The sequence below is a fragment of the Pollicipes pollicipes genome, unplaced genomic scaffold (genome assembly GCF_011947565.3).
Source record: "Pollicipes pollicipes isolate AB1234 unplaced genomic scaffold, Ppol_2.1 Scaffold_4881;HRSCAF=5763_pilon_pilon_pilon, whole genome shotgun sequence".
Lineage (NCBI taxonomy): Eukaryota > Metazoa > Arthropoda > Thecostraca > Pollicipedomorpha > Pollicipedidae > Pollicipes > Pollicipes pollicipes.
Window position 1 is genome coordinate 24,211,562 of NW_023596576.1, and position 141,768 is coordinate 24,353,329.

The 141,768-nt window shown below is 56.1% G+C and overlaps 6 protein-coding genes, 1 long non-coding RNA gene and 1 pseudogene across 8 annotated transcripts in view; 2 read left to right on the forward strand and 6 right to left on the reverse strand.

The window, feature by feature from the left end:
* Nucleotides 1-37, forward strand: part of smo (smoothened, frizzled class receptor) — a 14,937-nt gene extending 14,900 nt beyond the window's left edge. Inside the window, exon 18 of the mRNA XM_037223254.1 lies at nucleotides 12-37. Coding sequence (XP_037079149.1) covers nucleotides 12-37 — 26 coding nt within the window. The remainder of the gene's footprint in view (nucleotides 1-11) is intronic.
* Nucleotides 38-1,157: 1,120 nt separating this feature from the next.
* On the reverse strand, nucleotides 1,158-25,801 carry LOC119100770 (enoyl-[acyl-carrier-protein] reductase, mitochondrial). Its single transcript, XM_037223900.1, has 6 exons — nucleotides 25,535-25,801; nucleotides 23,451-23,690; nucleotides 7,911-8,063; nucleotides 6,906-7,027; nucleotides 3,889-4,182; nucleotides 1,158-1,592 (listed from the first exon to the last, which is right to left on the reverse strand). The coding sequence occupies exons 1-6, from the start codon at nucleotides 25,715-25,717 to the stop codon at nucleotides 1,469-1,471; spliced, it is 1,116 nt and encodes a 371-aa protein (XP_037079795.1). The 5' UTR covers nucleotides 25,718-25,801; the 3' UTR covers nucleotides 1,158-1,468.
* A 1,414-nt stretch (nucleotides 25,802-27,215) lies between these two features.
* osa (trithorax group protein osa) lies at nucleotides 27,216-61,612 on the reverse strand. The gene is made up of 18 exons (XM_037223255.1): nucleotides 61,215-61,612; nucleotides 60,234-60,368; nucleotides 54,020-54,265; nucleotides 42,007-42,127; nucleotides 40,274-40,374; nucleotides 40,052-40,219; nucleotides 39,260-39,674; nucleotides 38,581-38,756; nucleotides 38,006-38,050; nucleotides 36,000-36,188; nucleotides 35,479-35,686; nucleotides 34,893-35,003; nucleotides 34,101-34,190; nucleotides 33,044-33,168; nucleotides 31,750-31,860; nucleotides 31,351-31,404; nucleotides 30,044-30,151; nucleotides 27,216-29,527 (listed from the first exon to the last, which is right to left on the reverse strand). The coding sequence occupies exons 1-18, from the start codon at nucleotides 61,419-61,421 to the stop codon at nucleotides 27,476-27,478; spliced, it is 4,662 nt and encodes a 1,553-aa protein (XP_037079150.1). The 5' UTR covers nucleotides 61,422-61,612; the 3' UTR covers nucleotides 27,216-27,475.
* Nucleotides 31,365-32,408, reverse strand: LOC119099924 (uncharacterized). The gene is made up of 4 exons (XR_005094440.1): nucleotides 32,370-32,408; nucleotides 32,066-32,146; nucleotides 31,750-31,860; nucleotides 31,365-31,404 (listed from the first exon to the last, which is right to left on the reverse strand). It is a non-coding gene; the product is annotated as an uncharacterized LOC119099924 (long non-coding RNA).
* A 25,966-nt stretch (nucleotides 61,613-87,578) lies between the features above and the next one.
* LOC119099895 (protein fem-1 homolog C) lies at nucleotides 87,579-108,666 on the forward strand. The gene is made up of 8 exons (XM_037222986.1): nucleotides 87,579-87,771; nucleotides 100,128-100,287; nucleotides 101,445-101,645; nucleotides 103,110-103,328; nucleotides 103,692-103,881; nucleotides 105,022-105,157; nucleotides 105,693-105,968; nucleotides 106,695-108,666. The coding sequence occupies exons 1-8, from the start codon at nucleotides 87,712-87,714 to the stop codon at nucleotides 107,331-107,333; spliced, it is 1,881 nt and encodes a 626-aa protein (XP_037078881.1). The 5' UTR covers nucleotides 87,579-87,711; the 3' UTR covers nucleotides 107,334-108,666.
* Nucleotides 108,667-117,953: 9,287 nt separating this feature from the next.
* Nucleotides 117,954-130,715, reverse strand: LOC119101330 (putative inorganic phosphate cotransporter; annotated as a pseudogene).
* Nucleotides 130,716-132,836: 2,121 nt separating this feature from the next.
* On the reverse strand, nucleotides 132,837-138,765 carry zda (peptidyl-prolyl cis-trans isomerase zonda). The gene is made up of 7 exons (XM_037223785.1): nucleotides 138,502-138,765; nucleotides 137,949-138,166; nucleotides 137,012-137,146; nucleotides 136,627-136,741; nucleotides 135,921-136,196; nucleotides 134,998-135,102; nucleotides 132,837-133,402 (listed from the first exon to the last, which is right to left on the reverse strand). Exons 1-7 carry the CDS (start codon nucleotides 138,688-138,690, stop codon nucleotides 133,322-133,324), a joined length of 1,119 nt encoding a protein of 372 aa, XP_037079680.1. The 5' UTR covers nucleotides 138,691-138,765; the 3' UTR covers nucleotides 132,837-133,321.
* Nucleotides 138,766-141,207: 2,442 nt separating this feature from the next.
* Nucleotides 141,208-141,768, reverse strand: part of LOC119100709 (V-type proton ATPase subunit H) — a 15,420-nt gene continuing 14,859 nt past the window's right edge. For both annotated transcript variants that reach the window (XM_037223787.1, XM_037223786.1), the window contains exon 11: nucleotides 141,208-141,768. This exon is cut by the window's right edge and continues 596 nt beyond it. The gene's annotated coding sequence lies outside the window, so the exon portion shown is untranslated.

Genomic DNA, 141,768 nt, shown 5'->3' on the forward strand with positions numbered 1-141,768 from the left:
GCCGTGTGGAGCGTCCGCACTGTTCGCGGTGCACTAGTGCCAAGACCCTCGGTAGCCGCAACGGCGTCGTGCGATGTGCCTTATGTATTAGGTGGCATTCCGAGCGTTTTTACCTCCTGATCTGCACGTGCTTGTGAATATGTAGTGTCCTTTCTAACCGGCGAGGCGGGAAATTCCGTCTTGGACGCGTTGTCACGCGAACGTTTGGATCGTTGTGAATGTGTGGAGGTTGGCAGGGTGTCGTGCTGCACTGGCAAGATGCTAGCGCCCAATATACTGCCGGTATGAAGACGTTTGCCAGACGGGTCTACACTACTTGCACCCAATGTTTGGTTTGAAGAAGGCATTTGACAAAATCTGGTGCGAACGGCATTCTGGTACTGTCCATGTCCCGTAGTCTGGACAAGTCGGAATGCGGGAAAAACCACGCGGGAGTATTTTCATCTCTGATTTGGGCCCGGACCAGCTGGGGTCTCAATTTCCATTCAAGCCATCCAGTTGCGAGTCACCACTCTCCAGCGGCTGGCGTAGGCCGGCTCGGTCGGAGGTCCGACGCACGTTGTGCCGATGCGTGCCACTCTTCACTTCACAGCGCGGCGTGCGATATTCGGGCGGACTAGTCTTGCACCAGCTTTGCACGTTGCCCCACTTCCACGAGCCCGCATAGATATGCATCTTGGGCCAGCCTCATTGCGCACGCTTGCGTCCATGGGGCGAGTAATGGGTCAGCTCCCGGCAGCCGTCTGTGGTGCATACATTACAGGAGGCCCTGCCGGGCCTGCTCCATGCCTTTTTTATATCGATTTGAGTGCTCCGGCCTGCAACCGACTGAGGACAGGTCCACATCGGTCGGGTGTGTGCTGGTAGCGGCACAGGCGCCCGTGCTCGCCGCTCCGGAGCTCGTGGGCGAGTCGCGATCAGCTCGTCGCCAGCAGCTCTTTTGTCACGACACTCATCTGACTTTCTCCGCGGATTGGTAGTATTTTCCGCAAAAAGCTGCACTGCGCTGTTATAAACTTAAAGCACTGTACCGCCGTCAGCCACGCTACGTAAAGTGGTCTATCCACGAGGTTCATATAACTAGGTAGTGGTCAAACGAGTCACTTTTAGCCATGGTTTGGTAGATTTCGAAGGTGTTCCGCATGCCATCGAATAAACAGCAGGCCAGCAGGCTTTATTGAATGTGCAAAACAACACGGCAAACATACGCGCAACGAAAACCTCTCCAAACATCGTGTACAAATACGTGCGTTTGAAGTAAATCCACAGCCACAGCACGGTATCATAAAATAACCCACCAGGTTGCAAAGCACAGCTCCACAATGACTGGAAGACGTCTCCGTCACCACCACACTTGCCTGGCGGTCGGCTGGGGGGGGGGGGGGCGCACGGCAGCCAGCGCCCTCTATGTGCGCCCTCAGCGCGCAGTATTCGCGGCAGGGGTCAGGCCGAGTCCGCCGGCCAGCGGCTAGACGGTCAGCTGGCGGTCGAAGGTGAGGATCTGCTTGGCGCCGACGCGGCCGCCACCGGGCATGGTACGGCTCACCGCCTGACGCCAGTCGTCGATGTGGACCAGCTGGTAACGCGGCGCCCTGCAACACGGCCACGCCCCATTACGGCCACCAGCAGCGGCGCGCGCACGGCGGTCAGAGGTGCCCTGCAACACGGCCATGCCCCGTCATGGCCACACCCCTCAGCTACCAGCGGCGCGCGCACGGCGGACAGGGGCGCCCTGCAACACGGCCACGCCCCATTACGGCCACACCCCATCAGCTACCAGCAGCGCGCGCACGACGGTCAGAGGCGCCCTGCAACACGGTCACACTTCATCAGCCACCAGCAGCACGCGCACGGCGGCCAGAGGTGCCCTGCAACACGGTCACACTTCATCAGCCACCAGCAGCGCGCGCACGACGGTCAGAGGCGCCCTGCAACACGGTCACACTTCATCAGCCACCAGCAGCGCGCGCACGACGGTCAGAGGCGCCCTGCAACACGGTCACACTTCATCGGCCACCAGCAGCGCGCGCACGACGGTCAGAGGCGCCCTGCAACGCGGTCACACTTCATCAGCCACCAGCAGCACGCGCACGGCGGCCAGAGGTGCCCTGCAACACGGTCACACTTCATCAGCCACCAGCAGCACGCGCACGGCGGCCAGAGGTGCCCTGCAACACGGTCACACTTCATCAGCCACCAGCAGCACGCGCACGGCGGCCAGAGGTGCCCTGCAACACGGTCACACTTCATCAGCCACCAGCAGCGCGCGCACGACGGTCAGAGGCGCCCTGCAACACGGTCACACTTCATCAGCCACCAGCAGCGCGCGCACGGCGGCCAGAGGTGCCCTGCAACACGGTCACACTTCATCAGCCACCAGCAGCGCGCGCACGGCGGCCAGAGGTGCCCTGCAACACGGTCACACTTCATCAGCCACCAGCAGCGCGCGCACGACGGTCAGAGGCGCCCTGCAACACGGTCACACTTCATCAGCCACCAGCAGCGCGCGCACGACGGTCAGAGGCGCCCTGCAACGCGGTCACACTTCATCAGCCACCAGCAGCGCGCGCACGACGGTCAGAGGCGCCCTGCAACACGGTCACACTTCATCAGCCACCAGCAGCGCGCGCACGACGGTCAGAGGCGCCCTGCAACACGGTCCCCCCCCCCTTGGCGAGACGACTCACACGTGCCGTCACCGTGACATAGCACGCTGCGCTCATTCATCACTCAAGTAACGGTCACATGGTTTGAAAAATTCATGGCGCCTCAGCCGTGGCCGCGTGGACTTCATCGTGGCCGCCCCTGTCACGATAGCCGGTGACGAATGCGCAATGTGACCACGCACGCCTTATTGGTCTCCATATCCGCCTCACGGTATATGTAGTCCTTAGCCGCCTTATTGGACCATCGGCACGTGACCTGGAGAGAACACACGTCAGGGTAGTACGGACATCATTGCCCCCGAACATGCAATGCATTTATCAGCATACTCAAACGTGCTGTGTATGGTTGCATATCGTTCGGAATGTTTTTCGTTTTCATGGGCTTTTATCTTGTCCCATGCGTGTTGAGACATGCGTGCGAGCATGACAGAAGGGGGGGGGGAGATTTTGAATAGGGGTCTTTCCATGCATCCCCATGGAGACAACGTCAAACGTTTCCCAACAGCGGGGCTACGCACCCAGCCGTCCGTATTCCTACGCCCATACAGTTGCTGTTTCTCGTGTAGCGTCTTGTTTTACTTTGGACTGCACCCCGTGACTGGGATACAGCCACATGTTGCGATTGCTGCCTTAAAGGACTGGCTTGCTCTCAGTTGGACAGCGCAACAGTGGGATGCCCGGCGTCGGTTCGATAATCAGCTGCCGCTGCTGCAGAGACAGACCCCACCCTCGGTGCAAGCAAAGGCATCCATGCTTCATCAATCAATGCCTACCGATGTTTGTAGAAGCGCAGCGTAATACAGTCATCGGAATCATAACCAAAACAAGCACCGCACCAGTAGATCTCCACCCCATGGTCAGCTCCTCATCCCTCCCCTGGTGACACACAAAGCCAGTTACCCGACCCTCTCCTGGTGACACCCGCAGCCAGCCCCCCCCCCCCCCCCGTCCCTCCCCCGGTGACACCCACAGCCAGCTCCCCGCCTCTCTCCAGAAGATGCCCGCAGCCAGCTCCCCCGTCCCTCCCCTGGTGACACCCACGGCCAGCTCCCCCGTCCCTCCCCTGGTGGCACCCACGACAAGCTACCCCGTCCCTGCCCTAGTGACACTCACACCCAGCTCCCCGCCCCTCCCCTGGCGACACCCACACCCAGGTCCCGTCCCTCCCCTGGTGACACCCACACCCAGCTCCCGTCCTTTTCCTAGTGACACCTGCTCGCACCTCAAGTACTTGTGCTCGCACAGCGTCTGCAGCTCGTCCAGCATCTCCCAGCGGGCGCGCGCCACCGAGTGCTGGCGCGTCCAGCGCGTCATCCAGAAGGCGCGCACGCGCAGGTCACGGAAGATCAGCTGGGCGGTGGGCACGGTGAGCGGCGCGCGGCTCATCGCGCCGTACGTGACCAGCGTGCCGGAGGTGGCTAGCTGGCGCGCCACCTCCGTGGCGGAGGCGCCGCCCACGCAGTTGAGGCCCAGTCGGGGCTTAGGCAGATCACCGGACCGGAACAGTGGCGTCGTCCTGGGGACGGACGACCGGCGAGGTCACACAGCGGAGAGGGAGTGGTCACACAGGGACTGTGTGGTGCGGTCACACGGCGGAGAGGGAGTGATCACACCGGAACTGTGTGTGGTGCGGTCACACGGCGGACAGGGAGTGAACACACAGGGGCTGCGTGTGGTGCGGTCACACGGCGGAGGGGAAGTGATCACACCGGGACTATGTGTGGTGCGGTCACACGGCAGAGGGAGTGATCACACCGGGACTATGTGTGGTGCGGTCACACGGCAGAGAGGGAGTGATCACACCGGGACTGAGTGTGGTGCGGTCACACGGCAGAGGGAGTGATCACACCGGGACTGAGTGTGGTGCGGTCACACGGCAGAGGGAGTGATCACACCGGGACTATGTGTGGTGTGGTCACACGGCAGAGGGAGTGATCACACCGGGACTATGTGTGGTGTGGTCACACGGCAGAGGGAGTGATCACACCGGGACTATGTGTGGTGTGGTCACACGGCAGAGGGAGTGATCACACCGGGACTGAGTGTGGTGCGGTCACACGGCAGAGGGAGTGATCACACCGGGATCGTGCGCTACTACTGGGGTCCGAATCAGCACGACTGTAGGCAACAAGAGAGATGTCACGACGCCACGGGGATCATTGGGCCCCGACTGCCCTCGCTGACAACCCCGGCAGTTTGTGTCATCAGACAGCGGTGGCGTGCGGGAAAGGGGCCGGCCACTGGCACAAGGAAAACAATCGATTTCCTGGACGGTTACACGTTCAGGGACAACACAGCCAAGCCGACGTCAGGCTGGCGATAAAGGACCACAACGGTTCCCGGTAGTAGCAGGACGCTGGCTACTGTGCTCTACACACGAGTCGCGTTTGATTTGGCCAACGTCCAAAGCTGCAGGAGTCACAACCAGGAATAGCGACGGCTAGAACCCACTGCTGACTGAGGCCAGATAAAATTATTTATTTCGGCCGCATAACAAGTGGGTCAAATTGGACGTGGCAGACATAACAGACCAAAATCGTGCCTACCAGGTGGAGCAGAAAGTGGCAGTATAACCCAGTTTTGCACAACTTCAGCCGCCTGAAACACCGGCCCGGCCCTCCCCCCCCCCCCCCATCTTTTTCTCCTAATTGCTACTACAAACCCTTTTCAAGTCTGACTTGATCATGGCCTGAAGACAAGTACAGGGCTACTCTTCTGAACAAGATCTGCCAAAACATCCCACGTGGAACACTGAACCCCGCTCGCCTGTCGGCCGCGCTCCGCCCAGCTGGCGGCCACCCCGGGGCGCCGATACATTCCGACCCGGCGGCGCGCCGACCCGCCGCTCCCGGCGATCCCCGGTACCGAGACCGGGCGAGGGGTGCTGCTGACGCACGGCACGGGCCGGCCGGGTGAAAAGGGGGGGGGGGGGGGCTCTGCCAGACAGCTGGTCGGCGTCCACTGCGGCGATCGACCACGGACTGATAGCACGGTCTGGCGAGGCCGCTAAGAGCAGCGATGTCCAACACGTGGAACACGTCAAAGCAATCTTATGTAGACAGGATACAGTATCGGGCGCTATCTTCGAACAGCGGTAATCTTTAAACAGCGTTACACATCAAACCGCGGCAAGTGACATCAGCTACCTCCCTCCGTTCTTTGAAGCTGGGTCAGAAAATGACCAGCCGTCTGACTCCTCTGCAAACGCCATTTAATAACGTCATTCAAAAATGTGTTTACGGTGCTTTAGCATCGCCGTCATTAATAGCATTGTCGTAATAGCTGACAACATTAACATGGAGAACGATCAGCGCTCTCGACGAACTCCGCGTCGCCGATCCCTCGGTCCGTTGAGAGCCCAGGTACGCCGGTCAGCGGCAGTCGGCCGCTCAGATGACACCCTTCCCCGCCTCTCCCCTAACGACACCGAAGATAGCGGCCCTGCTGTGAGACCCCAGGTACGCCGGTCAGCGGCAGTCGGCCGCTCAGATGACACCCTTCCCCGCCTCTCCCCCAACGACACCGAAGATAGCGGCCCTGCTGTGAGACCCCAGGTACGCCGGTCAGCGACAGTCGGCCGCTCAGATGACACCCTTCCCCGCCTCTCCCCTAACGACACCGAAGATAGCGGCCCTGCTGTGAGACCCCAGGCCTGCCGGTCGGCGGCAGTCGGCCGCTCAGATGACACCCTTCCCCGCCTCTCTCTCCAACGACGCCGAAGATAGCGGCCTTGCTGTGAGACCCCAGGTACGCCGGTCAGCGGCAGTCGGCCGCTCAGATGACACCCTTCCCCGCCTCTCCCTCCAACGACGCCGAAGATAGCGGCCGTGCTGTGAGACCCCAGGTACGCCGGTCAGCGGCAGTCGGCCGCTCAGATGACACCCTTCCCCGCCTCTCTCTCCAACGACGCCGAAGATAGCGGCCCTGCTGGGCGGCCGCTATCAGGGGCCGCAGGGACAGGGAGCTTTAATGTTGGCTGCGACATGGTTGCGGCTGTAAATAACGTTGATGGAATGGACATGCAATACAAGACAGTGTTATTTATAGCCGCAAATTAAGCCGTTTGTATGCCACCCAGGTGTTCAGGCAGCGGCGCTTACATCACTGAGCTGACTCGTTTGAGTTCCACGGCGGACTTTAAGAGTTACGAGTCGCCACATCATAACGCAAACTCCAGTCAGCGGATGACCCACAGCCGGTGGCGACGGTGACCTACAGCCGACTTGAGGCGGTACTCACCGGAGCTCCTCCTCGGTCAGCACCACGGTGGCGCCCAGGCCCGTCAGGTGCTGCCGCACCTCCTCCAGATCCTCCCGCGCCCGCACCACGTTCACCGACCGGTAGCCGTAGACGCGACACAGCTGAAACACAACACCATCACCGCGGACTGGTCACCGTGACCCATCACAGCCGAAACACGGCGCCGCCTGCTGCCGCTCAATACTCGCAGCTGAAATAAACCGCGCCGTTCGCTGAGCCGTCCCGCACGCGCGACAGAGCCCAAGACAAACACCGCACGCAGAAGTCAACATCGAACAGTGCGACTTGGGCGACGGCCGCTTCCACTGGAAGGGGCGGTGACCGGCAGCGTGCGCCGGACATCGCGACACGAACCACGCGTCAGCTGACAGATGACAGACGCCGCCGTGACGGCTGTCACGGCTGCCGGTCCGCAGGTCGAACAGGACAAATTCCAAATAGATCCGGCGATGATCAGAGGCCTAACGCGCTGCCAAGGCCGGGAACCAATGGACCTCGTCATTCAGGGCGTCCCGCCGCAGCGACCGGCCTTCCCGCATTGACAGCGATGATGCAATCGTGGCGTACTTGCCAACTACACAGCAACAGACGCACGAAGTGTCATCATCACCCTCTTCTCGTCCAGGCCACACGCGCATTTCCATCGTGGCACTGTTATGAAAGTTGCCGTCGCCCACACACACAAGAAAGTAGAAACGGCTTTGAAAGGGGCATCCTCTGAATGACACCACCGTGCACCTACCGAAGGTACACCAGCCCACCAAGCGGGTCGATCTCAAGCAGACACGAGTGACAAGGCACGTGCCAACCCACGCCCGGCGGGCATGGGGAACTCCCGCCGACAGCACTTCTCAAAGGTCACGCGGCGCCGCCTGACCGCGGCCGCCATGACCGCGGCCGCACCCGTGAAGCATCACGAACGCTCTCCCAGCCGACAGCGCCACAGGTCACGGCGGAGGGGGGGGCTGCGTGCGGTGCTCTCACCTGTATCACCGCCTGGCCGACCGCGCTGTTGGCGCCGTTCTGTATAACGACGTCGTCCTCCTCCAGCCGCACGAAGTCGTGCAACATCCGGAACGCGGTGCACGGGTTGACGGAGAGCGTGGCCGCCTCCACCAGCGGTACCGTGTTCCGGATCTGGCACGCAGAGGACCCGGCCGGTGACGGCAGGCCGGACGCCGGAGCGGGCCCGCTGCCAATTTTGGCAGTCTGACCGAGCGCCCGATCGGGGCGATCTACGGTCACGCGTACCGCGAGCGGGGGCGCGGCGGACAGGGGGTCGGTCGTCGGCGGTCGACGGTCAGCGGTCAGGGATCAGCGGCCAGCGGTCGGGGATTAGCGGTCAGCGGTCAGAGAACAACGGTAAGCGGTCAGCGGTCAGCAGTCAGCAGTCAGCAGTCAGCAGTCAGCAGTCAGCAGTCAGCAGTCAGCAGTCAGCAGTCAGCGGTCAGCGGTCAATAGTCAGTGGTCAGCGGTCAGCGGTCAGCGGTCAGCGGTCAGCGGTCAGCGGTCAGCAGTCAGTGGTCAGTGGTCAGCGGGCAGCAGCCAGTGGTCAGCGGGCAGCAGTCAGTGGTCAGCTGTCAGCGGTCAGGGGTCAGCAGTCAGTGGTCAGTGGTCAGCGGGCAGCAGTCAGAAGGCAGCTGAGGAGGTAGACAATGACATCACATACTACGAAGTGCCTTCTTAACGTTTCATAGGAAGTTCGGTTTTTCATGAATGTTTTGGATACCTTCGCACATCTTGGACACAAAATTCAAAGCGGTTGCCATACCACACTTTCTAAGTGCCTTTACCACTTCCAGTTACAAAAGCTACGCAAAAAAGGATTTGTCAAAGGGGGTACTGAGTGCCGAGCCCGAGTCCAAACATATCATTACGTTCACCATGAGCCCCCCGGGAGCCAGACATGGTAGTGCAAGTGTTTACGCCAATTAACGACTCCAACAAATTGACAGATGCATGTACCGTCACGGCTGGCCTGCTGGCGGAGCATGCCACGGGCGCCGGTCTCCACAGGCAACAGGGTGACGCCGACAACGGAGGCCTGCTGGCGGAGCATGCCACGGGCGCCGGTCCCCCACAGGCAACAGGGTGACGCCGACAACGGAGGCCTGCTGGCGTTCAGCCGCCCTCAGTTTAAACGGTGACTGGTGAACGCTGGCAACGCACGCCAGGTCAGGGGAGCACGAAAAGTGCCGCCTCATGCAGAAGAGATAGGGCATCCCATGCAGAAGAGATACAGCGCTCCGTGCAGAAGAGATACGCCGCCTCATGTGGAACAAATGCGGCGCCCCACGCAGAAGAGAAACGCCGCCCGAGGCAGAAGTGTTCCAGGGTCCTAAAACGCAAAACGCATGTGAAACGTTTCTGTGAAGCACGTTTGTGTTTTGTTTAGCTTTTGTGGAGGGCGCCACGGCGTATCCGGCCGACGCTTCTGCGCCGATGTGGGCACCCATGTAGGTATTCACATAAACTCAGTCCTCAGCTTTAAAATGCACGTCCTGTGCCCGGGGGAAGTGGTCAGATCGGGCCTCTGTCCTGCCCTGTCGCCCTCCCTGCCCCTCGTGTCTTCGACGTCCATCACTCCCCACATCTGGCGCCGCTTCTGACAAAGACCGGGATCAGTACCCCAAACAGCCAGTGACCCTGGTGTCTGAGCCCCAGCGTAAACACGGTGCTTGGTTTGGATCTGATGCACAAACAACAAACGACCCGTGCAACAGCCCTTCACGTCCGCACCACCCAACGACAATGGCTGCTATCGAATTCAGGATCGAAAGAAGCATCGATGCGGAATGTCGACAGGTGTAAAGCCCACGAGGAATCGTCAGGACATTGTGTATAATGAGACAGGCTTCATTATAGACCGACAATGGGCTGCAAACGGCACCGTTCAACTTGAAATGGACATCAACAAAGTGCACCGCCCGACTGCGACTGTCCACAGGACACAGGACCCAAACTCCGGCTAGAATTCCCTGAATCTCCTGCGCCCGAGCCACAGCGTCTCACCCACGCTGCGCACGCGCCCAGCCCTGAGCGTGCACCCGATGGTCGCGCGGGAGCACGCGCTGCCATGCCGGCCCCGCCGACAGCGTGCACCGTCCGACCCGAGCGGCTGGGTCGCCGGGGCCGGCGCTGACCGACGGCCAGCCGGCCGCGCCGCGCCCAGCGACCGGGCGGCTCCGGACAAGGCCGCGCCGGGCGGACACGACTGCGAGCTCGCCGGCAGCCGGCGCCGATAACGCCCACCCGGCCGCCGGTTGGTGGACGGCGGCCCGCTGTGGTGGCCACGCGTCCCGGCCCGCGGCGGGGGCGTCGGTCGGAGAGGAGCCCCGGCCACCAGCTGATGGACGGCGGCCCGCTGTGGTGGCCACGCGTCCCGGCCCGCAGCGGGGGCGTCGGTCAGAGCGGAGCCCCGGCCACCAGCTGATGGACGGCGGCCCACTGTGGTGGCCACGCGTCCCGGCCCGCAGCGGGGGCGTCGGTCGGAGCGGAGCCCCGGCCGCCGGCTGAAGGAGGCGCGTCGCCGCTGCCAGTCGGCGCCGCCCCGGCCGCAGACAATGCTCCTTACTTTCTGTGAGGGCATCAGTAGAGAGACACGACCATCGGAGCCAGTGCTGACGTACACTCGAGCGCATGTCGCCACCAATGCAAACACGCTAACAGGGATACGCACTTGTACCACGGACACGATAAGGTGCTGTCTTATAGGGAATGTGCCACCCAAAAACGTTTTCTGACTTGTTGATCCTAATTCCTAGGGGGAGCAGAAGATTCTAATTTATAAAAGGCAGCGCTTCATCACCAGCAAATCCCGAACACCAACATCAAACGCTACCAATCATGGTCCTTGTTTTCTGTAGCAATGCTACCGGCTAGAACACAGAACAATTATTTGTCGGTAGGCTAAATCCGTCTTGCGGCCATCAAAAAAGCCTGTGACAGCACGTAAGGCGGCAAACATCTGCAGTGCCGATGCAGCGTCAGATCCGTGCAAACGCCCTCCAAAAAGGGAACACAATCGAAGGATCTACGTACAACTTCCACCAAGGGGTGGAGAAGCTTCTCTCCTCCCTCCCCTGCCACGCCCCGGTCCAAAGCAGTGTTACAGCACATAGGCGATGTCATCCACTCTTGCGACGCATTCGCATGACACCTTCAGCACTCGGATTGATCGCTCGTTTATTTTGCTGCTCCCTTCTCTCTTGTTTCAATCGTGCTGCAGCAACATCGTGCGAAAGATCACCTCTTCGTTCTCTCTGGCTCTGTTGCCTGGTTTCGAAGCGCTCACTTCCGCCAGGCTTCGTCGCCCCTCCCCTCTTTCCCCCAGTATGAGAAGTTGGCCTGGCCTAACGAACAAGGCGGACCTAAAAAGAATGACACGACTACTGAACCAGACTCTGGCCCAGCCAGCGACGCCGACTGCCCACCATCTGCGGGCGACGACACTATGCTGACCTCTGTGCGACCTCGGCGCCCTCTCGCAGACATAACCAGCTGTCCGGTTCTGCTGCTGGCCCTCGCTCGCCTCTGCCCAACGCCCCTGGCAATGCCCTCCGCTCGCAAAGGCTCTCCGGTGTCCAATCTCCGGGTCCAGCTGTCCTGGCGCCGATTCATGCCCCACCGTGGTCCGCGGACGCCAGGCCTCTGAACATGTCCAACTACAAGCTCGGCTCTTGCGGCGGCGCACAGCCGGCTGATGGAATGCTTCTCTGCGAAACTTCGACGTGTTCTGGCCACGCAAACGGATTCAAGATGCGCGAAACATTCGATCGAACCTCTAAATCGAAGCACCAGCCAGCGATTCCGAGTCATCAAAACCAACGCACAGATCACGACCCTGATCAGCAGAAAATTTTTTCAGACAACCCCTCCTCTCTCCTCTCCTTCCCCTCCCCCTGTATGCGACATAGTCCACATGTTCTCTGGAATGCCGCCAACACCCAATACGATGCCAGCGCTCCAAACGTACTGGAAAAGGCACCACTTTATTAGGCACCAAACGCACCACAAATTATATCTGGGGCATGGATAGGGACCGAGCAAAATCATGCAATGGCCTGAGCAGACCGAAATCCTCAGACGAAATCAGCTAGTCTTGTAGCGGTGGCGGACGTGGGGGATATGTCAGGACAGCTGACGGCGCGGCGGCTGACACCAGGGATGTGCCGGGACAGCTGACGACGCGGTGGCGGATGTCAAGGATGTGCTTGGACAGCTGACGGCACGACGGCTGACACCGAGGATGTGCCGACAGCTGACAGCGCGGCGGCTGACCTTGGGATGTGTCAGGACAGCTGATGGCGCGGCGACTGACACCGGGGATGTGCCGGGACAGCTGACGTTGGGGATGTGCCGAGACAGCTGACGGCGCGGCTGATGACGTTGGGATGTGCCTGGACAGCTGACGGCGCGGCGGCTGACACCGAGGATGTGGCCGGACAGCTGACAGCGTGGCAGCTGACAGTAGGGATGTGGCAGGACAGTTGTCGGCATAGCAGCTGACGTTGAGATGTGCCTGGACAGCTGACGGCGCGGCGGCCGTGCCCCGTGACACAGCCTCCGGTTGCTACGGGCGGGTCGGCCGGCTCCAGAAATACACAGATCGTGCCGGACAGCGGGTGGAGTGGCTTGCTGCCTCGTCATGTGGCCAGTTCATTAGCGAGGCATGCAAAGGCGGGCTAATTCCCACTCCCTCACCTTGCACGAGCGTCTGCCAAATGTGCCCAGTGACCGGTCCTCATTAAAAGTCTCAAAGGCGGCGTCCTCAACTCAGGGAAGCAGGACGCCTCCAATAATTAGGCTTACAACATCAATAGCAGTGCAGATTGCTGATGTTTGCCGGCGATGCTACACAGACCCAGAGGTTCCAGTGGCATGTGAGACAAAAGATCCCCTCCCCCCTTTAACAGATAAAGCACAGACACAAAAATGTATGAAGCAACTCAATTACAAGTGAATGCTAACGATACCACTGATAGGATCCCTGCGTGCTAAGCAAGACTCGTATCGAACGGTGGAAACCGATTTCCCGTGTTCAACCTCCACCCGCGTGGCGCCGCTGTGTAGCTATGAGACACCTGGACTCTGAGGTGAGCACAGCAGCTTACAGCCACGGGAAGAAAGGCGATGCTGCGCCAACGGTCCAGCGGTTCCCGAGCAGCGCAGTACAATACTGAGCTGTTAGAGAAAATCAACGATTGTAAAACGGGGGCTCCAATATTTGAAAATCACCGGCGAAGGAAACGTTGGCGGAATTTGTCGCCAATTTTTCATGCTAGAGCGCAACGCTTTGTTCACGAACGCCCTTTATGCTGCCACGTTCATCTGAACAACTACTCAAAGCATCTTACTTATCAGGAGGTTTCAAATGCTAAGAGCTGCAGTTTTCCTTTAGGAACAATACGTTTTGTCGGTAAGTAGCCTTGCAAGAAACGCCGAAGTTCCACCTTACCGAGATAAAATGCCTCTAAACAAGTAAAACCTGACCAACAATCGCAACATTTGTGGACCGAACTCTGTATTCGTTCCTCGATGCCATCCTCTCCCTCGTCTCCCTTGCAATTGTTGAGCGCGGCGCTCGGTGTCTGGCGCGCTCCGCACTGTTGCGATCTCCCACAGCGTTCCGCGCCTTTCCTTCCAGTATACACCTCATCATCGACTCTAATTGTATATCCTATAGTCATCCCATACTCCACTTCAAAAGCCCAGCTCGCCACTTGACCGCGATAATGTAAGAGTACCACGACATGGTAACGAATGCCTAGCAAGTTCAGCGCACCCATGTATCGGGTTAAATGTGGAAATCCTGGATCTATTTACAGGATACACGACGTGCCCGCAATGAACCGGGCAGACCTGCGCCATGCAGCAGCTCGCCTGAAGGGGTGCAGCGCGGTTTATCCAGCCATACGACCCGCTGACCGGGTACAAATGCCGACCGACCTCACGGTGCGCTCAGACAGCGGCCCGTGTCCGGCCGGTCGGTCCGAGCCCGTGTCAGACCCGCTCGTGACCACGACAGGACGGCCGGGGCGCTGCGCAAGCCCGCCTCGGGGGCCTGGCGCCGGCCAGTCCGAACACGTGTCAGGCCCGCTCGTGACCCCGACACGACGGCTGGAGCGCCGGGCACGCTCGCCTCGGGGCCTGGCGCCGGTCGGAGCTCTCGGCCGTGTCAGGCCCGCTCGTGACCCCGACACGACGGCTGGAGCGCCGGGCACGCTCGCCTCGGGGCCTGGCGCCGGTCGGAGCTCGCGGCCGTGTCAGGCCCGCTCGTGACCCAGAAACGACGGGCTGGCGTGCACTGGCGGCCGGCGGCGCCTTGTCGAGTCGTGACGGCGGCCCCGGTCAGGTCACGACGCAGCTCGGGCCGGCCGACCACGCGCGGCAGACCGCCGGACCCGGCCAGGGGGGGGGGAGCAGCCGCATGACCAGCGTTGGTCGGGGTCAGCCAGCAGACACGGTCGTGGCCAGAGCCCGTTTGCTCTATCCATTCGGTCCCATCCTTCTGTGCGCGCGTGCGCAAGCGGGCAGCCGCCAGCCGTAAGCTACGCAGCACGATTATGAGGTCTTGTGATCAGCATAAGCAGTCTTCAACGCAACAAAAGTGTTGTCTAATGAAGATAACTAACCAACCACTGGGGTCTGTTGTGAAAATATTGATATAGAAGTGTTTTCATACTGTATCCCAATGACTGTCTAATAGCTCCATCTTAGCAGCACGTTCTGGCGCACTGAAGGTACGCTATTTTCAGCACCGCCAACCAAGAGCTTCAGGTCTTTCTTGCTTGCATTCAGAAGCACAACAGGAGGCAGATAAAAAGCTCTGGCAATGCACCATACCAAAGAGGCTGAAAACGTGCCTGCATGCGCGACAACACCGGCTCACGGGCTGGTACACCGACTGCCGTTGTCAAACAGCCAGCGGAAGACCAAACCTGGCGGAGGCGTGCCTTACGCGCCCATATTCGCATTTCGTACATTTTCCAGAGGAAGACTAACGACCTGATTGCGGCATGTCGGCAGGATCGACACTGAAATGTTTCGAAACACAGCCCAGGCAACTCGTCATAACGTATCTGATCAAGCTTCTGCAAACATGTCGCGCTGTTGGTGTGATTGTCATCAATGAGCAAAAATTGACTGGGCGAGGAAAGCAAACTTGGCGTCAATATGATAAAAATGATCTTTTGCGTCCACACATTGCGCCATAACCAGAAGGTTTCAAATGCGAGCATGACGACAATGCAGCTGTTCTGGTCGCAGTGCCACTCAAACACGTACGACTTTGTAAGTACGGAACTCGCTAGCCGTCGACCACTGGCCCAGCTAAATGTCACCGAGCCGCACACAGGCACTGGAACTAGAAAGTATATCGACATCTCAATCTCACGTGATCGATCAAGCGTCCCGCCAGACAAGACCGGCACACCCCACGCCACCCCAAGGTCGGGGATACCCAGCGGAGCTAAGACGACCAGCCTGCGCGGTTCCACCCGCTCCCACTAACGACCAGCCTGCGCGGTTCCACCCGCTCCTTCTAACGATACCCGAGGCCCCAGCCAGGCCTGACACGCCAACGATCGTCCGACCTGGGCGCCCGGTCTCCGACATGGTGCGCCCGTCCCCGTGCTCACCTGTCGGGCGGCCAACACCCGTCCTGACGGCCCGACAGTCCGACACCCAGGGCCGGCCCCTGTCCGGCCGCCACGGCCGCCAGATCGCCCGACAAATGAAGACACACGGTGCGCCCTCATGGCTGTAACACCCACCATTTGCACGTGCATCGGAGGCCCGTGTAAGTCCGGCTGATGCAAATGCTGCCGAGAGGCCGGCGCTCGCAGCGGCCTGGACCGTGTATCCGGTCTGATCCAATCAGGCGACGCCAGGCTCCGGCTGGAGCGGTGTTGTAGGCCGGCGCTCGCAGCGGCCTGGACCGTGTATCCGGTCTGATCCAATCAGGCGACGCCAAGCTCCGGCTGGAGCGGTGTTGTAGGCCGGCGCTCGCAGCGGCCTGGACCGTGTATCCGGTCTGATCCAATCAGGCGACGCCAGGCTCCGGCGGAGCGGTGTTGTGCGGCGGCCGGTAACGGCGGCCGGGCTGCGGCGGTCTGGACCGTGTATCCGGTCTGATCCAATCAGGCGACGCCAGGCTCCCGCTGGAGCGGTGTTGTGCGGCCGGTAACGGCGGCCGGGCTGCGGCGGTCTGGACCGTGTATCCGGTCTGATCCAATCAGGCGACGCCAAGCTCCGGCTGGAGCGGTGTTGTAGGCCGGCGCTCGCAGCGGTCCGGACCGTGTATCCGGTCTGATCCAATCAGGCGACACCAAGCTCCGGCTGGAGCGGTGTTGTGCGGCCGGTAACGGCGGCCGGGCTGCGGCGGTCTGGACCGTGTATCCGGTCTGATCCAATTAGGCGACGCCAGGCTTCGGCTGGGGCGGTGTTGTGCGGCCGGTAACGGCGGCCGGGCTGCGGCGGTCTGGACCGTGTATCCGATCTGATCCAATCAGGCGACGCCAAGCCCCAGCTGGAGCGGTGTTGGGCGGCGGCCGGTAACGGCAGCCGGGCTGCGGCGGTCTGGACCGTGTATCCGGTCTGATCCAATCAGGCGACGCCAAGCTCCGGCTGGAGCGGTGTTGTGCGGCCGGTAACGGCAGCCGGGCTGCGGCGGTCTGGACCGTGTATCCGGTCTGATCCAATCAGGCGACGCCAAGCTCCGGCTGGAGCGGTGTTGGGCGGCCGGTAACGGCGGCCGGGCTGCGGCCCGCCAGCAGGCTGACACTGACGGATGGCGACCGTGAGCAGTGTGACAGAATCCAGAAATCTAGGAAATTAGAGATACGTAGGAATGCCGGTGAGATGTTGTGTGCGCTGTGAAGACAAGTGGTGTTAGTTTTTTGTATAAACACATCCTGCACCGACTTCCAACGGATCAGGGTATTACGCCAGGAACTCGATGCAACACCAGGAACTTGATGCAATGCAACGCCTTCTGCCGACCATGCTGTGGCCGCGGCATGCGAGCGCTCCCCCGTCTAGACGCCTCGCAATTCAATTTGTTTCTTCATTATCGCATGCGAGTGCCCTGATCCCAGCCTGCCTCGCCCACAGCCTCCCGACGCCGTGGCACCAGCCCTGCGCCGCTGCGTCTACACCGCCTCCGTGCCCGACGCCGGTGCCAAACAGCGCCGTCGCCCACCTGGGCAACACCTGACACAGCTGTCTCCCGCACAGCGCGGCCGCCATCACCCGTTTTTGCAGGCAGCTGGCGGTGCGCCGGCCCGCGTGCCTTCCCACTGGCGGGGTCGGTTCGGCGGGCGGCCGTCTGGCCCTCGCGGTCGGCGCGGTCGGCGCCGGCGGCGGGGTCGGCTCCCCCGACCGCCTGTCACCAGTCAGCGCCGGTGTGCACCAGCGCCAAGCGCGAACTGACCAGGCCGATCGCGAGCCGGCTTCAGTGGGCCGGCTCGGGCCGGCTTTGGTGGGCCGGCTCGGGCCGGCCCAATAAAGCACACCTGGCCAGCCGCGGTGCAGAAGGCAGCCGCGGTGCCGCCGTTTCCGTGTGACTGCATGCTGCTACTGGGCTGCTTGCGTGCCAGTGTGCTGTTAACAGGATAACACGGCTCATCCCCCGAAATAAAGCCAACCCGTGCCGCCCACACCTGGCACGCTCTCACGCGGGTCCGCGTCATCAGGTGCAGTATCCATAGCAGCGACAGTCGTATCTGCAGGGTCCCTGGCGCCGGGGGCACGGCGCCATTGCATGAGTGTACAGCCCCAATCGTTCGTATTTAAGCGTCGCTGCACTGTCAACGCGACCCAGGCGGATCCTCCAGAACAATGCCGACTATACACCGCAGTGACGGGGACGGATTGCTCGATGGCGCCGCGGGGGCGCGGCCGCCCCGGGCCGAATGGCAATGCAGCGCTGCGGTGGCGAGCCTCAGCGGCGCCGGACAGTGGGGAGTGGCCCAGGTCCGTGCGGACGGTCTCGCCCCTGCGCCCCTCCCGCGCCGGCCAACAGCCGGTCCGATCCTGCCGCGCCTGGTGCCCGCCCCCGCGGCGCCGGTGAACCGGCCTGCAGCGGACATGGCCACACCGAGCCGTGGGAAGCGGCGCCGCTCGCTCCCCGCGACCGGTCGGAGACGGCACTAAGACAGCCCGTCGGCCCTCGGAGACGGCACTAAGACAGGCCGTCGGCTCTCGGAGACGGTACTCGGAGACGGCACACAGACGGCCCGTCGGCTCTCGGAGACGACACTCGGCTCGTCGGGCCCCGGCCGCGACGGAGCGCAGCCAACCAGCCTCGGCCGCGCGGCGGGGCAGGCGCTGGTTGGTCACCTGGTGTCGGCTTGCCACGCATGCGCTGCTCAGCAACAGCGTACGCTGCTCGGTGCAAACTAAGTCAGCCAACGGCCACTCGTGTCCCAGCCCGAGACGACTGGTGTGTGTCAAACGGCGTCAACATACCGTCGCTGAGCGTTTAACGGCTACTGGTTATTACTTAAGCTCTTTTCACAGATGTCTCACTCGTTAGCTTTTGCCAGATATTTTCATAATCCAGCAATACAGAACTCTAGCTGAATGCCTGTGCATCTGCTTCCGTTACTGAACTCTAGCTGAATGTTTTTCATCCATTGATGGGTACTTAAATATTGTCCTAAGGCCTATGACTGTTAAGCCAACATTATTCTATAAAGGATGAGACATGGGCAAAAAATCGATCCAAAGCAATACACCCCATATTTTAAACGCTCTAGTCAGTAGTTCGTATAGCCCGAATGCCAACATGCGTGATTCCAAACGGCAACGAGCATCACCGCACCGCGCACAAAACTTATCAGATCATTATGAGGCACCAAGCACAGCACCCGAGTCAATAAACGCGGGTGGTGGCTTGTTTACCGCCCGCGATTTCCAACACCATTAATTTAAACAAGTTTGACCATCCGCCCACCGAGGCCGAGGCCGAGACCGAGCGCCGCGGCATGCCCGCTCGGCAGCTGAACCAGGGAACAGGAGCCTGCTGGGTGGAACTCGACCCTCGTCTGACGCGTTTGAAGTCATTTATGGCACGGACCGCCCGCAGTCAAGAAACGACTTGATGCATGTAACTGCATTCTGTTCAGCACGTTTTGAGTCCTGATCTGTACACAACGTCGTGAGCACAGCGTCATCAAGCGTGGTCACATGGACTGTAGAACATTGTTGTCCAATGCAATGCATACCAACAGAGAACTGTCAAAACTTTCGGCCGAGCCTTAAACCACCAACAAACGACGTCGATACAAATTACTCCGATGTTACCAGCGGCTGGCACTAGCTTACATATTGTACTCTGACCTAGAACCGGGACGTTTCGTCGGTCCGAGCGCCAAAGGATTCCTTGCTAGTCTGGCTTTCACGACACCCGCAGCCAGCAGCGCGCGTCGGGGATCAAAGAGGACACCCTGCCTTCTTCAAGCCGGCTCGGGCTTGTCCTCAATTATGTCGGCAAGCCACACGAGCCCAATTCACGGCTACGCCTAGAACGGCTCAAACGAGAGAAACCGGTTTGCTACAGTCGTGCCTGCTGTTCGCGCAGAGCTGCCGTATTTAGCTGGGTGCAAATCCCAGGGGCGCACGTACCGAGGGGTGTGCTGAAAGCACCACGCTAGCACGAGCCTACAAGCCGGCGAAAACGCACGGGTATTATGAAATGAAGGCGCGGGCCAACGCGACATTGCCCATGTAACTAACACGTCCAGTGAAGTCTCCGAGTTATCTTGCAAGTAAATTTCAACATAGACTGGTAATGCTTCGACCAGCGACGTTAGCGATCTAAGCGACTGATTACTAAACGATGCCAAATAAACCGAGCGGCTCAATTACGGACTAGGCGGGAAGCTATGGCGCCGACAAGTTATCGCTCTGTGAGCAAGCCCCGCACCAAACTCTGCCCGGGGATGGAGCGGGCCGAGTGCTGCGGCGGGATAGGTGAGTGTTTATTCCGAGTTCAACGTAGAAACTGGGGAAGGAGACCGCACGTAGTTGACATGGACGTCAGCTCGCAATGTGAAGGCGTGGGTACATAACAGTTCTCCATAACATCAGAAACGACATCCTTGTCAGGATCACGCCCTCGACCACAGCAGCCTGATGGGAGCATCATACCGACAGAGGCGCAGTTGGCACGCGCGCCTTCCCTGCCAGGGTGGGAGGCAGGCGACGCCTTCCAGCCTCAGCAGCTGAGAGTGTCCTAAAGCCTCAACGCCACACAGAAGCAACACACGCAACAAGTAGCGGAGGTCCCACACGGACGCGTCATCGCAGCGCAGCTGTTGGCAGGGCGTCCGAGCTCCGACGTCCGTATGGCAAACACGCCGGCCCAATCCCAGAAACAGTGCCGATGTGAGTCACCAGTGATGATCGATTGCCTACGGCCAGAAGGACTAGCGTGGCACGGGCTGGCACGGGCCGGCACGGACTGGCACGGGCTGGCATGGGCTGGCACGGGCTGGCACGGGTCGGCACGGGCCGGCACGGGTCGGCACGGGCTGGCACAGGCTGGCACGGGCTGGTACAGGCTGGCACGGCCTGGCGCGGGCTGGCACGGACTGGCACGGACTGGCACGGGCTGGCACGGACTGGCACGGGCCGGCACGGGTCGGCACGGGTCGGCACGGGCTGGCACAGGCTGGCACGGGCTGGCACGGGCTGGCACGGGCTGGCACGGGCCGGCACGGGCCGGCACGGGTCGGCACGGGCTGGCACAGGCTGGCACGGGCTGGCACGGGCCGGCACGGGCTGGCACGGACTGGCACGGGCTGGCACGGACTGGCACAGGCTGGCACGGACTGGCACGGGTGGGCACGGGTCGGCACGGGCTGGCACAGGCTGGCACGGGCTGGCACGGGCTGGCACGGGCTGGCACAGACTGGCACGGGCTGGCACGGGCCGGCACGGGCTGGCACGGGCTGGCACGGGCTAGCCGTGCCATGACGTTATGGGATGCCGAGGTCAGCTTTCGACTCGCCGGCTAGCCGTCCATGTCAGGCCGTTCGTGTCAAACTAGCTGGCCGTGGGCAGGTTCGAATGCTGTTGAAAAATGCATGGGCGCAAATTCGAACGGTGAATATGGAATGTCTAAATTCCCTCCTGACAACGGTTATTGATTCTACCAGGTGTCACATGTATACGTTAGTTGTATCTTAGGTTTTTTTAACAGACACAAGCAATCACGCGTCATTACCCGTAAGCTCTTATCCTTCTGGAAAATAAAGATGCAACTGAAGTCTTTGGATCGGGAAAAAATTTAATAACCGAAAAATGTCGCGACTTAACGGTTATCCCAGAGAGAATAGCTATCACGGTTCCTTAAAATTTCCACGATTTACTAATTTCACAAGGCAGCGAAGGTTACCCTCTGGTCTCTATACAGTCTGGCTTGCGTTTCGCACTTTCCAAGGGCCTGGCAGACCTCGCGAAATTTAGCGAGACCTGGGGAAATCAACTTTGCCCTTATATCATGGCACAAACGTTAAGTGCGTGATGTTATTCAAATAGATGGGGAGGACCTTTCCCACTTCCCAGTCACAAGTAAAACAAATGCTAGGCCCATGCATTAGTTATTAGGCATCAGCTCATTGCAAAAACGGCTAGCCGGCTACCCGCCGGTCCCGTGTCGGACAGCCGTCAGTCCAAAAACCGCCGAGCCGTAGCCAGCTTTGGTCGCATGACAAGATATTTCGATAAAAGCTGTCTGTTGTGCTGGAACTTCTTCCCTAGGGGGCTAGGGTCAGGGCTATTGGTGTGCTGGGGTCAGGGCTACGTGGGTGCTGGCGTCAGGACTACTGGGGTGCTGGGGTCATGGCTACTGGGTGCTGAGGTCAGCGTTGCTGGGGTGCTGGGGTCAGGACTACTGGGGTGCTGGTGTCAGGGCTACTTGGGTGCTGGGGTCAGGACTACTGGGGTGCTGCGATAAGGGCTACTTGGGTGCTGGGGTCAGGGCTACTGGGGTGCTGGGGTCAGGACTACTGGGGCGCTAGGGTCAGGGCTACTAGTGTGCTGGGATCAGGGCTACTGGGGCGCTGGGATCAAAGGTACTGGTGTGCTGGAGTCAGGACAACTGGGGTTCTGAGGTCAGGACTACTATGGTGCTGGAGTTAGCGCTACTGGGATGCTGGGGTCGGGGCTACTGGGGTGCTGGGGTCAGGACTACTGGGGTGCTCGCTCCAGCGCTCCAAAAAGCGAATGACTGCAGTTTAAGAGCGGAACACCGCCACGGACAAATATTTTAGATTATGACGAGGTACCAGGCATGCATCAGGCATACAATAGCGTCAGTTCCGCAAGTTAATCTACGACGTCTCTTGTTCGTACGCATACAGGGAGGAAGTTTAATCATTCTCACCATAAATAGCATTGCTGCAAAAGATGTACTCCCGTCACCGAAGCTTTGGGGGCATTCGCAATCGGATATTGTCCTGTTCCGTAAGCCCGAATTTCCAGCTGACGGGTTCCGAACTAAATTCCATTCAGCGTGATGCAAGCGCACGTGGCGAGACAGCCAATGCCGCCTCGAAGGCGGGAAACCCTAGCCTTCGACTTGAATGCTGCGCAGGCTACTAGTCAGAGGTGTAGTTTCCTATTCGGTTGGGAGGGGGAGGGGCTCCCGTCCCCAACTTGGGCTCCAGTCCCCACCTCCCAAACCTTGTGAAAAAGTGGGCTGAGTCCAAGGGAAATCCGTTTGTTGGCGCCTTATCATGGCTACTTTCGTCACTTTTCACCGCCCAGCCCTTCCCCTCCCTCCCCCATAACGTTCTGTGAAACTGTTCTTGGTACCAGTACCTTCTTTTGCAAGACAAGAAAAACAATGTTGGTCAACATCAACAATGCTTTTTAGAGTGCGACGGTTCGACCTGTTGGAGTACATGACGACGATAAAATGCATCATATAAATATGTCCAATTCGATTTGATAACTTCAGGCAGCAGTGAGCACGCCTACCTGTTCTGCATGGCAGGAATACGAGCCTAAGTGTAGTCATTAAAATCAGCCGACCTTTACTGGGTCACACTTGTCCGCGCCCTGAAAAGCAGTCCTAGTCACGTCCGTCCCTCTAAACCACACATTCAGCAAAAACCAGGGGCACAAATCTTTGTATCAGTCTGGTGTAAAAAAGGTGTGACCCCCCGCAAAACCTCGGTCCACTAGCCACGTGCGCCAGCCATCGACAGTCTGTTGTCATGGTGAGTAACCTAAGTCGATCGGGCGAACCGCCGAATATCCGAGTACACCACTTACCCACGCCGCCATCCGTCAGTGTCCGGTGAAATCGGTCGTTTTTGCCAGGTTTCTAGCTCAGTGTCGCGGTTATGGCCGATGGGGCGATACCCACTCGTTCTGTACCCAAACCACGCGACGGGCGCCACACCCGGGGTAGTGAACCGCCTGTCAGACATTGGTAAGCCGGAAGCGGAAGAGCGCCCGGCCCGGCCTTCACCCTTCACCTGTCACCCGCTGGCAAGCGCGCGCCGGACCCACCTTAACGACGTCCTCCTCGGCGGCGACAGCGTGGCTGCGGCATGTGCCGAACTCGTTGAGGAAGGGGATGACCCAGTCGCCGGGCTCCATCTGGGTGACCTTGCTGCCGCAGGCCACCACCTCGCCGAGGCCCTCGTTGCCCAGAACGGCCGGGAACGAGTCAGGTTTGACCGCGTACGTGCCCTGCACCGTGTTGATGTCGGCCGGGTTCAGCGGAGCGGCCAGCATCTTCACCAGCACCTGCGAGAACGCATCATGCGTGATGCGGATGAGATGACGCGTGGAATTACAACACCGTCAACGACATCTGTGACTCTGGGCGATGTCAGTGAAGATGAAAACCAGCTGATGACATTCTCATCAGATAGATGGGATGTTGTGCAGTTAGTGAAAGGAAAGCACACTGGCAGGACAGTCAGCAGAACAAAGAGCATGCCCTGACTGACGTCAGCTTCGCCAGAACCTGCAGGATGTGTTGTCACACACACACCAGCTGATGCAATTTCACCAGGCCCTGCAGACAGGTGAGCCTGCAGGGTCTAAAGTAGGGCAAAATAGTAGAATGCAGCAGGTGCATCAGTTCTGCAGCTGGATTCTTCAAACCAGTGGGGAATCTTCCAGGCTAGATAACCTGCAAAGTACTGGAAATTGCATCAACTGACACTGATGAGTCAGCTGGTGCTTTGAACAGAATTGGAGTGACTGTGATTTGGAGGGCAGAATGGCTCATCTCCAGGAAGCTCTTCAACAGTTCTTGGTCACATCTTTAAAAAAATAGGGAAGCATGTGATGAACCCTCAAAACACTGTGTTGATCTGGTGTTAACACATTGTTGTGGGGCAAATGCAAGTTGAATCCCCTCAGACCACAAATCTTTTTTATTTGGTGCACTCTGCAGAGGAACAGCCAAGAGCAGCCTGGTGACTATGGTCGTCTACCTAAGCCTGCCCTTTTAGCACGACAGATGGCTCCTGACAGAAATTTAAACACTGAAGTGATGAGATCTCAATGAGCTTTAATGAAATCCCCAAAAATATGTCTGTTCCCCCACCTCAGTAGATGCAACCACAGATTGATGGGACCCACATTGCCAGCTAGCATGGTCCCCTTGCTGGCTTCAGTTTGTTTTTGGGTACTATACAGTTAAAAATGCACACTACTTAACAGTCAGTCACCAGTTCACAACATCAAGGACTGCCACCATGCCCACAAGCCACTAGTGCAGTTTCCTATTCAGTAAGGGGGTGGGGGGGGGGGGCAGCCACCTCACATCTCACAGGAGAAAATGGGTAAAATCCAGGGCAAAACACATGTTGTTGAGCATCTTGAGCATAGGCATATCCATTCTTTCCCTGGTCAGCTACTCCCTACCAGTTGCGAGAAGATACACCCCTGTTGCCTACTCAGAGTCCTTTGCTTTCCTGCTCCCTGTCAGCTACCCTATCAAAATTAGGTATGCACTCAAAGTTGATGCATGTATAAGAACATCTGCACCAGAAACTTGGCAAGGTAATTGTATTACAAAGTAAACCTTTATTTGCTTTCAAAATACCTTACTTCACCACCAACAGGGGTTTCCTGGTACTTCTCATATTTGTCATCTAGTTTTGGACCCTTTCCATCACACAAAATCATAAGGCAATGTTATTTTTTTTACTTCCAGCATCAGGAACTGGCATTGCTGCTTGAACTGCAGGTCACTTATCTATCCAGTCATGTTGTGTACCCTCCTGCCAAGATTAAAGCATGTTATACATGATATTACACCAAGCACTGAAGTGCATTACAAAATAGCCTGTTGAAGTGAATATTATCTGCTCAGGTACCACACAGATGTGCCCAGATACAAATCCCAGGTCCCGGATCACGTAGGGTTCTTGTGTGAGTGGGATCCTGGGATCTTTTTCAGGCTGCAAGCACATGTCCTGTACCTTGATAAGTGAGTGTTCTCCCTCCAAAAATTGCACAAAGATAGGTACCAGCAATAAGATATCTAGGCACCTAAAAGGTCCCTGTTCCAGTAAACTATGACCGCAGCTACAACCTACAGCAGCCCGACAGTCCAACCTTCAGCAAATTCATACCTGTTTGGGTTCGAGATCATCGCTGACTTCTTCCTCGACCTTGGAGATAACTTCCAATGGGTTGCCGTAGTCTTTAAATTCAAGTTTATGGCAAAGTACTGATGCATTCCTTGCGTGGGTCAGCAGCACTGGTGCCGAGGATGCACGCCAGTTCTGAAATAAGCGTGCCGCGACCGCCGCCATATCTCCGCCTGCACGTGGATTCGCCTATCTCCAACCCCGCGCGCCGCCTTCTGCCCACTGACTTCTCCCGACCTCCCGCACGAGACGACTGGGGGCGTATGGGCCTCCCCGCACGGCGCGCGCAGCCAGTGCAGTGCGGAGCGGCAGCGGGCGACCGCAGGGGCAGCGTGCAGCTCCTGCCACCTGTTGGCCGATTCTGTCGGTGGTGTGCGGCCCGTGGGAGCCGACCAAATGGCAAGCTCAGCGGAAGGCGATTGATTCGGTCATATCATGATCATCGGATCAAGGTCATATATACGGGCGGTCACGGACTTCAGATAGATGTTAGTATGCCCTAACTTGGGTTTTGGCGATACAAGAGCGGTACGGTTGAAAACCAGCTGCTCGCGGATCTCGAGGTGCCCTGGATCGGTGGCGGGCGGTAGACGCACTGTAACATCCCTGGTGTTGTGCGGCAAGCACGGAAAATCCAATCGCTGCGTCGCTGGGTAAACCTGTCTTACATGTTACGGCGCAGACGCGGAAACAATCGCGTAATGGGAGGGCTTTAAGGATTCTAGCCCACCGCCTCCAACACGAGATAACTGCACGAAGCTTACGGCGGTGCACGGAAATGGAAGACCCGGTGCCCTCAGCTCCCCAATCCTGGACAGCCCAGTTCCCCATCCTGGCACAACGCATATCCCGATACTCGTAAGCTCACGTGCTGGATACGGCTTACAGATACAAACTTCAATGAAACCTGTACAGTCGTACATTTCCTCCCGAAGGCAGAGCCCCGGCCCCAGTGCCCTCATCGCATGGAGGACCGATGACAGGCCACACACACACAGCGTCCGAAAACTGCTGACCGCATCCGACCCAACCGTTCCCCAGCATTCCTGGGTATTCGGGAGCCTTTGGAACCCGGCCTCTCCGCTACAGTGACGTCTCGCGGCGACCTATGACGAGAACGCAACTCCCTCCATCACGTCCCCTTCGTCACATCACACACATTACGCCCTCACGTCGTCACGCCCTTCTTCCCATGGCTGAAGCGGACGGATGGAGTTCCGCAGTTCGACATAACGCGAAGAAGTTCCGTGCCCGTCAGAGGCATCACCGCCCAGATGACAGCCAGCTGTTAAGCAGAACAGCACGCACGAACGCACTGTGCGTTATTGTGTGCTGTGCCCCATGTGATGTGACAACGCGCGGTACCAGCCGAACAGATCAGCGACTGTTTCGGGATACTGCGCACTACTTTCACCGAATTCGTAGCAGCCCTGTCAGTACGGGCCACCAACACAAGACCTTACCACGCGTATGTCATTCGCTTACACCGGTACACGGAGTTCACACGTCCGTGAGTTATTCGCGATCATTTCGCGAGCGGCATGCCTGACGACTCCCCTCCCCTTCACGCCGCGGCTCAAAGCCCGACTTCAAGATAACCTGCGGACGTTAAAAACTGATGCAAGTGGTGACGACTTTCAGCGTGGAGCGCAAATAGTTTCTAATAAACTGATATACATTTATTCATGAAACCGACAGCATACATTCACGAACCGATCTCTGGACATGTAAATGATGGTTATAACGAACTGTATAAATGAATTACGATAGCCGTGGCCCGCTGGCCGCCCGACTTTTACAGATTGCCGCCTCTGTACAGTTAAAATAGCAACTATCCAGTCGCGTATTTACAAAACAGACATCCACGCACGGGCACGAGCGCATTCACACATCACATAGCGAGCCAGCCGCGTCCAGCACGTGCTACGAGTCACCGTCGGTGGCTTCGGGCCGCGATATTTTGAACAGTACTTGCGAGAGCACGGACGCCACGCGCTGGTCGAGGATCTGCGACATCACCAGCGCCAGCAGCTGCTGCTCGCGCGCCAGCAGCACGGCCCGGTTGTCGGGCACGCGCGCCAAGCTGAGCAGGATGTTGGCAGCGCGGCCCAGCATGTCCAGGCTGGTGCCCATCAGGTCCGGATTGTCACGCAGCGCATTCACGCCCTGCGTACTCGCCACGTTCATGGCGTTGTGCTCTGCCGTCTCCACGAAGCGCACCAGCGTCGGCACAAAGTTGTTCTGCATGGCCACGAGTCGCGCCACGCGCTCGTCGGCGGCCGTGAAATAGTACAGCAGGTTGAGCGTCATCTCGCGCTTGACCTGGTCCTCGGCACGGCCCACCCACTGGGCCAGCAGCTCGCAGATGCGCTCGAGCCGCGCGAACGGCGGCGTGGCCAGCATCAGGTCGACGTTGTCGGGGCTGATGCAGAGCCGGCAGAGCGCCTCGAGCGCCAGCCGCTGCGGCGAGACCAGCAGCGACGGCGAGCCGCCGCACGACGAGAACGGGTCGTTGGCGTACGAGGCGGGGCATTGGAGCCAGTGCAGCAGGCCGGAGAGCAGCGGTCGCACCACCGGTTCGTCGTAGCCGCTCAGCTGCAGCTGGCCGCTGATGTTGGTCAGCGTGACCAGCGCGTTCTCGTGCAGCACGGGCAGGTACTCGGCCCACCACTCGTCGCTGTTGAGCGCCGTGCACGCGCCCTGGAAGTCGGCGTCCTCGTCGCGGTCGTAGTTTTTGTGCTTGGCGGCGCGCGCCGGGTGGCGGTGGTGCAGCTGCACGAGGTCGCCGAGCAGCGAGAGCAGCGGCTCGCCGATCAGCTCCGACTCGTTGCCCGGCACAAACGAGAGGTTGCGCAGGATTGTGCTGATGGCCACGCAGCGGTGCGCAATGTTCTCCTGCGTGACGGACGTCAGGTACAGGCTCGACTCGTCGCGCTGGTAGCACTCGGCCTCCTCGTCGGGCCGCCGCCGCTTCAGCGTTCCGGCCGGGTCGCGGATGAGCAGGCGCGCCGCCGGCTTCTCGTCGCGCGCCTCGGGCGAGGCGTCGCCGTTGACCAGCGGGGGCGGGGGCGAGGCCGCCGCCTCGGCCGGCTCCGGCTTCACCGCGCACGTCACGCCCCCCTTCCCCGCAACGTCCCCTTTCGCACTCGCATCACAGTCGGTTGTGTCCTCTCTCGCCGCCCTGGCGTCCTTGCGCAGCCGGGCGAGGAAGAAGTCCAGCGCCGAGAAGCCCCGTATCACCTCGCCGTTGGTCTGTGTCGGCTCGGCTTCGCCGCCCGGCTCGGCTTTGGCCTTGACCTCGTCCGCGTCCGCACTCGTCGCCACCTTGCCGTCACGCAGCCGGCGCACGAACGGGATGCGGCCCGTCTCCACTTTGACGTGCGTCTCGACGTGGCTCCAGGCGCAGTCGGCGTTCAGCGCGTCCACCTCCCAGGCCTTGACGCGGTCCGACACCAGGATGGCGTCGTCGCACTCGTCCAGCATCACCGGCTGGCCACGGCGCGTCGTGCGCGTGTAGCCGGCGCCGGTGAGCAGCGCGTGCCGCTCCTCCGGCTGGGCGTCGGCCGGCCGGCAGGCGCCCAGGTCCGGCTCGGCGTCGGGCGGCGCGCCGGCGCCGGTCGCCTCGCAGCCCTCGTACCAGGCGACGGAGGCGGCCGCGGCGCGGCGCGCGAACATGGCGGACAGCGTCTGGCGGAAATGGTGCAGCAGCGCCGCCAGCAGGCCGGGCATGTGCGCCAGGCCGCACCACACCACCGACGTGTCGTCGAACGTCAGGATCTGTAGCACGTCCAGCGCCCAGCGGCTCTCGGCCAGCTGGCCCGAGCGCAGCGCCATGGCCAGCCGCCAGCCGTCCAAAGGACACACATCCGAGCGCAGCGCGCGGCGCCGCTTGGCCAGCACCGGCGGAGTCGCCTCCACGCTGTCCGGCGGGAAACTGTGTTTCGAGTAGCCCTGGCCGGCCAGCGGCAGTCCAGGCTGCAACGGAACACGCCCGTCAGCGGTGCTGGACAATGTGTCGCGGTCAGCGGTGCTGGACAGTGTGTCACGATCAGCGGTGCTGGGCAATGTGTCGCGGTCAGCGGTGCTGGGCAACGTGACAGGGTCAGCGGCGCTGGACAGTGTGTCATGATCAGCGGTGCTGCGCAATGTGTCACGGTCAGCGGTGCTGGGCAATGTGCCACGGTCAGCGCTGCTTGACAATGAATCAGCATGCGGTGCCGGGCAATGTGTTGCGGTCAGCGGCGCTGCACAAAGTGTCGCGGTCAGCGGTGCTGAACAATGAATCAGCATGCGGTGCTGTGCAATGTGTCACGGTCAACGGCACTGGGCAATGTGTCGCAGTCCGTTGTCAGGGTAAAACTAGCGATACGTGGCCGATGCCGCGGTCACCACGGCAACGAGCAGGCGACTGTTCAACATCACATGACGTACAAGTTCACAGCACAAGATCAGCCGGCTATGAGCCGCCGGAGGCCCGCCCCCACCGCCCACCTTCATAGCCGTATAAGGCTTGCTGTCCTTGCCGTAGGGCGGCCGCATGGGGAGGCGGGGCGCCGCGGCGGCGGCGGCGGCGGCGGCAGCGGCGGCGGCGGCGCTGCCGTTCCACTGTGCCGCACCGGCCGGCGGGTAGCCGGGCCCGGCCGGACCGGGCGCCGGCGGTGCCGGGTACCGCTGGCCCCACTGGCCGCCGCCCTGGTACTGACTGTACGAGCCCGAGCCGCGCCAGCCTGCCGCCACACACCACCGGGTCAGGTTAGGTCAGGTCAGCGGCCGGACACACCGGACACGGAGCGTTCGTACGGCAGGCACGTGCGCGGGTAACAGCAGGCAACAACCGAGTGAGGTGGAACCACCACTGCAGGTGATTTCACATTCTCTCATCGCGTTTACATGCATTCACGCCTCACGTTCCGAGCTCAGCCATCGCGAAGCTAACACAAAGACGGTTTAATTAGCAGGCGAATGCTCAGACGAAAAAGAAGCCACAAATGCTGAAACGACAGCAGGCATACACGAAAGACAAATACGGAAGGCCAGAGACACAAGCGTGGTGTTACACCACGGTACACACGGACTGGGTAAACAGCAGGCGTTCCAAGATCGCAAACACTGAAATCGCGAATACGGGCCACACAAGAAGGGTACCCGCAGAAGGCAGCCTGATTGGGTAGAAGTGACACAGACCAGATGTACACACGCGCACCACACAGACTCGGCTTAATGAGGAAGTGTCTGCACCATCATATCGAAGGCACAGCGGATTCCACCGTCAGGCTCTCAGTCCTCACAAAGTCAGCAATCAACCAAAAGGATATGTATTCATATGTGCTTGTCTTCGCCACCCAGGTTTGGAATATTGGGGTGGACGATAGCAGCAATTTTCGGCTGGCATATTGGGGTGTCATGTCTGCATTTGGGACCTCATCGTGGCATGCAATGTAATGCATCCCATTCGGGCGTCAAGAAAACGTGTGATTCTGACATCCTTAGAGGTGTTTTGGATGCATCTCGCGACCCACATCCCCGCTTCCTGCGGCACTTTCGGCACGTGGTCGAGACCCTCCCGACAGCGCCCGGTGCCCGGCGCCCGGACTACCACACCCGTCCGGTGCCCGCCCCCCGTACCGTATTGCTGCTGCTGTTGACTGTAGGGCGGCGCGCCGGGTGGTGGCGGCGGCGGCGGCGGTGGGCCCGCGCCGGCGGCAGCCGGGGGCGGCGGCGGCGGCGGCGGGCCCCGCGCCGTCCGGCCGGCGCGGTCCTGGCGGCGCGGCGCCGGCCAGGCTGGGAGGTGCGCCGGCCCGGTAGGCTGCCGCCATGCCCGGCGCAGCGCCGTGCTGCGACGGTCCGTACGGCTGCCGGCGGAGCGGGCGTCAGCGGGCGGCTCGTGGCCGGTCGGCCGGCGCGCGGTGACGGTGACGCTACGCCGCAGGCGAGGGCGGCCGGCAGTTCGGCGCTATGGGGGGCGTCGAGGGCGCAGTGGTACTGTTCGGCCCGGCGACTGTCATCGCACCATTAGCTTCGATACATCCCAGCTAGGCAACTTTTTCACCGGTCGGGAAGTCGGGAAGTGAGATCCACGTGGCGACGTGACTCTTACCCGACGGATGTGCCGCCCCCCCCCCCCCCTTCTCTCCCCCTGGCAATCAGCGCGGCGCGCCACTCGTTCACGCCGCAGAAGACGTTCGGCCGCTACTCACAATGCCGAGGCGACTGTGGTTCATGGGTGACGAGGGCGGCACCATGGCCGGAGCCGCCAGCTGCTTGGCGAGGGTGGGCGCCGGCATGTAGCCGCCTTTCGACGGCGTCATCTATAAACACACGGCCCGCCCAATAACAACGGCGCCGCCGCGGGCCGGCGCCGTCAACAGCCAAAGCGCAACAGAACGGTTGAAACGGGCCGAACCAAAACCGAACGGGTCAGCAGGCGGAGGCAGCAACGGACAGCGGCGAACATCAAACCCACAAGCGATAGCCACAAGCACGACCCACAAAGAAGGCACAGTGAGTACGTACTTGCACGGGGCTGCTGCGAGCGGTCAGGGGTGCGGAAAGCTGCTTGGCTAGCTGGGAGCTGAAGTTAACGCCAGGCGACATCTACAGAGGGGCAAAACAACGACTAGAAAACAAAATACCACACCGATGCGTAACACGACAGCCACACAACCGAATCCAGCAGACCAACAGCGCAGGAGGCGAAAGCAGAAGCTACCGGATTAATACGGGCGCAAAACCAAACACAACCATGCGGTAGTCTACGCGAGGGAGCGGCGCGGCACACACACAGCACGGCGGGGAGGAGGGAAGCGGCGGCACGTACCGGGTATTGGGCGGCGCTGCTGACTGGGTACTGCTCGGCGCCGGGGCCGGGCGGCGCGGCCGCCGGCCCCGCCGGTGCGCTGCCGCTGTAAACGGGCGGCGGCGTGGCCGCCGGGCTGCCGGAGGAGGCCGGCGGCGCCGCGCCGGCCGGCACCGCCGGCGGTGGCGGTGGCGGCTGCTGCGGCGCGGCCGGCTGCGGCGGCGGCGGTTGGTGGCCCGGGTACGCGTGCCGCGGCCCGTACGTGGCCGGGCCCGGTGGCGGCCCCGTGTACCGGTGATACTCACCGCCCGGCAGCTGGCCCGCCGTCGTCGGCTGCACCGGGTAGCCCCTGTCGGCGGCGGCAGACGCCTCAGTCCGGGGTCACCTCGATGGGGAGGGGGAGGCGCCGCAGGCCGCGGTCAGATCAGACAGCACACATCCGGCCAGGACCGCCACAGGCGGTGCGCCTTGAATACCCAATACCCGCCACAGAATTACGGCCAGGCTCTGACCGCGACAGCCGCGGTGCCAGCCGCCAATCAGGACTATTCACAAGCCGGCGCGTCCGGCCGCGCCCGACGGCAGTCCCCCGGCTGCCGGGGCGGCCGCGGCCGACACGGCTCCGCCGCTGCTCACCTGTTGGGGTACTGCTGCATGTAGGGCGGCTGCGGCTGCTGGTGCGGCGGCTGCTGCTGGTGCGGCGGGGGTGGCGGTGGCGGCGGCGGGGGTGGGTATTCCTGACCTGGAGCTCCGCTCGGCGGCTGGCCCGGCGGGTAGTGGCCGTAGCCCGGTTGCGGCGGGTAGCCGTGGCCGGGGTAGCCTGCAACGCAGAACGCGCCGCGTCAGCACCCAGCCACCGCCGGCGCGCGACACCGGCGGGTGCACCACACGTGGCCGGTATACACGTGGATGGGCAGCTCGATGAGAAGCGCCCCAGCCGCCTCAGGCCATCGAGGCGAGTGTGACGTCCGACGCCACAAGTTGGCTGTCCGGACTGACGAGCGCATCGACTGCTGGGTGGCCAGCATGAGAGAGGAGTGGCAGTCACTGCCGGAGCAGCCCCGGACGTCACGTCCGCCGAACAATCACCACGAGATCACACCAAACTCACAGTACAGTCACGATGCCGAGCAACCGTCCAGAAACACACAGAACACAGTACGAGCCAAAGCGGGTTGTTTAGTACATCTGGAAGCTAGGTCCGACTGACTAGGAGCCACCATGCAGAGATCTGCTCTAGCCGCGCATCGCCGCACACGGGTGGGCGGCCGGCGCGGCAACCGGCCCCGGCCGCGTCCGACCCGCACTGGGCAGCGGCACATCCACTGACGGGGCGGGCTCAGTCGGGGACGACACACCAGAAGGGGGAGACGCAGGGGGCGGTCAGTTGCGGCGCGAGCGGACAGCACCTGCAGGGCAGGGACGGGACACAGCCGGTACAGCGGCACCGCATCGCAGGGGAAGGTACTACCGAGGTCAGGTGGGGTCAGATCGGGATGGGGTCGGGTGGGGTCGGGTGGGGTCGGGTGGAGTCGGGCCGGGCCAGGCAAGGTCAAGTCGGGTCAGGTCAGATCAGGTCAGGTCGGGTTGAGTAAGGTCGAGTCATGTCTAGACGGGTCGGGCCGGGTCGGGTCGGACAGAGCAAAGCAGGGCGGGGTCAGTAAGTACAGGTCGAGGCTGAGGCACTGTGGCCGAACCGCAACTATAACCATGCGACGTCAATGAACACCGCAGCAGCCGGCCAATGCTTACTGTTGCTGTAGCTGGGCGCGTAGCCACCGTACACGCTATCGTAGTGGATATCCTCGAACGGATTCGATACATTGACTCTGTCGTTTACACCTAACGGTCCAGAGGGAGCCGTATTAGTGGCTGGTCATCACCACACGGAAGTGAACTGGTCGGGGACAGGCAAACAGTGGGACCGCGGGAAACCAATCAGGAGCAGCTTCTGCTTCTGAGAGGCAATCGGGCACTGGAAGTTTTTCTTTAAGTTCAGCACGCCAAGGGACGAGAAAGCCTGCTTATGTACAGTCTACGAAGTCCTTTCGGAACATTCCCAGGAGGTAATGGGACCTCCAAACGCCGAATTCAGTTCAGTCGTCATACCTGCCGCGGGGAGCGCATCTCGGACACTTTGCCATGGGAACCTTCAGCCCGCGGCCGCGGGCAATCGGGCACTGGAAGTTTTTCTTTAAGTTCAGCACGCCAAGGGACGAGAAAGCCTGCTTATGTACAGTCTACGAAGTCCTTTCGGAACATTCCCAGGAGGTAATGGGACCTCCAAACGCCGAATTCAGTTCAGTCGTCATACCTGCCGCGGGGAGCGCATCTCGGACACTTTGCCATGGGAACCTTCAGCCCGCGGCCGCGCCCCTCCCCCCCCCCCCCCCCCCCCCCCAACTCTGCGACAGCCTGCCCACCAACACGGCGCTGGCTGGCGTCGGCTGATCGGACGGCGCGCCCGCTTTTCACACGCCCGCGCCGCAGAGGAGGCCGGCGCGCGTCACCCGCGTTCGCGCCGCAGTCGGGAGCAGTTCTCACCCTGAGGCGGCGGCTGGCTCGGGCCGTTGCTGTAGTCGCCGCCGGGGTAGCCCGGGTAGCCGCTCGGAAAGCCGTCCATCGAGCCCGAGTTGGAGAACGAGTCCTGCGGCCCTGCCGGACGCCAGACGACGGTCAGCACGCGGGGTCAACGCCGCTCTGAGCAGCATCCGGCCGGCTGCCGGGCGCCTCTCCACGAACACCGTCACCGGGCGATCCGCGGCACTCACGCCGCGACACGCGACACTCTGACCTCTGGAGCATCGTCGCCGGACAGCTGCCGGGCGCCTCTCCACCAACACCGTCACCGGGCGATGCGCGGCACTCACGCTGCGACACGCGCCACTCTGACCTCTGGAGCATCGTCGCCGAACAGCTGCCGGGCGTCTCTCCACCAGCACGGCCGTCACCGGGCGATGCGCGCCACTCACGCTGCGACACGCGCCACTGTGACCTCTGCAGCACCGTCACCGGCCGGCGTGACGGCCGACGTAACGCGCGACACGGGCGGCCGCTCGCCGCCCGACATGAGTCAGCAGGCGGACTGGCGCCGGCCGGCGGGCCCGGCGGCCGGCGCGCCGCATCTCACCGGGCGAAGCGGCACCCTTGGTCTTCTTGCTGCTCTTGGTTTCGTATTTGGCCAGGATGGGCGCCGGATCCAGGCCGCCGCGGTCGAAGTGGCACTCGAAGAAGATGAGGTTCTTCATGTAGTGCTTCCGCAGCGTGTAGGCGCCGCTGGACGAGCCGCCGATGCCCATTAGCACCGCGATCTCCTTCCACGTCTTGTTCTTCGTCACCTGCGGGACAGAGGACGTCTCAGCAGCGGTCGCCGCCGCACAAGCACACGACACCGCGACAGTGGCGGCCCCCACCGTTCAGACCCGGCCAGAGGGCCGACGCAGTTCATTACAGGTGTTTAATCAGTCGGCTGAGCGATTCATTACGTAGTTTGAAGAGTGGCGATGGGTGCAGTCGACCGCCGGAGCGATTTTTGGCGCCCACCCCGGACAACAGTACTCGTACGTAGCTGCTGCACCCTGTCCACGGTGCGCCGACCACCTGAGCAAAGCTTCGGCAGCCCTCCAGACCCGACCAGCCGGCCACACTGACCTCGACGAAGCCACCGCGCTCCTTGGTGAGCTGGTACAGCTTGAAGAGGTCCAGCGGCTGCTTGGAGACGGTCGGACACTGCACGATGGGCGAGCCTCGCTCCTCCATGAAAGCCAGCAGGCGGCTCACCCACTCGCGCCGGCCCGGCGCCTCGTCGATCTCGAACAGACGGTTGAGACTCTCCGCCTTCTGCCGACGGCCGCCGGGCACGCGGGTTAGTCACCCGCCCCCGCCCGCACCGGGTCACAAGACGGCGTCCTGGTCCGTGTCAAATTCGGTGTCGAGGTACGAGGCTGGGCGCCGGCCAAGGGTCATTGTCGGGTGGGTGGGGAAGAAGCTGTCGTCGGAAGTGAAAACAGGATGGACTGGCATGGGACGGGATAACAGAACAAAGCAGAGCGGAGACAAGACGGGACGGGACGGGACGGGACGGGACGGGGCGGGACGGGGCGGGGCGGGGCGGGGCGGGGCGGGGCGGGGCGGGGCGGGACGGGATGGCATGGCATGAGGGACGAAGGACGAGGGACGAGGGACGAGGAAAGGGGGACGGGGGACGGGGGACGGGGGACGGGGGACGGGGGACGAGGGACGACGGACGAGAAATGAGGGACGAGGAATGAGGGACGAGGAAAGAGGGACGAGACGAGAGACGAGGGATGAAGGACAAGGGACCGGGAGCGATAGGATGGGATGGGGTGGGCGGAAGCGAAGACGAGGACATCCCAATGGGGAAGCGGATGGGGTAGGGTTGGAACAGGACAACCAGACCGCACAAACCTCTGCCAGTGAGTCCCCCAGCGCAACGGCGTTTATCTAAACACCGATCAAAGCTCGAACGGACGGCGTCAGTTCCGACTTGTTAAACTGCAAACACAAAACTGGACGCCGCCGCCGCGACTGCCAGCGAGCATTGCATCGTAAGCCACAACCCGACCACGGCAACGTATATTCCCTTGACGAGCAGCTCGTCTATTTAAGCTCTGCATATGGCCAATTGCAGCACACGATGCGGAAAATAGACGTACATAGATAAATCACACTGTGCAAGATACCAAGTGCATAGCCCAGGTGAATGCATCGTCGCATGGGATAGGGATGAAGGATATGCTTCCTCATTGCATATGGAGAATCTGTGAACAGTGTAGCAAGGAAATTTCACTCATCCTAACCACTGATGGCCTCTGCGGTTACCGCAAATCAAGACGTATCACTGGCATCGTGTAAGAGCAGCTACACCAATGCACTAACCTGTAAAATTGAACGACCTTGAAATATCCCCGCGTAAAATATCACGAAATGAAGGCAAATACTGCAGATGAAAGCTAAAAGAAGGAAGAGAATGGCACCTTCGGGACATTTGTGACATAAAAAACAGCGCAAAGCTTTTGTCGGCACGACGGCGTCATCCAAGCATAGTAAAACAAACAAAACTTGGCGGCCTGTTGGACGCACGCCGTGATCCTGACCAGCCAGGCGTACACGAAAGCGCAGGGCGACAGTCGGCGGGAGCCCCAGGCTTCCCCGGAGCTCCCGCCGAGGCCGTCCTCTACGGCCGAAGCAAAACGCCGCCGGCGGTCGACAGAAGCCAACAGCCTCCCGCTAACGCAACAGCTGCGGTGCGCGACAGCGCGGAGGGTGGACCGAGCGACTGTACAGGATCCCGCAGCCAACACAAAACAACAAAGCTGTGCAGACTCCCCCACCTTCCTCCTCCTCCTCTCACCCCATCCCCACGCAGAGACCACCACATCATTGCACAGCGCGCCACCCCACGGAAAGAGGACACCAAATGACTACCGTCAAAGTGCAGGCCACCAACAGGCTACCACCCTCCCGCAGTCCAACATCCAGAACAGAACAGAGGAGGTGTAGCAACAGTCAGCAGCGTGCAGGCCTCGCCCAAACACAGGCCCTGGAAGCGGTGCGAGGCGCGCAGCAGAGGCGCGAGCCTCTGTCGGCGGCCGGTGCGCGACAGACAAACAGGCAAAGAATCAAAGAGTATGGACCTTCGACACCGGGTAGGCATCTCTCGAAGGCATTGGATTATAGACCTGCAGAAGAGAACGTCACACAGTCAGCACAGCAGTCTGTCGAGATGGGACGGCCCACCCGCGCGCGGGGGCAAGCGACAGGCGCGCGCCGGTGCGGAGGGCGACCGGTGCCCGTCGCAGCGCCTGGCACTCACAGGCGAGCGCTCCCACTCCCTCCGAGCCCATCCCGTGTACCGGCAGACAACGTTCGGACTCAACACGCGCAGGACGCCGGGTTGGCGCTGACTCTGCGCCCCCCTCCCCTCTATCAAAACAGATCCTCCTAGTTCACAGCAGGCTGCGATGCAGGCCCTGGGAGTTATCACCCCGCCCACCAGGATACGCGAATAGTCCGCGGAGCCGCACAGAGCCTAGTTCCCCCGAGAGAGGCACCGCGAGACGGTCATGTGACAGTACCCGGTCGGGGACGGTGAGGGGGGGGGGGCCTGCCAGCCCGCCCCGCCCGCGCTGCTCGGCGCCGATACGCGTCATGGACTGCCGTCGCCGCTCCTCCGGCCGGCGGAGGGCACCGCCCACCGGCCGACGCTCACCGAGACGGGCGAGCGCGGCCAGGCCGGGCCCGGGCTGGGCATGCTGTTCTCGGCGTCGTCGTGCGCGGAGGTGAGGCTGGCGGCGCCCGGAGACGCCATGCCCGAGATGGGCGTCGGCGGGTGGCTGTTCGAGTTGTCCTTGCGCGGCTTCGGCGAGCGAGCCCGCTCCTCCGAGTCTGCCGGGCGGCGCGACCGACGTCACGCACAGACCAACGCTGGGACGGCAACGCCCGGCCGTACCGAGCGAGCCGGCGGCACACAAGGCGCCAGAGGAAAGCGCCACAAATGTAAATCCACATGGGCATGGTTGACAGCGGCCATGTGTTGAATACTGACATACGTGACGACGGACGTGATGCATGACGTGACGATGGGCGTAACGCGCGATCATGCACGTGACGGCCCCAAGCGTTTATTACTCAGGGTGGCATAAGGCGCTGCAAAGACTTTCGCCGGATGGCCGCGCATCACCACTTTGGCATTTGTTGGACAGCTGGCGTCGAATTGCGATCGAGCCCGTATAGCCCGCCACAAGGTGACACGACCACTTCGACGTTGTGCTCTAAGCGTTGCTGCCTGTACGCATCAATACACCCGCTCCGCTCCGCGCGGCCTCCACCGTCCCGCCACAGCGCCGCCCACACCTGAGCGCGCGCGCCGCCGCTGCCGCCGCACTCACTGGCCGACGTGTTGGAGAGCGTGCTGTGCTGGGAGGCGTCGTCGATGGGCACGCCGTCGGGCCCGATCGGCGGCAGCGGGCCGTGGCTGTTGAAGGCAGCCAGCTCGGCGGCGCCGGCCGACTGCGAGTGCTGAGAGCCATCGCTGTTCTGTGAGGCCGGCCGCGGCGGCGCGGCGCTCGGCATCGACGCTGGCGGCGGCATCGACGACGGCTGGCTGGCGGCCGGCGCCGGCACGCCGCTCGGTCCGTTCGCGCCGTACTGCATCTTCTGCTGCAGGTGGTGGCGAAGGTAGTGCGGCGGCCGCGGCGCCGTGGCGCCCGCCGCCATGGGGCCGCCCATGTGCAGCGGCTTGGCGCCGGGCGCGCCGGCCGGTACCGGGCCGCCCGGCTGCGGGTGGCCGCCCGTCGCCCAGTGCTGTCCGGACACAGGGCAGACGCGTCAGCGCGACGGTACGCGGCATCAACAGGCCCGACGCGCCGCCCCAGCACCCTGGTCAGACGGCTCCACCTCGATGCAATCCTTTCGCATGGCGCCAGCGTCTACCGCCGTCATGTAAGCATCGTCACAAGCGATAACAACAGCAGTAGTCACATTGATTTACGACATATGAATTGCCACGATCCTGAACGCCATATATCACCGCGCTATATTTAGCGTAGAAGGAAACAAGGCTTGCCGCGGGTCCAAGGCCCGCCGTCCTTCGGCCGTATGGCCGGAACAGATTCGCGGTGCTTCAGCGCGGCTTTGCCGCGCGCCCGCCTAGCGCGCCGGCCGGGTAGCTCCAGCCTCACCTGCTGACCGTACTGTCCCTGGTACGGGTAGTGTCCGGGCGGCGGCTGCCCGGCCATGGGCCGGCCGTACTGGCCGGCGTACATGGCGTGGTTGTTGTACATGGCGGCGTGCTGCGGCCCGGCGTCCGGCCGCGGCGGGTACGCGCCGGCCGGCGGGTACTGCGCGTGCTGCGGCGGGTAGCCGGGCTTGTGGCCGAGTGGCGGCGGCGCGGCGGCGCCGGCCGGCGGCGGCGGGCCGTACTGGTGCGGCGAGTGCGCCAGCCGCGGCGGCAGGGCCTCCTGTGAGCTCGGCGGACGCGGCGGCATCGGAATGTTCGGCTGACCTGGCGGCGCGGAGCACGGCGGTCAGACGCGGCGCCGGCCCGTCGGCGCGACGGGATGGCCGTCCTCGCCTCGCTGCAGCAGGTGGCAGACTCCCCGCCCCTCCCTCTCGGCGGCCCACCACTCACCGATAGCCATCAGCGGGCGGCGGGTACTCATTGACCGGGCCGGGGAGCACGGCCCAAATACTACCCGCCTGTAGTAAACAGCCGGTCGCGGCCGCCCGTCAAGTGTCCGCCCACGCGCCAATAAAAACAGCCGCTGCATTATCATTTGCATAGCGGCGCCGTGCCACAATGCGCCGGCCCGGGTCGATGACTCACACACACACGAATTGCGTGGGAAGCGTCATTAATGCCGGCCCAAGCCGCTGGAGCTGACTCGTCGGAAGCCGACCACAACGGCCGGCGCCCCACTAGCAGCCTTGCGTCATCGCAATAAAGCGGAACTGCCTCACAACTGCAGACGTGGAATTTCCGGGAAACGGGACGGGCCACCAAACGATTCCCGGAACGCCGTTCTCGCCGACACAATGTTGGCACCGCGAAGGTCAGCGCATGGGGCGCGCGAGCACATGGCCGGGCAGCACGTGAGTCCGGCTCGGCGCGGCCACTGTCGGCCTGCGGCGCCGGCGCGGGCAGCGGCCGGCCGCGACAGCGTCCCAGCTGATATCTGGCGGCCGATCGGACTGACACGGTCGGCTCGTCACGCTGGCACGCCGCCAAATACGGCCGATCCATTACCCACTCACACAGTGGCGGCACGGCGTCTCTCCCACGGCCAAGGTCGCGCCGCCCCCGCCATCCGGTCGTCCCGTCGGCGCCGTGCCGGTCCGGCCCGGCGCCCGCATCGACCAGCGGGGCCCGGAGGAGACCGGCCCGGCACGACACCGCCGGGGACGGCCGGCGGACGGACGCGGTCCGCGGCACGGTACGCAGCCAGGGCACTGCCCCCCCCCCCCCCGCCCCCCCCTTCAGACCCCTCCCCCCCGGCAGCGCGTGCGCCGGCTGGCGGCCGCACCGGCCGTGTATCCGGTGTAGCGCCGGTGGTCGGCCCCGATCCGTTGGCCGCCGCACTGTCCGGCCGCAGCCGGGGTCTGCCGGAGCCCGGCCGTCCGAGGCCAGGCGCTCAGACGGCAGCGGTCTCCCGCGGCCACGTCCGGCAGCACAGCGGCCAGACCACAGAACGCCCCGCGCTAATGGCGACCAGTCCCATGGGCTCGCACCGGTCGCGTGATAACTGTGCATGGTTTGTTATGCCAATGTAGACGGTACTTTTTAAACCACTCAGCCGAAGATTAACCGTTGCTTGCACTCGGGCGTATCATGAATCGGCAACGCAATGCGCCCGCTCCCACCGACATGCGAACGCAGGTCCTCATGCAGGCCGTCTCCGTCCATCACAACAGGGGCAAAATATAACCTAAAAACTACCCCTTCGGCGATTCAAGCCCAGCGCACACGTTCGCAAAGAAGCCCGTCCCAGAGATGAAGACAGCGGTTACGCGAGACGACGTGGCGATTGGCGACCGTCGGCACACGTAACGGTGCAGCCGACCCCTGACGCGTGGGAGCCCGTGGCGGACGGTCGCCGGGCCCCGCTGCCGGGGAGTCAGGTGGGTCAGCAGCGCTTACCTACGGCCGGTGACATGGAGCGCGAGCCGGCCGAGCTGGTGGGCGATGGCGGCGGCCGCGGCCCCTGGCCGCTCGAGCCGGGCCCGGAGTCACCGCCTGGCGCGTCGCTCGCGCCCACCTCCTGCAACGGCAGACAGCGTCGGGTCAGGGCGGCTCCGCACCGGGGCACACCCGACACACATCTGCCGGCCGCGCCACACGACACGCAGCCGACACAGACCAACCGCCCGCGTCCGCCGGGGCAGGCTGTCGCCACACACAGCTGACCGCCGCCCGCAGCGCCGGTCCCGGACCGGACCCGAACCGGACCCGGACCGGACCCGGACCGGACACGGAACGACCGCCGCGTCCGCCGGAGCGGGTCGCCGCCTCACATAGCTGACCGCCGCCCGCAGCGCCGGACACGGGCCGGACACGGGCCGGCCGCCACCCGCGAGGTCGCGTCACGCAGTCCGGCGCGCGCTGGGACGAGCGGCGCCGCCGGCGGCGGATGGTGGTGCAGGTCAGGCCAGGAAGCGGGTCGCCCGCCGGCCTGTGTGATGAGCTGGCGGCGGCGGCGGCGAAGGCCGGCCTGCCGCCGCCGCCTGCAGGACCGCACTGACACGTAGTGACAAAAAGCAGAAGAGCGAACAGCAGACGGCTGTCGGAAAGGCAGATAGCACATCGTCGAAACGGCAATGCACAGCTCTTTGCACCAACAGCCGATTAATGGAAAACGTGCTTTCCACATGGAACAACAAACGTACACAGACGGATACGATAATAGATGGGGCATCCTACTGTCAGAGGGATGATGGAAGGTTTCCAATCACCGAAGTGGCTCCAGGCCGCCACAGCACAGTCATACGCACAGATGTCCCAAACACCTCCGTAATGTGAACAACAGACACGTCCACCTACACAATGCCATGCAACGCAATGGCGCCAGAATCATATCTCACGTACACGGCACAGCGGCAGCCAGCACGCGGTGGAGCATTCTCACACGTTGCGACAGCGCTGCCGTGGATCCTGCCAAAGAAAGCCGCCCAAGAAACGTCCGACTTCCACGAAGCCGACGTCCTGGTCGAGGCAAGTGGCTCTGCGTCACGTCCACTCCAGCGGGCGCGCGCACGCGATGCCAGGGAAGCCCGGCACCTCCGCGGGCCGTGTGCTCGCAAGCCGGCCGCCGGCCGCGTTTCGGACGGCGTGGGGTGCGCCGCACGCCGAACGGCTGAAGGTGGCCGCGGCCGAAAGTCGGACGGCCCAAGTGACTGACGGTGGCCACGGTCGCGTGTCGGACGGCCCGAGTGGCCGACGGTGGCCACGGCCGCGTGTCGGATGGCCCGAGCGGCTGACGGTGGCCAGGCGTCGGGCTGCCACTCCGCCGCAGCGGACCTCCAACTCAACCGATCAACGTCCTTAAGCCGACTCCCAACAAGATATGTGCTGGGCAAAATGTTGGGAAGCTGGCGGCCTGCGTGCGCCGAGCACATAACGTGGAAAAGCTTCGGATCGCACGTTTTAAGTGATCTGTCGTACATTGTAGTATTCTGATCTTCAGCGGCAGTACCTGCCGAACAATTTCAGAACACACGTTCACAACTGAGCCCGAAAAAATGCATTAAACAGCCCGCAGCCCGCAGCCTCAACCACACAGGCATGCCACCTCCATCGTGGAATATAAAATGTACATCTGAAGCGTTGTAAATACCGTGCGATAGCATGACACCCAAGAGCATGCTAGAAACTCCTGCATGGGCAAAAATGGGTTCCTATATTACATTTATAGTCTGTATCCACCAATCGCAATCACTTGAACACCAATCACGTCCTGGCTGGATCGGGCCCGAGCTCCAAAACACCAGGGTAGCTCGCACACTTCACTGTCCCGAGTCCACTCAAATCCACCTCTCGCGTTATGCATGATGAACCCGGGCTGAGCACAGCTTTGAGTGTTCAATATGCCTCTCCTTCTCCATCCCCCGTGTAAGCATACGCGTCAGAGAGCCGAGCAGTACCGCCCGCAGCCGACCTTCCGAGCCGGCGGCCGTGTAAGCCTCCGGCCCGCCGGCCGGCCAGCGCCGGGCCCAGCCCTGCCCGTGCCAGCCAGCGCCATTTTCCCGGCCGTCGCGCGAGTGCGCCGCAGCCGGCCGGCGCCGAGCCCGTCCGCGGCCGCACTACGCCCGGCGCCACGTGGAGCCGTGCGTACGCCGCCAGTCCGATCCGACGTCGGCACGGGCCGGCCGGAGTCACAACAGCGTGCAGCTGCGGCCACTCCCGCCAGCTTAATGAGCCCTGAAGGGCCGGCCGAGCGCGCCGCCAACGGACGCCGACAACGGCCGCGCCCCGCCCCGCCCACAAACCCACGTGGCCGCTCCGCAGGCGTGTTTACTACCTTTATTGCTGCTCTCATTGTAGTCAAACGGGGAAGGATATAATCAATCCTCTCGGTCACGGAGTAAATGTAAAAAATATTTGCAATATGTGTCAAACATTGCCGGAGGCCGGTCAAAATTGCCAGGCACGTTAACCCTGACCGTCTTATCACGCAGAGCAAGGTAACCTATTTGGCAGAAGCAAACAGCGTGCAATATTGACGTCGCCATATTAAAAGCCGCGCCAACGCAAAAATAAAGCTCGGTCAACCGGCCGTCGGCGTGTGGCGCCACGAACCCCCGTCTGCCTCCCCGCCGACAAAGTCATCCAAAAACGGCCGCTTTTCTTACTCATTCAACTATCAGCTGATCAGAGAGGGTATTCGTCAATGGTCATGTCACGTGCCAGTTGACACACCGAGCGCCCATATAGATCAAACGGGAAGGGGGACGGATTATCAGCGCCTACGTCATCTGCTCTGAGATTCAAGGTTCGTGGAATTTCCCCCGCTTGCAGGAGCACATGGCCGAGGCCCTCAACGCCAATGTTGATGGTTATTTTCACGCTACCATAACAGAACCAGGTCCACAACCGAATGTCGCTAAGAAACAACGCTGAAACGCGACAAAGGATGTTCACATTACCAAGCTGGCTTCAGATCGAGTCAGCAAAAAATAAGTAAACAATTAAGGCACTGTACGGTCAGAACGTAAGCAAAGCACATTCTTTGAGAGGGAACACCGCCGCAGGTAGCTGCCAAAGTCCGTTCCAGTGCCAGTACGTACCACCATAGAATGGGCAGACCCGGCGTTGACTCCGCCGCCTAGCCGACAAGCGCGGTTGTTCCTCGCTCCGGGGTGGTCGCCGCGGCCATGCCACTCCCCACGAACACGAATATCCACCGAGCTGGACGGAACGGCACAGACGCCGGCGCGGGCTGCGACCCACCGTATCGAGCCACCGGCGCGGCACAGGGCCCACCGGGCCGACGGGGCGTACAGGCTCTGGCGTCGCCGCCCGTCGGGCCCCCACCGGCCCGGCGTACAGCCTCTGACACAGTGGCCGCCCCTGACTCGCGCACGGCGACCGGCGCGCCCCGGCAGCGGGCATACAGGCGCTGAAATACGATTGGGAGCAGGGACGGGCAAGGCCAGATTTACTACTGGATTATCGGACCGCTCATCAGGCTCGGACGGACGCTTTAATCGCCGTCGTGTTCACGATCGGTCGCCATGCCAATGCCGACTTCAGCAGCCGACTACACCTGCGGGCGCCCAGTACGCGCGCGGCACAAAGTCACCCGAGGAACGGCACATGGGTACTGCTGAACTTGATGTCTCTGACATTCCGGGTAGGTGATAATAGCACGTCTATTGGTTTTGCGGGGTCAACAAGGTGACTGTGGGGAGGAACGGCTGGCAAGAACAACTTTATTTCGAGTTACATGCTCTTTCCTTCTTCACAAGATTGTCCGGATAATCCCCGATTCGTAGCTCTCGGTTCCAGTATTTAATGTCAATCAAATCCTGTTGTCCAATTTTGTCATGTACTTCATCAGACGTGATAACGTGATGGCGTGATGTGTCCATCGAGCCACCCTTGCCTTATCCGCTCCATGACCAACGTACCTTCACCAGAGCAGTTAGAAAGAAGGGCAGCCAGAGGGCCGTCTCGCCCTTTTAACCGGTTGTTCCATTGTGTTCTGGACTTTCCCACTAAGACGTTCTGCCTTTGTGCCCGAAGGACCCCAAAACACCTGTTTCGTGGTGCCAAATACGTCTCAAGTATGCGGCACGTCTTTCCCCACCTGGACCCTGCAAGACCAGCAAACCCTTGCCGCCGGTCCGCCGACCAGGGCGCGGTTTGGGACCACGGCAGCGATGTGACGTTAGCGGCCGCGGCAGCGCGCTGCCCGGCGCTCGACTGGACTCCCGATGACCGTCAGCAACCTGCCCAGCACTCGACTGGACACCCGATGACCGTCAGCGCGCTGCCCGGCGTTCGACTGGACCCCCGATGACCGTCAGCAACCTGCCCAGCACTCGACTGGACACCCGATGACCGTCAGCGCGCTGCCCGGCGCTCGACTGGACCCCCGATGACCGTCAGCGCGCTGCCCGGCGCTCGACTGGACCCCCGATGACCGTCAGCGACCTGCCCAGCACTCGACTGGACACCCGATGACCGTCAGCGCGCTGCCCGGCGTTCGACTGGACCCCCGATGACCGTCAGCAACCTGCCCAGCACTCGACTGGACACCCGATGACCGTCAGCGCGCTGCCCGGCGCTCGAGTGGACCCCCGATGACAGGCAGCGACCTGCCCCACACTCGACTGGACCCCAGATGACAGTCAGCGCACTGCCCGGCGCTCGACTGGACCCCCGATGACCGTCAGCGCGCTGCCCGGCGCTCGACTGGACCCCCGATGACCGTCAGCGACCTGCCCTGCACTCGACTGGACCCCCGATGACCGTCAGCGCGCTGCTCGGCGCTCGAGTGGACCCCCGATGACAGGCAGCGACCTGCCCCACACTCGACTGGACCCCAGATGACAGTCAGCGCACTGCCCGGCGCTCGACTGGACCCCCGATGACCGTCAGCGCGCTGCCCGGCGCTCGAATGGACCCCCGATGACCGTCAGCAACCTGGCCAGCACTCGACTGGACACCCGATGACCGTCAGCGCGCTGCCCGGCGCTCGAGTGGACCCCCGATGACAGGCAGCGACCTGCCCCACACTCGACTGGACCCCAGATAACAGTCAGCGCACTGCCCGGCGCTCGACTGGACCCCCGATGACCGTCAGCGCGCTGCCCGGCGCTCGACTGGACCCCCGATGACCGTCAGCGACCTGCCCTGCACTCGACTGGACCCCCGATGACCGTCAGCGCGCTGCTCGGCGCTCGAGTGGACCCCCGATGACAGGCAGCGACCTGCCCCACACTCGACTGGACCCCAGATGACAGTCAGCGCACTGCGCGGCGCTCGACTGGACCCCAGATGACAGTCAGCGCACTGCTCCGCACTTGACTGGACCCCAGATGACAGTCAGCGCACCGCTCCGCGTACTTGACTGGACCCCGGTTCTCATCAGATCGGACGGCGGTCCGATAGTCCGATGGCCGGTCGTGATAAGGTGAACCTACGCAACAGGCACCGCTGACTCACGTCCACATGCAGCCAGGCAGACGGACTAAATACAGACCGCCCTCTTCGGAGCCATATCCGAGGACCTACGCCACCCTGCGCTCCCCATCCATCCGAAAAGCATTTCCCTATCGGGACGAATCCCATTTTGCTGGTCGGTCGATTGCCTGGGCTTGTGCACACCGCAACCAGATGCCTCGGCAGCGTCCTCTCCCGCTCAGAATGCGCGACATCCCTCGCCGATCCAGATGCCAGCAGGCTTCGGCTCCAATTGGGCTGTTCAAGCCACCCGACGCGTTAGGGGGGCGGGGCGCACTCGAAGCCGGGCCGGGTCAGACCCGTCGCCGCCGTCTCCAGCGGCCGACGCACCTACTATGACGGGGCGTGCCCAGATTTGGCTGCTCCACCGGTCGCGTGACGGCGCCGCTTGCTGCGGTGGCTCGCACCACCCCCTTGCCAGCTTCCGAACAAATGAAGGCCGCACGAAACGAAGCTGGATGGACACGAACTCATTTCGCTTAAGTCAGAGCGGCAGCCCGGGGGTCACGGGCGTGACGGGCCGGCAGCGGTCGCTCCTCCAATGCTACAACGTCTGACACTCGAGCGGTCAGCCGGACAGAGGCGGGCCGGGCATACGGGTTTCGCCGCCAGGCTGGGCCCCAAGCCCTCCACCAGCCCGCTAGAGGTCCTCACTCTGATGAATACCAGTACGGAAAACGGCCCCCTAAGTAGTCAGTAAACGGAGTGCGGGTTCCGGTGACCCAGAGCCGCCTCCACACGGCAGCACGGGCGTGCCACTAGCGCAGCCATCGCCTGTAATTTGCACGGCATTGTTGCCGCCCTCCGCACCGGTGACAACAGGTGCTCGCATTCCCATGGCCGCGGCACACGGCCCGGGACACGCGCACGTTTCGCAGTGGGCCGACCCGGACAGCGCGTCCCTGGACGGAGCCGAGACGGACCAGCAGTGCCTGGCCGGCGCGTCGCTGTTGACGGCAGCTGACCGGCGGCCAGGCGTCGCCTGCCGCGCCTCTGTTGCCGGCTTCGGACGCGCGGCGAGCGTCGGGCGGACCGGGCCGCTCCAGGCCGACCGCCCTCCCGCCGGCCGGGCGCGCTATCGATTCCCCGCCAGCCGGCCTCCGCCGCGGCGCGCCGCGCGACTGAAAAACAGCCGGCTCCGCGCCGGCCGCCGGGCGGCGCCACCGCCGCCGCAGCGCCGGCCGCCGGACGGACGCCGCCCGCAGCGCCGCGCGCCCGGCGCCAGGAATTTCCTCCGACGTGGCCGGCTGGCGGGCACGGGTACTGCGGACGCGGCGGCGGCGGCGGCCGCGGCGGCGGCACCGGCCGGCAGACAGCCCGCCGGCCAGGCTCCTCGGCTTCGATCCCGCGCGCCCGTTCGTCCCGCCCGCCACAGCGGCGCGCCTCCCAGAATCGATGGTCTCTATAGCAACGTTAATGATCCCCTGGACAGAACCGGGAGCCGCCTGGCGGCGCTGGCGGCAACTATCGCCGATGTCGTCCGCTGATTAATTTACGGCGCCGCAGACCTCTCCTTAAAAATGGAAAGCATAAGCGCCCCACCCGACGCCTTACTTCCAGTCGGAGTTGGAGCGCCTCCAGACCTGTTCCAATGGGGGACGTCGACCGCCGCTCGCCGTCTCGTGCTCCTTCCCCCGGGCTCCATTCCCACTGGACCCCGGCGCGGCATTTCCCCCGCGCATCCTGTCACGTGGGGTGCTCCTCTAAATTACCGGAGTTTCACGTACGCAGCCGTGCATGGCGAACAGTTCAGCCGGCTGCACTAAGGCTCAGAATCGCCTGTGCCAAGGAAGGCCCGGCAGCGCTACACAAACCGGCGCCCGCCATCGACTGGGACCGTAATGACGTAGATGGCTGATAAACGCACGAAGGTCGAAACTCGCGTGCTAGGAGCGGCATCTACTCGGCTCCCTTCGACGCGTAATTGCAGTCTGGAGCGGGGAAATTTCGCCCTTATAGACCACAAAGCCACAGACGGCGCGAAAAGCAGTAAATTCAAAACTGGTTAGGCCATTCCTTCATCCCAACCAAAAAATCCAAGGTAGGCATACGCATTGTTCGACTGCTAGAAACGACAAAGTGCTGTGAATCAATCTGAATGTTAAGAAAAAGAACGTGAAAGAAAAAACGAGCCGAGACATTGAGTCTGACTCTCGTTATGCACTCGCGAAATTCGTTCAGTTATGGCGACGCACTTACGGATGAAATGCATCAAAATTCTAAAAAATTTCTGACGTAGGACGGCAAACAGCCAATTTCCACAGAGTGGCGAGGCTATTTTATTGAATTCACTGCCGCCCCGAAATGAGAGTCCACTAGCGAATGACATCCACTAGAACGAATACCACTCGTGCCACTTCGACCAGCTGATCGTTTTGAGAGCGCGTGAGTGGTATCGAGTAGAGCAAATTTATTTCAGTCCAAATCAATCAAGACAGATCTTGAAGTTGCATGGGTTCATATCCAAGGATACTAATGAAAGAACGATTTTGACGTGAAGCCGCGACGTCCCTTGAATACCAGGTCTTCCAGAACATCATTTTTCATTATTTCTGATGAAAGCGCATCAGCAAATACGTTAGATAATCACGGCCCACAAAATGGTCAAATGCAACATGGTATTCACCACGAGCATCTTAATATCCTTTATACCACGCCAACACACGAAAAACCCTGCATTTTACAAGCCATCGACCGAGGTAGCACCGGGAGTAGCAACGGCGGCGCCAGCGGCGGCGGCGGCGGCGGCGGCAGCCGCTCTGCGGCGCCAGTGAACGGCACAGGCGGGCAGCCGGCAGCCGCCTGCCTGGAGAGCGCGGGCGGCCGGACGACAGAGTGCCGGGGGAGAGAGCGGTCGGGGAGAGAGGGAGAGAGAGGGAGAGAGCTGTCACGTCACGGAACAAAGGCGGGTGAGGCAACCGCCGCCCGGCCGGGCCGGCTGGCGGCGCGCGGCGCGGCCGGCCCGGCCGGCGGCGCCGCGGCAGTGCCGGGGCCGGGGCCGGCGCACGGCGGTGGCGGCGCCGGCGCCCGGCACGGCCCACTCCAGCCGGCCAATGGCACGCACCGTCTCATAACGAGGCAGGGCACGCGGCCGGCACACGCGCCAGCTGGCCTGATGACGCAGCGGCCGACGCCCGTTCGCGGGCGCCGTAAGGCAAACATTTGCATACTCGGCACTGCACCAGCCGCGCCGCCCAAGCTGCTCGCGCTGCATGGCGACCGAAAAGGAGTATCGATTATGCACGGACGTGACAACACCGACTGCAGACAACGTGACCTACGTTCATTTCAATGGCGACTGGAAATGACGGATGTCTCCAGCATGCAGCGAGACATGCTTGCAAGGGGGACCAGCGCGCCTGAGCCCTATGTTGTAGACAGGTATTGTTCATCTACAACAGCATTTACGTGTGCGAGTGCCATCGCTGGAAAAGTGCGTAGCGGGGCAGGTGGTGCTGGGCAGTCCTCGTTGCATACGCCAGACACGTAAGAGCCGTTTCAAGTTCTAAGCCGATTTAGAATCTGGATACCGAAACCAGCAACCATAAGTCCGTTTTGGCGGACCCAACCAGTATCAACTGCACGCTCACGCGTCTAAATCCCGATGGGCTGGTCAGTTGTCTACAAAATACGCTACCACAGCCGAGCAAATTAAAAACCCATTCGTACCGGACAGTGAAAATGTTCAGAGACACCAGTGAAATGTCAGGACATACTATGGCTGCACCTAAATATGCCAGGGCCCGGTCTCCCAGTGAAGTCGTTGTCAGTTCCCGGCTCCGGCAGAGGGACATGGGACTGCACGGGCGCCTGCGTCTGCGTCTGCGTCCGTAGCGTCATAATACCAGCACGTATCACCACCATATGCCCAGAATACCTTACCGGTGTCGCACTACATGGCAGTTGGGCGACGCAAATGGGGAAACACTGGGGCCAAGTCGCGCGCGTGCTCATCTGGGGCATGATGGGGCGAGGCAATTAAAAACTCGGAAACAACGAACGCGACATTTCTCTAGCCACTCGATCTTTTCACACCACGGAAAACAACATGTGTAAGTAGTTCAATGCGAAAGCTTAACTGTGAGGGCATTTGTACGCACCTTATCCGTCACAATTGCCCAATCGACAGCCATATGTCCGAGACCCACATGCTACGATACGTACTCATTGAACGCACTACAAAGCTACTCATCGCTGACCACTGTGCTCGTGTCAGGACATTCGCTAACACCCCAGACGATCGGTGAGACCGAGTACCTTTGCTTCGGCTAGGTCACTTAGCATCCCTCACCGGTCCCGCCGAGCGGTGGCGGGCCGCTGCAGACCCCGTCACGAGCAAAACTCGACTTATCACGCATATCTGCCACATAGCACCCAGTGCCAAACCGTTACCCACTCGCTAGCGCAAGCGGCGGCCAATTATCTCTAGCAAGTCTCCGAACCACGTGCACTGGCCTCTCCCCCGCCCGCGCCGGGCCGGAAGCACCCTTGGTGAGTAGAGCGGCCGGCGGGGCGCCTCAAAAGTCACGCCGCCTCGTCTCGCGTCCGTCCGGCACCGCCTAACGAGCGCCTTTGTATGCAGCGGGCGGCGGGAGGCGCGACCTTGACCGCCGACCGGCTGTTGTCGCCGAGCCGCGGACGCCGCTCAGGCGGCCCAGCGCCTGGGCGACGCCGCCGTAGCGTCGCCGCCGGCGCCCGACCCGTCCCCGCGGCCCGGCCAGGGGCTCGGCTGGATGCCACGCCGCCCGCCGACCGCCGTCGGCTTGGCCGCGACGCTGCTCATTGAACCGCCGTCCGCGACGCCCTTCCGTAAATAGCGGCCACCGCTATTTGCGGCCGTGATCACAACAGACGCCGGCCAGCCTTAACCTTGCGCGCCGCCGAGTGGCAATTACCGGGCGGACGGGGTCGGTGACAGCATTGATTTCCGCGCGCCGGCTCCGGTGGCAACAGCCGCCGTCAATCGGCCCAGCCGCGCCCCCCCCCCCCCCCCCCCACGACCACTCGATCCGGCGCGCGACGTGAGCACGCCGCCACTCTGTCTGCGGCGTCAGCTGACCGACACGGCCGTCCGTCAATGGGTGGCGGGCCAGCGGGCCAGCGGGGCGGCGGCCGGCGCACGTGCGCGTGACTCACGGCTGCTCAGCTCACCGCACGCCGGCACGCACCGCCGCCGGCCCCGGCCCGCATAGAGGCGTGCCGCCGGCGGACGAGGCCGGTGCGTATGCGGCGGGGTGGCCGGCCCGGGGTCGCACCGCCGGAGACGCCGCGCCTGTGTGGACGTGCGACACGCGCAGATCTCGGCCGGACGGCGGGCGGCGGGCGGCGGCGGTGGTAGGTCACACAGCCCAGACGGTGGCCGGGCCACACTCGGCGGCCAGCGAGGTCCCTTGCTCGGCATGCCCCGCGCTTACGATGCTTTTGCGGTGCGGTGCTTTTGATTCGATGGTTCCTGTGATCGGGGTCCACGCCAAGCAGCGACTGTCGCAGCCCCACCAATCGATCGTGAAATTCCACGTCAACGGGCGAAATTTAAACGTGCCATGAGTTCGGCCGTCCCTTCATCTGAAGCCACGTAACCCGACCGAGCCCATCCCACTCAGGGGAAAAAACCGAGCTTGAAGTGACCGTGAGCTCCTGGGACGGACATTGGTCAAATTAATGCTCACCCGGCGTCGACAAAGGTGTGACTGTTTCACCTTCTAGGGTACCGCTGAAATATATGGTGTTCGCGGCTGCGAGGACGCCAACGCGAAACTGACAAGGTAGGAATTCTGGGCACGCAACAGACCGCTGGGCCTGAACCCGTATTTCGCGTGGTGATGAGGGTGCATGTGGAACGATCGCGAGCAATGCTGTCGCTGCTTTTCCCGCACCAGCCAATATCAGAGTGGGACTGAGCGGCAATCACAGGGTCTCGCAGGTCCAAGAAATCGAGACTTTTGGCCGTTCTGATCCGAAGAAGCAGAACGACGAAGCATGGACCCGAACTTTTTTACAAGACAAGAGGTCCAGGATGTACGAGGGCAGGCCTGGGCTTTTCCCAGGTATGGAAAACATTTCAGCATTTCAGGACAGATAAATCCTCCAAATGTCCCCCCTTCCCCCTCACCTTACCTCCTTCTTTCCGTCTGCTTCCCCCCCCCCCTTCCTGAGATCGCAAGGCCACACGCCGTATGATCGTATTATCAAATATCACTGTTCTTGCACGCAAACAGCTCACCGTGCTGAGTCAGTGCACCATCTGGTTTGCCCTGCTCTCCGTGTGTTGGTGTTGCTGTGCTGGGCGTGCCAGCGCGGTGGGCGGACGGCACAGGATACAGCAGGCGTCACAGCGTGTGACACAGTACGTCACGCGGCCTTCCGCACACCGCACACTTCAGCATACAGCACAGCGGTCTGCGCAGCACGAGGCCTGGCTCACGAGACAGCGGACAGAGGACCGGAGCTGTGGCTGAATGATCCTTACCGAGCCGCTGGCTGAGGCCGGCCGGGTTGGTGTCGGAGGCTGCTTTGGTCGGCTGGTTGCCGGATATCCGGCAGAAGGTGCCGACTGCTGCAGCTGCTGCTGCTGTTGCTGTTGCTGTTGCTGTTGCTGTTGCTGTTGCTGCTGCTGTTGCTGCTGTTGTTGCTGGTGGTGGTGCTGCTGTGGTTGTTGCTGCTGCTGCTGGGGGTCCCATTGGCCACCAGGGAAGCCACGACCGGGTCCGTAGGGCTGCAGAGGCAGAGGCGCCAAACGGTCACTTTTGCTGAAGTAAAAAGCACACGAGCGTTTTCCGCCTCGAGTGCTTCGCGCGTTCTTCCCCATAGTGTCATTGTCGTGCAGCATGTCATCATTCCTAATGCACTCTCATTTCTTCCCAACATGCCTATCCCTAACTCAATTTGCAATGTGTCCCACTGCACTGCCGATTCCTAATGCATCCCTGGAGATATGCTGCAGCACTTACCACAGGCAGGTCACCTTGTTCGTTGCAAGGGAGAGCTATCTAGGGGGAGGGGGCGTTCAGACCACTAACATGGAGAGAATATGGGAATGAGTGCTAGGTCAATGGTGGCACCGTTGATACGCAGGTTACCACTGTTGGATGTGATGGGCCAGCGCCACCTGTGGCGTTGATGACCGGCTTTCCGTACTGGCGAGTGTGCTGTGATGGCGCGGAGCAAGGGTGGATCCACCACTGATTTCCGGGGCACCGCGCTCGCGCGCTCCCAACGCCGCGCCCGCCTCCGATCAGGACGGCACGGCCGTCGCGGCCGGCAGCGGGGAATGGCTGGGCTCCACGACCACTGGCGGTCGACGCGGCCAGCAGCGCCGGGGACGTGCTGGTTCGCCGTGGGCGGCGCTGGCTGAACGAGCCGGTTGACACAGTGACGTGCTGACGGGAGACCGTCACAAACCATGCGGTCACTGCTGGCAGTGGCGGTCACTCACTCAGTAATGGCAACTACCTCGGCTCAGCTCAGTCGAGGTAGTTGCCAAGTGCAGTCGACTAGTCAACTACATCAGTTCAAACTGGCCAAATATATGGTAGACGAGCTGTACGCATAATTCGAATTGACAGCATCTCTCCCTTGTTCAATGCATACTTTGTTCGAATTTCGAACAGCACGCTTGTTCCGTAATATCTGAAAGCCGGATGCTTGTGGTGGAACTCCTAAAGTCGGATTTTTGTGGTGGAACTCCGAAAGTCGGATTTTTGTGGTGGAACTCCGAAAGTCGGATTTTTTGTAGCGGAACAGCCAAGAATTACAAACGAACATCAAACCCGAATCTCAGTAATGAACTGGAAAGCGCTGGTATGAGGTGGATGGGATGTCGGCACTGTTAAAGCTAAGTCCATCGTGCCAGTTTGTGGAAGTGTTCAAAATGTTGGCCCCATGTTGGATTTGTAATGTCGACGGCAACAGAATACCGCGATTACTGAAAAATCAGCTCAAAACCGGACAGCAATTAAGGATTTTCTCCAAAGATTATAGTCAATCCTTACATCCGACTCCAAAAAAGCCTCTTTTGACTCAAGCCTCCGTGTTAAAGATAGCCTAGGGTTCACACGGAGACTGTACTTTGGTCCACAAGCAAATGACTGTTTTCTCCCGTATTCATACTGGATTTCTGTACTCCCCGTAGAAACTCCAGCAATCTCTACAGCTCAATGCAATACCATCACATATTCAAATTTCATGAAAAGACACCATGAGTTTGATCCCAACACCACTTCGTTACCGAACGTGTTCCAGAAAAGCCACATGGCACTTGCCACGCTGAAAAGTGTCCCATGACCAATGGTGGTATATGAATCGTGAGGCAGCAACCTCTCTTTCGAATAATTCGCCCAGGATGTGTCACAGAGTCACGAATGTCACTGTCCATGACATGACGTCACATACTTGGCACACGATGCGCCACCAGTTTCACTGTCGACGACATGACGCCAAATACTTGGCCCAGGATGCGCCACCAGTTTCACTGTCGATGACATGACGTCAAAACTTGGCCCAGGATGAGTCACAGGTTTCACTGTCGATGAGATGATGTCAAAACTTGGCCCAGGATGAGTCACAGGTTTCACTGTCGATGAGATGACGTCAAAACTTGCCCCGGAATGAGTCACAGGTTTCACTGTCGATGAGATGACATCAAATACTTCGTCCAGGATGCGTCACCAGCTTCATTTTCGCTGACATGAAGTGAAGTGCTTCGCCCAGACTGCGTCACCAGTTTCACTGTCGATGACATGGCGCCCCAGTACACAGCTCCAGCACTGACATGGCCCGCATCCGTCTAGCGCGAGCGGAGAGTGATGGTTGAGAGGTGGTGAGAAGCGGAGAGTTGGCCAGAACAGTGCAAGGATGGTCCCCTCCCCCCCCCCCCCCGGACTCGGTCCCTGTCCCTGTACGTGCGGCGGCGGCCCCACCGTTACCGTGTTGGGACAGGTCAGTCAGGTCAGTCAGATCAGATCAGGGCAGGGCAGGGCAAAGCAGGGCAGAGCAGGGCAGACCACAGGGCAGACCACGGCACTGTCAATGTCTGGCCCGCTGCAGCCGGGGGCCGACTGCTGCATCCGGGTCACTCATTTGGAGAGGGCAGCTCCCAGTGACTTACATATCTGACCGCACAGCCGCCACCGTTCGGGTTGCACAGTTATCCAAGGTCGTGCCAGAGTCATCACCAAGCGATGCCACATGGCTCGTTTGCTGCGAAGCAGCGCTAGAATGTGGGCGACCAATGATCCGCATCAAGACAGCCTGGGCGTTGACAGTGGCATCCACCCAGGGGCGTCGAACAACATCGATCATTGTAACGTGTGACACTTCTGCTTCAAGCCATCTGTCCGCTAAACAGCTGGGTCTAAATATGTAAGTCAAGTGCGACAACTGCTTCAGACGCTACATTTACGGCCAACTTAAAGGACATCTTCAATGGCCTAGTGCGACCGAAGAGTTCCTACATGTCCACCTAGATACTGCCGTTCTAAAGCCTGCGTGTTTTGACTTTCGGAAAGCACGCGCCATCGCACCTCCCAGTCACCACGCAGACCACCTGCATGAGGCGTGGGAAATCAGCTTGCCGTATGGACCAAGGGAAGTCCCACAGTGGTACAGTTGAAATCATTCGGAACGATGTCTTCACAACCAAACGCGAAAGGATTTACACGTGTTGTGTATTTGAAAACCGTGCAGGTAAAGGAAGGAGTTTATTGCCGAATGCGCAGCATGGCCGGGAACTTCCGCCACCAACCATTATTGGATGTACGAATGGAGTACCTGGTGCAAATGGCTGAAAACCATAGGTCATAGCCCGGCTGAATCAGGGATAGACAGTATACGGCGGTGAGTATGCGCCGACGCGGTATGGGATGTGTATGGGCTGAGGCATGATGTTGGTGTTTTGTATATGTGCCGTAACCTAGCAGCAGGTTGAGCGGCGAGTGTAGACACTGAATACACACAGAAAGTCCGAATGCTCGAGAGACTTGCTAACAGCTGCCCGTGCTGCACCTAGCCGAGTGGTGGGAGTAGGCAAGCATATGCTAAGTCCTGAGCGGGCGAAGCGATGACAACCTCAGGCGCTATGTTTATACCATGCAATAACGATACAAGACGGCACCGTAAAATGAGTTGCGGACGGCGATGCACTAATTCCGAATGCTCTGCAAGAGAATTGGCTCCAGGCCCGGTCAGCTCACAGAGCTCAGGTGCCCTTCCGGACGGGTTGGACCATTTCCCTGATAAATGCCAATGTTTTGCTGCTCACTGCCAATGAATATTGGCAATGAAAATGCCGCAACCATGCCCTGCGCCGACCTCGGGCGACCTTAGATCGTCTCCAGACCGCCGTGTTGCACTGAAGCAGCTTCAGTACACGATTTGTGGCCACCTGGTCCGGAAAGCGCAGTGCTATGTCCGCAAAAACGGCGTCGGCACTCTCCCAACTAAGCCAGGAATGGAAGCAAAGCGGATAAATATTGTACATAAATCACCTTAGCGACTGCTAAGCCATCGACCACTTCCAAACATCCCTCGCAGCCGGGAGAAGCACCAACAGGTGCGGCAATACCGCTCGTTCCCCGCTGCTCAGTGAGTACACTCGCCGCTGCTTACAGACCAGTGGGCGTCCCGGCCGGGGTCCTCTGTTTGTATCGTGCGGCACTCGATCGCCGTGTTTGTAATTGTCTTCTGGGACTTCCGCGCAAGGTCAGGTTCAAGTGACAACATTGACGGTGGTCAAGCCCCTTACCTGTGCTTGACAGCCAATGTTAGGATTAATATGACGCATGTATGGATAAATGTGACGCACGTCTGTGATTGTGCGCTTTCGTTTTCAAATGGATTGTGAGGGGGTAGGCCGGAAAATCACCATCGCAAAGATCGTTACGCAGGCTCTTACTACAGATTCAACTTGTTCTCCGAAAAGCCAGCCTGTAGCCCGGCCTGTCCCGGCCATCCATGGATTCAGCGCACAAAAGCCCGCAGTGCTTCAATGCCAATCCGGCACCAACCCGCAAATGCGCAATCAATTGCGGTATGCATTTGTTCACCTCTCCTTCATTTTAAACCTATTAAAATAAACAAAGTGTTCGTAAATTGTCATGTGAGCGTCATCTAATGCACAACATTGTCTGGCTAGGACCGATGTTGTTGCTTAAACGGCAGTGATCGAAGTACTTTCAGCTGCTTTTGGATGGGCTGGGATACTTACAGGACAATAATCACAGAATACAACAAGGTATTTGCCCCGCTCATTTATATCTTATTTATATCATTTATCACTTTGCATACATAGTTATCCCTCAATGTGTAAATCTACTTAACACGCGAGCAGGTAATATTCCACGCAGATGCCTTTGTATCTGCACCATTAGCAAAAATACACTTGTTTTGCCTAGGTTACCACCCGGGGAATGTGGCACCATTCACACACTATAGCGTTTTATTCCATTTCGTGCTACGCCAATCTCGAACTTGTGCATTCCACTACCCCTTAATTCACTGCAAAATGATGCTTTGTAATTTCCCATTTTCCTATTACCACCTGGCAACACCTGCGCACGAGTGCACACACAGACTTTGGAACGATGCCCAGATATTGTTGTGCAGGACACTACGATGGAAACTTATTTGTATTTCCTACACCACAATTAACAATAAGACACGTCATCGTCGTCGTCATTGTGGCCTTACAAAGCACACAGCAGATCAGGCTATATGACATCATCTGCCTCTCACCATGGCAGGAGGCGGGCACCGCGAGGAATCAAATCCCATACCTCTCGTTTTCCAGGTCCGCAGCTTAACTACTGCATTACTGACAGTTGGCACAGGTTGCACCAATTACAGTATGAGGTCACGTCGAAAACGTACCACGTGATTTCATATCCTGTAAAGCTGGCAGGTGCCATGCATTCTGATTTTTACTCATGAGCATTTACCATACAAATTGCCAACTGTTTCCCACCCAAATTTCATCCGAGTGACTTCAGCATTTGAAGGCAATTTGGATGGTAGCGGAGAGAATGTGACGGTCGGTCCACCCGTGAAGACACTTCATCAGTTATCCCGGATTGAAAAAACAAGTGTGCTAGCAAAATAAGGTGACATCACAAGTTGATCAATCATTTATAGAGGCTTGGAAATGAGTGAAAACAAACACACATTGAACAGCATCAAAAGCAATACATGATTGAGTAAAAAGGAAGACAAAACAGGACATGCTAGTTAATAAGAACTGCAATCTCTTGTGCTGTCAGCAGGTAAAGAAATCAAGACAGAGATGGGGGCAATGCTCCACATGAATGTTTGGCTGTCTGGCAAGGAATCTCTGCTATCTATATATTATAAAACTACATATTATGAAACTCTGCTATATTACTTCTATTGGTTTCCTTAAGTCAATGGCATTAAGGGGGGCAAGGTGTGGTTTAGCATCAAAGGCTTGGTACATTTGTTTATACATAAACCAAAAATAAATTTGGCATAAGGTGCACGACTTGTCCTGCTTTTATAGCTACTTCCACAGTACCATCTTAGTTGAAGACTATTCTGCAAAGTAAATGTTCTGGAGTGACAGTAAATATGCACTGAAGAACACAAAACAAAGACATTCCAAAAATACCCTGTCACTGTTCACTGTCACTGTGGCACAAGAGCATTACACAGATAGCCTGGGCTGATCAACTGACCTGTGATGGTGGGTACAGGTGGTTTGGGCGCACGCCAGCCACCATGGGGTAGTGATGAGGTGCCGCACCATACCCTGGATGGTGCTGGGGCATGCCTGGGTAGCCACTACCCATGAATGGAGGCCGCTGGCCCACCTGTGGGTGAACCCGTCATTCGATGGTTAGAATTCAGGCAAGGAGGCAAGATAATGAATATGGTGAAATGCAAAGCACATGACCAGGCAGCAGGAAGACAACTTTTAACAGTGATGAAATATTGTTTTAAAAATCTACAAACAGATAAAAACCACTGAAGGCAAATTATTTTTGGATTTGGCCACCATTATAAGTCATACACTACCCTAATGTCATGTCATAATAATTATACTTGATCCTAATGTAGCAGCCAGCAGAACTTACAGCATTTAGCACTGTTTCCTTATTAAAATCAGGTATCAGCATGCAGTTGTTTTACAAATAAAGCAGTCCCAAAGATATGGCCACCCCAACATCTCAAAGTCAGGGACATTCACTAAGCCATTCCAAATAAATTTAATACATTCATGCTTGCTGAACAGCATTGTAGCACATGCTAAAAACTCCTAGCAGTGTACAGCCAATGGGCTAGGTGCAAAACATCACATTTAAGACTACTTGGCAGCATGGTCAGTAGGCATCTGCACAGGCCATGCTTAGCAGTGAATTATGGTAATCAAAATTAGGGATGAGTCACATGGTGACATCCACAAGAAATAATTTAATGCAGAGAAGGCAAGTTGCAAAACAACTATACCAGTGCTCATCTTTGAAAGTTATGTTTCTGTTGGGGTGGGTGTAAACTATGCACAGAGCTTACAAAAGAACCAAAAACATATCAGGCGAGCAGTTTGGAATCAGTTATGATACATACCAACTATTAAGAGCTATGAAATTGCATAAAACAGGTGCGACTAACACAAACACAGCAAACATGTACAGCTTAAAACACGACCGCCGACTTACCATTCCAGGCAGAGGAACTGTGGAGATTGGGTTTGAAGGGGGTGTGACCGATTTACCGGGCGTAAAGCTCTCATTTGAAGATGAGCCTATCCCAGAGTCATCGCTACCATTCGTGTAGGCCGGTACCATGGATTCTTTTTCGCTTACATTGTTTGAATTTGCGTGGATTTGCGGTGGGCCGTCAGTCTGAGCCTGAGTCGCAGCCATGTTGCGGCGGCGTTCTCTGTTTCCATTAAGTCCACACGAGACTTCAGATTATCACATTCACTTCTCCGGTCATGGCATCTCACTGGCACACAGAAACCCGTCCCACTCAACCACCAACCTCGCGAGTAGCACTCTACTTCAACGGCACTCCACCCAGCACCACAGCGCCCCCGCGTACTTGCCGCCCGCCATCCCGTTCACCTCAAAATAATTCCCGGGCGCATCACGGGCAACAAGGGCCTACAGCATACGTGCGCTGCAGTTTTTTGAACTACCATGGAGTTCTTGGAATATTTCTACACCTGGTTTGTTTCAAAATTATTTTACTCGGTTTTTCGCTTACTTTTGCAATGTGTCAGAATACGCATAACTAAATATTATCCTGGAGCTACGATCTACTTTTCTCTGACGTCAACAGCACGCCAACCAGGAGCGCCAAGCAGAAGCAAGGGAGCGGACGCGTATGAACATTAGCCATCGAAGCTGTGCTGCGGCGGCTGGGCCCGTGCGTGGGTCGGGCGTGATGCATTGGGGTGATGATTGACGCGACGCGGTATTTTCAAACTATGTTAACAGGTTGAATGTTGGAAAACGTAACGTGATGTTTATGGGCTTAATGGGCTTGTGGGCAATATCACTGGAATTGGCGGGGTCCAGACGCCAATAATGTATGGCAGATTCGACTGATTTTGTTTTGCTCATGGTGCATGGGACCAAAACACATGAACTCCAGAGTGGTTACGCCCAGTAGTCACGTCCCTGGCGGAGGTTTTGATTGCGGGTGTCGATTTGTATCCCTTTGTGATGGTCCTGCCCCCTTTCCCTCCCCCCGAGCAATGTTTAAGGCTGGAATACTACAAAAAAGTGGGTAAAAGGTGATCGAAGACGAAACCCGAGCCAAGCACGAAGCCAATCTGCTTCGATCTTTCCGCGTAGTGGCTTCTCGTACTAATCTCATGAAAAAGTCATGGTTGCCCTCACCTCGAGAAAAATCGTAACGGCTGAGAGGATAAACGACGCAACAAATTGCCCATACTTGTGCCGTAAGGCACGCAATGGTTTGTGAGGTTGAAGTGAAAAGCTCTGGAATATGGGATGACCTAGGTCCTTCATGGCTAACCCCGTCCCCGTCCCCCATAACCAAAATGTGAGTCGTCTCCCATGACCGCCATAGAAGAGCGCCATCGGCGCCCCAAGGCGGCCTCTAAAGGGCGCCATAAGGTGGCCTTCACGTGCCGATCGGAAGAGACGCATGCGTCCAGTGCCTGCTCCCTGGATCCATCCCTGCATGACTTCTGCACTGCTTATATTAAAGACTCATAAATTATACAAAGATTAAGAACATGTATTGCGTTTAATGAAATGAAAGTAGGCTAAATCCGATGAGAAAAGAAATGGGGTAGGCTGTCGGGCCTTCGGTTCGGCTCCCTCCCCAATAATTAACCCAACTTGACACCCCTGGCTTTGACAACCATCATTCAGGTACTTTTAACGCACAACAGGTGGCCCCGCTCTACAATAACGCGTTTCCCGGGCGGGTTTTACATTTTCCGTGCGGAGGCCGTGGGCGCATCCACCATGCAGCCACGACTCGAGCTGAAGGCAAAGCTGGTGTAAGCAGCTCCGCGTCTCCAAATGTGACGACCTTACAAAATTTCGCGCCGTGACGATGCGGCAAAGTCAAGCAATACAGTTGCGGTTTCAAGCTACGGTAACGTTACAATTCACGCATGAATGTCATACAGTGAATGTAACCATTTTATCATCAACGTGAACATGTGTGCGTGCCATTGACACTAATATCCACAGCACAGCTGCTTATGCATGCGTTGGTAGGCCAAGGAGCGCCACCAGAGCTTTGGTAGGGTGGGGGGGGCATGGGGTTGACAGAGGGCCCCCTGACAGTTAAAGGCTTCCCACCCCCACCCCCCAAAAAATCGTCGGATATGACCCATTTGTTTTGAGGACATGTTATAGATATATGTGTGTGTGTGTATGCATATATATATATATATATATATATATATATATATATATATATATATATATATATATATATATATAACGCATTTTTACCTTCTATAACTGGAAGATAAGCCAGACGCTACCGCGAGGTCAATTCTGCCCTAAGTGTTTATAGTAAATGAGCTGTCAAAATCACGCGTTAAGTGACTGCATGAAATAAATAGCCGGCATTCTTCATCTTACGATGGTCCCGTGGACCCTTTTCTAATTCGATGGAACTCAGAAACTTTGTCAGAATTTGTATCTGGGCTGTGCAGAAATAGCAAGGATTCCCCGATTGTAGATTAAAGATCAAAATGGGTTAACAATTTGTATTAACATGCCAGGTCATGTTTGTTTGGACATCTTCAACATTCAAAGTTCATTAATGGTACATATCGTATAACGTAGTTCAAGCATGCGTGCTCGCATATCCTCAAAACAAAAACTCGACGTCGGACGTTGCAGTGTCCGTAGGCCGCGCAGCGTCGGTTCCTCAGACGCGCAGTAGTTAACGCAGGAGCGTGAACCTCTACACTACAGGCACCCGGTGCTCAGGCTTAAACATTTTGACGGCATTTGTTTCACTAGACGATTCTGCAAAAGACTGAATGTTCTCAGGAAAACATGGGATGGCCATGTGCGTTTGAACCCATTTCGATCCACTCCATTCAGCACTAATGAGACCCCTTACTTTTTTCGGTAAATGGGCCCGCTTGAGTACAACACTGCGGGGCACATTGCTGTTCCTGATCAAGAGTTGAAGGACCATTCTGTCCCACCGCGGTGTGTTTTCTGACTGTCATTCTGGCGACACGGGGCGACATCCCTCGGCCAATCCGGAAGTCTTTAGGGAGATACATCATATCACATTGGTCTGCTCCTTGACGCGGGAGGCCTTCTGACCTGCGGAGTTGACCCCGGATTGGCGCATGGACCGTAATTAACGCAACAACATCCCTGCTCACCGCAGGTGGTCAAATAATTGGGACACAGACTCCAGTTGGGCTTAACGGGCCCATGCTGGAAAAGGGCTGGAGGGCCCACCGTTCGGAAGTGGGGGCCTTGACTGGCACAGGACTCTTGTATTACTCCAATGTTGCACTCATCATAAGTTCTTGTTTTCATCAATGGTCAGAGGGCCCCGACCAACGTAAAAGACCCTCTGCCCTTCGGGCTCCGCATCTGTTAAACAAATCTTCCCCCGACCGATTCAAGGCTCCTTGTTGACACAGAATGCTCTGTTGGGCACTGTGGGCCCCTGAACGGTACAGGAGCCCGACCGAAGTAAGTCGCGGGCCTGGCCTTGTCCCTTCTTGGGAAATGGGCTCCTAGAGCTCAGACCAACACAAAGCTAGCTGTTCGTTGTTGGTGATCTCTGGCCGAAATAGAGGAACGCTCTGCCTTAGCGGTCCCTTTCGGTGCAAGAGATCATCTTACTGAAATTTGAGGTCACGGCCCTATGGGCGGGGATCCTTAATGAGACCTGCAGCCTGCCCTTCGGACCCTTCAGCCACCCCATGGGGCCCTTGGTCTTTGGTCTCGAGAGACCCTTCGGCCTCTCTTCGGGCCCCCTCAAACACCGTCCCGACTCGGGGCCACTTGCTGCCACAGGACTCCTGTTCGGCACTGTGGCCCCTAACCGACACAGCGGCCCCTCATTGTGTCAGGGAGCCCAAACATTGCAAATTGCGGGCTCCGGTCCTGTCCCTGCTTGGGGAATGGGTCTCAAGGGCTCTGGCGGGCTGTTTGGTGGAGCCGGCTGTTTGGCTGTGTGCCGAAGCCCTATGCAACAGGGATAAAAACCCTTATAGGAGGGCCCTAATAGCAGCGCTCTGACTGACATTTCAGGTCATGACACTACGGGCCGCGATTCTTCATGTGACCTGCAACCAGTCATTCGGGCCCTCATGCCCTCCAACCGAGCCTTTGATAGCCGTTTTCGGTGGGCCGCCCGGGCCCCATCAAACACTTCCTTTGGCCAGCTCGGGACCCTGGAGAGCACAGGGCCCTCTGTTAGGCGCTCTAAGACCCTAACAAATACAAAGGCTCCGAGCAGTGTAAATCACTGGTCCCGGCTTGATAGCTGATTGGGAAGTGGGTCCTCACGCCCATACCGACACGGGGCCCACTATGTGGTACGGTGGTACCTGACTGACGTGTAGGCCCATATTGACGCAGGGGGTCCCCGATCGACGCAAAGGGCCCTTTGGCCGTTATCTGAGGATGCATCTTCGCAGGTCTGGGCCACTAAACAAGACTCCGACCAGCCCCTTATGCCCTTAAACCCTCAACAAAGCCCTTCACCGTCGGAGCGGGTGGGCCCTTCCAGGTTCCCTGGACCTCCCCGAACAATGCTTCTGTCCGACTCGGGGTCCCTTGACAACACAGGGCCCCTATTAGGCGCTGTGGGGCCCCGAGCAATATTAATCGGGGCCCCACAGCTGGCTCCAGCTGGCTCCGGCTTTGTCCCTGCTTGGGAAATGGGCATTTGGGCCCATGCCGCCACGGACCCGACTGAGCGTCACTAGTGGCGTCTGACCGAAATATGGGCTCTTACCGATCCAGTGGGCCGCTGATCAGCGCACAGGGCCCTCTGGCTGGCATTTGAGTGCCCGACCCTGCGGGCCGGGGCTCCTGAATGATACCCCTGACTGGCTTTTCGGGTCCTCAATAGTAGGTTCCGAGGGGCTCAAAGGGCCCTTCGGAACCTAAGGGGGGGGGGGGGGGGTCACGTGCCCCCTGTGCCCTCCCCTCTGCCTGCGCTACTGGGCAGGTCTGGTGGTGCCGGGTGAAATGCTCGCAATTCAAATATTCAGGCATTCTTACAGTTAGCTGCCATTGAATTTTGCGTTGGACGGCTTCAAGGATTCGGAGACGATAGTTGTGACGATGTTAGTGTTAACGGCAAAACTTGCGCGACCTAATTATGGCTTAAATATGTCTAGAAAAATCTTTACGCGACAAAACTTCTACCAGCAGTAAATGGTATGACGTGACGCTACTTTGCGCGGCAAAACTTCGAACGCATTTTTTGCGACATTTCTTCAAATGCGAGCGTTTTTAATGCATAAGGTTCTACACGACAGAGCGTCTACCGCAAAAACTTCTGACGCAAGAAGGCTGTACTGCTGTTAACGCAAGGGCTTCTTACACCAGTAGCCCTCCGCGCGACGGAGCCACGAACGTAAAACTGATAAGGTCAACCCTCTAAAAACCTTATTTATTGTGTTATGAGTCTTCAGCGGCAGAAGTTATTGCATCGCACATTCTTGCATTAGAGGCATCGCCGCGTAACGGAACTTGCGCTAAACGTTAAGTCGCGTAGACGTTATGTCGCGTGGAAGTTTTCACGTTCGAAGTTTTGTCGCGTACAAGTCTGCCTGTTGGAACAGGCGTTCCCAACCGGGGGAGGGTGATGGTCTCAGGAAGGCCACATGCCGCGAATCGAAAACATCTGCTGTAGAAAAACTGGGACCAGCGTTTCTTTCAGCCTGTGGTGTTCCAGGCTCCAGCGCACGCGGGTTGCCCAGAGTTCAATCCGCCATTTGATCTGTGTTGCCCGAATACAGTCAATATTTAAAAACCTCTCTGAACCTTTTCGCCGCTTATATGATCTTGTTTACAATGAACGGCAAGAATGCTTCTGTTCTACCGTGATGTCATTCCGCATGGCCAAAGTGCACAAAAAGTGGCATCATAATACTCCCAAGGGTTACTGAGTTGCCATCAACCAGCCAGCGAAACATTTCAGCTGCCCACAAACCTCAGTGGTGGTTACGCACATGTCTTCGGCACAGAGCCTTTTTTGGCTGCAAAGTTCCTTCAAGGAAAAGCGGGTTTTGGAGACGATACTTTCCGTCCATTACGCTTGGAGAGTTTCAAGGCTAGGAATATGGAATCCTTAACAAGAGCGGGTGGCCGGTTGAATACCGTTTTTTTCGAGTGGGGGTAAATTTCACCCCCCCCCCTTCCTGAGATCTCAGAAACTAAGAAAGCTAGAGACACCAAATTCACGGGGTGTGTGGGTCTATGCGTAAACTCACTTGCGTTAAAATTTTAGGCTCCTAGGTCATGACCTTCGGGTCAAATAGGGTCAAAAGGTTGAATTCCAGCCTGGTGTCAGAAGTACCCCCAAATCTTCTCATGCAGCCACCGTGAACCTAGATACCTGTTCTAAGCAAAAGCTTGCGGGTTCTTATTCAAAGCCAGTATCCCTGTTTGACCTTTCGAAGGTGACGGGGACCAAAACCATGCACGACTTCTTTAATTTCTGCATTTGAAAAGTCGTGAAGGACTACGCTGAGCAGTATGTCCCTAAAATTCAAATTCCAACCCGGGCCATATTAGGTCAGTGACCTATTCTGACCTTTGAGGAGTCCATGGAGGATATATAACGCGGTTCCTGAAGTGAGCACTAGAGACTAAACCATGCAGCAAGTTCTGGGGTAATAGAACAGTGTTTTTTTTACTTTGGTCTGACCTTCATACTTGACAGTAGGTTCATAAAATTTGCTAATTCAATTGTTCTGTTGCCAAAAAAGCTATCTAAAAGATGTGTGGCTTCGTCTAGCACTCTGTCGTTGCATCACATTGGACGATTCCCTAGAAATCGTCTCCACTTAATTCGTGGCCTGACTTTGATCTGCCCGTAGGCCAGCGATTTCACAAGGTGCGTCTATTTTTTTTTTAAACCAAACGATTCGCTATTCTATTGTCCATAGCTCTGCAAAATTTGGCGTGGCTACGCTGCGCTGCTCGGAAATCATTCCGGAGAACTTCCGAGGGGAAATTAAATGGACCCCATTCCAGCGCGTGTTAAGCTGCTAAGAATTTATGTTGCATTCATCTATTCAGGAATACGCCTGCTTGTAATGTACGCTCGCCCAAGCACGAATGCATTATTTTCCATTGCGACCTGGTCCAACCTCACCACGCTGCCATGCTTTCTTGGACCGTTTGGGCGGTCCCTGTTCCCGACTTTCCTTTTGGGCGCTCATTGTTCACAGGTCCCTCATTTGTAGTAATCCAATGGCATGGGCGTCGCTTTGTGCGCTCTCGGGAGAGCGGGGAGGGGGTTAAGCCCCCAACGTCTAAGTCGCTTCCATTGTCAAAGTTTCAAGACGACATCTTTATTTTCAGCCATGGGAGAAGATCATGGCTCTGCAACAATTAATACATTCCGAGCTCTGTGTGGTTTTTGGCTGTTGGTGAAATTCCTATTGTAAAGCTGATATTTGATGCATCGTCCTCCATTGCCGCTCGTCAGTGTTGACATGATGCAGTGTAAGCTTGCCAGAACATGGGTTTCGGAAGTGTTCATAAACCGGTCTCGAACGCCACGTTTCGTTTTGCCGTCATGCAATTTCCCTGGACGAAGGTTAGAGAAGACCCAACATGTTACGTTCTTTCGTGTGTATTTTCTTTTTAGCCGATTGGCACGTATGTGGTAAACCCTTTCCCCACTTGAGCACGCAGTTCACGCCACCCTAGGACCGTGCAAACGAAGCAAAACAAACAAAAAAGTGGTGGTTAAGCACCTCCTCCACCTCCTCCCACACAGAATACCTTCACCGAAGGCCCTCCACGGAAATTATATCGTGTACGTACTCTTCTCTGGTCTCCACTTGTCAGGTCATACCATTCTGCCTACAACTGTCTTTTTGCGCCTCGCATCGCCTTCGATGAACGATAATTGAGACTAAAGAGATGCATAAGACTAAGAGAGATAAATGATTAAAACGGATTCCAGTGAACACATTGGGCCGTAGCAATAAGGTGGTGCCTGTGAATCAGACTTCATTTCGAGTTTCTCACAAAGCTGGAGTTGCACATGGTGCTGGAATACGAGGTCATTTTTCCGTTTAACGATATTTATTTATGGGTTGATTTTTTAAAATGAGAAAAATATAATCCTTGACATCAACAACGCAAACTTCAGTGGCCCAAACTCGGGACGAAATAAGGTTTTGAGAGAAAATGAGGTCGGCATTTTCGGCTTGTTGCTTTCCCCCCGAAAAAGAATTTAGAAAGTGATTTCCGCGCCCACTGAATTTGGTCGAAGTCATACGTTTGCCCAGTCGTTTAACGCCATCTAGCGTTGCTAAACATAAATGCTAGTTGTACGCATCACCAGGACAGTTGAATGCCGGAACCCTAACCGATAGGATTTCGATTAGGATTATTGAAATGGTCTCTCAATGCTCAAATGCGGCAAATACATCCTCGCGCGCCATTTCGCGCCGACCCTTTTGACCATTCTTACGCTCTTCCTGAAAAAATGGCAACCACTTACTGTAGGTGATATACCATGCTTTCACTGCGGTGACGCACCAAAGAACTTCATGCAGATTTCAGCAGAGGGACGGCACAATGTTTAAATATGCTATTCAAGCCATTTGCATTTAGGCTGTGTGCTAAGGCGTGGCATTCATGCAGGTTGCAACATGAGCAAAGTACACGTCTGCCAAGGCAGCTTCATAAACGTATTTGTTTTCATATCTATATTCGGACAAAAGCGCGCTCTTGCTAAAACTAGGAACTCAGCATGAGGATCTTGTATTCGGTGGTCACATATCGGCGGGGGACCACCCCACACACACCGACGACCTGCCGCACGCAACGCCGACAGAGAGCCCCCCACCCCCTTCCACGCGCCCGAGCAGCACCTCCTATACTCCTTTCAAGGCTCATACCTGCAACACGATCTCCGTGCGACTGGCCGGCGCCACCGTGACGCACCGCCCCGAGCCGTGATTGTTCTCCTCACTCAGACATCAGTCATCGCCCCACTCGCCTTGCATGCTGACACAATGACCCGGGGCATGGTCCACCGCTACAGATCTACATGTTAACAAAGATGGCGGACTAAGTTTCCAAACATAAAAAATGTGACCACTAAGGTCATCAAAATTCAAGGTCATCATCAAAGGTCATCAAGGTTCTAATCGTTCCGGACCTGAACAGCTCTACTGTGACTTGTGTCATCAATTGTCATCGACAGTGACACAACTACGCTTATCGTTTCTAGTCTGTTTCCATCTACGACCTCTAAAGGTTATCAAAGTTCAATGCGACTTCCGCATCTATATTTTCGTGTCTCCTCAAACTAAGTTGCTGCTCACCAACAATGTCGGCGTAGCCGAATCTGGGACGGAGGAATAAATACTTAACGAAGGACTCTAAAATGAAGCCCCCCCCCCCCCTCCCTCCAAACCGACAGACTCCTTTATTTCAGTGAGGTTATTATTTCGGCAGTAATATCAAATACTAACCGCCATTATATCTCAATGAGCTCCGGTGCCTGCCTTAACTCAGCTGCACCAGGGCGGTTAGGTTAAAAGGGCTGTTCCACATTTGTGTGGGGTTTTTGATTGAAATGGCCATCTTGAAGAGCATTTGGTGCAGAGCACATCCCTTTCCCTCCTAGCACCTAAGTCCCTGTATCTTCTGAGCAATGCGCGCGCGAGGATGTGCAGACTATTTCGGAGAAACTACGTCAAGGTAACCCAATCATCCATGACACCATTACACGTCGTTCCAATCCTGCCATTCCATTGGCCATGCGGCGATCAAGGCCAAGAAAAATGAAATTGTCGAGTAGTTTGTATCTCGAGTTTGCGAACACAGTTTCTAGATATAATGACCGTCAATCGACTGAACCAATGCTGTGCGAAGTACTAAGATGTATATAGACGACGCATTGAGAAGCATATTTACTAAACAGAGAAATTCCGTTGTCTAGGGCAGTCTATTCCATTTAGAAATATACCAATAGTTATAAGTGAAGTTATTTTATCTATCTGATGCTTGCTCCAACATCTTCAAATGTGAGGCATTCCCTTTAAATGTTCGGGTCGCTTCCGCGCCCGGTATTTGCCCCTGTCTGGGAAGGCCCGCGGCCGGTTTTAGTCGCCGTCTTAGCCTTCTGACGAGCTGGAACTTAATGGTCGGAGGGTCGGTCAGCCAGGATTCACACAGCAAGGCACTGCTTATCGTAGGCTCGGATATCAGGAGTCCGTCAAATTCAGTCACATTTTGCATGTTCTACTTAAAAATTGTATCAAAATGGTCTGCATCGGTGGCTTTGACCTCAGCCTACCTATATTTGAGCTAAAGCTTTCCATAAGTGCCCTGAAGCGAACACTCAATAGTGTAACCCCAGTTAAACGAATGATTTAGCCTGCAACCATTTCTCCACACACCAGTCAGAGGGACGTTTTTCACGTCGTACGAGGCTGCGAGACAGCTGCCCTGTGCCAGGTTGGCGGTGTGATTACCAGCAAGGAGACCACTGGGGAAGCAGTTGGCTTTCCGGGACACTAAGCCCGCGCCACCGGATCCAAATCAGCCATCTTTCTCCTGAGGCGCGAGTCGAACAATGTGGCATGTGCGTAAAACATTTGCTGAGGTGCTTCGAGCTAATATTGCAGACTTTGAATACGCTTGGATCTAGCGTTCCCACTGCTGCATGAACGGCACTTCTCTTTTCTCGTGCTAAGTGATGTTTTTTGACGCCCAAAGGTACGTCTTTCAGATACGTCATTTTCGTCTGCCTATTGGCCTCCACCTAGTGACAACCAGGCTAATGACGCGCGGTCTATGAAGATTGCCAAGCCGGGCGTTCGGGTTTTGTCCTTTTTAGACTCGCGAGCGGGCAAGTTGAAAAACTAGATTCCAAATTTCTCTCTGATCGATTCTGAGTGAGGTTTGCTATTTACGTGTGCTAACGCGGACGTCATGGTGGATCCAGATGGCTGACATTAAGCAGACATTTCCAATTGCGTTGTGCCACAAAAGACCGTCATGAAATTCAATTCGAAATAGGCGTTTACATAACGCTAGCTATTTTAGTCCTACTGATATATGCTGTCCCTACTTGTAGCTGACCTTTCCCATCATGTTGCCGAAACCACATTAACTCTTATTAGAAATTAGGGTTTGCCGGCTTAAGCGGATTCGTTGATAGCAGTTGTTATCAATGTTACAAGCCATCAACAAACGCAACTTGTCGGCACGCTCGGAGCCCTTCGGGACTACAAGAACAACGTATGCCATCTTGACAACCAAACTAAACAGAGCCTCCTCGGCCGCTGGAGAAGTGGAACAGACCGTTGGAGGACCAGACAGCGTCGGATTAAAAATCACACAGGAAAGATCTTACTGCCGACATCAGAGGATCCCCCCCCCCCCCCTTCACTAGAACCTCTAACCACAGGTGAATTTCCCTTTGCGTTTTAACGTCACGCGTGGATGAAAAATGTCTTTGAGTTTCGCTTGGTGCAAACGAAAGTAAGAATAGAATAAATAGATCTACTACAAAAGTTCCGGTGGCCTCTGAATCACCTTCAACAAAACGGTTTCCCGCCAGATGGTCGGTTTTGACTTTGAACGTATCGGTGAATAACTGGGTCTAGTGGTTCGCCGTCTACGGTGGTTTCGTGGCTCCACCAGCCGCTTAGATGTACCCTGCATTAGTTGGATGGATGTGAATTTAATGAGAATGAGATTTGAATTTTGATTGGTTGTCTCGTCACTGTGCATTAAGATCAGCTTGAACTCTTTCCCGCACCAACTCCCTCCGATCTTCCATTCGTCTATTCCGCAAGAAAGAATTTGGCGCCTTGTGTGAAAGGCAAAATATCGTCTCTCAAATGTTAATAAATTGGTCTATTGAAGAGTCTATGTGAAGTAAAAAAGCGAAAGAGCGGGGCACCGAGGGCACACACGCGTTTGCTTTCAGCTGGACGCGTCCTTAGGGTTCCTCGAGACTGACGAGCAAGGGCCCGACTAGGGGCCTGAATGGTTGATTAGAGATTATGTTAACACGCGCCCGGGTGGGGGTCAAATTGACCCCTCAAAGTTTTTTCCAGAACGGTTTCCGAACGGCGTGTATGGCTGTAGACAATTGAATAGCGGATCGTCTGGCATCCAAAATTTAGATGTGCCTTGTAAGATCACTGACCTATGGCAGGACAAAGTAAGGCCATAGTTTCAGCCAAGGCAATTTTTAGTAAACCGTTCAATCTGATCCAACAACGGACGAAGCCATACATCTCTTAGATGCTTTCTTAGGCAACACAACAATTGAATGAACAGATTGCATTAACCTAAGGTCAGGTATAAAGGTCAGACCAAGGCCAAAACCGACCTGTTTTGTCACTGCAGGGCTTGCGGTATGGGGTAGTAGCTGAGGCTAATTTCGAATTTATTATAACAGGAACCGTATTATACACCTTCCATGGACTTCTTACAGGTCAGAATAGGTCACCGACCTAAAATGACCTGGGTCAACATTTTGCTCTGGGAATATACTGCCTAGCGTAGTCTTTGCCGCTTATTCAAATGCAAAACTCAAAGTAGTCTTGTATGATTTTGGTCCCCATGACCTTCAAAAGGTTAAAAGAGGTCACCGACATTAAATTAGCATGTGACCTGTTGCTTAGAGCAGCAGACCAAAGCGGAATTTGACCTTGTTTGACATTATTTGACCAGAGGGTCATGACCTAGGAACCTCCAATATTGACCTAGGTAAATTCACGCACAGATCAAAACACTTTGTGAATTTGGTGTCTCTAGCTCCCTTGGTTGCTGAGATCTCAGGGGCCCAGATTGACCCCCACCTGAGCGAAGGGCATCCAACCGGCCACCCGGGCGCGTGTTAAAGGACCCCGGGGCACAAATGTCCATCAGAGGACTTCTTGCGCCTGATCGGTGGCCCCTGAGGTAAATGAGTCTCCGCCAGTCGATCTGCGACCACGGATTTCAAACAGTCTGTCCCGTGACGGCCGGGGGGCCATTTACAAAGCCGGAAACATGATGAGGCCCGCGATTGTCAGTCAGAGGACCCACTGCGTTGGTCGGGGTCACTGAGACAACGAGAGACCGCCGTGTTGGTGAGAGTGCCACAGTGCGTCTTACAGGGGCCCATTGTCGGCAAGGGTCCCGTGTCGACCAGGGTTCATTATCTGTAAAGCGACGTAGAAGTGACCTCTGAATGTCAGGGACATTCTCAAGTTGACCGGGCTGGCTGATGATGAAGGGAGGTAGAATAAATAGCAATGAATGGCTCCATAAGGAGAAAATAAAATGGCGTTGTGTCTGATTTACGTCCAGTAACGAGCGTGGCCACAGATTTCCATCTCACTTCAGTCGTGGACTAAGAGGGGAAGGGAACACGTACCCATGCCCTTTGGTCCCGAAGGGAGCTCCTAGATTCTAAAATGGCCTATAGCCGGCCGAACGGACACAATCGTTGACGCAGAGCGCAATAAAATTGGACGTCTTTGAGCCTCCAGGCGATCAAGAACAGTGGGATGTGAAATTGAAGGGCCCATGAGCAGGCAAAAACAAATCTTTGCTGGTTGAGAACGTGGCGAATGGGAAAATTGTGAGGCTCAGTTTGCTGTCCAGGGTCCCTAAGCCGTTTTATTTCAATTTTCCAGGCTTTCAGCTTCGGTCTTTGCATTTTTTCTGCTTTCTTTTCTTTCCTTGTTAAACTCCTGCACGGTATCCCCGCACTAGCCACCCATATATTACGCACGAGATTTCACTATTTCAAACAATATATTTCGCTTGCTTCGTTTGTCTCTGTACTCTCTTGCTTTAACTCTAACACTCGACGACATCCTTCCTGCTGGCCGTCCGCGCAATTAAGAGTACTGGCTTTTTATTTCTCAGCAATATTATAATAATTACCCGACGGATTCCTTACAGACACAGCCCGACAATCATGCGATTCCCAAAGCCCAACTTGAATAAAAGCACCAAGCGCTGTGACTAAGTTCATAATTTAGATGAAGTGCCTATCTGGTCTTTAAACTTACGAACTTACACATGATGTTGTGTAATGCATAATGTTTTGAATGCGTTTACAAATGGCAATCAGCGAGGTTGCGGGGCCACTTCGTTGGAATGGCCACGTTTATGAATAAATTAGTTTAGGTGTTAGGTTAGCTGTGCGTGTGGAAATGATTAGCAGCATTTGGCCCTCTGTTTGCCTCCCGCGATGATCCCGTCATTGGCTGTCATGCAACGCGCTCACCTGCTTTGTCTATATGACGCCTGTTTTTCACCCTAGCACCAAAGGCGGGCTACTCACTAATAATGAACCTCACAAAAGAAGCGCTACTTGAGAGAAATACGCCTACCTGCAATCATTATATTTTTCGATTGATTATACATGTCACTGTTACTGACGGCTGTCGGCTAGTTGCAGTGTTCCAATATTCGGCCATTTGGGTAGCAGGGATGTCGATATTTTGTCATGCTATAACACCCCGGCTTTGGGCTCACTGCCTGTGGCCCCTCCCCTTGCTCGAAAACGGCCAATCAGCATCGAACCGGGCGGCTGTCAAACCGGGATCTATGCACCTCAGGCTTGACAAAGGGGCTGAGTAGGTCAGATGTCTGGGTCGGGGTCAAAGGGCAACGGATTAGTGCCAACGAATTGAATACGGGGACGGCCGAAGAGTCAGGATTTTGGTAGCATGAATTTATATTTACCTCCTGCACACGCTACTTGATGAATTTTGGAACGCTGGCTAGTTGGCCCACTGTATTGATTCGCAGGTAATGATCATCGAGACGACTCCCTGTCATAAGCCGACCAACTAGAGCGACCGCGAATGGTGCCAAAAATATTGGCTCACCGCCAATATATGGGCTTTTAAGAAGGAGATGCTTTCGTGCTAACATGGGCAGCAAACGTCATTTTGCTGGGCTTCCGCTACTAGCATTCATATATTCACACCGTCTCATGCATACTTGTTCATCGGCCATATTAAAGGGAGGCCTATATTGTGGTCGCTACACACAGCCTACAGGCCATGTGCAACGATCAGATCTCTTTAATCATGGGCGGGACCGTACAGCCATACACCACGCACACCACGCATAGCGCGGAATTCGTCCCCAGTAAACAGCAGTCATCTGGTGCAAGGCTCACCGCGCGGCATCTCCCCGTCGCCCCAACTCAGACCTTATCAGACCTTGTTTGACCTTATCCGTCTGAGCTATCGTCACGTCGAGCACCCGTCAGCCAGCCGTCGGCCGACATCACCCGTCAGCCAGCCGGAATTTCTCCTCGCTCTTCACGATACCCCATCGCCACCTACGAGCGGGCCTCGCCTATGTGACGCTTAAGCCTGCCTCCGTCGCCAGACTACAACGGGTCCTGCCTCATGTCGCAAAATTCGGGCCTCACATTATTCATTGATTTGCTTTTTTCCTACAAACTTGTCATTGAAACGCATAGAGCAATATCGGTCAGGCGTCAGTACGCGGTTTAACATCCACATTAGCGACATATACTAATTGTACGTTAGGTATGCCTGATTACTATGATACGATGTAAGCATGAAAGGATTGCACGACTTAAAACGGATCAGAAATAATGTACGAGTACGTAATCTCACCATTCCCGTAGAACATTCTTTTCTTTAAGGTACATTAATGCAACGCAAGGTCATAACACAAAGCAAAGGGTCGGGATCTTAGGGTGCCGCTGAAGTGTCGGCGAATCCTCCGCCGGGCCGAGGCGTGAGCGCCATGAGTCCGGCCACCGACGCGCCGGACCGATACAATCTGCTATCACTGCGCTGTTGCCCGAGCGCTATACGTTCTTCTACTGTGGCACTACCGACCACCCAAGGACCTTAACTCATGTACGGTGGCATTGGGTTCTCTCCGTTTGCTCGAAGGGCCCTGCGCTCTGGCCGAGACCCTATATGTTAGCCTGCCGAGGCACTCCCAACCATTCAGGGGCCCATTACTTCGGTTTTGGGTTCTTCTCGCTCGCTCTGAGGACTTAACACTGTTGACGGGAGCCTCTGTTGGGCTGCCGCGACACCTTCGATCGCTTAGGTGCCCGCGTCTTCCCTACTGGTCTTGGGTTTTCCCATTTTATCGGGGGGCCCACGCCGTTGACAGAGACCTAAATGTTACTCTACCAGGACACTCTTGGTTGCTCTGGAGCTCTCCACATTGGTCGCAACTGTTTCGATGAAGCTTGAAGAAACTCCCTCTGTCGTCGAATGTCCCGATGTGCTTGCGAGGCCCAGGGTGTTTCGCCTGCCCATGTGCACGGCCCTGGATAAACTAATTCACGCACACAAGTCCGAGATGTACGACGACGGTTTCTCCTGGCGCCCTAGCAGTAGAGCAACGGTCGGATATGTCCCGATGGGTTTTTACGCGCCATTGCCGAATAAAGGAGGATCTAGAATTTCGTCAAGGGGGGGAAGGGCGCAAGGCTGTGGGGCCCCCTAGAGTTTGGGGCCCCCTACAAAAATATCCTCGCATTTCGGCCATTATATTTGAAGAAAGACAGTAAATGATAAAGAGAGAGAGAGAGAGAGAGAGAGAGAGAGAGAGAGAGAGAGAGAGAGAGAGAGAGAGAGAGAGAGAGAGAGAGAGAGAGAGAGAGAGAGAGAGAGATGCATATATATATATATATATATATATATATATATATATATATATATATATATATATATATATATATATAATATATTTGTATATACGCTATATATATCATGTATATTTATATATTTGCTACATATTATACATATTATTACTATTATATATATATATATAATACACATATTACACATTATATATATATATATACATATATTTGTATATGTATTTATACATGGTAAATACCGGAACCCATCTTACTGTGCGCAGCCCCATAATGCTGGGCATGTTACGCATGCTCACACATTGAGTTCATTCATTTTCTCCAGATCACGTTAAATCCTGTGATTTTGAGGCTAAGTGTTTCGGAAAAACCGGCAAAATAAACTCAAGTTGACTGGTCAGTCCGATCTCCGATCCAAGCACGGGCTTGATTCCTAGCTTACATACGGCTCGCCGACTGGGCGATGTAATCAACTGATGACTGATAACCAATGTGGAATTTGTTATTTGTTATAATGGAACTTTGTATTTCTATTTTATTTATTCTATTTCTCTAGAAATTATTCCAGCGCTCAACATATGTTAAGAACGCGATGTACAAGTTTGATTAGTGTCACACACTCAATAGCCAACGAAAATGATACATACGGCATCGCAGGCACGTAAAAGTGCCTCCGACAATTGCGCGTAATATATATCCGACCGTGTATTCGGGGTCACATCGCGGCTGACCACCCCACACACAACGGCGAACTGCCGCACGCAACACCGACAGAGAGACTCACTCTACACGCCCCGAGCAGCACCTCTTATGCTCCTTTCAAGCCCACCCGCAACACGATCGGCGTGCGACTCGCCGGCACCACCACGTCCCACCCCACCGCGTCCACGGGCTTATGCATCGCCCCTGAGCCGTGACCGTTTCCCTACGTTAACACAGTCCTGGGGCGTGATCTATTGCCACATATGGTCCACCGCTATGCTCTGAGGCCAAGGCACTTTGGCCAATGTGGACGTAACCTGACATGACCTGACCGATCGCGGGCACCGTGCGAGGCCAACAAGGAGGCTCCCATCAGCAAGTACAGGGTCCTCAGGGCAGATGAGAGGAACCCAAGACCAACGTAGTGGGCCCCTAAACGATCGGTAGCGCCCGGGCAGGCCGACATATAAGGCCCCGGCCAGAGTACAGGACTCCCCGAGCAAAGAGAAGCTATCCAAGGCCATGAATTAATACCCCTGTGCGATCAAAAGTGCCCGGGCAAGCTAACAGAAAGAGCCCTCATAGAAGTGAAGAGTCCTCGGCAAATGAGATTAAAGGGAAAGAGCTCTCGATCAAAGCAGAGGGCCCTTGAGCATCGAGTGTCTCGGTGCCCTACCTTACATGAGCCCCAGCAACAGCCAAAGGACCCTCCGAGCAAGTGGAAAGAATCCGAGACTTATATGAAGGGCTCCTGAGCAACTGAGTGTACCCTGACATGTGGAGCCCCCGGAAATAACGCATAAAGACTTTCGGGTGAGTGGGAAGAATCTGTGGACGGACCCAGATCGATCAAGAGTGCCCGGGCATGGAAGCAGATAGTGTCCCAACAGCAGCGTTGGGATCACCTAGGGAAAAAGTGATCAAAGGCAGCGTGAAAGGCTCCTTGGCGATCAGGTTGACCCGACAAGTGGACATATATGGCCGAGGCAACAGGGCAAAGCCTCTGAACAGCACAATGAGCCCCAAAATTTCCCTCAGTCATTACCTTTTCAATCTGCGAAAATTCAATTTTGCTTGTCTACGAACTCCTTACTTTCGCTTGCAACCCGTCTTCGTCGTCTGTAGGTCCAAAAACGCCCAATTTTGTCGTGTGTTTGTTATTAGAAAATTGCGTCTGTTCGGCCGGTTATCGGCCCCTTTCAAGCCTGTGGGTTCCCTCGGCATGGTCCTTGGGGGCATGCTCCCGTGCTTCCCCCCCCCCCCCCCCCTGGATCTGCCACCGGCCCGAGCAGCTTAATGGATGGGAAATACCCATGACACAATGTAGAGGACCCCGAATGATCGTGTGCGACAGAGCAGGTTAACAGATTGGGCCACCGTCAAGAGCGTGGGGTCCTCCATTCAAATAGGAAGCACCCAAAACCCAATGTAAATCGCACCCGAACGATTGAATTTGCACGAGCAGCTACCAGAAGGGGATCGACGAGAGTGTAGGGTCCTCGGCCCCGTAAGATGGAGTGTACCCAAGCGGATCATTAGATGACCCCCGACAGGAGCGCAGGGTCCCAAATTTAAACACAAAGATCTAATGTTCAGGGTCCCTAACAATCCAGTGTAGCCGAGGAGACGAACAGTGGGGCCCCCCGACAAGTACGTACATTTGGACCTACTCTATTCATAAAGAAAGTACCCAAGACACAATGTGCGGGTCCCAAGCAATCCAGTGTGCCCGAGCAGGTTAGCAGATGGCCGCCCGACAAGAGCTCAGGGCCCTAAGCAAGTCACAGAGAATTGGAAGCACCCTAGACCATTATAGAGGGTCCGTGAACATATTGCAGTTATGTCGGTAGGTTATATATATTATATTATATATAATACCCTGGCAGGTAACATGTGAGGCCCCAGTTAGAGCGTACAGAGTTTTTCTGGCTAATGGAAGAAATCCGTGGAAGGCCCCTGATTAACTGTAACGCCCCGGCACGCTGGCAGGAGGGGCCCAACAACAGCGCAGGGTCCTCCGGGCAATTGCAAAAAAATCAAGGGCAACGTGGAAGGCTTCTTAACGATCGGAATGGCCCTACAAGTGGGCATATAGGTCCCTCGGAAACAGCATAGGGCCCTAGACAGCGTAATAAGGTCTAAAATCCCCAGGTCATAGCTTTTCAATGATTGATCAATTCAAGTTTTTTCTCTACGCGTGGGCCCTTCACTTTCGCTTACGACTGTTTTTGGTCGCCTGTAGGTCCAAAGACGTCCAATTTTGTTGCGTTTTGTGTTTTAAAAAACCGCACCGGTCCGGCGGGATATGGCCCCTCGGGAACCAATGGACCCCTTCGGAGCTCAAGGGGGGCCATGGCCCCGTGACCCCCCCCCCTCTGGATCCGCCCTGTTGCCGAATATTTTACGTACCGCCGACGTTGTACGTCATTTCGGTTGGTTATTAAAGTCGTGACACTCATTATCCTTGCACATCACTTTCTTACTACATTTTTAATCATAGAATTCCTTCCTGACAGTCAAAACAAAAACTGCATAAGCCATCTGCCATCAGTTGATCACATTGACAACCCGGCTAACCTCCAGCAGTCGAATAACCGTGAATAACATTATAATCAGATGTCGGGCTTATTTTGATGTTACTTAGCAGCTAGTTTTAGCTCAATTCGCCATGTATGCTCCGAAATAGTTAGCCCAAAAATGGCAGGATCCACCGTGATCCGGAGAAAATTATTGCACCGCAAGATGGTTTCACGTATAGCAAGAAGCATACGTAAGAATTTTAAGATTTCACGGCCGCAAGGCGTCAATTTTTTCTGGAGAGGCCCCACAATCCAGGGGCCCCATAATGTTGCGTGTTCCCCTCTATTAACGAAATCCTGGATCCGTCACTGTTCTATTTCTGCCACGGGCCCGATGCCCAACTGAAATCGTCTGCCAATTCTGGACCCCCTGTGTCGGTAGGCGATCTTTTGACGTTAATGAAAGGGTCTTTGCGTCGATCCAGGATGAATTGCTCCGGTCTGAACACATTCTGCGTCAGAGAGGGGACTGCCGCATGGCGCATCCCTCTGCGGCCTTCCAGATGGGCAGAGGGCCCCAGACACTGTGCCTCCAGAACGGTACCCGGCAAGTACCCTGGGTGGCAGTTTGGAACAGAAATCCCGTCAATTCCTGACTTGGAAAGACAATGGGGTCGCCTAGTGTTCCACTTGCGGGTCTCCCTGTCCGTGAAAGGTAAGGAGTGTACTTAGTGTTCAATCTACCGAGTCCCTCAACGAACGCATTCGTTGGCACGATGATGTAAAATGAAGAAATGAAAAGCCCATCGACACAAAATGAGTCAAATGTGGTGATCTTTTCAGGGCGTTTTTTTCTGGGAGCCCTCTATCAAGCTATGCATTGCCCCCACCCTTTCTTACCCACCTTGTCGCCCCACCCCTTTTCACCGTCCAACCCTTCTTACCAAAGCTCTGGCTTCTGCCCCGGTATACAGTGGAGTTTGTGAAATCTAAGAAACGCTCTTCTTTGGCTCGAGCGTTTTGATGAAGCTTTTCCGGATCTGGGATGCCCACTCTCAGCCTAAAATGTATAATTTCATGATTTAAGAAGGGCTTCACATGATCTACGATGGGCTCTCTCCAGACCTGAGAGGGTCCCTTCTGTGTTTACGATCGGCCTGTCCTGACCAACACTCTTGAGTTTACAATGAACCCTTTTCGCATCGGGAAGGGGCCTTTCCGTGTCTGAAGTGTTGTATGAGTTTTCTGCCCTGAAATTGATTCTTTCGAGACCTGAGATGGGTTCTCTGCGCTTACTTTGATGATGCATGAGGACACAGGGACAATTTTCACCGCGTGTGCACCGGCACTGGCTTTTTGAGCCCACGATGGGCCCATTCCAGACCAGAGATGGACCTTCCCGGGCCCAAAAAGTGAGATGGGCCTTCCCCAAACTAAAGTTCTCCGTTTCTCAGCCTATACTGGTTTCCTACCTAGCTTGAAACGAGCCCTTTCTGAGTAAATGATGAACCCTTTTTAGACTTGGGTGCGCCCGCTCTTAGCTTACGATGGGCCCTTTTAGAGACCCGAGACGGGCTCTTTTTTAGCTTGCGATGAGCTCTTCTAGACCAGAACGGCTCCCTACCGAGCTTGGTGTTTTATCGTATTGAAATGGGCCATTGCCAGCCTAAGATAGGCCCTTCGCGGGCACAAAACGATTCTCTTTTGATCTTAAGATGGGCCTTTTCCAGGCCAGGCATGGGCCCTGCACGTTTCCTTAGGGAACAAATTAAGCGCGCATTGTCACATACCCCAGGGGCTCCTCCAGGCAACCTGAAATCATGCGGAGGGGTAGCAAAACTGGAGTTTCGCTCCCACCTCAAAAGCTGGAGGGGGGGGGGGGAGAGGGGGCAGTTTGCCCCCACTTCCCGACGCCACCGGGATATACCGCCACTGTTCACTAGAAGCTTTTAACATGTTAATATTGCAGTAGTACGTGCCTTTCTCCGACGTGACGAAAACTGTTGATTCCAGAGCTCATTAATTTCAAGGCCATTGATTGCGGGATCTTGTGAGCAGCGCAGAGTTGCGTGACTTGTAGTGTTCGGCATGCCAATAACGACTATGTGTGTTGCCTACTGTCAGATAAAAAAACTGTGACTGTGGGGAAGAGACTGCTAGCCTTTCATTTGTATTGACAGCCGCGTATTCACATTCTTTGCTTGCCCGCACCTTACAACTAATCCAAGTTCCTAGAAATACATAGCGTGCTGATGATCGCGGTACTTGTCAATTTCCGTCGAATTAGGCACCGTGACTTGCAAATGTCATGAGAGTTCAGGGCCATTGACTCCAGGCCTTTACGACGTGCCTCAAATTCATATCTCTAAATGTTACCAACATATCAATTTTGGCACTGTGCATCGTCTCTGGCCACACAAAGAACTATTGCCTCAGCGCCAGCATTCCTCGCTCCATATTTGCATTTGTAACTGCTTGTATATCTATCATTTATATCCACGTTCGCCGAGAAGCCAGACCTCCATAATTCGTCTCATATATGCGTCACTAGTTTCACGCAGCGTGCTGACTGTGATGGAACGAATCATACCCGTCATATCTAACTTACTTTTAAAGGTCATCATAGTGGAAGTCAGTGAACGCCGACCCCTAAGATTTTTTTCAAGCTCACATCTTGTGTGGCATCTAGCATTTTGACGTGATGCAGGTCGTTTCCCGCCATATTTAAAAGCCGTGATCTTAGAGCAAAAGCTTCCCACGCATATCATCGATGTGCATTCATGTTCGGCGAAAAGCCGAACGCTTTTTGTCTCCAACATCGTCTGTAATACGGCAAATTTATACTTGATCTATTTATATATATATATATATATATATATATATATATATATATATATATATATGTATGTATATAATACAGGACAAATAGCTATCATACTGGTGCCTGTCGCGCTAAGCCACGTACACAACTGTGACTTCCAGAGGTGCCTTATGTCCAGGAACATTGAGCCCCTACATTTTTTTGTTATTTCAAACCAATGCAAGCATTCGGCATGCTGATTCTCACGGTGCATGCTTATTCCGTCACGTAAAAAAACGACGATCTCTCGGCGGCATCAAGGCGAATAATTTCGGACCAGGGACTCTACATTGCTCCTCGAATTTATAGCTGCTGAAGAGCTGCAAGAGCAACTGAAGAGCGGTTTACGACTATGCATGTAGTTTTTCATCAACGTTAAATTTGGGACCTTTGGAAGTTCGAGAAGGCTGAGGCCATTGAGCTCAGACTCCCACGAAGGTCTTGAAACTAAAGTCGCTAGTTGTTTCCGACATGCTGATTACAGCAGTTCGTGTGCTGTCCCGTTACACCGAAAGCTATGACCCATCAGTGTGTTAAAGTTCTGAAGGTTCATGTGAATGTATTGAAGGTCTCATGATGAGACACTTATTCCATACAGCGATTTCTCAACTGAGGTCTGAGAGTAATTAAACAAATGATGTGTGGCGTCGGATATATTTCTTGAAAAAGCCGTGAAATGCGGGTAAATTGGACATGACGCATGTAAATCGCATGGATATTGTAGATCTGTCTTTTACTGATCTGTTACTGATGCTTAAGCTAATACAGCCTGAGCGCCTGCGCCAGTCGTAAAGGCCATCAGTCCATAAGACCGAATTACCGAAAGATAATTAACTGGCTTACAATGATATGCAATGAACCTCCAGCTCAACATTGGTGTATTCCAGGGGTATTTTTGTAAATTATTGGGGGGGGGGGGCAGAACTAAAAGCCCGACAACCTACCCCCACACTTTTCTCACCGGATTTAGCCCACTTTATTCTTATAAAATGCAATGAATTTCTTTTATAAGTTACGCTTTCTTTACTTTATAAGTCTCTAATTTAGGCAGTATACAAGTCATGCAGTGTTGGATCCAGGGAGCAGGCGCTGGACGCGCGCGTCTCTTCTGAGCGGCATGTGAAGGCGCCCCTTTAGAGGCTACCTTGGGTGCCGATGGCGCTCTCCTGTGGCGGTCACGGCAGGCGGCACGCATTTCGGTTGTGGGGGACGGGGACGGGCTTAGCTGTGAAGGACTTGGTCATTTTCATATTCCAGATCTTTTCACTTCAACCTTACAAACCATTGTGTGTCTTATGGCGCTAGGTGTGTGCCATTTATTGCATCGTTTTTCCACTCAGCTGTTGCAATTTGTTTCTTGTGGTGAAAGCAACCATGACTTTGTGTTACGAGAGTGGCACGAAACGCCACTACGCAGACAGATCAAAGCAGATAGTATTTGTGTTATAATCATCTTTTACCGCCTTTTTGTAGTATTCCAGCCAAAAACATTAGGGGGGCAAGCAAACATTGGGGGGTCCAACTCAACATTGGGGGGGGGGGGGCAAGGCCTTCACAAAAGAATACAAATCGACGTCCGTGGTGTATCCCAGTTAAGGATAATTTTTGCCTGCTGATTATGTGCGAGGCGTTCAGACGAGCGCGCCTTACTTGAACATGATAAAATCTAAACTTGAGCGGCCCAGTGTGACCTGTCCAGACTCGGAAGTCACGCTTCTTAAAGCTAATATCTTCGCACCGTAGGCTCATGCAGTTTCCAGCAACAAGAGCCCCAGTGTTTTAAAGCCGTTACAAGGTCGTTTTCATGCAAGCTATCTGACCAGGTCAAATTTGTGCGACTTTGCAGTCATAGCAAAAATTCAGCCACACTTATTGTGTGAGCATAAAAATGCAAAATTTCTAAGTTGCGAAAGAACGGGTTGAAAACCCGGTGTCACAGCGGCATGGGACTGGCGTCCCGAACAACCACATATAGCTCAGTGCGATCGATGTGCATGGTCAATGTGAAACTCACAAGTCCTCGTGCTCAAATCATGGATCCGCGAATTCTTAGTTGTTTTGGACAACTGGCATCAGCACGGTGTAAGCGGATGCACGGGCTTTAGCACGCGCCCGGTTGGCCGGATAGATACCCTTTGCTCGGGTGGGGGGTCAGTTTGACCCCTCTGAGATATAGGGAACTAAGAAAGCTAGAGACACCAAATTTACATGGTGTGTTGAGTTGTATGTGAACCCACTTGGATCAAAGTTTCAGGTTCCTACGTCATGACCTTTGGGTCAAAAAGGTCAAACAAGGTCAACTTCCAGGTTGGTTTCCAAAGTGCCCCCGGAACCTAGATAACCGTTTCTAAGCAAAAGGCCACATCCTCATTCAAGGTTAGTGACCTTGTTTGGCCTTTTAAAGGTCAAGGTGATCGAATGACCTATTCCGACCTCTAAGATGTCCGGAAATGTATAATGCGGTTCCTGCTATCAATAAATTCGAAATGAGCACCAGACACTATCCCATGCAGGAAGCCCTGGAGCAACAAAACAGACTGGTTTTGACCTTGATGTGACCTTCATACCTGACCTTAGGTCAATTTAATTTGCTCGTCTAACAGTTGTGTTGCCCCAGAAAGCACCTCAGAGATGTATGGCTTCGTCTAACACTCCTTTGTTGGATCAGCTTGAAGGATTCCCTAGAAATTGCCTTCGCTGAAATCATGGCCTGACTTTGACCTGCCATAGGTCAGAGACCTTACAGGGTACATCTAAATGTTTGATGTCAAACGATCTGCTACTCAATTGTCTGCAGCTATGCTAAATCTGGCTTGGCTACGCCGCGGCGTTCGGAAACCATTCTGGAAAACCTTCGGGGAGGGTCAATCTGACCCCCCAACCCGAGCGCGTGTTAACTTTCTTGCGAATTTCAACACTTGTTTGACACATAGGTGTGCCAGCGATTGACAAGAATGCTGCCAGCGTCGCATTTTTCGAAATTGATCTGAATATCCTGACTTGGTAAACGTACGTCACCAATAGACATCCACGGAGTAGCCGGCCAGTGGCGAGTCTTCCGAGCGAAGACGTTCTGGGAGTTAGTCTTCTGGGTGAAGGTTTTCCGAACGTAAGCATTCCAGCAGTAGGTATTCCAGGAAACAGCCGTTACAAGCGCACGCCTTCCGAATGTAAGTATTCCATGAGGGTGTTTTCCTGTCATAGGGCTTCCGAGTGTAGTATTCACAGTAATAGATATTGCGAGCGTTCCGAGCGAAGACACTTTGGAAGAAGATCATCCGGACACATGTCATCCAAAGCTGGTCTTCCGAGCGCAGGTTTCACCCACGAGCACGACCAGTGCTGGGGTCGGTAAGGGTCACTTTTAGTAAGTAGCTTTTGGTAACCCCAGTGACTTTTGCGGAGATAGGGCGCTTTTAGTGTTCTGACCGTATTGAATGACCCTTAAACAGAGATGGACGCCAGTAACACCTAAGGCGTGGTTGCGTGCATGGGTATTGCTCCTTAAAGTAGGTCTCGGGTTCCGAGAGCAGGTCCTATGTGCTGATCCCGTACCAACATGGAGAGTTTTGGCGCCTGCCCCCAATATATAGAGACTTTTGGGGAACGAAGGCAAAACTGGCAACAGGCAAATGGCCTTCAATCCGGCGCTCTCCGAAGGCAGAGTGTGTGTGTGCTCCGTCGGCGGTGGCCGTCGCCTGATTGGGGCTGCGTCGGTTTCCGCGCAGCATTATCATTTCAGCAGTTCGTGTCCGGAGGATATGAAATAATCTTGCATCTGCAATGGAGTTCATCAACGTTGTGTTTAATGCAGCACGGGATGGGAAGCTCCGCAGATTGAAGGTAAGGACTCGCCTGTGTGTCGCCTTTGTTCCCCGTGTCGTGGTCTGTCGTCGGCAAGCAAGCTGAAATGCATGCGATTGAGTGTCGTGGAGCGGGGTCATTACAAAACAGAAGAGACTGAGAGATAATTTGTTCGTATTTTCCAAACTGACTTTTTCATGAGCTGTTAAGCATGAGCTGTTTATTTCATGAGCTATTAAGCATGAGCTGTTCTAATCATTCCATGTGAGAGATATTTGACTGCTGGAATAACATGAAGCATAGTTTGAATCTAGTTTTGCCTCATGGAGAGTGAAGAACAGTGATAACTCCATGCAGCCTGCATGAAGAGGTTCTAAGAACCACCTATTGCCAGTAGCCTGGGAGCTGAGAATCACAGACTGGGTGATGTCTGTTATGTCTCTTTGCCACTGATTGGGGATTATTTCCATTAATTTTGCTATACCTGCTTTCCTGGCTCCTACCCTCCTGGCTACCAACCCATTTCTGTACACTTAAACAGCAGGCTGCAACAGTTGCTTACCTACCCAGGGAATGTGAGTCATTGAATGCCACACACAGCTCTGCATGAGGACTTTGGTAGGCATGGCATTTGCAGATCAGATATCGCAGTTCACGTGAGTTTTCTGAAAGCTTCAACACTGATGACTAGGCACTATCCATAAGTTTCTGTCTTATAGGGGCTGCTAATAGTTTTGGCCTAAAGAGACATGTTGCATCTACCATTTAAAAAAACATTGTATGGAGTCATAGATGCACTGTCTTGCTAAGCTCAGGCAAGTTATGTATTGAAGAAAACATGGTTTAGAGTCAAAGATCACTGTCTTGCCAAGTTCAGGCAAGTTAGGTATTGAAGAACAGGGTTATAAGTTGATAAAAACTTGAATTTAGTCCTTTTGCAGGCATCTGTGTCCATGGGATGTTGTAGCATTTCCTGGGCCATGCCAATCTGGGATCACACCCTTTTCCAGGCACTGACACTTACACTGTGACACTGATTGAAAGTTATGACTTTCTTTACAGGAAGCATGGCAGGTGGGTATATTTATGCCACATTGGTATCATTTTCCAGCATTCATTAGCAGCTTGGTGGTTTCATGACTTAGGCCCAAAAAATGCAATTTGTGCTCATATGATTGTGTATGACTTGTGGCTTAGGGCTGGAGAACTGTATAAAGTATCACAATATGCCCATCATTCCAGAACCATCCATTTCAAAAACCTGTAGCAGGTAAGCATTTAATGGTGTTCCAAGCATTAAAAGACATTCAGCTCCCAGAAAGTTTGCTGACTGCAGTTGAATACCTGGAAAACCTTAAATGTTACTATTTCTACACTGTTTCTCCAGTCATGACAACACTGTTTCTCCAGTCATGACACTGTAGAATGCATTGTGTAGTAAAACAGGCATCATACCAAAGACCTAAGCATAATCATGCCTTGTTATGTGTATGCATATATTATAATTCTGTATGAGAAGGAAGCATATACAAGCTGCAAAGGAAACTTGCAAACCTCAAGCTGGCCTGCATCCTGACATGCCTGACAAAGGAGTCATCTGCATTAACAACAAAATAGCACAGTCACAACATAATGCAGAATCAGTCAAGCTGAGCCCAAACCCACATACACTGCAGGGGTGGTATGCTTGAAAACAGCTGTTTGAGTAATTTCTTTCTTTGTGATTTATTTGTTTTGTGAAGGTATCCTGGACTGTCCTTGATGTGGAGAGCCTATGAAATGTGCAGGGAGCCTTATCACTTTATCATATGATGGTATTGTTCAAATGTCTTATGTCAGAAAAACTCATGGAGGGCATTCTTTTAATGAAGTGTGGAGAGCCACAAGGAAGCATGTGCTGAAGAGGTATGTGGGCAAATCACTTTTGGATGCACCTTTGATGACTCATAGCATGCTGTTGTATCAATGATGTCACACCCTTTTCTTCAGGCTTCTTTTCAGGCTGTTCAAGGTGCTGGTCATCTTAGGTAAATGCCAGTTGTGTTCTCTGATGGATCACAATGATTGGGCATACCTTGTATCTTGTTTCCAGCCTCAACTGTTACCAGTAAAACCAATGACAAAAGCTTCATGCAGTTCTCAGCAACATTGCCAAGAATCATAGTTATTTCAATCTGCGCTGTATAAGTTTTTCAGTCATTTCCAAACAAGGTATGCGATCAGGTGGGATTTGGTATACAATTAGTGTGACAGTGATGTCAGACCAACACACAACAGGAGTAGCAGACAGTCATACTGGCAAGCATTGGCTTGTTGTCTGCAACCAGACATGCACACTTGAATGCAGATTATGGATTCATAGGCTCAAAGCTGTTTCTTTGCTGGGGAAAGATTTCAGCAACCAGAGGTGATGGAGATGTGGAGTTAATTGCATAATGTGAGCAAATGCAGCTTGCTCAGTGTAAGTGATCTCTGCCTCCTGACCCAAAGGTGCACTAATAGTTTAATGGAAATGGGCCAATTTCACATTTTTGGAAACGAACATGACTTCAATACACCACTGCCTCGATGGAGAGAAGTGGGGTTTGGTAACTACGTAATCCGTAGTAGATATGAAAGTCACAACGATTTGTGAATAAACAGGACGATGGTCACTGTCACTTAATGAGAAGTTAAACCATTACAACTGATCCGTTTTGTTGGCTGAGGTTGCCAGGCTTGCCCAGACCACACAGGCGGCCAAGTCTCGAGCGATGTGATTTGTAAACTGGTGCGAATGTTGCATCAGGGAACCCACGCCTGCCGAGTTCTCGTCGAAGACGGACTTTCCACCGCGTCGGGCAGGCCCCTTTGTTTCGGGTCCCACCCCGCCCGTCCCGCGCCGAGCGGGGCGTCGTACGCATTGGTCTCTAATATCAGTGTGTTTCGTCTCTTTCACGGCGCTCGGGAGTGTCAGGCAGTGCTATTTCCATCATATTTGATCGCTTTACCAGGATCATTTCGCCGAACAAATGATGAAACGCCGAGGGCTATGCGCAGAATGCATGGCGTTTTTGGGCGTGTTTCCAAGCGTCCGCGGCTAGAGGCATCTTAGCGTCGCGACGCTTTGATGCCCACGACGCGTCGTAGCCGGACATTGGGACACGAACAAGATGTTTTGATGAAGGAATACGCACTTCGAGTGAACACGACTCCTGAGTTGCGTTCGTATCGCTTCACCGTTTGTTTATTACGTGCCCAGTCCGCTGGCTGCAAAGTACGCCGATCATTTCACTGTTTTGGTATCGGCTTGGCTTTCCCCAGGGGCTGCTCGCGTGATGGAGTCGTTTCAGTTGTTGGCTTGACCAGGACCAGTGTGTACCTGTGTCGTTTTCGCTTAGAACATGCTTGCTAAAGTAGCACGGTTGTCATTGCAGGCCGCCGTGGCTCCTTGCGTGCTAAGAAGGTCGCTTTGGCTTATCCATGGTACGAAAGTGCAAAAAGACCAAGGACGCCAAAAATGGCGTGGTGAGCCGGTCCTTGGTGCCCGCATCAGCTGCCGCTCGCCGCCAGGCACCAGTTGGCCAGGCAAATCACGCATCACTCCCGCTGGACTGAGCCGACTGATGCGGATGCGGGCCGTCCAGGCTCTCCTTGCCCAGACGGATGTGAGAGGCCGCGGCGCACGTCACCCTGCCGCACCGGCAGTGGTGGCGGCCCGCGTGCGGATGCACCACGGAACCCCGGCCTGGCGTGGCCACCTGACCACGCAGCGGCGGCCGGCCGGTCAATGCGGCTTCGCGGAGGCCGTCAACAAAGCCGCCGCTTCTGCCGGCTGGCTTTCCCAGTCAAACTTGGCGAAACCTGGAGACATGCGAGTCTTCCGCTTGGTGGGAAGGGCGCGCTGCCGTGCGCGGGGCGCCTGCTCCGTACCGGCTGGAGGGGGCCGCGGAGCTGCGTACTTGACACCTGGTGAATACGCGCAGTTTACCTCAGCGGAACGCCTGTGTGGTGATTTGATTTGATACTCTGCGGTGGATGTCGTACATTGAGGCCAGTGATTGTTGAACCGCGTAGACGTTCGCATAGCCTTATCGCGTTCATAGCAATGCCACCCAAGGTTTTTTTGTCGTCGGTTGGACAGTATTCCAGCGGCAATCACCGTTACTGATCTGTGACACCGGTTTGGCAGCCACCGGCCGTGCGGATTGCGAAATACCACACCTGGGCCGAGCCGGCCGGCCGGCGTCATCGGGTACTGTGACGGACGCCTGGGCGTGGTGTGACGTCAGCTAGCACTCGTGAGCGACCTGACGTCTTGCAGGCTCACGACAGGACGTCACGGCCGGCCCGCTCACGCGTGACGTCACGGGGCCCTTGTGAATGATGACGTCATTCTTTCGGCGGCTATTGGCCTGACGCATGGTGGCACCGGAAAACAACGGATCATTTTTTTTTTTAACAGCCAATCGTGGTTCACTCGGTCTTTGTTCGACACCAAGTGCAAGCGTGTGTGGCCGGGAGCGCAAACGCATGCGGGGTCCCGTGGTACCTGGAGACCGGTCCAGTTTTGTCAAGTGTGGATGAAACTCGACTATTCACCTGCTAGAAAAACTTAGAGGCATCGCACCTGTCGCATATCACGCACGAAGCCACTGCGATGTTCGGAGGGATGCTATGCGGGCTTTGGCTTGATTTGATCAGGGCTGCGAATGGAATCAAGCACTATTGAAGCTTCGATGAATGAAGTCCATCCCTTGCTTTGTGCGCGACTCAGAATCAGATCACAATCATATCACATTTCAGAGAATCAGAATCAGAGTTGATTTGATCCTTGTGTCTTGAATGAGTTGAACCGGCTGGACGTGGAATAACACAATTACTTATATATATATATATATATATATATATATATTTATATGTATATATATATATAATGTATATATATATATGTATATATATTATATTTTAGGTATATATATATATATATGTATGTATATATATACACACATACATACATGCACCCAGTTATGCGTATTTTTTACATTTTGCAAGTGACGGTTTCATTAGCTGATTACAATGCAGCCATGGCATGAACGACAAGCATGCCTTGTGATCGGTCGAAACGGAGTGGAATTCTTACAACATAGTAGAACAGTTCCGTAAACTTAAGGCACAAAGCAAAGCTGCATTTAACATATCTTATCTATTTTTGAAGCATTAGAGAAGTAGGGACAGGCAATGCGTTCACAGGCATTCAGACCTCGCTAAAAGTCAGTCAGCCTAGGTTAAACGTTAAGTGTTTTGGATGATGTATATATGTTCTCTACGCGCATGATCGGACACAGCAAATAGCTTGCGTATGGCACGTTTATGCAGATAACTTCCTATTTTAGCATTTCTAATACATGAGCCGCTTGGCTTCGCGGGTATGGGCGCGGGCACTTGTGGCGTTGATCTGATAAAGCGTCATTGAACGTTATTGATCTGGTAGCATTCAGTGTGATTTGCATGACTGCGATTCGTCTCCCGACGCACACTGTTTTGGTTAATACAGGACCGAGTCAGATTCAGTCGCGTCATGTCCTTGAATCAAAGATTGATTGGAGTTATTGGAAGTCCAGCTGGATTTGAATCAGGGATCGGCGCTGGAGTATTTGATACTGGAATCGCTGCCATTCACGTCCCTGTGAGTCCGGTCAAACCTATTGGTGCGCGCGTGGGCGTGGCTGGCCGCGCATCACTCGTGAGGCGTCACGCCGTACCGGCCGCCGCACCTGAGACCTGGGACGACAGGCCGCTCGAGTGGCCCGCCGGCGGTCCCTCCTGGTGTCGTCCCTCCGGCGGTCCCTCCCGGTGTCGTCCCGCCGGCGGTCCCTCCTGGTGTCCCGCCGGCGATCCCTCCTGGTGTCCTGATCGGCACACGACGCGGCCGCTGTTGGGAAGCAGCAGCGCTGGCCAGGTCGCGAGCTAGGCAACCTGCTCACGTCCTTTGGTGACGGGTTCGCTGCACCTCTGCCGCGTTCGCCGTCGACCTCCGACCGGGCGCCGCGCAATCGTCTCGCGCTCTGAAGTCGAGAGCCGGGCTGCGCCGGACGTTTGCACACGGCTCGCCGACACGCTGCGGTCGGCCTGTGCCACCTGCGATCGGTGCGCCCCTCCACGGCACTCAGACAGCTGCTGTGGCGACTTGTGGCGGGCCGGCGCCAGTGTCACGGCCTGTCCTGTGACCCCGGACCGGCCAGCTCCTGGCCAACGTGGCCAGCCTTCGTAACGCCATGTGGCGTGCGTGGCCGCGCCGGCCGGCGACCAGATAAATAAATGGGTCGGTATTTGTCCGCGGTAAGTGCTGATAGACGCCAGGAGGCCCGGGTTGCCGTCAAAAAGCACGCTCGTCCGCGCGTGACGGAGACATTAGTGCTCTGACCGTGACGCAGGTCGCAGACAATGCCCTCGAGTGTTCATTATCTGCTGAGCAGGGGAAGGCCGAATGGAAATGCTCCTTCAAGAATGGCACGTGCGGGTGGAGGAAAATATGGTTGTTGTGACGAGTGTGTCAGCGGAGACGAGTGTGGCGTTGTCCAGTAGGTGCACCCTCGCTGTCGGCGGCACGGACGCGGCGGTTGCGAACCGCCGGGCACGTGCCAGACTGGATCGGTGTGCGCTCCGCCTCACCGCTGTCCCCGTCGCCGTCCCGCGCCGCCGCGGTGCCGGTGTTTCACAAGCGCGCCGGCCCCACGTGGCCGTTGCGCTGCGGCGGCCGACAAAGGCTCGCCTCGCCTCGTGTCGCGTCGCCGCGCGGCGCGCGCTTCTTCCCGGATGGCTGGCGGCGGCCGCAAGGTCTTGCGCGCCCGCCGCCAGCCGGCCCTCACAATTGCGCCGCGCCGCTGGAGGTCGGCCGGCCGCGCGGTCGCCGAGGGCGCGCCGTCCACAATGTGTTTGTGGTATTGTGCCGGTGGTTCGGCCCTGTCCTAGTTGTATTGGCCGTGTGCCCCGCGCCGCTGACGCGTCCCGGTCCTGTAGCCGTGTCGAGTCTGACGTTCCAGCAGTGGTCTCCGCTGCAGTCCTTGGCTTGAACACCATGATTGGTGACGCGGCCATCTTTATCGTGTACCCCTGTGTATTATCGCCCCTTCCCGTGTCTCGTTAAGGTAATCAGCTATCTGGTGTACCGGTCGGCTGGCCTCCAGAGCATTGTTCAGATGACAGCCTCTCCCATCTCGTGTGTCCTGCTGAAGGGGGTTTCCAATGCTTCGGTCTTGCAGGGTGTGGCCCTCTCCGGTTTGGTATCAGGGCGGTTCGCCTCGTATCCCGTGTCCCGGTCACGTGTTCGCCTTCCTCATGCTGCCGCTCGCGCTCTCCGGTTTTCGCGTCCTCGCCTGCGGTCCTCGCCTGGCTCTTGTCCTGATTTGAGGTCGCTTGCTGTCCCGTGCCCCGTATGCGGTCCTCCCCTGTCCCTTGTCCCGGTTGGAGGTCGCTTGCTGTCCCGTGTCCCGAATGCGCTCCTTCCTTGTCTTGTGTCCTGTGCAAGGGTGCAATGCGCTGTCCAGGATTGGGGGGCTGGAGTTCCCAGTTTTGATCCACGAGAACCCTGTTTTGGCATGTTTTGGTGGTGATTTTAGCCATTCCCTGCTAAGCCATCAACTTTTTTGATAAACACCGCTGCTGTCGCCGGGTGTGGTCCTCTGCCACCTGCCGTCCCGTTGGGCGCGGTCGTCTCGGCCGCGGGCCCCAGAGCGTCGAGCGCCGGCGGCGGAGCGCCTTTGTCCAGCCTGGTGCCGCACTCTGTATGCGGGTCGCGCGGCGCAGCGCTCCGGCCGCCGCCTGGCCTCCTGATTGGCCGCCGGTCGACCTCGCGGCGCGCGCGACCCTCTTCCGGCGCGGCCGGCCGGCCAGCCGGCCGCGTTTTTGTGCGGTCCGCTTCCGCGCGGCCTTGACGCGGCTGCGGTGGTGCGCCGCCGCCGGCTGGTGACCCGGGGTCACGGCCACGCCGCGGCCCGCTGGCTGCGCCTGCTCCCACGGTGGCGACCGGCCACTTCCCGTCCCCCCCCCCCCCGTGCGGCGAGGCGCAGGTGATGTGGTCGGTCGGCGCCGCTTCGTGCCGCTGTACTTGCGCCAGCGGATGTGTTTCGGCTCCGCAGAACATGGTAAATGTTTGCGTGGGCGAAAGGGCTCGTCCGTCACCGCGTCCGCAGGTTCTCAGCAGGTTCCGCGGAGCTCAGTTCGGAATGGAAACGTCGCCGGCGGAGGCGGCGCGACTGCCGGTTGTCTGCAGCGGTCCGGCGCCTCCAGTCCTGATGTCGGCTTGGTCCCGCGCTCCCAGTCGCCTCTCCAATGTCCTCATGGTATCCGCCGGTATCTTGAAGGGTGTTTTGGGACATTATCAACACATACCTAAGATCCGTTTTTCGACATGATGAATTTGTGTGCTGAAAGAAACCGACCTCTAATATGCCCCGATGAGCCGATGATCGGAAGATCTCAAGCAGTCCTTGAGAATACCGTGAGAATAATTGGCGTGCCGTGCGCCCCCGCCCCGCTGCCCGCTCCCCGGTCGGCATTTTGTGCCGCCGCTCATGGTCACTAGTGAACGAGGTCAAACAAAAATTATGATTAAAAATCCCAAGACGCGTGGAAGGAAGAAAAATGTTCCTAATCTGCGTAGACCCGTCTAGTTACGGGATATCAACCGATCAATCATTCATGCTCCGACATCATTACCGGATGGACGGTAGCACGTCAAGTTTTCCTCGAAACTTAGCCGGGTGAGTTGAAAGGTGCATATAGGATCAGTCCTATTTAAAAATTGTCATGTTGTTTCCAACGATATCGATTTCATCATAAGACCTCGATTTTTTCCAGCGTAAGAATATCCTGAGATTCTCAGCATATTCAACGTAAGAATTCGCCTTCACGGGCTTTTCTTTTGCACAGAACTGGAGTATTTTGTAGCCGGTATTAATTCCGAAACCACAGTCATACTGAAATTTGGGGTGAGTGGTGTGACCAGTGCGCATCGACACCTGACTGTGATGTGTTTGTATATACCAGCTCACGGAAAACACTTGTTATAGAGTCCCAGCAATCGCTCACGCTAGTCTCTGTAGCGCATCAAAGTGCGGCTTGTTCGTAATAAATGACTGTTGAAAAGGCATGCTACCCTCCTGATTGTTTTTAGGAATTACGACAAAATTGCAAACATGCAACTGATGGCTCTCGATGGTGCAGCTGTGCGAGTCAGGGGAAATGGAAATGGCGGTCGTCACACTGAGACTGGTCAGGGCTAGTGCTGAGTTAATGGGGGCAGTGGGCGGAGGAGGTGGAACTACCCACCACACCGGTACCGCTCGGTGGGGCTGATCAGCCGGACCCGGCGCTGTGCAGGCGCCGCTGCAGGCCCGGTGCGCGGGCGGCGGACCGCTGCGCGTGTGCACCCGGGCGCGCACTCGTCCTCGGGCCGGGATGACCGGCGTCACAACACGCGGCGGCCGGCGGCCGGCGGCTCGGCGGCCGGCCCTGGATGGTCCGGCGAGCTGGTCGTAACTCACTGGCCGGGTGCTGGGCCTTGGATCGGTGTGGAAATGGTGCCGGCCGGCCGACGCGGCGACGGACGGCGGCGCTCAGCCAAGGCTGTCTGTCCGCACCGGACAGCGGACACGCCGCCGGCGGTGGGCGACGTGTCCGCTGGACAGGCGGGCACGCTCGGCCGCCGCGCCCGGACAGCTGACGGCTGGGGCGCTTCCGTCGCGGCGCACAGCCAGTCGGTTTAGTCTGACGAGGCTGCTCCTGCAAGGCCAGTGGAGCGCTTGTTATCGCGGTGGTCTCGTCACCGCGGACAGGTCCCGGTTTGCGCCAGTCTCTCCGCCGCGCGCAGTGCTCTTTGTACCCGGCCGGACACGCTCCCCGCTTCACAAGAAGCGCTGAGCGTTTCGACCGGCTCATCTTTCTGCTCAATTGCGGCAGTGGCCGTCTCATTCGCGTCAAGCGCGGCGTTTTTCACCGGTGTCCCTCGGAGCTCGGGGGTCGAGAGGGCGCAGGCAGCCGCGCGGAGTGGCGCACGCTGCCGTGAGGGCGGTTTTTAGCCGGCGCGGACGGCGCGCGTGTTTTTACGTCCTACTTGGCCGCGGGCGGCCGTGACCTTCTGACAGCGTGCCTGGGCCCCGCGCGGGCCGCGCCAGCCGAGTCGCCGCCGCCGCCGCCGCCGCCACCGCCGCTGCCAAGAGGCCGCGGCCAGCGCTGGCGCCGGGGATTCCTCGGCGCGCCTGGCATCTGTGCCGCCGATGCGGGGGTGGGCAGTGGGTGCCGGCCGGGTCTGTGAAGGGTCTGGCGCCGGTTCGTGACGCCGCTGTCCGCCGCGCAGCATCGTGTGGCGCGGCGCCGCCCGCCGCCCTGCAGCACGCCGGGCGGGCGGCGGCCGCACGCGCTCCGCTTTCAACAGGCTTTTTGCGTCGTGGCCGCCGCTGCCGCCGCCGCCGCCCGGGCGTCTTGTCCGGCCGCGGATAGCGGGCGCTGGGACGGCGGGGCCCCGCCGCCGTCGGCCGGCGACCTTCGGCCGGGCGGCGCCGGCAGCGTCCGGGAGCGGACCGGCGGCCCGAGCACGCTCCCACCGCTCCCACCGCCGCCGCCGCCGACAGCGGCACGTGGCGAGAGCGGCCGCCGTGGGCTGCAGGGCGCCGCACGACCACGCGCTCAGGGCCGCCAGTCTCCCTCTCCCGCTCGGCAGAGGTCTAGTTTGCCCTCCGGGAATGTACGTGGGCAGGCGTGCAGGTGCCTTGTTCGGACTAATAAGATGGTACGTGCAATCCAGATACAGGCAGACTCACGTCACCCTGCTGGGGGAGGAGGGCTGGTCGTATCGATAGTGGGCATGTACGGTTGCAAGACGAATGCGAAGGCGTCGACACGGAAACCCGGCAGCGAAGTTCGTCGCAGCAAACGAAAAGAAAAACGGCGGCATGTAATGTCAACAATGACCATAAAGCGATGTATGAAAGGTTTATCGCAGTGCCCCACAAAACAAACCCGGACGGCGGATGCTCCCATTAGATATTGGTGCGATAGCTAATGGAGGTCATCCATCACACTGCTGCCACGGCCGTGTCCATGTGCATGCAAGTTACGCTTCAATCATCCGACAGCGGCGCACCGGGAAGCGTGCTGGCCGGCGGCGCGGCGCAAGAGCGCCGCGTTCGGCCGCCGGGGGAGGGGATTGCGTGCGGGTACGCATCGTGGACTGAATCGAGCCGGAGTCGGCAGCCTTGTCAAGGTGCCGCCAGAGTCGCCACCTTGCCGACGGCGCCGCTCGTTGGGACGCTCGAGCCGTCGCCTGCTCTCCCGAGCCGCGTCTCCGTCGTCATTGCGGCGCGTAGGGGCTCGCGGTGCCCACTATTGGCAGTCTCGCGTCACTCCTAGCAGAGGCGTGCGATCGGACGTGGCGCGTGGGTTGTTCTCCGTAGGCGTTGCCCGCTCTCAGCCCGGTCTGTGTGTCGCCACGGACTGGACATTTACCGCCATTGTCCATTGTGTGGGTCTGTGGCGCAGAAGTTTATGCATGCGCGTGGTTATCAACACCAGACCGTCGGGAAAACCAGTGTTTAAACCACGCCTGGGCCTGAACATTATTTGCCACGCTAGACAAAGGTATAGCTCGGCAATCAGAAGTGGCCGCTGATTGTGGCGGAACCGGAGGGTATGTCTTAAACCAAATGAGGTGTCTGGCTGGGATCGGTGAGCCGATCGGATTTGCCCAGATTTGACAGCGCATTGGGGGGGGGGGGGGGGGCTGTGAAGAAACCGTTGCAGACGCCGCCATGGCAGCTGCCGCGGTTACCCAACCCGCGGTCTCGCCTCGCGCGATCTAGTCCTGTTTGGCATCTGATATGGTCAATATCTGGGTCGACATAACCGCACTACGTTGTGCATTGTTTGCGTCAAGCCAGTCCACTCTTGTATCAGGCGCTGTAAAGAACGGACCTTTTGGTAGGATAGACGTCGCCAGACGCACTAAATCAGGGACCTGGCAGGTTGCAGCAATGTGAGCCACTCGCTGGCACTGACTTTGGCATTCATACGCTTCGGGCTTACCCTCTCAGGCATTCCGTTGGGGACGCGGTGCATTCATACGCCTGGATGAACAGTTTAAGGCACGCCATCGCTTCATCGCACGAACATCTGCTGCGCCCTCACACCGTGCGCTCACGCCAGCAGGCATGCCTTCACACGAGGCAGAGGCGGGCCGCGACGAGCGAGGCTGGGCCGCCCCAATGGCATCCTTGACCGGGCGGCGTGCAGCCCACCGCCGCCCGCCCGGCTGCCCGTCTGTCCCAGTTCACGGCGCGTGTCCCATTGCGCCACGGACCGGTCCGACAGGGACCGGGACGCGGACCCCGGCCCTGACCCGACGCCGCCGCCGGCAGGTATTTCTGGACCGCCGGCCGAAGGATGAAGTGAGGCTGCTCGTATCGACCCGCACCAGCGGCGCCACCCCGCTGGTCATGGCCTGCCGCAACGGGCACCGCGACGTGGCCGAGTACCTGCTGGAGCGGTGCGCCGCCGACCCGGAGCAGGTCGGCTCAGGTGCGTGCCACGGCGTCGCGGCCGGGACCGGCTCAGGCCGCGGCCGGCCGCTGGGGCGGCGCCCGGACTGCGCTGGAGAGCGTTCTGTAGAGTGACGGCACCGGAGCCCGGTCAGCGCTGTGTCGGGGCTGCTGGGACCGATCACGGCCGTGGCCTGTGCTGTGCTGTGCTGTGCTGTGCTGTGCTGCGCTGTGCTGTGCTGTGCTGTGCTCTGCTCTGCTCTGCTGGCCGCTGCTGATGGGACTGGGATGGCAGCATGGGCGCTCCTTCAACAAGTGGCGGCGCCGCGGGCTTGGAGCCCGGACTGACGTCATCACCAGACAGGGACGGCGGTGACAGAGACCGATGATTTAGGTCAGATTAGAACCGTGTCGAGGATGACCGGGGTCATGTCGTGGCAGCTTCCGGGACTGCCCGGGTCGCGCCAGGGCAGTGTCAGGGCAACACTTCGGCCGGGTCAGGACAGTTTTCGGGGCCGTGCCGGTTCCTCTGTGGCAGGAGGCCTTCAGGAGGGAAGAGGCGGGATCTGGAGGCCTTACGCGACCAATCACGTCGGGGCAGAGCCGAGTCAAGGATGGGAAAGACGCCGGATGCATGTGTAATCGAGTGTGAGGTATTGGCACCTGTGTGCGTGTTTGTTTTGTTTTACTTAACGACGACGCCTGCAGCATGAAGAGGCCTAGCTGTTTTATCTGCATGAATCGCGTGCGTCAGGTTTGAGGCAGGCTAACCGCTTTTTGCGAGACGGTTTCCGGCATCGATTTCAGTGACAAAGACGTGACGGAGTGTGTTTGCCTCTGTTGTCTGATGTCCTCTGTGAGATGTTATCCGGACTCCCTGTTTTGTCCGCGTTTGTTGGCATGGGGTACTCGCGTACACCACTTGCACTCCACGACAAATGTGACGAGAGTCTGTTGTTGTTGTGCCGTTTTCTGTATCACAGATGTGTGGCGCAGCATCTCGACGCCTTCGGACTCACTGCTGTCTTGACGCAGTGCTTCAGCACCATTTGGTCGTGTTCCGCGAGTGTTTCGTTACTCTATGATGCACGACGTCAGGTGGCCGCGTTTTTTTCCTCCGTGACGCCGTGCGGCCTTGTTCTCCTACCATGACACCGGGCGGTGGTGACCTCTGACAGCCGTGCGCTGCCGTTGCAGTGATATTTGACGGCGAGACGATCGAGGGCGCGCCGCCTCTGTGGTGCGCCGCCGCCGCCGGCCATGCGGACATTGTGCACCTGCTGGTAGCGCGCGGCGTCAACGTCAACGCCACCACGCGGACCCACTCCACGCCGCTGCGCGCCGCCTGCTTCGACGGCCACCACGAGATCGCCCGCTTCCTCGTAGAGCACGGAGCCAGTGAGTGAGGGCCGCCGCGCGGAGAGGTGGGGAGGGGAGGGGGAGCAGTGCCTCGGTGCGTTGGTGTTCAGTTAGTGCTTGTGGTAATGGGGCTGGTTGCATGGCGACGTCAAATGATGATCGGCCCAAGGTGTTCGTGTGACGTGTGTTCGGTTGTCATAGTCGATAACTGTAGCACAGTACTTACGTCATCAAAACAAAATGAAACAAAATCGTTAAATTGTGGTCGCAAGACAAAGAAATTATTGTGTCCTATCGAGCCCTAGAAAGTGTAAACTTGACGAGCTAATTGATGTGCAGTCTGGCATGGTTCCGGTTTAAATGTCTCAACTCTGCCGTAGCTGTCTCGGCTAGTGCGTTAACACTATCCTGGGCGTACAACGGCCCCGATGCCGACGCGCCATAAAACACCAAATCACCACCACCACTACCTGAAACAATCCATCCAAATCCTCAGAAAGCCTGCTGTAGAGTTTCCGTAGTATTATGCCTACCGTTGCTTTGCGTGCGGATGTGATTTGTTTACTGGCTAAGATAAAAGTAGATAAGAACGAGTGAGATGGCTAGTAAGATAAGATAAGAGTGGGTAGGATACAAGAGTGATAAGAGTGGAAAGAGATAACGGATGAGAAAGAGTTGTAAGAAAAGATAAGATAAGATGGCCAGTGGGTGCAAAGAAGCTCTCCATAATATGAAAACGGATACCCTGCTCAGTATCTTACCGTCGGCCACAGCAGCCGCTGAGAAGCATGACATCGATATTTTAGTTTGGGAAATCACCGGTATACGGTTCGGTTACGTGCGGTGCCCGCCCATCGTGCCAGGGTGAGAGGCAGGCAACGCCAAATGGTGTCAGCAGCTGAGCGCGTCGGAAAGCCCCCAATGACGCGCAACATGTTTGCTTTTGCAAGTGTCAGCCAACGGCGTAGTTGCTTACTTTACGGACCTCGGCAGGCATAGGGTGCCTTAGAGCCGGCCCTGGCATGAAGGCGTGACGTTTCGGCATTGTGCGCCGGTTAGAACGGCCAGGACTGAAACATGGACGTATTCTGCCGTGCGGCGCGGACGAGCGTTGAACAGACGGCAGTGGCCGGTGTGTGGTGGCTGGCGCGTCCGTGGCGCGCGCGACGCGCAGCGTGTCGATCTGCCGCCGGAGGCTGCCTGGTAATCGGAGACGGCACAGCCCCGGAAAACCCCATCCTGCGCACTGAGTTCGCGCTAACTGGCCCGCCGATAAACACGACGGCACCGAGCGTGAGCACCGCGCGGGCCGGCGCCTGTCATGATGTCGCGCCGTGCCCGACGCGGCATGCCAGAGAGCCGGTGTTGCGCCAGAGTCGTCGCGGCGCCGGTGCCCCAGCCCGGCGGCGCCGCTCCGCGAGCGTGTCGTCATCAGCACCGGTCGCCGTTGTCACGCGCCGCCCTCGTGGCGCAGCGGTCAGAGCGTCGGCTCTCTCCCCTCAGACATAGAGATCGCCAACCGGCACGGTCACACCTGCCTCATGATCAGCTGCTACAAGGGCCACATGAACATCACCCAGTTCCTGGTGGAGCGGGGCGCGCGCGTCAACCGGCGCAGCATCAAGGGCAACACGGCACTGCACGACTGCGCTGAGAGTGGCAGTCTCAGCATCATGACCTTCCTCATCCAGAACCACGCTAAGCTGGAGCGCGACTCGTACGGTGAGCGGGGGGCGCGCCGCCAGCGGGCGCCGCCAGCGGGCGCCGCCGGCGCCGCGTGGGCGCGCGGCGGCCTGGGTGGCCTGCAGCAGGGGGCGGCGCCCGCTGGGGGGCGGCGGAGTTTACGGTCCATCGTTAGGGTTCAAAGGCGAGCCAGAAGCGTGCCCGTGGGTCGATCGTCGATTTTGTGCAAGACGTGACGGTATTAAGCCTACACGGCGACGGCATGCGGTGACCTTTGGGCCGCCGGAGTACACAGAGAGCTCCGTTGACCCCCGGCTGATATGACCCCGGGGGTGATAAGGACAAAGATATGACCCCACTGGCGACAGTGGCCGTGTGTGACGACGGTGACCTGGCTGGCAGGTATGACCCCGCTGCTGGCGGCCGCCGTCTGCGGCCACACCAACATCGTGGAATACCTGCTGGCGCGGCCGGACCTGGTCTCGCGCCAGGAGATGGTCGACGCGCTGGAGCTGCTCGGCGCCACGTACGTCGACAAGAAGAACGACCTGATTGCGGCCATCAAATACTGGAAGCGGGCGCTCGACAAACGGTACGTGACGACAGGCAGGAGATGTGGCAGTGATTAGAGCTTGTGAAGCGGAGGCCCTCATTAACTGGTGGTAAAGCACGCCTTGTTGGAAGCTGTGGTCCGCTACGATTGTACAACGTATGCTGAAGCTGTGGACGGTAACCGTAGAATGGCCCCTGTTCAACACGCTGGTCCGGCTCCGAACGTGACCTGTTCACCGGACCTGGCCATTGCCGAGCTGAACCGGTGAACCAGAAATGGCGCAGGTGGCGGCCGTCTCGTCTGGTTCGTAGAGGTTGGCCGTGGCTCCCGGTGGCCTGCAGGGGCGGATCCGGGCTGAATAGGGCTGGGGGGGGGGGGGGGGGGCGGGTAAACGTGAGCCCGGTGGCCGTGCTTAGGTAGCATCTTAAGATTATTTTTGTTCCGATCGGTCCGCGGCTGTAATGCGTTGCCCGGCGCCATTCTTCTGAGTGCACATGCGGCGCTTAGATGTTCGATGGGTGTGGCGGTCCCATTGCGGGCATTTGGGTGCGTTATGTTGTGCGGTGAGCGTTTGCACGCGGTTAAACTGAGGGGATGTTTTCTGTTATATTCATTGCACCGCATATGCTGAGAAACTAACTAGGGCAGAGAGCATCATAACTGGTGACATCCCGCATGTTTTGATACGCAGATAATGGAGCCCATCGACTTGCCGTGTCAAAAAAAAAAAACATTGTTAACTCCAGCGCTGAGAGACTGCATCATATGCGCCACAGTGCGGCCTGGTGTTGCCAGATCCTTGGGCTGTGTCCTAAAAAGAACGATTCCAAACTCAGGCGCCGAGCGGCTGCGTCATATGCAGTACAGTGCGGCCTAGTTTTGCCAGATCCTGTAGAGGTATTCGGTCGCACTGAATCTGAAGACATAAACGAATTTAGGGAAATCGTCAGCATTTTTGTCGGTTTTGTTGGCCGCTCGGTTCGGTGCCCGGCCGTGCGGTAAACCAGTCTTAAGAGCGTTTGGCCGCGCATTTTAACTCGTGCAATACACGAACCTCGCGTTTTAGCGAGAATCCGAACTTGTGAATCAGCCGGTCCGGCCGAGAGCCGCCGCGCCGCCGCGTCCGCATCGCGCGGTCTGCGGTGAAGTCGCGCTGACCTGCGGCGGCGCTGTGCTCAGATTTGAGGATCCGCTGCGGCAGCTGCCCAAGCCGCACTCGGCCGAGCTGCGGCCCGCCTACGAGAACGTCTCGGAGGCGCTGACGCACCACGAGCTGGACGACCTGATCTCCGACCCGGATGAGATGCGGATGCAGGTGAGTGGCGTTCCCCGGCGGTGTTGGCGGCATCTCATCCGGCTGGGGTTCGGGCGGGGTGCTGGTTGTGTCATTGAACCGCCTGCTGTCCTGGCCTCTGAGGTATCCTGTCATCACGCACACGTAATCCGTGACCTTGCCGCAGACCGTTTTCATCGCAAACTTTTCGTCTTCCTGTGACCGGTGTTAGTACGCCCGTCTGAAGAGCACCGGCTAAATCGTTCAGTTTGCGGCATGTCTGGACGAGTCTCCCTGTTCGGAAGTAGCGTTCCAGATGTCGCTCGAGGCATTTGGCTGGATAGGACCGTCACGCTGGCCCGGTCCAGCCGGGCCGGCTGTCGCCAAGCGCCGTTGACGTCGCCACGCTGCGGCGGTGGCGAGCGCAGAGCTCGGCGCGGAGCGGCTCGCCGCCGGAGCGTCAGCTTGACCTGAGCACTGGCGTCCCAGTCAGCCGGCCGGGGAGACTCAGTCTGTGAGCAGAGGCCGAGGCCGAGGCCGAGTGGCCGGCACCTGACGGCCGCCGTCGCGTCGGCAGGCGCTGATCGTGCGAGAGCGCATCCTGGGACCGGCCCACCCGGACACCTCCTACTACATCCGGTACCGGGGCGCCGTCTACGCCGACACGGGCAACTTCCAGCGCTGCATCCAGCTGTGGATGTACGCGCTCAACATGCAGCAGCACATCCTGGAGCCGCTCAGTCCGCTGACGCAGAGCAGTCTGCTCTCGTTCGCCGAGCTCTTCAGCTTCATGTTGTCCGAGGGCCGCAACCGGCTGCCGGCGCCGCAGGTGCCTTTCGACGACATCTTCCAGGTGAGAGGCGTGATGGGCTGGACATCCGTGCTGATGGCTGCTGGTTGGGGGACGTGGGGAGTCGACACGTGGATTTCAGTGGGATGGAACGGACTTCTGCTGTCTCGCCGGGTACAAGGGAGGGGGAAACCGGCACACGATGCGTGCAAATAGACTCTAATCGTGCGTAAGGTCACATTGAATTCAGCTCGACGTATCCATTGGTAATCAAGTTTCTTGCACTCGGAAAAAGGGAGCCCATTTGAATGAACGCGCGGCGTTCGCCTCCAGCGAACCCGGTCAAGATTTCATGATTTTTCCGGAACTCCGAGGCTCACGGACGCGGTGTTTGTTGTATCTGCAGTGTCGGCGTCCTGTCAGGCCGCAGAGAGAGGACGCGTGTGTCAGTTATGCGGCTAAACACGATTCTGACTGGAGCGATGGGGCCCAGTTTTCTCACGCGTCTGGTGACTGGTCAGGCAGCGCTGCCCGCCGATTGTTGTCTGTCAGTGGTGGATGGCTGTTGTGCAGACTGGTGGCGATGCCGTCCTATGATTGCATGCTGTTGGGCCGCCGTGGCCGGCTACATCTGATATGGGCCAGCCCTGTCATTGCGCTGGCGTCAGCCGCTGCGTGTTGGGTGGTGGCGACGCTGGCCGTGCGCCGGTGTCGCCGCCTGCCGTATGCGCACTGCTCACGCGTCGCCGGGCCGCTGTGAGCTGACGCTGTCCGACCCGCACCCGGCAGGTGTTCATGCGGGCCGTGCGCGAGGTGGTGCAGGGACAGGAGCTGGTGGCGCGCCAGCCGCTGGTCGACCGCGAGTACAGCTACTTCACGCGCACGCTGACCATCGCCATGAACCTGCTGTGCCTGCTGACGCGGCTGGAGGAACGGCTGACGGCCGGCCAGCTGGCCGAGCTGCGCCAGCTGGTGTACGAGCTGCAGCGGTGCCGGCCGCTCACGCGCACCGGCCAGACACCGCTGCACGTGGCGTGCACCGGCGACGCGGCCACCATGGGTCGCTACCCTATCTGCGCCTTCCCGTCGCTGCCGGTGGTCGACCTGCTGCTCGAGACGGGCAGTGACCCGAACGCGCGCGACCACGCCGGCAACACGCCGTTGCATGCGCTCGCCGCCAACAAGTCGTTCCGCAGTGATGTGATGCGCGCGCTGATCGAGGCCGGCGCGCACGTGGACACGGTCAACGGCGAGCGGCGCACCTTCAGCGAGCTGATCCGCAAGCACCCGCTCTGCAGCAAGCACCCGCCGCTGCAGCTGCACCGCCACCTCACGCTCGAGTGTCTGGCGGCGCGCGCCGTCAGCCGGGTGCCGGCGTACGCGGCGCACGTGCCGCCGCACCTGCGTCACTTCGTCAGCACGCACTGACCGTGCCGGCCGGTCGGCCGCCCCAGTGATATCCGCGTAGGCTGCGCGGCTCCCCGCGGCTGATATTGTCCGGCGCCGCTCCGGTTCGACACCCCTCCGCAGTCGCGTGCGCTCCGTGAATGGCGGCCCCCGAGGCGCGGCCCTACTTGAGTTTTCCTACTTTTGCAGGTGTGGCCGCCGCGGTTCGCGGCGTGAGCTCCCGGCTAGGTTGTGTTAGTTTTGCGTGTTGCGGTGTTTGCCGGCATTAGACGCCACGGTCTAGTCCAACGGGTATTGGCGGACGCGGCGTGTGAGCGGCGGCGGCGGCGGCGCCTGGCGCCGTCCGGGGCGCGGATAGCGACGCTGGAGCCATCTGCCGGCGCCTCGTCGAGTCACCGCGCGCAGGACCGGCCGCCGCCGCTGCCACACGAGCCTCCTCAGCACAGCTCCCGTCCTTCGACTGGCAGGCACTTGGTGCTCACAGTATGAGTTGAAATGCGGGTCGCTTCTTGCCGATCCAGCTTTTCATTTATTTACGTCGTTGTGTTCGATTGACTGTTTGGTTGCATAAGAGATGAAATTATTGGGTGCCCTTGCATTTGGGTCTAAGTTGCAGACATCCTAATAGAAATAAATGCGTTTTTTGATGTTTCCGACAATCGGCCTTCCTAATTTACATTGTTTCCATATCAGCTGCTGTTCGACGGACTATTACCTTCGAGTCTCAGGAAATTGATCGCTTGGAAGCTTTTGGTGTCATGTTGGCTGTGACCACATGGGAAAAATAATTGTTGTCAATCGGCTTTAAAAGATACGCGAGCAAAACTACTATTTTCAAATAGATCCCTCTCGATGCCCAGTGGTTGATGATGGCAGTGTGCAGGACCGTTTTACTTCCTGCGCTGCCGCTGCCGCTGCCGCTGCTGCTGTCGCCTTCAGCGTTCCCTGGCAGCTGGTGTCCCCTCGCCAGCTGGTGCTGACCTCGTAACCCCGCTATTGTATCGATATCGGGCGTTACGCTCTTCGTACCTGGTGCGCTGGGGTCGTCGCTAGATGTCGCTGGACGCGCCGCGAGCCGCTGATCCTCTTGCCTTGCAGCCAAATAAATCAAGTGTTTGTTGGACAGGAGTTTCTCGCCCGCTACGGATGGCGTGGGGTTTTATCGCGGTGTTGGGCATTATTGGCAATGACCGGTATAGTCTGTTCTTCGTGCCTCGTTTTCTAAGTCGGCAATATTGCTCTTTCTAGTGACGCATAGCTGGTATGTGATGCTGCTCCATCATCAAATTAGGCTTTCACCGGACTGTTCGTAATTGTCTACGAAAATAAATGTATCGTATATAGAATAATGCTAGTTCATTTGTTTACCTGATGTGCGTGGCAGGGACGACGATTTGGTTACCTGGCTGTACAACCGCGGGCACATCCAAGTTGTTCCATGACAGACGTGAATACTTCATTTATAAGTTGTGACTTGTGACACATTGGTTGCATGGGGTTGAGCATACAGTGAATGCTACTGAAACCTGGTACGATTTGATGCCGTTTTACACATATTTAGTTGGTCCCGGACCCCTCCGGCCGCAGCGGCTGTTGGTCCCGGACCCCTCTGACCCGGGTGGTGGTTGGTCTCGGACCCCTCCTGCCCCAGTGGTAGTTGCGCGCTGGTGAATTGTTGAAAGGTCCGCGTCAGCCAAATTTGCGTAGCTGGTAGATTGTCGCGATTTGGCCCACTGACGGCTGCGCCAGAGCTTACGCTTCGTGATTCGCTTAGGCTGGTTGGTACGGCTGGAGGTGTGCTGAGCGTTGTGACACGCGCCGTTGTGACTCTGCCGGTGTCCGATCTTGCTCAGCCCTTGGTGTGGGTTTGAAAGGATAGCCAGAAGTTCAGTTGCTGTTCATTATTGTCACCGTCGCTATACCCATACTTTCTCCTTCGATGGTATGACGGGAGCAGGCTGGATACATGTAGATGTAATTTAGTCCACAGAGGTATCAGTTTGGTGTCAGATCAGACCATATCATATCCTCGTGACGGCCGCCATTGCGCAGAAACTCTACAATTTAGTTCTGCTAACACCTTGCGAAACCAGCGCGACCAGCTAATTGCGTAGGAAAATGATATCGCTGGGCTAGTGACTGACATCAACATGTTCGTAGCAACTGGGACCAAATGCCCTCGTTAGCTCGGGTTTTGATGTGCCAGACTCCGTGAACAGAAGAGCTGAGGATTAGCTGGAATTCGACATTCGGGTTCGGCTTTTTCTAACTCAGCATTTTGAAAGAATGGGTTTTTAAGGTCAGAGCCTGCACTAGGCAGGGCAAGTTTGGATGCCCCTCGACCTCACCATCCGATCGTGAACTCCCAGCTCAACGACGGAGTGTTTGGTTAAAGCTCAACTTGCTGCAGTGCTCGGCTCGGTATGCTTCGCCCTCTGACCTCATCTGACCTTAAGTGGCCGCTGCCACCGGCCGCAGGCCATGCTAGCCAGGGGGAAAAAGTTGAGCGCCACAGCACCCCGAACCCACGCACCCCAGCCACGCGCAGGTCAGGATGCAGACACTATAACCGACTGAGCTACGAGAGCTGACTCGCGATCCGAACACATCCGACTAAAAAGTCGAAAGTTTGGCTCAAGATCTTTAAACAGTAACGTCATATAGTTTTCACTTTACGTCGATTTAATCAGTTTCGGGCTGGCTGTTCTCTACGGTTCTGCCAGTGCCGCACATCCAACTGTACACAATTTCAGGGCAAATGGATTGGTGCCATTATGTGGATGACTGATCTGGAGGTGTTGGTTTTCGATGATACATGGAGAATGACATGCCAGACTGTGCTGCGCCAACGTTCGTTCTAGCGCCGTGTCTACGCCATCTTATTTACTGATACGTTGTGTGGGCAAAATTACCAGACAAAAATAACAAAAAAACGACAGGACAAAGCCACCACATTGGAGAAAAGATAACCTTTTGGCTGATGTTGCTCTCTGAGCATGCAACAACAAGGCACTTATACTGAAATTCGTTTGGTCATTAGATCACCTCCTCTCACTATAATGCGTAGGCAACCGTCCCTTGAAAGCCTTATTATATTCGCACAGTGGCGATTGATGAGCACTAAACTGAGAATCAAGCTGAGGAATCAAGTTTATATACACGTTTAGGCATGACAGACCTCTTCGCTCGAGTAGATTCCGTGGGGCTTAGAAGGCTCATTGTCGGATGGAGGCTCTGTATTGTGCTCTACCTCCAGCCCACCCCGTCAATAATTCGTGGCGACACCTCGGGCTCTTTGAGTTGGGCTGTTCAATTCAAAAACTTTTATCCAATTGGGGATCCGATTCAGCTCGCGACTCAGTGTTTCCAATGTTTTTTATTCAGCGCTAAGTTCAGGCTTATCGCTTGCATTGAATCATTTGGCTCTTGACTCATGCAACTTGCAAATTCAAAGATCTGATTCAGTTCTGGATCGTTGTCTTATAACTCGTGAGGCATATGACACATTCACACAGAGAGAGAGAGAGAGAGAGAGAGAGAGAGGGAGAGAGAGAGAGAGAGAGAGAGAGAGAGAGAGAGAGAGGAGAGAGAGAGAGAGAGAGAGAGAGAGATATATATATATATATATATATATATATATACATATATAGCCTAATAGCAACGTTATAGTTTGAACCTAGAAAATGCAGTGTAGCAAAAGTACCTTTACTGAAAGATGTTTTCAACCAGCTCTCTCAAGTCTCAGCGCTAGGCTAGCACATGCTGCTTGGGTCCTATGACCCAGACCCATCAGTTATATAGCATGCAATGTGGACTAGACTGTACTGAACCTGACAGCTGGCATTCTGCACCTGCCAAGCGCCAGCCAAGGGTGCTCAAACGTAGGCCATACTTCCACTAACCAGTGCTAACCATACCGGCGCGACGGCATGGCAACAGTTCAATATCGGATTGCAGTTCTTGCAGCAACGGCTTGCTTAGTTACATGTTATGAAATTTCTTCACTTGGGTAATCAGTATGACGAATTACGATTACACAAATAAGCCCAGTAAAATATATTTCTCTCGACTCCCGTTTTCTGATCAGCAAGGAACTGAACTGAACAGATGCGTCAGAGATGGCCAGCCTAGGCGCCGACTGTCGCTTCCGTCAGGATACCGCAAACCTATATCATCATGCTGCTCTATTATGAGTTAAGAGTCAAAGTGCGGGGCGGCGAAGGATGAAAACACGATAAGGACTAGCACGGGCCAAGTAAAAACGACATAAGGACAGGGCTCCCATTCATGGCACAGAACCATACGCGCCCCATGCACTCAATGCTCCGCGCCCTCCCACGCATCAGCGGCCTGCGCGTGCTCCCACAGCAAAAACGAAGCCCATTGGCGCCAAAGAAAAAGTCATGAAGAATAAATATTAACAATCAAGATTACCTGGCAAAAGCATGAGTATGTTTGATATTGCTTTCAAATGCATAGCTACGTTAAATGTGGTCCAACGAGAACGACACATCAGAATCACTTGCCGATTTTAAAACTGGAACTGTGTTATTATAGTTATTGATGTTATTGTTATACTGATGTTATGTTATTATAGGTATTGATGCTATTGTTATGTTGATGTTATGTTATTATAGTTATTGATGTTATTATACTTATATCACAGTTATTGACGCAACCCCCGAACGGTCATGCCCCCAACATGCAATCTGCAAATGGCACAAGGCGATCCTGCCACTATTGTTGTTTATTTCACATAGCCTCAGCAATGACATACTTATGGCAGTTCCAGTAAAGAATGAGCGATCAAGTATGGGTTAGTTCACTGTTATGATAATTGCCAATGAAAACTATGACCAGCTCTTGGCTTGTATATAGCAGACTTGGCTTTGTATAGCAGCTTGGCTGCATACGTAGCAGACAGTGTTTTAGTGATTTTAAAATAAGATACAGGAATGTAGGATGTCCGTACCAAGCAATATCCTTTAGTTCCTGTATCAGATTGGCAGATTTTAGATCAAGATCAGCAGTGTTGTACTTGCTGCTCAGAAATATCCATAATAAACTTTGTGCTGGTTCTGAAAGCGAATTTATGGCTAGTGATACATGCTGTTTGTATAAACGCTTAAAATGATCTGTTAGCTTGTCTGGGGCATGCTGTGTTTTCTCATGTCACCATTTTGATTTGTTTTGTCAGTGATATATGACTCACTGGCAGATATGATCGGCTCACGATTCAGCTCATGAAATTTACGAAGAATGTGATTCAACCCCTGGCTCAAAGTGACATTTTTCCTCACGAGCCGACTCAACCCGCGACTCACCCCAAAATAATTGACTGAGGAGACGATGTGCTATTCAGCCTGAGTCGAGCACAAGTCTGGTAAACACAATAATTGGATCCAGTAATAGGTTATGCAATGCATCCAAACTGAGGATGGGCTGCTCAGGCCGATGCAACGCCGACTTGTCCGTGCTATACTTGGCTTAGTTGGAGAAAAGTTGTGCTTAAGCTCTGTTTAATGTATTTATTTATGCATCCAAATGAGGCATTTTATGATTCGGGAGTGGTAAAAAGTTCGAATCCTGACAATCAGGATGCGAGCATTCGTTTTTGGTATTTGAGGATTTGCAAGATTTAAGCGTTTTCAAATATATTCTAGCCCTGCGAATTCGAATCCTCAGCTGTAGTGAACAGGCCGTTACATGGTCCCAAGCTCGAAATCGATATGCGAAAACAATGCACCTTGAGCGATGAGGGACCCTAGCTACACACTTCACGCGCGGAAGACTAAAAGAATCGAAACTCCGCGCAGTTACGACAAATATGCCCACAACTAAGCCCAAACCGGTGCGGAGTCATGAACCGACTACGCAACTCGCGAGGAGAACCCAGCATGCGCCCAGGTCATCGAAGCATCTGGCCGGCAGCACTCGGCCCAACTCAGTGCCGGCCGCCCCTCCGCCAGCGCCCAGCCACTCTTCGGCCAGTTCAGCAGCCCGTTCCGTCAACCCCGACTCGCCACTGACCGAGCCGTGCTCGACGCTCGACTCGGCGGCGTGGCCGCCGATCCGGCCGCACACCGTGCCGCCCGACCGCGTGTCCTGGAGCTGGCACCGGCTGCCTCCGGTCGACCGCGGCCACTGGGAGGCGGCGGCCGTCCACCCCGCCGCCGGCGACACGCCGCCCCCCAGCCACACCCTCTACCTGCTCATCTGGTGCGCGGTCGCGTGCCTGCTCGGCCTCGCGATCATCATCGGCGTCATCATCGTCACCCTGCCCGCCCAGCCTGGTGTGGAGCACGTAGCGGGGGACAGAACTACTGCGAGGGCGACTGTCACCAGTCGAAGCAGGCCGCCGGGCTGCTGAGCGACCTCTCGGGACCTAGTGCTGTGATTGTTCTTTGACTTGACGTAATATAGTGTGCGACAATTGTCAACATTTTTTTCAGTAAAGGTAGGCATCCGGATCTTAAAGACATTATGTATATTCCAAACGTCAGCTTCTTGACATTCAGCTTTTCATTAAGGTTTTTTTGCAAGCCTCCCATGAGTGATGTCGCTGGAAATGCATTGCCTCAAGTTCACCCACCATAAAAAGTATGGGTCTATTTTAAGAATCGGGTGCTTAGACGCGACACCTGATCTGCGCACAGTTTCATCAAGTAGAACCAAAACTTGCGCCATTTTTTAGTTGAGGATTATGGTCGCAATCGATCGCAATCCACCTTATCAGCGGCTCCTGCTTGTTAACGCTGCAGATAAGCGTCAAAATCTAAGACTAGCCTCTTCGTCTTGCATGGATGCACGTCGCGATAAAGAAATGGCGTAAATTGTAGTCTGGATTGATGAATCTCGCCCATGGTTGGTCGCGAGCTTGTAGTTAGGTACTCAGCTTTCTGTCTCGTCATCAGTGCAGCGGCCAGCACCACGGGCCAGCGGGCGTCTCGCACGCCTGGGATTCCGGGGATCCACTAAGAGGTCTGCTATGAAAGTACCTGCCGTCTCTCGCTGGATGTAGAGGAGGAGTAAGCCCTTGGCCCTGATCCACGACGCCGGGTGCCGGGATTCTGGCCTGTCGAAGCTGGGTCAGCAACGAAGCGTCATGCAAAATAGTAGCAATGTTCATTCACAAGATGTTTAGTAAAGCGAGGCCCGAATATTGGTCCGTCGCGGCCTAATGCCTATCATTTTGTTCCCTTCATCACACATCAACGATGATAAACCATCTGTAGAAGCGAACCATGTGCGATGTCGGCTTATGTTATCGTAGGGGAACGGGAGATCAGCGTCCCAAACAAGGCGCGGGTTCGCAGGGCGCAGCGTAGAGCGCCGTTTACCCGCTCAGTGGACTGAGCTGGCGGAGAGGCTGGCCGAAAGCTGACGGGTTCCAGTTGGTGCTCGGATTTAGCGGCCCGATGCAGGCTTTATTTTGACTTGGTTGAAATTCTAGGAGACGTCTGGCCATGTATGCGGATATAAACATGGCTGGCACTATTACCATGTGCAGAAAACGGGCAATTCTTGCTGCGCAACGCCGTCGAGAATGCTCGCATACAGCAGCGCCCGTTATCTAAGCATCGCCTATCATGATCACGTGGTCAGTTGAGCGCACAGCTCGCAGCGATGAGTTTAGCTGGCCACGTCCTGTGGACGTTTTCGTTCAGCTTTGGACAACCAAACTTTCAACTGGGCTTGGACGATTTAAGGCACAAGTTCGTATGACAGAAGTTCACAGGACATTAGTTCGTCGAAATAAAATTTCAACAGACAAAAGTTCGTCGAGGGTAAACGTTTGTCGTACTGAAGTTTGCATGTGGAAAAGGTTTGCATAGGCCATAAGTTCATGGAGCACAAAATTTCGTCGTGCTTAAGCTCGTAAAGGGCAAAGGTTCGTCCGACGCAAAATCGTCAAAGACAAAAGGTTGTCGTGCTAAGGTTCGCATATGGCAGAACGTAAATATAACAGAAGTTTGTCGTGTTAAACTTCTTATAGGACAAGGGGTTGTCGATGGCAAAAGTTCGTCCGAGATAGGCATTCATTTAGGGAGAAGTTGGTAAAAGACAAAGTTGCATGTAGCTTTGATCGGATGAAACTAGTAAACACCGTGCTAGGGTATTGCTGAAACGGCGACAGGCGCTGAAGTCAAAACGGTGCACTTCTGGGTATCAAAAGAGGTGAAAAACAACATGCTTAGCTTCTGCATGAAGACAATAATAGAATTGGCTGGTTTCGGCGCCAGTTCACTTTGTTCAGGCTGGTTGAAACACATGCCAGATTTCTGTTAAAAGAGCAAAAATTGTCCACGATTAAACCAAATTTCCCACGTTTTTGGAGCGCCAAAATACCTGGCAACATGTCTGGCTTTCCTCCAGACGGTAGCATGCATACTTCTTATCACAAAAACTCTATTTCGTAGAATTACAACAAAGTAAATATGCCAAGCTGGAAATGAGCTGATCGAAAACCGTGGTGATATGACTCGCGTAGGGCGTCTTTTAACATAGTCTCACCAAGCCTTTTAAACCCTGCTAGACAAGCGCCTTTCTGTTAAGGTAGCTCCAATGTCCTTAGTCCTGGAGCCGCTCCCCTAAAGGCATACGCTATGAGAGCGATCTTCAGTCATCACGGACACGGTACAACGGAAGTTGTCGACTACGTGTGCCGACATCCACATAACTCTCCCATTAACAGTGCTGCGATGTGGTGTACACATCATGATGTCACCCAGACTGATCAGCACTCAACCACGTCCGCTGCGCACATCTTAGATTCTGGGACAAAGCAAGCCACGGGCACTGTGCCGACCTTTATGGAGTTCCTTATGAGTTCCCTGGGCGCCGCGCATCTACATTGAATTGTAGACACTGGATTGTGACAACGAGGATAGAAAAGTAGGGAACGAAATGGCACGCGAAATTTCATCCTGCGAAATGGCAGGTGCATACCTGGTAATGGTTTTTCAGGTACTTGCTTACCTATTAAATCGTTCTACAGATAACATGCATACACTCCTAACCAACCATTAGCAAAACGGTGAGTAAACCTGAGATATGGGGAAATCGTCATAAAAATACTTAACTTACGGACATACATCGAAATGCCGTTTGGAGACTTACGTGGACTCGCTATGAATGTCTGGGGCATGTCTTAAGACAGCTGACCACTAGCTTATCAGCCATATGCACATTGTTATCTTTTTTCTCCAAAGCTGTGCTGCATGCACCGGGACTTTACGATACATGTGTAACAAGAACAGAATTAATCCACCACCAGAAAATGCGATAGACAAAAGTTTTGGCGTTACAATACGAAAAGGATAATAATGAACGCCAAAAAGAGCCGATTCTGATTAAAAAGAATGCTATTTTGCTGACACCATAAGCGGATTCGATTAAAAAAAGGTCTGGAATCGGAGCATGAAATCGGCCAAAGTTTGAAGAACAAGCCGTCTGTAATTGCAATCGGAATAGATATGGAGTCGAAATTTCTCCTAGTGCTGTGCGCCAGAAAGTCAATCCAAGTCATCAGATTGGAAACCAGCACAAGTCCATGCGCAAGGTGAAATTCTGAGGCACAGACTTTTGTCCTATTCAAACTTTTGCCCTATGCTAACTGCTGCGTCATAGAATTTTACCCTATACGAGCTTTTCCCTATATGAACTTTTTCCTAGAATTGACTTCTGCGATACGTAATTTTGTCCTATGCAAACTTTTGCGATACGGACTTTTGCCCAGACAAACTTCTGCCATGTGAACTTTTTCCTTAAAGTTCACATGGAACTTAGACGAACTTAAAGCAGGTGAACTCCTGTGCCACGAACTGTTGCCCTATGCTAGCTTCCGTCCGAAGAACCGGCTGTACGCCCGACGATCCACCGTCCTACGAGCCTTCGTCCGACAAACTTTTGCTCGGAAGCCAACCAAAACATTTACAAACGCTGGAGTAGGCTTACCCGCATGACAAACGCGCGCCGCGGCACAGCCCGCCTTCCATCGACTCGTTTCCAAGTTTACGTAAACGACGTTGGCGCGGAAAATCGGACGACATTTGGGGTTGATGATAACTTTTGTCAAATTGTAACGCCATGGAGTGGATGGGACGCGGAAACCTGCCCGCCCCTCGCACTCTGTACACCTCCTTGGCGTGGAGTAACCTCGGCGTGATGCATGGCTAGGTCAAGAAACCATCATAACTTTTTGGACGGATACTGTGCATAGATAAATCTCACTACCGCCAAGTTTTTCCAAGGGAATCAAGTGATTCTGGCATTCTCTCCGTTTGGGTTACCGCCACATTAGACCCCAAACGTTTTTGAACAAGGCCGTGTTCGATGATTTGCATGCTCAAGACCCACGTTTGGACCAAGTGTATGTTAACGAGATAGCTTGCGCTTGATCAAACGACTTCGGCTGTAACTGGGGTTCGTGATAAGTGCTGGCGATGAACTTAGTGAATAAATAAGTGTGGTCTGCCACCTTGGGTTGTCTGTTTTAGCCGGGCAAAGCGTGGTCTGCCATGTGGGGTCGTCTGTTCCAGCCGGGCAAAGAGCTAGTCGATTTCTCACCGTTGAGGATTCACTGCCGCATAGTCAAACATATATTATCCACAAACACATGTTCTTTGGAGAATACGAGGCAAAAGGACACTGAGAGCATATGCTGCGTACGCAACTGGCAACCATTGTCAATGTCATTCAGAAACCCGTTGCGATCATGGGTGTGACTATTTGGGGGACAGCGGACACGGCCCCAATGTTCTCAAAAGCTATTTGGTTACCCAATTTTTTCAGTGCAATGCACGTTCTTCTTTTTGGTTCAAAAATGTAATTTTCTGGGCTGGTTGTCACACCCTGTTCCATTGTGGCCCTCCAATGCTGATCTTTGTCCTCGATCCAAGAGACCCATGGTCGCAGACAAAGGTTGCAGCATCACCCAACAGCCCTAAACACTGTTCAAATGCAACGCTGGATGTTTCATAGATTCTGCGCAAATGACATTTGAAATAGAGGATAGACAGTAAAAGGGGTTAAGAACAACCCTTCACATAGCTGTGTGGTTTCCATTCGCTGGACTCTGCGGCAGACATGATAATTGCTTGAAACTCCGCCACAGCCGCTTTGCACCATGTCCAGTGTGAACACTGATACATATATAACAACTGTCCTATATGCACCCTTTCTCGGGTATTGCTCTATGCCAACCATGAGTATTTTCTTATGTATCACGCACAATCACCAAGCCCCCAGCGTGAGAGCATCACACGTTCGCGTCTACCGAAATAATATTCAGCTACACCAGGCCGACCTTGGGCCCGTCCGCCCACGTTAAGAAACAAGCGTATGCCACGGTGGAGACCCACGACCTCCTCGCTGCGATGACGTCGTTCCTTAGGTTCCCGCCGCCTGGCATCCGCTGGGGATTACTCGGCTCGGTCGAACGAGCCGGGCCTAGTAGTGCACCGTAGTGCCTAGTAGTGCAGTGCCCGGTTGACGGAGCCACCACTGCCTGGTGGGCGGGCTGCCGCTGTCTGGTGGGCTGGGGCTTTAGTGCCTGGCGGACGGGTCGGGCTCCTTGTGCGCGTGGCGTCGGCGAGCGTCACGGGCCCAGGGCTGCTCCTCCCCAGAGGCCAGCACCAGATACTGCAGGCCGTGTACCACGAACAAGGCCGTCGTGGTGAAGAAGATGATCCGCCACTGGGACACCGTGTTCTGGCGGGCGCAGGGTGACGCTATCACTGTCACAGCTCTCGCACTCTACCGTACAGATTCCACCGCCGCACCGGACATATACGGTACAGATTACCAGCCATCTACCGGCTGTCTCAGCGTTATAAAGCCGCCCGTGGGCTTCATCCTTAATAGATAAAGGCTATGTGTTGAAATACACTGTTGCATAATTTCATTGCTCACAACAATCAGAACTAGCCAAATTATTGGAGCTTCATGCTCGCACTCCAGGAATCATGGATGCGTGGAGACTTGCATTACGGTCTATGAAACAGTTTATGGATCATACACACCGATTCATGTATGAGCGCCCCGACGAAGCTGGGCACCAGGACACCGGGTACCGTGGCCGCCGTGTTGGTGATGGCCATCAGCGTTCCTAGAACGTGAGACAGCAGCCACGCCTCAGACATCACGATGAAGTCAGTACGCTCCATCTTCATGGGGCATCCTACGCAATGGTGTGTTAACGACCCAGAATGGATTAGGTAGCCATGCGTCTCCATGATGGATTGCTCAGTCCGAGGAAGACATATTTGTCTGCCACACATACGTGCGTGTCCATCAGAAACTAGCCTTGGGTGTATTTATCCTTATCTGTTTTGCCCAATTGCGGTGCTGGCCAGGCGCGTGGTCAAAATTTTCCTAACGGGAGTGCGGGTGGGAACGCGAGTGCCAAGTTTTCTCCAAAATTCTGCGAGTTTGCAGGAACTTCTTGCCAGATTGCCCAATAGGGATATAATGTAAAACTTTTGGCTCAAGGGGGCATGACCCCTCGGCCCACCCCTTGGCTGCGTCTCTGATTCTACCGTGCATATGCACACGGTTCAATAAAATAACACTGGTTTTAAGTTCGCACAAGCCAAATATCGCATTCAGGTGGTGTCATCGATAAATTGGCACTGGCGTTCCGAACGATATACAACACGGGTTCAACAGCGTGGCAGAGGTCACTGACCTTCCCCTCCCCCAGCAGCTGCGGTAAAGTCATGCCCGGCTCACCTGCGAACGCCGGGGCGATGGAGATGTGGTTGGAAAGGAAGCCGCTGTACATGGAGCCAATGGCGCCGGTGGCGAGCGTCAGCAGGAAGACGGCAGCCGCTCTCTGGCAGCCGACGTAGGTCACCAGAGCCAGGCAGAGCGCCGGCACGAACGCAGCTGCGGAATCAAGCCAGGTCCGGTGAGGCCGGGGAGGAGCCGTGCCAACTCAGAGCCGACGCAAGGTAGTAGGTTGGTCAGACCACGACAGATCCGGCAGACGTCACAGTGGTGGAGGCCGGAACGAGCACTGCTGGACGGTCAGGCTCAGTCCGATCGGGTTAGGACCACACCACACCGGCGTGGATGCTGTCCCATCCCTTGAATATATATATATATATATATATATATATATATATATATATATATATATATATATATATGTGTGTGTGTGTGTGTGTGTGTGTGGTGTGTGTGTGTGTGTGTGTGTGTGTGTGTGTGTGTGTGTGTGTGTGTGTGTGTGTTTCTGTCGGTTCGGCGTGTTTCCGACAGACCGATCGCGTCACAGCTCACAGCTGGCCCGAATGCCGCCCAGCCGCACGCCGCGCGCAGCGCCGGGTGCGAGTGTGCCGACGCCGCTCACCGATGGAGGTGGCGATCTTGGTGCTGGTGGTGGGCGAGATGATGCCCTTGGCGCAAAGGTGGTCCAGCACGCCGCCCAGCACGATCGAGTAAATCCACATCACCAGGAAGGGCAGAGCAGAGAGCAGCGCATTGGAGGCGATGTCGAAGCCCAGGATGGTGGACATGTAGGTGGGCAGCTCGGTCAGGATCATGTACCTGCCGACACGCTGCGTTAGCGCTGGCGCTTTGAGGCGAGGTGTTAGTGAGATGGATAACAGCCGTGAACTTTCGACCGCAGTGATGCGCTCGCGAATGGTAAAGAAGCAACTGGCAGCTGCGATAGCTGCAAATCGTTTCAATGGTGATGTGGATTGGATGACCTCGAAGCTAATCCAGCATTACAATCAACGGGCATCCGGGCCGAGTTTAAAGGCTACAGCATGTGAGGGCTGCTCTGGAGCCGTATGTAGTCCACGGCTGTCCACGAGAGCTGCTCTGGAGCCGTATGGGGTTCACGGCTGTCTACGAGAGATGCTCTAGAGCCGTATGTAGTCTAGGGCTGTCTACGAGAGCTGCTCTGGAGCCGTATGAGGTTCACGGCTGTCTACGAGAGATGTTCTGGAGCCGTATGAGGTTCACGACTGGCTGTAGAGCGCTGCCCGACGGCTTGGAGGAATCGCGAAGGGCTTGCTGATGACCTATTGTAAGGCTCTCACTTGAGACACCGAGCGCCGGGAATCATTTTCCGCGTAAGTTCTCCAAAAGCCTGGACGTCAGCGGAAAACGTCATGTGCTACCCATAGCGCTCGAGGGGTTCGAGAATTCTCAAATGTCTCCCTATCCACTACTTCTGCACTGAAGTACACAAATGCACATTTCACATCCCGCAGCCAAACAAACCACTAGCTGTCTTACCAGCCGAAGTTGCTTCCGGTGTGAGATATCAGAATCGCCCAGAACGGCAGAGACTTGAGGATATCTCTCCAAGGCAGAGGAGGGGCCTGAAATGTCAATCGCTTTATATTTTCATTCGGAATATCATTCCCTCCAGAGCAGTCAGACGCCCCTGAATAATACGGGATGCCGCCGAATAATAATCTCCACCCCATTGGGTTCGTCCGTCGAGCAAATTCATCAGAGATTTACACGTAAGGTGAAGCACGAAAAGGTCGGTCACAGCACAGTTTGAACGAAGGAAACGACTTACGATGTAACCAGCCGCTATTAGTCAAAACGCGATTGGCGCGGTGGGAAATGGCCCGTCTTGTCATGAAACCACATGAAAGGTAAGCTAAAACTTTCCTTAAGGTCCTGCTGGCGCACACCCCTTCCTAACCGACCGGAGAAATCAGGTCCGGCCGACGTGGCACCAGCACGCGTCACCACCGCTCCTACCGGGCCGTGCGAGCTGGCCTGCTCCTCCTTCCCGACTATGATGAGCGTCTCGGCAGGTGAGATCCAGGGGTGGGTGGCCGGCGAGTCGTACACCAGGCCGAACCAGAGCACCACAAACACCATGGACATGCCGCCCTGGATGTAGAACACCATCTCCCAGCCGACGGTGGCCGCCAGCAAGCCCGTGAAGGAAACCGAGATCACCGTGCCCAGCGACATGCCTGCCGGCCCATGGGAGGACGTCAGGTCAACGGGGGGATGTCAGATCAACGGGGGCCATCAGGTCAACGGGAGGGCTTCAGGTCAACGGAAGGACGTCAGGTTAACGGGAGGGCGTGAGGTCAACGTGAAGACCTCGGGTCAACGGGAGGACGTCAGGTCAGAGGGAGGACGTCATATATATTACAAAAACACCCTTAAATCAAGCTATCCAGTGAAAAAGTAGTCGGTTATTATCCTGGTCTGACATTCATACCTGACCCAAAGTCAATTGGAATAAGTCGTTCTTCTAAATTCAGTTGACTAATTATCTAAAAAATACTGTTTCAGAGATGTACGACTTTGTGCAACACTTGGCTGTCCCATCAGGTTGAGCGATTTCCCAGGCACGGTCAGGTGGTGTACCGCGTTACACTGCGCCTGGTATTGCACCTTACATTCAGAAGTATAGCTTCCTATTCGGTGGAGAGGACTTCAACCCCCAACCCCAAAATGGAAAGAAAAATGCTAAACTCTGAGAGAAACCAGTTTGCTGGCGTTTCTCATGGGTACTTTACGTTACTTTTTCCAGCGTCCAGTTCTCCCATTTATTGTATTGCACGTTGCATTGTACCTAGTGTGCCTAGTGTCTTTCTCGTCATACGGCGTAATGTATTGGCTCAACACCAATACATGTGGTGCAAGCGGCTTCGTCAAAAAAACAAAACAACAAAAACAGCAGGCCATGACGCGCGTGGCTGTCGCATAGGCTATCAAGCGAGGCATATCGTGTGTAGCCGGTCTCACCTACTTACCCATGCACTTGTGGGCCTCTGCATACGTCAGTTTTGCTAATGCAGTTCATTCAAACGTGTGCGTGAAGAGACACGCACAAGTGGTGGTCATAATTCGGAACACAATTTAATGCAGGTATACTTCATTTTCATAGCAGGAGCCTCCACGCTTCGCTCCCTCTCCCTCCCCTCTCTCTCTCTCTCCCTCTCTCTCTCTCTCTCTCTTTCTCTCTTCCCCTCTCTTTCTACCCTGTCTCCCCTCGCTCTCTTTCTCTTTCTCTCACACCCACATCCGCCCTCTGTCCCTCTCTCTGCCGTCCTCTTCCCTCCCCGTCTCTTCTCTCCCGTACTCTGTTCTGGCTTGTGCTTGTCGTCGGGCCGACCGGGTTGTGGCTCGGCTGGCGGGATGCCATCGGCGGAGACCGGGAGCCAATGCCAATTCAGACATTAATCACAACAACCAGTCAGTAGGTGCCGCGGGGTCCTCAGGCCGCAGGCCAAAAATTGACCTCAAACTGCAGGAGCCGTCACACGGGACTGCTGTGCACGTGCGTTGTTGAAAATGCTCCGCAATATGTTATGTGGGTCAAAGGCGTACATGAGACGCTGCTGATCTCATATATGGCGACCATTTGACCAGACCTGCGTACACCACTGACGAGATGCGGCTGCGCTCATCCACCGGAGACCACTTGGAGAGTAGCACGTGCGTCGCCGGCAGCGTAACGCCCTGAAATCGCCGGACGCGTCTCAGTCACGAGCGCTGAGCCACGATAACTCAGCTGAGCGCTGAGCCACGAGAGCTCAGCCACGAGCGCTGAGCGGCGTTTTCAAGGCCCCGTGGGCGCTTTAGCTGATTGTCTGATGCAAACATGAGACCTGCAATAACCGCATCCGAATGCGTTCATCTAAGTCCACGATCGTTGCACTTGGGTCATGGGCATCTAGGCATGCACAAACAGACAACACAAACAGCACAACATTTTTTTCGTGGGAAGACTTCACGCTTGAAGGACAATGGGACACGAAGCGCCGCGATTCGCTGGAGGACGTACCCCAACCATGCCCTGGAGAATGCGAATGGCGAGGAGGTAGGGCCAGCCAGCCCAGGCGGCCGGCGGGGACAGCAGCGCCAGCAGCACGTTCAGAAAGACGGAGATGCCAAAGGTCCATTTGGCCGAGAACATCTCGGCCAGCCGTCCGCCCAGCACTTGGGTACCAGGTAGCCGTAAAAGTAGGAGGCCAGAAGGACGCCCTGCACGATGGTGTCCCACTCGAACGGACCCTGCGGGCGGGGTGCCCCGGTCATCAGGAGCGGCCGCTGACGACGGCGGCAGGAGACGAGCGGCCAGCGTTCCCACCTCTACGGCGCCCCACGCCTGGCAGCGAGCAGGTCGCGGGAAGCCTGGCGGGCGTCAAGGCTGAGCAAGGCAAGAGCGCCGCGTGACACAGATGAACTCACGTCCTGCAGGTTGGAGGTCTTCACAGCGGTGCCGTTGCCGTCGGGCTCGTGGTCGGAGCACTCGCTGGCCTGTGACGAGTGCGCCGAGGAGAGCTCCGACGCGTTGGCAGCCCGATGCGCGGCCGTGTGGTTGATCATGGTGACGATGCAGACGTGGAAGTTGACCTTGAGGCCGTACGTGATGGCCATGCCGATGGCGCCGAGTACGGCGAAGACGTAACGCTGAGGTACATAGCCTGGGCAAAGAAAAGGCCGTACTGGGATGCAGCAAATTAGCACCCTCCCGGTACATCACCTAGTGATGAGCGAGGTCAGGTCACGTTGGATCGCGGTTAATAACGACTTACTACTGTGCCTGAGGGAGACGAGATCAGATCGTGTCATGCCTTGGAGAAGGCGCAGTCTCGCCGATGACGACAGTAATACATAGCCCTGATGACAGACCGGATCAGCCCCTACCAGGTCACAGTCAGACACCAGTCTGCCCCGTCCTCCCACCAAAAAAGAGCCCAGGATCCTACAAGGATTCTGGGCTGCACCCTGGGGACCCAGGCACACATGTGCGTCCACAGTGAGCACATACCGCTGCGATTTATGGCCGCGGGCAAACGCCATCGGGTCACGCCGCGGCGACGACGCGCCGGTTTCGGACGAAGTCCGTGGTCAGACTGGGACAGGTCAGACTACGTCAAGTCTTAATGACGGCTGCAGGAGAACGTGGGAGGACAGACCAGGTCAGCATTCTGATAGCAAAGCTGTGCTTGATATCTGCAAGAAAGGTCATGAACGTCTGGCTTTCGGCATTAGGAGTTCAGTTGCATGATTTAGTTATAGCATCTTACCTTAGTATGTAACTTTTCTAGCACGATCACTCGTGGTCATAAGCACAGCTTGAAGCGTAAAGCATTGGCGATATAACCAATGTTCGCTTGATAACATCGTTTAGCCAGTAGCTTCTGGTATATGAAGGGCGATAGCTGTCAGCAAAATAACTCTGCTCTCACAATACTAGGTCAGATTTCGTCACGTCATGTTGACATAAAATGCCTGCCGCGTCACCTTGACACCATATTAGAAGCATTTGCTCGGTTGTGTACGACTGAACAAGACCGTGTTCGGACCGGCGCTATGGTGACGTGACTTCTGATGCAATCACGAGGATCCACCCACTGGTCCCATTTCTCCGGCGTTGCAGTGAAGCGACCGTGGGATAGGTGAACGTTGGTCTGCCCTTGCGGTCTGTTCTGCGCGTGAGGCACCACGGTAGCTGTAGCTGCTAGGTAGCTGCTTCGTGGCGTTGCACGAATTTGCTCCTTTCTTTATATTTGGTTGCAAAACTTAAACGGACGTAATAAGCCAGACAGCGCCGAGCTGTTGACCAAAGACCAACAAACAAACCAACTAAACGGAACTGGAGCTAGAAAGATGGCTTCTGGGTCATGGTAATAAGAGAATGGAGCAGCTTTGGAGCTGCAGATTTGAAGCTGCAGATTTGAAGCCGCAGGTTTGCAGTTTTGCTCAGCCATGTGATCGTGGGCAAAACTCTTCATGCATTAAAATGGGCTCGAATACCCCAAATGTTTTCATGCTTCGCTGTGGTTTACGCACGTTGAGAAGGAAGGATGTCTCAAAAGCGTAATGAATTCAAAAATGAAAAGTATCATGGATCCCCATGCTCTGAAAAAGCTCCGGTTCTGTACATGCTCTCGCTCTGTCTTGTGTGCATTAGAGCACACAAATTGACATGAATTAGTGTCAGCATCAGTTTCATTATGTTCGAAACCATCCACAAGGTGGCCATTTCAGTTTCAGACCATGGCCATGTTTCAAATTACATACTAAAAGGTGCTGTATAAAAAGGTACGCATTAAAAGTATACAATGGAATTATACGAGCAATGGTCGAACAGGTAAAACAGACCTTTCTACGTACTGCAGGTCTGATCACATCATTGGTCAGTGGTCAGAGGTCAGCGGTCAAAAAATCGCATCACGCAAAGTGGTCTAAAACGCGCGCAGTGTTGCGGCAGGCAGGCGCGCGATGCCCAGACGGTCCCAGGCAGCTGCGGCAGGAAGCGATAACGCCCTCTGTGTGGCGGTCGGTCGGTACATGCGCAGGTGCAGACACCGACTGAAACACGCACGCCTGGATGATGATTTTAAGAAGGGACGAGTGACGCAATAAAATGACGAAGTTTGTACGAAGAAGCGAGGATGCAACTGCCTTTTTCGCAACGCTCGAGACATGGGCAACTCATGACATACCGGAGTCAACTATGACGCCAAAAATTGTGATGCTACTTGAGGCTTGCACAGTCGAACCATTTACTTCACAGTGGATGTCAGCTGATTTGTTTAAATTTAGCTTTGACCCAACGAGCATAAAAGCAGTTTTCGTTTCGTTCATTTAGAGAGCATTAGCGATGAAACGGTACTGAAGCTCACGGATGGAAAGCTCCAGTCTGGTTTTGAGGTCGGCGAGACCCACTCCGCCAGGGGGTGCGCAGTCCACGTGCATGGCGTTGTCAATGCACAAGATGAGGCGGCCATGAGTCAAGTATCCATATAAGTCGTTAGCAAACACGATGAACAAAATAGGACCGATGATCAAGCCCTGGGGTACACCGCATGACGTGGGGAGAGTGAGCCGTCCTCAACGCACCACCTGCCCTCGACCACTCAAATAGCTCCTAAACAATCCCACATCGGTAACGCCATACCAAGACAGCTGGGTGAGCAGGACGTCGCGGTCGACGCTATCGAACGCCTTTAACAGGTCGATCGTCGTCACCGACGACAAAGACGGTCGTCGGTGTTGGTGACCAGGCGTTCGACTGCGGCGAGCACGGCATCCTCGGTCGAGTGGCGCGGCCTATGGGCACACTGGGATGGATGCAGCAGCCCTGTTGCGTTCACATATTCCGTTAGCTGTGTGCAAGCCACCTTTCCTAACACCTCAGTGAACGTGCTGAGTAGGGATATGGGCCTGTTGTTGGACGGTACAGCCGGATCTCTAGTGCGAATCGGGTGTGAAATGTCAATTTAGTGCTGTGCGAGCACCACGCTGTTCGTTGCTTCATGCAGTAGCTCTGAGCTGGTATTTCTGGTTGTTGTCCTGAGAGAATTAACCTTTGAAACTGAATCTGGCCTTGAGGCCAGCGAAAGCTCCCTCCACGCCCAAACATGCTGTCTCCGGCGTCGCTCGCTGATGTCATATTCACGCCCATGGTCAGCCTGTGTTGCGTCACGCAGTTCCCCAATGCTCCCAAGGAAACTTGCCCACTGGAGAAAGCTTGTCCACTGAAGGAGCCGTTGAGAAAGGTCGTGTGGTGAAAGCGCGTGCTGATTATCACCGTATGTCGAAGGTGGAGGCAACGAACGCAACTCATGTTCCAAACTTGTTTTTTTTCCTTTAAGCTTTACTTACCTCGGTGTTTTATCAGCGGGGTCCTCGCAACAGTCAAAAGATGAACCCGGTCAAACAATGACCATGGTGGCTGCTAGGCATGCAGCCTGAGGAGGTTACACAAAATACTCTAGCAGACAGGCACGGTTGGGCCGGTAGGCTAACAAACACCGTGTTTTACGAGGCTGCATTCGGAACGCTTTACCTGCTGGTTGACAGTCAAGTGTGTCAAACAGAGCTTGTTGCTCGCATGCTATGGTTTACACCCACCAAGCAGGTTGCACCAATTTATTTTTAAAGATAATTTTCCCTGATTACTTTCTTGCCAAACGAGATCGGTATATGTTCCGATCGCCACGAGCCGTATGGCGGTGTCATCTGTCCCGTGTCACGCGTATTACGATACTACGCCCTGGACGCCCGGTGCCAGGTTATCTCTCCGGCCGGCTGTCGGTTGACCGCGATGTGCGCGGTCGGGCCAGGCAAATCACTGTCTCCAGAACCGGCACCCACGGTATTTGAACTTACAGTTCCCCCTCCCGAAGATGAAGCGAGACGGGGGCTGTGTCCACCGCGTCCCATACCAGCGGCGCCGCAGTGAGTGGATGAGAAACAGCCCGCTGGCAGTAGGCCGCCCCAGTGCGCTGTCGTTATCAGAAGTCAATACCGACGCATTTTTGCTCTTATCATTTACTGTGCGCGAACGTGGAGATAGCACCTGCACCACAGCTGAGCTAGGGTGGTCCTCACGTACGTCCTATGTCAACCCACGCCCGGCGGGATGGTGGTGTATTGACTTCCCCCATGTTCTTTCAAGCACTGCTAAAAAACGAATGCTTGCAGGAACGCCAAATTTTCAATACCTGTTTATAAACACATTTAGCATGCTTTATACGAATTTGAGGTTTGCCCTACCAAGGTCAGTGACCTAGGCCTGGTCAAAGAGGTTAACCTCAATTGCCTTTGACCACACATAACCTTTTTGTGGGTTGTGTCATTGCTAAGCCCTGCTACAGTATTCGGGCGTGACAGTAACTGAAGTTCACATCTTTCATATTTTTTTTTTTAAACAGGCGAGGTCAGTGAACTGAAGTCAGTTCATTTTTTTACGTTTTGGGGCAAATATTGCAAATCTGTACATATTTTGTGTACCTTTGGTGTCGTTTTTAGGAGGAAAATGGCACTAACTCACATGCACAACCATATGACCACAGAGGACATAACTTTGGCTGAGCTCCGTGACCTACCTATATGGGTGCCGTCTCCAAAACACATGCTTAGCTTAGACTCAACAGTTACATTAGGTACTACTGGACGCGTTATTTGAGTGCTCCACTGAATACATGCTGTGAGATCAATCTGGTACGTGAGAAGGCTGCGATAGGTTACGTGAGGACATGCAAGGTCATATGAGGTCATACAAGGTAAACGACCTCTGTTGTCAGTGGCAGAGACACTAGATGAACGATTGCGATGCTTGAAACCACCGCTATATCGTGTTTGTGAAGCTGATGACGAATAATTTAATGTACCAACGTGCCTGTGCTCAGTTTGCTACAAACACATTATCAAGCGTCGAAGAGGGCTACTATAATGTATGCAACAGCTATGCGATCTTGAGTACTTGTAGATGTACAGTACATTATTTCTGGCCGCAGAAAAACATTGTTCTGATCACTTAGACCAGGTTAGCACTTCGATTGTTCAATTCTCCTTTAATTCTATTTGGATGGTTTTAACTTTGATCTAAGTTGACCAGCTCCTCTCTAGGTCAGTCCAAAATTATATTTTTGTATCTGGGATACTTTTGTCCCACAGCTGCACCCTGCAATGGCCTGACACATGTGGGGAGACAAATATGCTTGGAATGGGCTCCTCGCAATCTTAACGCTTACTTCTGTGTCCTCAATATCCGTCTTGACGTGTTAATATAAGTTTGGAGTGCACCTATCAGAACAACCGTGCTTTACCTTTCGTGACTTCCGGTGACTTCATATTTGACGTGAGGTCAAAAGTTTCGTACGGATTCTTCATGATTTGACGAGGAATTAACAACAGTGTTTTATTTTTCTCGTAAGACGTCCAAAAGTGGAAGATCGCAGAGGGACAGTCAACTTCTTCCAACCAGGCGCAGATTAATGAAAAGACTGTTTTCTGTTCTGGGGGACAAGCACGTCAGCACCAAGGCCAATGCGGGTCCACATGGACGTGATAAATGGAGCCGTTCTTTGTATTTTACCCGCTCTTGATACCATGTATCTCATTCGCACTGAGTCAAATGTCACACGCATTATGCACATGACGTTGCACCAGTAGACCTACAGGTGTGTTACTTGTACCTAGCTGCACGCATACAGCTAGGTACAAGGAATACAACTGGTGTCTGAACGCCGTTTGATGTATATTGGATATACATACATGCATATATATATATATATATATATATATATATATATATATATATATATATATATATGCTTGCTTGTGTTTAACCTATGGCAACAGGTGTCATAGGAAATTTCATTGTGCGTTCAAAAAACTGGCCAGACATGAAGGCTGATCGAACTGAAAGAGATAACAGAAGACGCATCGGATGCGGAGCAATCAAGTGCGGGCCCGGTTTCGGATGGACATGAGAGAGTTCAGCCAGCGCAGTTGGCGGCTGTGCACAGGCCGGCGGCCGCGGCGTACTCACGCTTGGCTGCGGCGGGGGCGGGCTGGTCGGCCTGCGTCAGTCGCTGGGCCTCTGCCTGGTCGCGGTCTCCGTTCTCCATCTGAGGTGCGCGGGGTGCCACTGCGAGGACAGAGCCACGACCGCGCCGACCGTCCCTCACCGTCTGCCCCGACGCCGGCGATCAGCTGGCGCCAGAGGACGGCACAAGGTGACCGGCGTGTCGTCGGAGATGCCACGCGCAGCCCCACCCCCCGACCCCCCAAATCGATCTGTGCAACGTGCCGGCCCCGCCGCCGCCGCTGCCGGCCACTGCTGCCTGCTCGTCCGGCGGCGCCGAGGTCCGTTCCGGGGCAGGTCAGACCCCGGTGACCTGGCGCCAGCCAGGCCAGTCGCCGCCCGCCGGCGGACCACGCTCCGGGGCAGGTCAGACCCCGGTGACCGGGCGCCAGCCGGGCCAGTCGCCGCCCGCCGGCGGACCACGCCGTCCCCGCGTGACCGTCGAGCGCCCGCGGGCATCGCCGACGAGCAACGAAGCTATAGGGTGCGCTGACGCAACTTCGCCGGCGAAGTGACGCAAGCGAGCGAAACGGGGACGCGACGACGGCTCCGCAGAAGCTGGTGAGAGGGGCACAGGACATGGTCATCGAGGTCACCGACGGTTGGCATGGTTACGATTTGTGTTAACAAAACGTTGAACTCCTGCCGTCCTACGTTTGGCTTAAAACGCGCTTCGTACACTGTGAGTCGCTCGTTATTGGAACAGATGAATCATTTCTGATGTAAGGGTAAACATGCATCGACAGACACGTGGCCGGAACTTTCCCCATCAGGCGGGGACCAAATGTCAAGCTTTTTCCGAGCTCCTGCAAAATTAGGCCGAATTCTTGCGCAGTCAGCAAGCATTTAGTGTCAACCTGTTGCCTCAGCAGCGTGGGGATGGGGCACGGCCCACGTGGCCGTCTTGGACGCGTGCCGGGCGTGGACGGAATTTCACATCGACTTTTTCATATCCTGGTGTTCTGAGCACCGATAGTTCCCATACGCTTTAGACGCACGTCATGACAGCATGAGAAATTCTGAAGGCAAGGCAACTGCAGCACATTTGTCGTGTCACCCGGCATAGTTTCGGTCTGATGGCAACGGCAAGAGAGTGAAGCCACCAAATGGCTAATAAGAGTCGAGTCAGAGCTGGGCACCAAGAAATAACTGGCAGCCCGCACATCACAAGCGGCATAGCAGGAGTAGCACGCCGACCCCTGCAGACAGCACCAGGCAGTGACGAGTACGTCAGCATGAGGCACAGGTACGCACAGATGGCTCTACATGGGCGCACAGCTAGCCAGCTAGTGAGCTAGTCCTTCTTTACGTATGTGCGTGCATATAGCGCGTATGTGTATTCGTGTGCGTAGCCCCCTTATGGTTCAGCGGGGTTGTTCGTTTCCCCAACTCGCCGTTGGATTCTCTTTTGCATGTTGTGATTCACAATTGGATGTCCTTTGCGTGGCGACATGGCGGGGTTGGCATTGCCGCAGTGATCTCCACCTTTCTGTCGAAATTTGCTCCGGGACGGCCCGGATTCACAACAGCTGTTGCTGGTGCAGAGAAGGGATCACACATGCGCAGCTGCGACAAGGGGAGGACAGCTGCAGCTGTGCAGTCAGCCTTCTGTCCAGGGGCCACATGTTGCTTGTAATTTTGATGCGCTAATTGCATATCACCGTCGATTCGACTGCATGCTCTCGACGACAAAATTAAATAATGAGCAGCGCGCGGAATACTCATCAGTAGCAGCTATCTTGGCGTATATAGACCGTACCGTACACGAGCGCCGAATTGATGCAAATGCCCTTGTCGCACCTAAGATTCCCAGGGAGATTCTGCTAAAAGTAAAATACGAGCATGTTAACTCACAAGTTGAAGAATGGAGTACGGAGACAGAAGCACGCGCGCCAAGCCTGGCCTACCGCGTCCTCCTGGACCCGGCAGACCTTGGTCCTGGCGGCGAGCTGCCCCCTCCCAGATTGATCGGGACGGTAGTGGCGGGATGCGGCACCAGCTTCGCTTACAGTGGCAGGCGCAAGTCGACGCGAGGCTTCGCGGCCGGCGGTGCGCAAAGGCCTCGCAACAGAAATTGCTTACTTGCACTTGACATGCCCGCTCTCGCAACCGGCCAGCGTCCCTCGGCTTCGCGCGCTCTCACCGGGGCCGTTCGCCTTGCCACGTACAAGACGCGCCTGTCATCACAAGCACCCGCCGACTTCGACTAGATAATGTATTATACACCTGCTCGCAAGTGACAACGGGGCTCACAGCAGTGCAACATGATACAACATCAATCAACAATTGGTCCACAGGTTTCTGATGGCTGGCCGGGGCTCTGGGCGGGCCTGTGCGCCCCCGGCAGCCTGCCGGGGGCGGGGGCGGGACCGGGGCGCCGGCTCGACGCTGGGCTTCAGCATGATCCACCGCTACAGAGACGGGCGCCGGCGGGTGGCCTCCCCGAGCGGAGAGGAGTCCCCCGGCGGCGGGCCCACTGGCGGCGGGCGCGCGGAACAGCCGGCCGAGGCGGGGTCTCCTTCCGACCCGCCGACGAACAGCACGCAATCGAACACACGCATCGCTCTGTGCACGTATCAGTCGCGGCACGCCGTCGAACAGAGTGGTGGTGGCGGCGGCGGCGGCGGCGGCGGCGGCGAGGCCTGCGAGCGCCCGCGCTCCGCGGGCTGAGCTGTGGTCGGCAGGCGAGCCGCTAGAACAGATTCATCTTGCTGACGGCGATGGCGGCCAGGGCGCACGCCACACCGCAGGCCAGCAGCTTAACCGGAATCGACTGCGGAGAGAAGCCGGCGTCACAGCGAGCAAGCAGGGTGGGAGGGTGGTGCGAGCGAGGGTGGTGGATCGGGGTCATGAAGCATGTAACGCCCGTGGCCGCGGGTTATGCGCTATGTTGGGGTTGGCCATCGTAGCCACGGTAAAGTAACGTTGACACAACAACGTTGCAACGTCAACCCGCGATCCACCATCGCGCTGCTTCATTCTGGGCGGACGGAAATCGGCTGTGGGGAACATACACAGGACCGGATTATGGACCGTGTGGTGGACTGCCGTCCGATGGAATGGGCTACACAGGGTGGGTGGTGCGCTGCAGAGTGGCTGGGCTGCGACGCTGAGCAGCCACGGAGCAGCCAGTCAGTGGATCGAGTATCGCTCCAGCGCAGCCAAACACAAACAGCCCATAGGAACTGAGTGGTAGACAACAACGTGGTCTTTCCGCACGCTCCACAACTGCTAGCACTTCGTCAAAGCATTGGACGACAAGTAGCTGAGACCCAAGCTCGTACCCCGCACGGTGGCACGGGGACAGCTGCATGATAAGACAAGCCAAACTTCAGTTAACCTTATCTTCGGATGGCTGCAAGAGGATCCAGTCACTCAGAAAATGGCAGCTCATATGGCGCCCGCGCACCACTGGGACAACCGGTCAATAACAAAACAGCCTGCTGCTGAAAACTGGCCGACCCGTTCACACGACACCACAATACGCGCGCGAGCAACATACCACGCGTATGATCTCCGGTCGCTAGCCCCGCTCCCACGGATTATCCAGCCGCGAGGCGCCGGTTGCTGCAGTGCCAAAGTATACACCGTGGGGCCGAGGGCTGCGCGGCCACGCCGGGATTCGCATCACTCAACGGACAGGCGACACTTGGCACGCCTTTGCCAGGCTGATGGTGCCCCAGGCAAACACTCGATAAGGACGACGGCAACGGCGAAGCCCACAGTGACTCCGGAACGGCACCGAAAGACCTGGTGCCGGACTGAGACTGCCACACCGGCCAGACAGGACAGTGCTGCCAGGTGACGAGACAAACCATGACCACAGTGCCGGACTGAGACTGCCACACCGGCCAGACAGACAGTGCTGCCAGGTGACCAGACAAACCATGACCATAGCGGCGGACTGAGACTGCCACACCGGCCAGACAGGCAGCGCTGCCAGGTGACGAGACAAACCATGACCACAGCGCCGGACTGAGACTGCCACACCGGCCAGACAGGCAGCGCTGCCAGGTGACGAGACAAACCATGACCATAGCGGCGGACTGAGACTGCCACACCGGCCAGACAGGCAGCGCTGCCAGGTGACGAGACAAACCATGACCATAGCGGCGGACTGAGACTGCCACACCGGCCAGACAGGCAGCGCTGCCAGGTGACCAGACAAACCATGACCACAGCGCCGGACTGAGACTGCCACACCGGCCAGACAGACCGTGCTGCCAGGTGACCAGACAAACCATGACCATAGCGGCGGACTGAGACTGCCACACCGGCCAGACAGACCGTGCTGCCAGGTGACCAGACAAACCATGACCGTTGCGCAGCATTGGCCACATATCCTGACGACCCATGGCAGCTATCTACCTTTCCGGGCGCGACGGTGACCGCGGGCTTCGGTTCCGCCGGCGGCAGGCCCAACATCTTCCTATACAGGCTCTTCTGCTCCTCCGCCAGCTTCCGCTGCCGCGCCTGACAGAGGGGGGGGGGGGAGGAGGCATCAGACACCGCTGCAGGCAGCACCTGTCAGACACCACTACATACAGTACCAGACAGGGCACGTCAGGCGTCAGACAGCGCTGCAGACATGCCAAACAGCAGCAGCCTCTGCAGACGCCGCCGTGTCCGTCAGGCACAGCCCCACACGAAAGCAGACAGCAGGAGCCCGTCATACAGCAGACTCCTCCAGACAGCATCAGGCAGTGTCGGGTGAGTCTACATGGGACGCGGGTGCGCTCAAATGCCACACAGCCGCACAAGCTCACGCTTGTCCATGCACGGTGGCACCTCCGTTCACACCGTAAACCAAAGTCGGTTCAGTACAGACAGCTTTTTAACAGAACATGTGTTTCCGTAGGATAAATGTAGCACACTGCCGTTTGTTCTTCGTAAATGACGCTTCCCAAGCCCATCGTTATACGCTACATTGGGCTTGGGAAGCGTCATTTACGAAGAACAAACAGCAAGCCGCCACTAGGTGCACCAGGCAGATGAGCTTCTTGTCGTGGTTAATTCGGGTTTTTGGGCGCGAGGGGCAAATGAGCACTGAAAACTCAATGCAGCATGCAGTTTTATGAGACAGACTCATTATTCATGCATGTCTACGCACTTGCTTGCAACTATGACCATGTCTACACACAGGTCCTCGGTCAATGTCCCCGATTTTGTTTCGTGCTTTCCAATATCAGGTCCCAGGGCTGCAACCCTGACGCCTCGTGCCCACCACTGCCCCGCTATGCCTGTCGCCCACAGGCAGCCCGTTTCCGCCGACCGGCGGGCGGACAGCTCACCTGCAGACGGCTGAGCTCGGCCTGCACGGTCCGGTTGTCGGGGCTGTGCGTCAGCGCCAGCGTCAGCGCCTCGGCCGCCTCCGACAGCTTGCCCTGCGCGATCAGGATCTTGCCCTTGCGGTACAGCGCCTTGACGTTATGAGGCTGGCAGCTGAGCACCACCTGCACGGAGCGCAGCGCCGCGTCGAACGCTTCCAGCTTCATCTGCGCCGCCGCCATGTTGTTGTGCACCTTCAGCCGCTCCTCGAACAGCACGTGCACGTCGTCGGGCAGACCCTGCGGCGGCGTGGGGAGGGGCGTCAGGCTGGCGTCCTCGCTGCGGTCAGGCGGGCCACGTGGGGAGGGCAAGGCGGAGACTTGGACGCGGTCCGAGTCAAGTTCAGGATGAGGATGCGCGTCTGACACCACTCAGACTGGGACATGGTAACAACCGGGACAGTCAGCTGCACGTGGCCCACGTCCACGTCCACGCGGCGATCATACAGAGCGGCCCGATCTGTGCGTTTTGGTGCTGACTTAGCCCAGGTGTGATAGAACACCCGTTGGATGGAATTCAGTCAACAGAAACGGCACCATCGCCACCTGACCACCATCTGGCCTGCACCCCCGCTTCAGCGCAGCCCCTCGCACGATCCGTCTAGTCTACAGGCGCCAAGCTTGGCACCCTAGCCCACTCCCCGAGAGCCGGCTCGGGCCCACGGCGCACCGTGAACTCGTCGGTCTCGTTGTCGAAGAAGTCCAGCGCGCGCCGGTAACACTGGATGGCGTGGTTGAAGTCGTCCCGCTTGAACCACCAGTTGCCACGGTCCCGCTTCGCGTTCCTGAAGCAGAACAGGGCGAACCTGGAGTCCCCCGGAGAGCAAATGGCACAAGACCGGGTTTCGGGCGATTCGCGCCACAGACAAGGTCGATCGCCTACGGTGCGCGGAGGCAATGATGCTCTTCCTCTTTGAAATAGTCGGACACATCAACTAGTAACGGCGAGGGCATCTCACGCATTGCGACCAGTAACACCGAGCGAGCGGCGCGCGCTGACCCGCGGACCGCGGGCGGGCGGCCCCGGCCCCCCAACGCCGGCACTGTGTACTCACCCGACGACGAGCCGCTCCTGGGCGCTCATCTCCTCGTACTTGGGCTCGGGCTGCACGTCCACCAGGCGGACGGTGAACGTCAGGCTGGCGTTGGGCGGCACGCCCTCCTCCAGACCGCGCTCACCGTACGCGAACCTGGCGGCGCCATCACGGCTCGTGACGTCACTGGGACACGGCTCGTGACGTCACTGGGACACGGGTCGGGCGGCTGCGCGGCGTCAGCAGGGGCGTTACTGGGCTGATGGGCCGCACGCACAGGGAGCTAAACGGTCACCGCTGCTTGCACAGCTGGCTGATAGACTTAGCGATTGAGGGCTTCGGTATCACAGGAAATAGATACATGTGAGTGGCATGCCACCCAACATTGCGCAATCCTGACAAGCCACACACGTTCACTGAAATGGTAAGAAAAAAAACTATGATGCTTCTCAACTTTCGTACGTTTAAGTACGCTACATATGTAAATAATGCCAAGGCAAGTGGAAACGTATATTTCCGTGAACCAGGCCAAGCACGGAGTCAATTTTGGCCTGGCTAGAGACAAGGCTTAAAATCCCGTTCAACATCCATACTTACAAGCATGACAAACCAGTGGTGAACGCAACATATCCCAACCCAGAACCGCCAGCTGACCAGTGTTTCCCCCCTATCCAGATCTGTTTACTCCACCGACAAAACGACCCGTTATCTGCAGACATTCTCTAATCCTCTCTAACGCCGTAATCTGCCCGCTCCGTAGAGGGCTTCGTATCTGATACTGGGGGTCGCCTTGGCCGCGCCGTCGGACCACCATTGACTGCTTAGATCGTCCCACGAACGCCCCAACAGCCGGGCCATCACGGTCTGAACCTACCGGACTCTTACTCGTGCCCTCCTGACCGGAGTCCCCGCCCGAGCCCGTCCAAATCGGCCGACGGGAGAAGGCTGGGTGACCGACCTGGGCTCCATGAACACGTCGGCTGTCTCGCCGGGCTGCATGAGGCCGACGGCCATGTCCAGACCAGTGATGACCTCGCCGTCCCCGAGGCCGAACGTGAGCCGGGCCGGCAGGGCACCCGTCTGCCGGCCGTCGGCCAGCCGCGCCGACAGCTCCACAGTCACCACCTGGCTGCGCCGCGGCCGGCTCTCCCGATCGCCAGAGCCGGGAGTCAGCACCTGAGGTGGACGCAGGCATATGTCGAGACGAGAGGTGAAACGGCAATGCGCGCGAAACAGCCCAGCCCAAGAGTCAGCAACGCGCTGCCACATCGAAGGCGCCTTAATGCACAAGCGCATGGAGGATAGTTTTCTATCTGTGTGTTCCTTTGGATAGTTTCCTATCCAACGGAACACACGAAACAAGTCTCAATAAAGTCGCGCACATAAATTTTGCCCTGACGCCATAAACATACCATTTCTTTGTTCTTGAAGCCCATCTACCTACTGCTAAACACTGCAACACACCGTAGTGGTAAGTGCGGCCCAGTCACCTCCCATTGCCGCCCGCCCACCTTTTTCTTGAGTTGTCCATTGCCGACGATGTCAAGCCAGCCGTCATCGTCGCTCTCGGGGTCGCGGCGACGCGCGTCCAGCTCCCGCTGTAGCTTGGCATCGCTCTTGGCGCGCTCGATGGTGTCGGAGACGACGGAGCGCGCCAGCTGCTCGACGTCGGCCATGGCTGGGCCGCGCCGCTCCGCCATTGAGCCGGGGGGGCCAGGCGTCGGCTCGGGCTCCGTGTCGCAGCCCGAGTCGTCCGCGCCTGACTCGCCGGCCCGCTCCGACGGCGCGTCCGCAGCGGCAGCCGCTGGCCGCGCCGCCGGAGACGGAGTGGCGGCTGCTGGCGGGGAGGCGGGAGCCGGATCCGACGGCGGGGAGGCGGGAGCCGGATCGGACGGTGGGGAGGCGGGAGCCAGATCGGACGGTGGGGAAGTGGGAGCCGGATCGGACGGTGGGGAGGTGGGAGCCGGATCAGACAGTGGCGCGGCTGGAGTGGGCTCAGAATGCACCTTCACAGAGCCCATGGGCTCCACGGGTGGCGCCAACACTGGTGCCTCAGAGGGTGCATCGATAACAGGAGGGTCTTGAGCTGGTGTTGACATGGGTGGTAAGTCAGCTGCTGCTGGGAAGGCCTCAGGCAGGGACTGTACTGGCAATGATTCAGGTTTGGGTGGCAGTAGCTCAGCTGTGGGAGCATCTCCAGAGGATTCTGCTGCAGCATGGTGAAGCTCAGGCTCCACCTCTTTCACTTCTGACATGGCACTTGGTAGAAAATGTTATAGGTGGCAAGATCTGAAAGAAAAATACCATTTCATGCATTGGCTGCACTGTTATATTAATAGCATTTCAGATAGTTTTGATAAAAACACTGAAACCAAAATATTTCCCTGACATATTTTGGGTATTGCCTGTCCCAAACAAATTATCTTTATCAAGTAATGCATCATAAATAGCATCCAATCAATCAGCCATCTATTCTGCAGCAACAAGAAGGCTATTGGTGCTAAAAATGAATTCTGAATGCTGAATCTAACTGAGACAAACTGAACTGCATTCAAGGACTGTTGGCTGAGGTGGTATGCCCATAACATACTGTAGAATTGTATGTAGAACTAACACACTTGCAGGCATGCTCAATGATCATGATTGATGGATAACAACTATATATTATTTAAACACAAAAGGTTCCAGTTCTGTTACATCACAGGTCTAAGGCAGGTCTCTGATGTGCCTGGTGACATTTGGACAATTTTTCATGTGCAAGAACACACTGTTAAATAGTCATTGTGCATTTGTGTTGCATTATGCTCTAAAATCAAAACAAGGTTTAAGGGAATAATTGTACAATTATTGTACCTCAAGGGTGCATCAACAGCAATGGCCTTCTGAGCCCATTAAAGGACTATGTATGGTATGCAATAGCAAAACCTTGCACTTATGTCTTGAGGAAACAGCACACACCAAAAGGTAAAGAGAAGTACATTTGCTGTCAACAGCTGGCATGTGGATATCACCTACCTATAACCCCACAACTCTGGCATCAATCGGTTAAGTCAGCCGGTGCTATATGAAGTTTACACCACTTGTTCATAGTCCTTGCCAACAATACATCACTCAGATGACAGGCAATCTGCATGCACCATGCCACCTGGCTTTTCCACATAACTGATAATCTGATTTGTGGGTACCAGCTGATTCAGTACTCTTTTATGTTCAACCGACGCAAAACTGATCCTCCTGAAAAATATACGGCGAACAAGGCCTGGGGTCTTTTCGCTATTTCTTGCCCGTGCCTTAGCCTGAAACAAAATAACCAATGCAAATCTGTATTCAAATGTCACCAAATTCCTCTAACGCCGTAACTCGGCGCCTTGCTGTTAATTTCCATGCACCTTCATGCTACGACACCCACCTACCTCGACACCCCCACCCTCGTACTACCTCCTCCGACGCTTCCCGAACAATCACAATAGCGCAACAATAGCGTTCCGTCGTAAGCGGCGATTGCAGCGCGCTGCGCCATTGTTTACAAGAGTGCTGTAAGGTATCGCCTAAATTGCAGGTGTTTTTCTTTAATCACATGACATCACCGACACTTCAAACGCCCATCCTGCAACACGATGTCATACTTCGGTGTTTTAAGTGTACCCAGCAGCAGGGTGCCGCAAAATGAGCACGGAGAGCGAGTGGGCAGTGAAATACAAGCAAAACTACCCCCATTTCACCTAAAGGTCCAACTGGGTGCGGAATTGCACCCCTGGAATTGTATTCATCTGATCTGTCGCACTAAATTGGTAGAATTACATTATATTAGCCAAAACTTGGATTCTTAGCCGTTATTATTCAGCCAATCAGCCAAAAAAGGCGTTGCCACGCTTGAGCGACATTTTTGAGCATTTCTTCCACGGACATTTGTTTGCACTTCTGTTTCGATCAGTCTATCACATACGTACGCAACGGGAAGCACACAAGCTTGAGTCTCTCCTGACATTTGGGTCTTCGAACATCGATGAATATTGAGATAAGAACATGAGCGACACCTCATATGACACCACCGAATGTAGCGCACATGAAGGTAACAGGGTGAGAGGCTCCAGACAAACAAGCACGAGCTGATGAGGGCATACGCCTGCTGTTCGCTAGATTGGTCTCATGGCAACTGTAGATGATCTCGTTGTAAAAATCAGCCGTGTGTAACCGAGCCCACGAAAACCCTAAAAGACATGAGTTACTATGTATTTCAACTACGGATATCGTAAACAAATGTCAACCATTCCATGCCCGCACACACACACACACACACACACACACACACACACATTTGTAGCTAAAGATTGGACGGTTTGCAATCGAAAACTACACTAAAATAGTGTTGCCATAAATGTCCCGCAAACCAGACGCCTGCCCGTGTGCCATTGGAATGTGCCATGTCATCATACGTCATATTCATTACCTCTCACCCAACACCGATAGAAATTGTATCGCGCTCACACATTATGCTGCAGCGGGTACGACACTCCGCGACACGCGATTAAGCATAGACTAATGAAGTGAGGCACGCGTTCCATTGGCACCGTTAGTTACGACAGCCTCGGTTTCACACAGCATAGCGGCTCGGTCGGCGCTGCCGACGTCAAGGCTTCATCGGACGCTGTCCCCGCCGCCGGCGCACCGGAACCCGGTGACAAAACCAAGGCCTATCACTTCAGCATCTGCCGGCGACCGGCTGGAGGCCAGACCCGGATCAGTGGGCTCTTCGTCCCTAGGGCACGCGCAGACAG

Bases quoted from the DNA above. Each gene is read 5' to 3' on its own strand.
- zda (XM_037223785.1), bottom strand. From the start codon at position 138,690: ATGGCGGAGCGGCGCGGCCCAGCCATGGCCGACGTCGAGCAGCTGGCG. The intron at 138,167-138,501 runs GTGGGCGGGCGG...CGTCCACCTCAG, and splicing joins ATGGACAACTCAAGAAAAAG to GTGCTGACTCCCGGCTCTGG. The intron at 135,103-135,920 runs GTGAGCTGTCCG...CCCCTCTGTCAG, and splicing joins CCGAGCTCAGCCGTCTGCAG to GCGCGGCAGCGGAAGCTGGC.
- osa (XM_037223255.1), bottom strand. From the start codon at position 61,421: ATGGCTGCGACTCAGGCTCAGACTGACGGCCCACCGCAAATCCACGCA. The intron at 36,189-38,005 runs GTCCATACTCTT...GGCCGTCGGCAG, and splicing joins ATGCCTACCCGGTGTCGAAG to AAGGCGGAGAGTCTCAACCG. The intron at 31,405-31,749 runs GTGAGTAGCGGC...CTCCGCCGGCAG, and splicing joins ACCACAGTCGCCTCGGCATT to CCGTACGGACCGTCGCAGCA.
- LOC119099895 (XM_037222986.1), top strand. From the start codon at position 87,712: ATGGAGTTCATCAACGTTGTGTTTAATGCAGCACGGGATGGGAAGCTC. The intron at 103,329-103,691 runs GTGAGCGGGGGG...CCTGGCTGGCAG, and splicing joins GCTGGAGCGCGACTCGTACG to GTATGACCCCGCTGCTGGCG. The intron at 103,882-105,021 runs GTACGTGACGAC...CGCTGTGCTCAG, and splicing joins AAGCGGGCGCTCGACAAACG to ATTTGAGGATCCGCTGCGGC.
- LOC119100770 (XM_037223900.1), bottom strand. From the start codon at position 25,717: ATGGCGGCGGTCGCGGCACGCTTATTTCAGAACTGGCGTGCATCCTCG. The intron at 4,183-6,905 runs GTGAGTACCGCC...GTCCGTCCCCAG, and splicing joins CTGACCGAGGAGGAGCTCCG to GACGACGCCACTGTTCCGGT. The intron at 1,593-3,888 runs GTGCGAGCAGGT...GCCGTGTTGCAG, and splicing joins TGCGAGCACAAGTACTTGAG to GGCGCCGCGTTACCAGCTGG.